Here is a 144179-nt window from a genome sequence, read left to right as displayed (position 1 = left end):
GGAGCTGGGAGAAGAGCCAATGTGTCAGTCCTAAATCAGTTCTTCATAGCCCAGAGGGACCCTTGGAGCAGGAAGTGCTGTCAGCAGATTACTCACCTCTGTGTGATAATGCCAAAACAGATTGCAGGGCAGGAAATGCCCAAGTAAAATCTGCAGCATTCTTAGATGAGATGGTTGAAATGTGCTAATTGTTTTGCATTTTCCTTTTTTAATATATTTCCTCATACAAGTTCCTTTTTGAAATGGAATTAGAACATTTAGAAAGAAAAGGTTTCTTGAAAGACAGAAAATTATGGTAAAAGGGACAAATCTCTTAATTTAAAGAACACTTTTTCTTGAATTTTGCACACAAGTGCTCAGATGTCTTAGTCCATATACACATTTCAAACAGACACATATACAAAGTCAGTAGTTAAAGTGACAACCTTTCTTTAAAAAAAAAGTGATCCAAAAAGCATACTGTTATCTTACTGTATTTTGAGACAAATGAGCTATGAGTTGTCTTCTGTTTTAGAAATAAACATATGTGGATGCTTCATTTAAATGACCTGATAAAGGTTCATATAAGGAGGCCATGTACTCTAAGAGTGAAGGGGGCTGTAAGTTTTCTTACATTGCAGTCTTCACTGTTGGCTGCTGCTGTGAGGCAACTGCAGAAAAATGTAGCACATAAAGTTTGGGGTTGCTCCTTCTAGAGCAACAGGCAGTGCTGAATCATTTTGGTCTGGTTTCAGAACAGGGCAGCAGTATCTAAGGCCCAGGTTAGCCCCCAAATTTTTGAAATAGTCTGTAAGAGTGTTCCTCCTGGGGAGTCCCTGCCCTGCCCTGCGGGGCCAGCACACATGTTCCCTGGATGGAGGCTTCCTTACTCCCTTCGGCCCCAGGGCTTGGTTTTGCTCTCATTCCAGAGCACTGTCTAGCAATTCAAGGGAAACAGCAGTCCTGAAAGGGTGAGCTCACATATTCTGAGACCACTTCAGATGAAAAAGGCTGAGGTTCTACTTTGCAGTCAGTAAGTTTTAAGGTAGAAAAAGAATGCAGGACTTTTTACAGATTTTTTGTTGTGTTCATAAATAAGGCCATTTTAAGGTACATGAACCTATTTTTCCAGTTGTATTGGGGACCTTGAGATCCATGACACAAGGGGATATCTCTTAAAATCAAGGACTGACAAAATGACACAACCAAGGCCACTGCTGTACATTAAGATGTGCACTGTAAGGTGCAGTACAATACGTTTATCATCGGTGTGACTAGCTGCTGTTTACCATCCAAAAAATGCTGGAATTGAGACGCTGGTTCTTCCAGTGCTGGTAAATAAGCTCCATCTACTGGTTATTGTGCATGACAAAGAGTTAGGTCTGAAGACATTATTTATTTATGTAATACTTGCATTAAGACAGTCCTCAGTCATCCGTGGGATTGTTAGAGTTGTCTTCTTTTAGATTCACTACAGTCAAGCACTGAAACTTTTGCTTTTGCAATTCTGAGGAGCAGCACAGAAAATGGATGCACAAAGTTTTCTGGCAAAAGTAGGCCAGAATGTTTTCCTAAGGCAAAGGAGGAGATGAATGTACCCAAGATGACTGAAAAATGGGTGCATGCAGACATGCTTGGATCAGAGTCCTAGGACTAGCAGGCATCATTCACTGCAGTAATGACACAGAGGTCCTGGGATGCTCCTGATTTGCCCTAGGAAAATGGTGGCTGGGTCCCTTTCAGAATTTCCACACTCAATTCACATTCATACTACTCTCAGCATTTCTGTTACAGTTATCCACAACAGCACTATAATTGTAAGGAAACAGTTTTTCATTGATAGGCCATTAAGATTTCTGAAGTCTTGAAGGTATTTCTTCATTTTGTATCAAATGAAACAATTAACTTTCCAGAAAACAAGAGTTTCTTTTTTTTTAATAGCATGATTAGATTTTCCAATTTTGCATGCATCCAAGACAAAGTTTTAGCTCTAGTAACTAGGTCAGAGGGAAAACAGACCATTAGGATGTAGGTACAGATGAACCAAATCCCCTGTTGCAATATTGCACTATTAATGGGACAGGATAAGTATGTTCCAGGTGGATCTGGTAAGTCTAGACATGGTAGCCAAAGTACTAACCTGGTTTACAAGAGAGCTTTGTGCAAGATTACATCCCGAGTCCAGAAGGCCAGAGTGTCATGAGTCTCAGACTTCCTAGAAGACCACTCTGGTCAGCTAGCTCTAAGGCCAGATTTCTTCTGCCTTTCTCACTTCCATATTTACTATCTGATTCACAGATATTTACAATCTGATTGTGTATCAACAGAAGTTGCTACAGAAGGAGAAACTCCAATCCTAGAATCATCTATTGCCTATGGATTAGGACACTCACCTAAGAGATGGAAGACACAACTTGTTCCTTCTCTAAATTAGCCTGCTTCCTCATCTCTCAGGTGAGGTCTTTATACTGGATTACTACTTACTTCTAGGCTTTCTGCTGAACTGTGAAGAGGCAACTCTTGGCTTTTTCTTCTGAGATTTCATGCCTGGATAACTTTTATACAGAAACATACCTTTGGTATAAATATAGATATTTAATGCCTTGGGAGAGCTCTCATTTTCTTCTGCTTTCTGTCAGCTACTTTCAGCAAAGTCATGAGACTTGTAATGTATTTTCAAGCATGTAGCATGTTAACCACAATTTCTGCCTTCATAAAAATATTTACATTTCATAGCTGAAAAGAGAAGAATGCAAGCTTCTCCCTGTTTAGACAGAGTCTGAATAAGTCAACAGCAAAAGACTGAGTAAATGAGTAATGTCACCAAGAGAAAGGGTCCTTAAGAAATTGCCAATTTTAAGTCACAATTTAACATGGCCCTCATATCTGAAAACATTGACAGATAATTTAAAACTTTTGGCTTCAGTTTTTGTGTCTGTTGTTATTAGCAAACATTCCTTCTTTAATCAAACACATTGGGACATTATTGCTCCTACACAAGAAGTGCTTAGGCATCAGTAACAGTAACATCTCTGGACAGTTAAAAAGCACAATTTTTACCTGTGATTAAATGTGCTTTAAGTTACATCAATGAGCATTTTATTTGATGACTCTGTTCTCATGATTTCTCTTTGCATCTAATGCCAGTATGGAGATAACAAAAAACCAAGGGAGCTGCATTACATTGCTTGCTGTTCCCCACCTATAAGTCTTTGATACCATCTTTCCCCTAAAACTTTGAGATGCTGTTATCCCTGTGACCACTAAAAAAGGGCTACAGCCCTGCCAGTCAATAAAAAGCAATCAACTAAGCAGCAGTGCCTCTTCTTCTTTCCTATTGCCACTGGTTAGAGAACAGGGCACTGAACTGCCTGCCAGTCCTCTGTGTATCAGCACCAAAAACCTGAGATGATGCTTGGCAAGTCTTCACTTGGGCTTGAAGGTTGCACAGGGGAGCCAAAGCAGGGCCATTTCCCCCCTCTGCTTGCTCAGTTTTCCTCACAAGGGCAAGAGGAAACAGAAATTTCTGCTGCAGCTAAAGGGTGTAGCTATAGTCCTTTCAGCCCCATGTCAATACTGAAGAAACAGATTCGTAAATTGTGCTCTCTTCTGCTTCAGTGCAAACTCACTGGAAGTCATAATCTCAAAGGTTAACATGAAGATGCTCCTTTCTCTGTTAACCATGTTACCTTATTTTCTAGGTTCCTATCACAGCCCAGAACTTTTTCTGCTTTCTGTAAAGAGATGCAGCCTCACTAGGTGGTTATAAACAGACAAATTGTGATGACTGTAGCTTGGCCCTAATGCTACTCTGCCTGGAGAGTATTTTGGAAGTGGGACTATTGGCCAAGACCAGGTCATTTAGAGCAGTCATCCTCATACAATGAGACTGAATATGCAGGAAACTGGAAGAGAGAAGAAAGCAAGCTCTTGAAAATGAAACAATTTCAATTCAAACAATTTAAACAATTGAAATAATTGAAATTGAAACAATTTCAATTGAAACAATTTCACAGATTCACAGCTTTTCATATTTCTTGGGTAAAAAACTCAGTTCCACCAATGAGAGAGATACATGCCTTTTAGTTTCTGTGGAAAGATTTCATTGCATATGTTCTAAGTTTCTGTGTCTCTCCATAAGTGCCATAATCCCATGCTTCATCTTTTTCACACATGTACTTCCTTTGTGACATGGAGAATCTGCTCAGCTTCATGTTTTTGTCTCCTGTCTCTTCCCTCCTAGGAGCTAGGCTGCGATTTACTGTCTGTGTATACTCCAAACCCCATCTCCTTCCTCACAACTCAGTACCTTTTACTTCTCGTTGTACAATGGTCAAAAGACTTCCCTTGGTCAAAGTGTGCTCCTTCCCTGAACTCTTAACATCCTTGTTTTCAAAAGCCACATCCTGCTTTTTGTTCCTTCTTTTTTTCTGGGATTTTTCCATGACACATCTCCAGCCCTTACAGCCCACTGGATGCAAGGGCAGTCATACATTTCTTCTAAGAAAGTTCTTCAGTCCTTTTTAAATGGAAGGCTATTAATGGCAGTGACTCACTTAGATATTTTTCCCTTTTCAGGGAGTTATATGACACCAGTTGTGATAGAAAATTGCTGATTCACTATAATATTAACCTTTCCACGGTACAGGAATTTTATAGCTTTATCCAGCTTTCCTAAATTCAAAAGAAATAGTTTTTCCTACCTGTCATTCTTAGTTATTTAGGACAAGCTTTAGCTTATGAGTTAATAGAGTTTTTTGGTGCTGGCCTAAATACAAATATGACTACTGCCTAAAAGTGTGGGGAAATTATGTTTGTGCCAAAATGTGAAGCTAGAACACGTGAGAAAGAGTACAATATACAATGCTTCAGTGCTTTGTATTTGACATCATTTACACAGGTCAGTGGAAAGGTTTCACAACCATTTAACTTGGTGGCTGCTAGCAATGGTGTAAGTGGCTCAACAGCAATGCTAGAGTCCAGCCCAGAGGTTTTTTCTGCTATATGTGCTGTGTCATGATGAATGCCTCACAGAAAGGAAAAATTGTCTGATTTAGGAAACAGGTTGCTTAATGCCATTAAAAAAAAACCTTATTTCATTTCCCAGGCAAAGGAAATGTGGAGATTTGTTTGCAGGAACATAACTAGATAGGATTAAAAATTATGAGCTGAAGCTGTCCGATAACTAACCTTCAATAAAATTTATGCAATAGAACTTATGAAAACAGATGCCATTCCATGGGAAGTGTCTTCTCTCTGGTTGATTGACAACCTTTCATGACTCAGGAGACACTCAAACATCATGAGACTAAAATGAACCATTATTTTTCCAGTAGAGAAAACTGACAAAAAGGATTTCACTTGTACAAATCCTGTAGCAAATGAATGAAAAAAGTAGGATAGACTCCCAAGGTTTACCCAGCATCATGGAGGAAGGTCAGGTTCAGCATCCTGCTAAGTGGAGTGCTGTGGGCATCAGAAGTGCTAGAAAGTTAAAGTATTGGGGCTCTGCTGAGCTCCTCTAATATTTCAGGGAAGAAGCTGGGTATTCAAGGAACAGAAACATAACCTGTGTGGAAAAAGTGAAAACAGAAGAAAACCTATTTTAGACTGATGCATTATTTGCTCTCTACATTTTTTTGTCAGCCCAGAATTCAGGCATAATGGGATAATGATGGTTTCTAGATTAAAATATTTGTGTTTTAGCTTTGCCTGAAGTCACTGTGTTGTGGTGTGGGACATGAAGGACAGCGTGACACCAGGCAGAGGCTTCACCTTTTTTCCTATTGCTGATGTGTATTTTGAGAGCTGGCCTTTGTTATGAGGCCGGTGCCTACACAGGTAGACCAACACTTTTTCTTTGATGAATTCCTAAAAGCCTGTGACTAAGTTTTTCTAGCTGGTTGGTTTTGGTTTGTGTTTTCTTTATGGGCCAAGTTTAGAGAAGGAGTGTCTGCTTTTTCACTATATTGCCTGTAGTCATAGGCTTATGCTGAGAGCATGAACAAGTGTCTGAGAAGTATGGGCCAGTGAAGGACAGCTGATGCGAAGCATTTTTTGTTGCTAGTTGAATGTAAATGGAGACTTGCATTTAATGTGGTAAAAGAGGATTTAGTGTTACTGTGGTTTCTTTCAGTTCTGTCTCTTACATTTTCTTTTCAGTTACATGGTTCTTTCACTTAAGGGGAACACTGTTCTATTGTTGTGGTGTGCCCAAGCAAAATATAGAGCAACTTCAAGGTTCCTTTAATTGACAGAGAATCCTCTGAATATTTTCTATTATCCCCAGGATATAAAGAATACAGCATTACAGTACAACATAGGCCACTCCTGAGAAACTGACAAATCCTGAGAAATCTCATCTTAAGCAGTGGATGGTTCTTACAGCAGGCAGGGTATTTGCACTCCAGATCTTCTGTTTGTTCCTAGTTCAGCCCAATGGAACTGGGAGCTACTGGAGCTCCTGACAAGAAAACCTGTGGAATAGACTCATACCAGATACTCAGCCTCCCTACACATCAGTGTTCCCAGCTCAACACGAAGCTAATAATTCCTGCTTAGCTTTTTGCTGAGTGATAGATATGTGTCTGGCATTCATATGTGCACAGCTGTTGGAGGCCCCTGCATAATTGTCATTACTGTTTGTATATTTGCTTATTTGCATGATTTATCACCGAGGTATCTAGACACTCCTGGCCCATCTACCAGAAGATTGGAAATGACCACCTGCTCAAGTCCAGTTTTCATGCCACTGCAAGTATACATATATATAAAACTGATAGAGCTCCAGGTAGCTAAGTAGTCACTATTCTTCCCTCTCCTTTTGTTTTGCAAAAGTTCCATCCTCCTTATCTTGCTTTTAAGTCTTCTCAGGAGGTATGCAAGTCCCAGTTCACCTGTATTTGAGTGTGAGTGACCAGAATCAGATGACTGAACCAGAGTTACAGGTAGCATCTCAGCTGTGGCCTACTGAATATTCACACTTGTGACTGTGGCATTTCACACTGGGAGCACCTAGGATCACATTTCACAGATTCAGAGAATTGTTGGGGTTTGAAGTGATCTCTGGAGATTATCTAGCCCAATGACCCTACCAAGGCAGGGTCACCTAATGCAGGTTACACAGGAATGTGTCCAGGTCGATTTTGAATGTCTCCGGAGAGGAAGGCTCCACAATTTCCCTGGTCAGCCTGTTCCAGTGCTCTGACACACTCAATGTAAATAAATTCTTCCTTGTGTTGGGATGGAACTTCCTATGGTTTAATTTATGGCCACTGCTCCTCATCTTGTTGCTGGGCACCACCAAAAAGTCTGGCCCCATCCTTTTAGAACCTGCCTTGGAGATAGATATTTATATCCACTTAAAAGATCCCTTCTTAGTCTTCTCTTCTCTAGACTAAACAGGCCCAGCTTCTAGTCTCTCCTCATAAGAGAGATGCTCCAGACTCCTCATCAGCTTTGTGGCCCTCCACTGGACCCTCTCTGGGGGCTCCACGTCCCTCTTATCCTGAGGAGTCCAGAACTGGACACAGTATCCTTTTTCTCACAGCTGCAATCAGGTCACAGTCCGCATCCCTCCTTCTCAGTCACTTTCAAATTGCTGAATCCTCAGTCTCTAGCATAAACTGCGATACTTCACCCCTGAAACGTACAGAGTCGGGGGGACTCACGCCAGTTCTGTGGCCTTAGCGCATTGCTCCCCGCGCACCTCCTGGCGTACGGAGCGCGCCTCCCGGCGCTGCGCGGTGCCGGTTCCGCCGGCGGGGCCGGGCGGGCCGGGCTGCGGGCTCGCAGGGGCCGGGCTGCGGGCTCGCAGGGGCCGGGCTGCGGGCTCGCAGGGGCCGGGCTGCGGGCTCGCAGGGGCCGGGCTGCGGGCTCGCAGGGGCCGGGCGGGCCGGCTCCAGCTCCCCGCCGCGGGCGCTGCCGGCGCTCACGTAGCCGGGGTTGGGCGGCGCGGCGGCCCCGGGGAGCGGCGGTCGGGGCCGCACGTAGCGGGGCCGCCACTGCGCCGCGCCGGTCACGTCGGCGGGGCCGGGCCGGCGGCGCCTCGGGGCGATGAAATCGGGCTCTGTGTGCCGCCGGCTGCTCTCGCTTTGGCTCCGGCCGCCGGCACCTTCCGCCCGCCGCGGCTGCACGTGTGAGCTCCCCCCCGTCCTGCCCCCCACTCCGTCCCACGACACCTGTCTCCCTCCCCCGCCCCGGGAGCGGAAAAACTGATCTTCACGTTTCACCGGGAAAGCAGAATCGTGGCTAGAAAGCCTATCCTTACTGTTCTCAAAATTCTTAGGAAACGCACAGAATTTTCACATCAGAGCAGCTGTTTGTTCGCCCAGAAGGCTCCGTATTCCACTGAGCTCAAGGAGGTATTTTGAGCAGAATAAAGATGTTTCTAGTGTGTCTTAATATATAACACAGATTCCAAAATGGATTTTGTATCAGACACATTAAGTAAGTCGCTATTACATGGACTTGATACACAGATAATATGTCTCCCCATATAACGAGTAAACGCTCAAAAAAAGTGGCATCTGGAAAATACAAAAAAAATCATTTGACTTGAAATAGTGAAAAGTATTTAAAAATGGTTGCCACTTTTTTTTTTTTTTTTTTTTTTTTTTTTTTTTTTTTTCTTTGTTACCCTTATATCCCATAGGAAATGCTTCACCTCTTAGGCGTTTTAATGATGGCTGTTTCAGTTATCCTTTTATGGTTATGCATAACTTATGTTTGTTGAACTGCATGTTTCATCTTTTCTTATAGCATCATCATGCCTGTCACCCTAAATCTGCTGTTTACTTCTTCCCTGTCCTCATGGTGCTGCTACTTCTTTTAATTTCTTCTTTATTGTAGTTTTCATCCACTTTTCCTGTTCCTACACACACTTCCACTACACATGCCAGCACCTTCAATTTAGCTCATTTTATCACCCAGGAAAGTGAATGAACAAAGGAAGAGGAACAAGCTGGTTTCCTGTCCTGAAAAGAATCCTTAATAATGTGTGTAGGACCTGACTCTCGAGTCTGCTCCAGCTGCCATCAGGCTGCATGGATAATTAACAGGGTTCCCTAAAAAAAAAAAAAAATTACAACAGTTGTCTACTGAGGGAAGATAATCGACCTTATTCACCCACAAAGGTGACATCCCTTAGAGTTAGGAAGTAGGACAAGAGAGAATTCCACAAAGACCACTGGCTCAGTGAAGCCGGCTCTAATTGTAAGAAGACAGAAAGTCGCTTTGAATCATGCCAGAGACCAGACTGTATCCTTTCTGCCCCACATCTGAAGAAAATAGGAAGGCCTTTGCCTAACCCTAGTCCTGTTCCTGCTGTATATTGTGGAATCTAAATTTAGACTTTAATGGATGGATATTTTGCAAATAGTCATCTCAAAGCTCAGTCTGAATGGCTGGACAATGTTTTGTGTTTGGGAAAGAATTATAAAACTGTCACAGTTTATCAATACTTTAGGGTATGCTAACAATGCACTCCAGGAAGACCTGCTTGGAGATACTAAATTGATTAGTTTCTAGTTTTCTGCAGAGGCAATCATATCACATGTTCCAGCTTTTATTTCCAAACAGTTGACATTTTTCTCTGAGTTGCCAAGATGCTTACAGAAATCTGTTGGTTTAAGGCTGGTCAGCCCACTCAGGTTTTCACCCTGCAGAGAGAAAAGAAGTATTCTCCATGCATCTCACCATACAAGAAATTAATCTAATAGCTAAGGTATTTGATAACAGGCAGGTGTCTGCTCAGAGACAGCTTTGGCTTTCTGTTGTAGCAAAATGTTTAAGCTTTTGTCAGTGGTCTTTATGGTGTCCTCGGAATTTTCGGATCTTGAAAATAGCTAAAATTCTTGCTACTGCCTCCTGCTCAGTGCAAGATGCCTATCCTTTATTCCACCACAAATTGTGTTTCACCTGTAATTTAGAAGTCATAGGACTGGTATCTATAATTATAGATAATAGTGTGGTTATTGTGTACACTGAGAAGCACATGCAGGTATGAAGCTTTCCATGGGATAGCTCTGATCGCAGTTTCTGTGTAAAACCACAATTTTTTCAGTGACATTATAAAACAAATCCTCCTCAGTGGAATTATTTAATGAGAAGTCTGTGTAACAATAGATTCATTAAAGGGACTAAGATGGAGTTAAGACTGCAGGCCATAGCTAAACCTGGCAGTATATATCTTCACTCTTTCACTAAAGGTAAAATTCCTCACTGTCTTCCATGGTCCTGTAGATCAGCTAGAGTTACTTCTCACACCTGTTAAGATCTTCAACACAATCAGTAATCTTCTTTAAGGCCTTATATTGGAATTGAGGTTTTTCTCTCAATAAAGTAAATAATTTGTTTGGGCTTGATTTTCCTGATTTTTTCAAAAGACAATGTGTATGTGGAGATCAGAGTCTGTCCAGGAAACCTAGTATTCCCTTTTCTTATAGGTTTCTAAGAGAGCTGTAGATGATGAAATATTTATCCTCAGGAGAGGGGTTTTGTAAACAGTGAACAGTTGGATAGAACAGAAATTCATGGAAGTGTTAGAGGAAAAGATTGTAGAGATCTTGTATGCTGCAACGACTCCCACAAGGGGAACGAAAGAGATGATTTATGGTGAAAGGGGGTGATATTATTGAAGAGTGGGTGTCTAAGTGTCCCCTTGCAATAGAAAATTAGTGGACTGAAACTGCAGTATGGCAGTAACTTTATTCTGTTAAAGTGAAAAATGCCAACCTAGCTGCAAAGCAACAGCATTGAGTTCGTAATGCAGATGTAAAATCTGTTTCTTCTGCATCAAACTCTAAATCAAACATAACATTCCTAATTCACATTCCAGTGGCTGTAAAAGTTCTTCCTCTTTATTAGTGTGTGTGTGTGTCAGCTGATAACCCAGACTTGCATGGGTGATAAAGTTTAATGAAAAACAACTAGTCAAGAACATTTGCAGGATTTATGGCTGGTTCTATTTGCCAAATTGAGTTTAGAAGTGGGGAATGAGGTTTTGATATATGTTTCTTCTTTTTGCTTGTTCATTTTGAGGCAAAGTCTAAGCTTGCACAATCGAAGTAGTTTATAGTCATGCCAAGCTGAGGCTCATAGAGAACTTTTAAAAATGAGCACTATGATTTATGACTAGAGAGAGACATGAATATTCTCTTTCTAAATGGTTTCTAGGCACACAGTAGGGATTTTGTCTAATTCAGGCTGAATTACAAAGATGAGACTAGAACTGACTTCCTCAGTTTTGTTCTCAGATATTGTGTGCAGCCATGCCTTGTAATCTCATATATACCCTTCAGTTGGCTCTAATCAGTATAAAAAGTATGGAGAGTGTCTGCGTGAACTGGTTCAACTCTCTGAATAACCATGCCGTGCTCTGGTGATCCCAGCAGTATGTTAAATCTTTACCTGAGAACTTTAGTCTTCCTTTAAATCTTTCCTAGTATTTTCTTCTCAAATCTATTATTTGCTCCCCTACTCTTTTGTTAATTTCCCCCCCTTGCTTAGCAGTTTGACAGAAATCTGTTTAATGTAACTGATATAACTGGTCAGTGTTATTTCAAGGGAGCACAACACAAGATCATGCCATTACTTTCAAAAAATATGGGTTCCCTTTTTCCTTGGTGGTGGCTTCCTTTAAGAGTAATAGCTGGAAAAGAAAACATGGAACTATGGAGAAACAAATCCACAATGTCAGATGTTCTGGCAGTAGCTCTTATACTCTAGAATAACCTCTCATGGTAAAGTTGGATCGCTCTTCCTCAGGGTATTTAAAATGGTATTGCACTAGCATCAGAGAAGATAGTTTTTTAGCTCCCAAGAAGCTGAAAAAATGTTGTGGTAGATATTCACTTCATCCATTTGTATGCCATACTCAGTTAGTTAATTATTTGGGGTTTTTTTGGTAAAAAAACAGTTTATTATCAGTGAAATATTTTACAGGGCTTATAGGCCATCTGAAGGATGGAATGAATTCTTCAGAAGTGAAATACCAGAAAAAAAAGATAAAGCTCATATCACATGGCAAATCCTTCTCATGAGGTTTTGTTCATCCTTACATCAGAACAGCGTGGATTGCAATCAGAAATTTTGGTGAAGGATGATATCAATGAGGAAGATCTAATAGCAAGTAAATAATTCCAGTGATTTTTAAATTATGTATAACAGAACCAATACAATAACAAACAGGTGATGCTTCTCAGTGAAAAAGAACAGCAATTCATTTTCTGTGGATAAGTAGCATGATGTTCAAATAACAAAGCACTCTGCTTTTGGGACACATAAATGTCCTGTGATGTTTCAATAGGCTGCAAGGCAATAAGAGCAAAAAATAGATGATACATGTGGGAGGATTTAATCGGAGATGGAAAATCAGTGCCTTCTTTCTGTATTCCTCAGCACTGCTCATACAGTAGTGGACAGTTGACCTCGCATCTGAGTGGCATGCAGCCATGAATATTTCAAGGGCAAGCACTTGTCAGTGACACTTGTCTTGATCCATTGAAAACCATTTGAACTTCATGGGAGAATGTCAATGAATTGCAGACTAATGGCATTACTTAGGGAAACCATTCAGCTGGTGTTTGTTGATGAGTATTAAATGTCTCTGAATATTCTGCCACTGAACTCTGCCTTTCTTGTGCATGAAGTTCTTCTCCAGTACCAGAGGCAGAAACATCAATATTCTGTATATTTTTATATCAGCTGCAGATTTTTTCTTTAAATCCCAGACGATGGCTTAAATAATAGAATTGTAAGATCACAGAATCATTTAGGTTGGAAAAGATCTCTAAGATTATTGTGTCCAACCATTAACCCAGCACTGCCAAGTTCACCACTAAACCATGTCCCCAAATGTGTCTAATCTATGTCTTTTAAACACCTTTGGTGATAGGGACTTAACCACTTCTCTGAGCAGCCTGTTGAAATCCTTGACAACCCTTTTGCTGAAGAATCTTTTCCTAATATCCAATCTAAATCTCTCCTGGCACATCTCAAAGTAATTTTCTCTTGTCTTGTTGCTTGTTACTCAGGAGACTGACCCCCACCTCACTACAACCTCCTTTCAGGCAATTGTAGAGTTTGCACAATTTCTATGAACTTAAATGCAAAGTCACTTGAAATCATTGCTACTTCTCATTTTTCACTCCTTTGGAGACTGGCATTTGGTTCCATAGTCCATCTCCCCAGAAGAGATTTCTGGGACATACATTTAGCACACTGTTCTAAAACTGAAACACTGCTCCATTTAACTCTTGTTACTGTAAGAAAAGCACCATGCTGTATATTGGATAGCTGGTAGCTGCTAAATTCTAGCATGAAAGTTAGTAATTTGATAGCGCTGGTGTTTCTGAAGAATTATTCTGATTCACATGAGAATTGACCTAGACTAGTGTTAAGTTTTGCCTTTGTGGCTTTTATCACTGATAGATAACAAGCATTCACAAATATCACAGAAATTTCATACTACTATTTTTTTCAAACTATTTATGGATTCTTTTTCCTGTTTTCACACTGAGTCATCCATGCAGGTATTGCATGATTTCAAAAGATTTCCTGGAACTGATGTCAACTGGATAATCCAGTACCAAGTAAAGTTATTAGCTGTTGATTTATTTACAATGTAAGCTATATTTCTACTTTCTAAAGTATCTCTAAATCTGTGTCATAGAAAGAAAGAGAGGCTGTGGACATTCTTGAATGGCTCTTCATCAGACATGCCACAGCAGATTTCTTACTATCACCTGCTGCACTTTGCTTTCAGTTGGGTAATTGTTAACAAACTGCCACTTGCTTGAGACAAGCAGAGCTTGTTTTGCAGTTAGTGGCTTGGGTCTGCAGTCAGCAGTCTAAATAACTGAAGACTCATTTCAGAGCTAGCTGAGTTTCCCCACAGCTGTACTGCCATCTGGCCTGTTTCTGTTACATCATGCTCCATGTCTCATTATTCTTTTCCTATGAGCTGTCCTTGTGTCTATTAACCATCACAACTGCTTGTTTTCCCTTGCCTGGGATTTGGTCCTCTAATCTCCTCTTCAGTTCCTTCAGAATTTATTCAGTCACAGAGTATTTCTGAGCTGACTGAATGAGTATTCTCTTGCCTCAGAAAAAAATGTGACCTCTGTAACGTAGGTTCCAACCTCTGCAAAGAGATTTGGGGCTATACACTCCATGTTGCAGCAAGGAACTCTGGAAAGATAAGTGGCTGTATGAAATTGCTACAGTGAGAGTAGGAGAGAATGGGCTGTGGGCCTCTCCTCCTTGCAGAGGGTGTAACAGTACATTCAAGGTAGCACACATCAAGCTGGCTGAAAAGGGAATTACAGAAGAAACTGCCTGTTGGAGGACACTGATGAGACAGCAGGCATCTGTGAAGAGTGACAGTTTGGGGCAAGGAAGGGAAAAATGGACTTGCTTCCTTTAGTGAGATCTCAGAGCTGAAGATAGTGGTGAGTTTCAGGAAACTTTTTCCAGTTCTGCTGGGCTAGAGGGAAAAGGAAGCCTCTTAACCCTCAGCATGGCTTCATCCAGACAAGCAGAGACTGAAGAGCCAGATCTCTGACATCAGAATGAAAAAAGGCAGAGGGGATTCAGTAAAGGAAACTGAGAATAAGATAGAATTTTTTACTTTTTTAAAAAATATTTTAGCATCTCTAAAGCTTGTCAATGTTAACTAGTTTATTGACTGTCATTTTCATAAACTTATCAATTTAAAAGGCTCGTGTCCCTTCCCTTGCTTGAAATGTCTTCCCCTGTCATCTTTGCCAAATGCCAGACCAGTAACGTGGGACTGAGCTCTAAGTGATGGTACAAACATCTCTCAGGATGACTGTGGCATGCTTGCCTTTCTTTTCTCAAAGCAAAGGTCACTGGTACTTAAAAGCAGGGAAAAAAAAAAAAGCTAGAGAAAACTAGACTGTTTACTGTCTCATCTCATTTTTTTGAAGCTTACCTCACTTCTGAGTCCTGTTATATCACATGGGCTCTTTTTCTTTGCATCCCCTTCTGTCTTCTGGGCTCTGTATCATTATGACTAAACCTTCAAAGTCTTTCTTGCTGTTTTGAGGACTGGAGGTTTCTAGTTAGAGCTGCATATAAAGTTTTAAAGAAAGGACTTTAGGGTACTGTCATCATCACGTGTAAGCTTGCATAATTCTGTGCCCTTTCAAAATTATGTCAGTTGAAGTAAGCTGGTAGATGTTGTCTGAAGGTCTCTTTATTTAGTAGGTGCAGGAAACCTGGACAAAAACTTTAATAAGAAAAGATCAATCAGAAGAAATAAACTCTTCCCGTTACAGGTGTTAAATTCTGCTGCAGTTCAAAGTCTACATAAAAAAGAGTGAGTAAACATGAAACTAGACAGCATTTCTATTACCTTTCAACAGTTAGATACAAAATGAGAGAAACTAATGTTGGGCTCACATATGATCACCTCAGTCTCTCAAGGCTCTCATTCTCCCTGCAGAGGACTCTGGGGAGCCAGTCTGAGGTCAGCTCAGCGTGTCCAAGCTCAGTACCTGGTGCATGGGATGGCTGTGCTGACCTCACTGGCCTTGTGCTACCCTTGCTGCCCACCCACTGCACCAGGACTGTTCCTGTGGGGCTGCAGAGCCCTTTGTCTCTCTGTCTTGGAAAACTGGATGATATTGAAGTTCCTCATATATATGCAGCTTGGAGTAGAGCCAGGTTAGTATGCAGTTTACCTGAGACCTGATTTAAAGCTATCATTTCTAGCCCACCTTTCCTATTTTCTCTCCTGCCCATCTCCTGTTTTCTGTTTTCTGTGGTGGGAGATGCAGTTTTATCTATGTGATTCTGCATACTATAGAGTGGTCTTAGTTCACGCTTGAAAATATTTATGATTAAATGAAAGACCTGGAGAAGAAAATATTTAGGAAGGAAATTGAAGAATGTGCTGGTGAAGCTTTCCTGGGTTCTGAAAGGGATTTTCATGTTATGTCACATAACAATCATAACAGATCAGGAAAGTTATTTACAGATGTATTTGTTAGAATACCTTGTAGCAGTCTTTAAAGCCTTAAGAAACCTTATGTTTAAAGTAATAAGATGGCAAGGCGAAGCTGGTTACAAAGGCAAAAGGCAAAGTAAAAAGTAGTAAAAACATCTGGCATAGATAAAGTGGTGAAAAGACTGGGAGGCAACAGAGCTGGAAAAGTGGAATTGTCAAGCAATATGGTTGTAGGCCCATGGACAAACACTTTGGCAGTCTCTCAGGCATAACATGGTGGTCTTTGCAAAGCTGTGGGGCAAGAAGTAATAAGATTTAAACAGAGCCAAGATATAAGGGAATATTGGAGAAGGGATGAGGAAGGATGGTGCCTTGCTTATGCTTAATGAGTAGGAAGATGATCCTCTCTGCTGAGAGGAGGAGATGGAAAAATGAGAAGAAGCTTGAATCTTAGTCAGACTATAACAGCAGGCCTGCATCAAACCCTGAAGTGTTGTCACCATTAGATAGATATTCATCTATCTGTGTTTTAAAGTGAGTTTCACAATGTGTTTCTAAGGTATTGATTTCTTCATGCCATTTCTATCCTCCCTGTGAACTGAACAGCTAAGCACAAATGTAGTTTTGAAATATCTGGTTATTCTGCCCCATCCTAGGTTCTCCATTTCTTATGAACAATTGTAATAAAGACGACTGAGAACATCAAAAGAAGAAAAGATGATCTGTGCTTCTTTTGTAGAATATGAACTGAAACAGACTTTAAGAACTGAACAAAAAAGAATAATTATAAGAACTATTCTTCAAAGGAACTGAGACAGGAAAATATCTGACAGGAAAACAATTTTCTTTCGTAATAGATACTGGGCAAAAAGAAATCCTGGAAGAACATGAGTCTACACTGCTAAGTACACAGATGTGAAAGAAAGAACAGATGAGGGTGCTCAAACTACTCAAAGCCTGCTGTTTTCCACAGGGAAAACTATAAAAGCTTGGGCTTTGAAAGATGTGCTCATTGTTGGATAACTGCATGTATCTCCAAAAGAAATTAAACATTAAAAACAAGAACAAAATTAATCTCAAAACTATTTCAAAGAGCAGATGAAAGTACAGCAGATGAAAGTACTCATGTAGCACCATCACAATGTGCATGGAATAGAAATGTGAATATAACCAGCCATCAGACTCACCATGAAGAAACACAGGAACGATAACATTCAACCATGTCTCAGTGGAATTCAAAGGTTACTGATCAGTATCCTGACCTTCAAGATAACCATCTGAAAATGCTAAGTGGAGGCATGGACTTTTTCTTTGTTTATTCATAGACAGATTTTCACTCTCTTCATAGATTCACATTTGCTAGAGCTGTGGGTTTCAAGCTGTGACATTCTTCAAAAAACTGAAATGTAGAATTTGGATTTATTTGAATCCTGAATCTGGCTTGGAGTGGAGATATGAATTTAGGTGTCCATATCACTCCAAGTGAACAGTTTAATCACTGTGTTTATAGATGTTAGGATTCTCAAAATGGAAGCAGCTTTTATGGTCCTATTTTGTGCAAAGTAGACAAAACACATAATAGGCCCATGTCCACAGGAATTAGAGTTTTGATGCCCTGTGAAGCAAGGCGGGATGAGGACCTGAGGCTGTAATGGCATAAGGCCCTGAACAATTCATGTCAGGTGGTCACTTTGATGGGATAACTTTCCTTAGGAGATAGGTAAAAAACTGAAGTCATCCATCAAAATAATTATTCTCAGCAGTCTGAATATATTTTTCTGTTTTACTCTTTTTTTCTTCTGAGCTTTTCACCTTCATTTTTCAGGGCAGAACTCATCATACTTTCATCATACTTTAATAATTTACCTCATCTACTTGAGCTTTCCAAGGAGTGTTTTGGCTTTGTCTGTGAATATGTCTGCACTATTGGCATATTTCCTGATCTAATTTAAAATAGGCTAAGAGGATTCTGAAGAGTAATTTCTGAAGGAAGGAGATGTTAGCAAAATGCAGAAGCATTTTACAACTGAGTCAGAGATGATACTTCCTTCTGTGTCTTGCCCAGTCTTCCTTTTCCCATCCTTACTTAGAGATTTGTGGGCTGACTATCAACATGTCTTCTCCATTTCCTCCTAAAATACCTTTTGTGTTTAGGGGTTTTGGGTTTTTTGTTTCTGAATCCCACCACATCCTCCATAATATTCTGTAAACTTCATGCTTCAAAGATGTTCTAAGTCTTTTAGATTGCTTGGCAGAAAAAGCTCTTTAATCACCTTTGACAAATGTTCATTTAGATTTATTTTTCCATATATTATCCTAATGGGATATCTACAGGTCAATCCAGTGACCTATTCACACAGCTTTTCCTATTTTTGGAAAATACCAGACTATAGTGATAATGACTGAAAGGCTTGGACATTGTTCATAGCAATGAGCTTGTTTGAGCTAATAGTGAATCTATCATCCATTCTTAAGATCTAGCACAGGTTCATTTCTTTCTATAGATATTTTCTTTTGAGCATAATTTCTTTTCTTTTTCATCTTCCTTCAGCTATTGAGTGTCAAACAGCCATAACTCTGCTTCAAAATCTCTTCCTTCTGTTTTCTTCTTTTGTTTCCTCTTACCATTTCTAGCAGAGAACATGATGTTCATAAAACATAGCTGTTATATATCATTGTGCTGGTATGTATTGACTTGAAACTTTAATCTGGTCTCTGCTTTCTGAAAGCTCAAGCATAATACTAACACATCATATGTCTATGATCTAAACAGGCATTTATCACCAAAATGGTGCTAAAATCAAGAGTTCTTATGGGTGCAAAACATTTATTCTCATTCCCAGTTAGTTGATTTCTGGAGAATGTCGTGGTTTACACAAAAGAAAGCATGTATTGTTGATGGCCACAATACTACTGAAAAATAAATTTTATTTTCAAAATAGTCTTTAGGTTTTCTGATTTTCACAATGACATAAATGTACTTTCTTCTTCCTCTTTCTCCATGGCAGGTGATTGAAAAAAATAATGAGATTTTAAAATCTGACTCATGAAACACTGAGTTTCTGGGTATGTTTTTCCCCTTCCATGAGAGAAAAGGCATATCCATAGAAAAAGAAAGCCCTCTTTTATAACTTACTGTATTCTTCTCTCCTATAAATTGTCTTCTCAGTGCAATATGTGAACTTGCACCACCAAATCAGACATTTTTCCTGTAGGCTGAACAAATACAGATCTCTAATTTATGCATTGCAGTTCTCTAGTGATCTTAGGATACCTTCACTGGACCTCCTTCAGGTTCACAGTGTCTTTTTGTGCCCTGGGGAGCTCAGACTGGGTACAGATGACTCTGAATGTCATCTCAAAAGTTCTGAACAGAAAGAATAGTCACTTCCCTTGACCTCCTGTCTACACTTTCACTAGTGCAGCCCAGAACTTTTCAATGTAGAGTGCTTTTGCAGCAAGCTCAGTAATGGAGGGAAGCCTCTTACAGGCTGTTCTTGCCCAGTTACATATCTGTATCTACTCCACATCTGCCTTGTTGCTATTTAACTGGAGACACATATGACAGTATTCAGCGTGTGTGCTCCATCTTCCAACACAACTACTATTTATAACTGTACTGGGGATGGACACTTCCCTGAAGTCTGTTATGTCTTTGTCCATGCAGCGTAGACACTTCATGCTGCTACATCTGGCTGTGCAAACCCATTTGTCATTCCTGGACTCACTCCAGAATGGTTTGCCAAGCCTTACAAACTGATGCGTTTTCTTTGCTGTTATTATGTTGCCACAGTAGTTTATCTGGCAGCAGGAATGACAACTGCAGCAGGTCACTTTAGGGTCATACAGCACTCTTCTTCTTCATTATATAAGGCTGTCATTGCTTATAAGTATTATCTTTTAAACTGGGTGTAAAGGAGGCTTGACTGTGTTGGATGGCCAGCACCATTCCTTGATTTATGCTGTGTAGGTTATGTTACAAACTTTCCCTCTGCACTATCCCACAATTGCCATTTAAAGGGATGGCTGCTTGGGACAGCAGCAGAGAAGCTGAGGAATGGGGCTATATGCTTACCAGGTAGAGATGTCCCAGTTAACATTAAAAGAACATCTGTTAGTTGCCTCAGAGAAGTATTGAGGGGCAAACTGTGATCTGCTTCTTGGAAAAAGGGAGATGCTTAGGAAGTTTCTCTAGAGATTTTAGTTGACAGAAAATATGTAAGGAAACAGGAGGCTGATAGCCTCAATGACAAAAATGAGTTGTGATGGTAGGAATTATACTCAGGACTAAGAAGGAAGATCTAGAGCCATCTGGAAAGGCTGGGTGGATAATCTTGTGTTGCTTATTAAATTTTTCAGTAAATGAAAATCCCCAAAAGGCAGATGCTCTCTAGGACTTGTCTAACTTGCCGGGAGAATGTAAAGGCAGCTGCAAGACATGATGTTAGCAGGGCTACAGCCTGCCAAGGGGATGCGTGGCCTGGACTGGCTTCCTCTCTGTGCAATACACACAAATGCAGACTGAAGACAGAGACTGCCTTTCACATCAAGAGTGTCTGTGTTCAGTTAATATTTCATTGCTCTTTTGCTCCTCTCTGTGTCATCCATTGTTCTTTGTTTCTGGGGCTTGTCCATGAGGGAGCTGAGTCTTGGTGATATTAATTTGCTTTGTTTTTGGGAGCGAGTGCCATTTAAAGCTATTTGTTAGTTTGCTTTCTTTATTGACTCCAAGTATAGGACTTGTTTCTTCTTTTGTTTCTTTGTCCTTCATGGATTTTCATGCCTTCTTTTTTTGCCTTGCTTCTCTAAAATGCCAAACATCACCTCCCAAATTGCTATTTATATGCATGTCCTGAATTATCAACTTCTACCCAGTGGACTGAGAAGTTGAGACTGAGACTCTGTGCTTCCATTGCTCTTATTGGAATTCTGCTTTGTTTAAAAAGAAAAAAAAAAATCAGCCAGAATAAATAAGTAATGTGCTCTGTTTACAGAAGCAGAGCTGTGCCAGGAACAATCTGGCTTTTAACTGAATCATCTGACCTTGGTTTATATGGTAGTGTTCTAGGAGAAGGGACATATGTGTTTCAAGACAGATATATTAGTGTTCAGTAAAGTTAGTCATAAAGAGGAAAGCACCACCCCAAAAGCTTATAGAAATGTCATATGTGTATATAAATATATATTGGAAAAAAGAGATGAAATGGAGAATGTTCACAGTATTTCATATCCAAATATAAATGGATGTTGGAGTTTTGATAACTTCAGAAGTGATTTTTTTTTTTCCTCTTTAAAGTAACAACTCTTTTTTTGGAGAAGGATTGCTGATAACTGAGAAACACATCTCAAGTGTTAATGTCATTCTGAGACAGTTCTGACCACGTAGTATGAGCTGGAGCAGGCTGAGTAACTAGGCTGACATTTAATGTGAGTAGTATTAGTGTGGGGGTTCTTCTAAGTACAGCTGTCATCGTGAGCCAGTTCCCAGAGTAGGAGGATAATAAGAGCAGGTATTCAAATAAATCCTGGTGTCAGCTCTGTGGTGGTATCTAAGGCTTGAGCAAGGGTCCAATTGCTAGCAGCATGTGTGGCACTGCTGTGTTCTCAGAACTCAGGAGATGCTTCTCAAGTAGCTACGTTGTAGATGCTAAGTTTTCTAAAAACTCTAATTCTAGTGAATTGTTTCATCTGAACACACATATCCTGAATATTCAAAAAAAAAAACAAAACAAAGATTTGCCAGCTTCTATGCCTATAACAAATGCAGTAAGATTTGGTTCAGAGAGAAAAGTAGAAAGCACCACAAACGTGAAACACCCAACCAACATTTAGACGGGAAGAAATGACATTTTGTCAGTTGCCAGTCTCCAAAGGGATTCTATGTTCCTACAGAGCTGCAGGCAGTTGTGAAACTCATGTAGTTGTAAGCAATGGGAGAAACAATTTCAACAATTTCTATAGTGTTGGCCCACAGCCAACAGAAGAAAGGATGTATTAATCTTTCAGGATCGCCCTTTTGTATCAACGATCTAGAACCTGAACAAAACTTGGGGCTTAGAACATGGAGCAATACACCTGGAAGGAAAAATTTCATTAATGCTTCAGTGATTGATACACTGACTGCAGTGAAACATGCAGCAAATGTAGCTCAGGCTTTGCAAATATTTTTTTTTAAGAGGTAATTTCTAATATTACCTGGGACAACTGAAGAAGTTAGTATAAAATTTCAGGAAAAACAAACTGGTGAGGCTTTTGAATTGACTGTTGACACATGTTGGCTTTCTTTGATTACTCAGAGGTGTCAGACACAATGTGCACAGTCTCATCTTTCAAGTCTCTTTCAAGCTTAGATAGCTTGACAGCATTGTTTCAGTACCTGTTGTGGGAGAAGCCATGCTGCACCTTTTCACCAAGGTGAGTAGGGTTAGTCCCAGGCTTCAAGAAATTAGCTTTTCTGAAGAGTAGTTAGAATTTTAATGAGTACAGAGTAAAGTGTGAAATTAAGGAAGTCCAAAATATAGGTGTAATGAAACAGTTCTGTCCTTCCATAAACAACTGATATAAGAAGTTACTTGGATTTGGGTATAATATTATTTTTTGGGTAAAAGAATACTGCTTCATCTGTAGTGTCTCAGAATTTTTGTGAAACATTCTAGGTGAAATTCTCAGATGATGAAAAACAGCAAAATGTCATGGAAGAAAATTAGGTTTGCTAAACTAGTCTAGATGTTAATCTGATCCCTGGAGGGTTTTAATATCTTCACAAATTACTAGAACACCAATATAATTCAACCAAACCATCACTCAGAAAATTAATGCACCCTAATGGGTCACAGGACTATATGTATTTCCTGTTCTGTCCTTCACGACATACAAACATCTTAAAATAGTAATTTATACAGATATGTAAGTAGGTTTGTATATGGTAATAAGGGTTTGCAGGTAAATAGTTTTTCACTATTTGTACAAAATTGAAGAACTCTTTTCTTGGTGCACAAAGAAAATAAACTGTAATAAATCAGCTCATGAAAGTGAAGTATCCCAGTGCTGGCAAAGAAACAGATCCTGAGTTCATTAGATAATCTGTAGAAAAAACAAAAGAATGTGTTTAATGATAAAATTAGATTACTCTCTCTTAGTATACTTAAAGTAGTATTGTCTTTGTTATCTAGCATGTACAGCCAGGGTGCATATACATACATTTGTGCTTATCTTCAGAAAATTCAAATGTATATTCTGAGTGGTCATCAAAATTCATTAAAAGGAACAATGAAGCACAGTTGGCTAGAATAATTTCAAAAAGTTCATGGGGATTGATCAAAAACTAAATAGAGGAGTCACCTTAGCCTTTGTCTGCTTTTGAAAAACAATGCACAATGCACATATGAGAATTTTGATACTTGTTTCTTTTCTAAGTGGAATTTCATTTTATCTACTGATGCAGTTGGAAGGAGAAAATATGAGCAAAGAAGGATGGTTTCACATGTAGGGTATAAGACTAAAGATTAGGCATGGATATGTCATTTGTTTTAGCCAATGCCTCAGTTACCCATATGTGAAGAGGAGATGACTCCACTTACCGTACCATTAATTAATGTTATTGATTAAATTTTTAACCACAAATTAGCCCAACTGTATAAAAATCTATAGCAATAGCATGTGTCCTGCAGAGCAGCTAATGCTTTATTTCCCAAGAGGTGTCTGAGGAAGACAACCTGGCTACTTTAACAGCCTAAAATCTGCAATATAAGAAAATATTTTGCCAGTTCTATCCCATTTTTCCAAATAACAGCACTTTGATCCAGTGTATTGGAAGGTTGTCTAACCTGGGCAGTCTGAAACAGCTGGTGTCTACATACAACACCATTTGCTGATTTGCAGCTTCTGGAATTCCTTTGGAATTCTTTGCATCTATTCACAATCCCTTATTACTGACATCCTATTCTAAATTTGACCTTCAGCATAGATGCTGATATAAGATGCATTGGGCTTTACAAAAAAATTATCTTCAGATATTGAAATACACAGTGAAGAGACAATTGCTGCTCAGGCACGAACATCTTGAACTCTCTGAACATATGCAGTTATCCCAGCTGTTATGTACCCTCCTGTGCCCTTGCAACTATGGAAAATTTATATAAAAAAAAAGAAATGAAAGTAAAAATTGGCAATAACTGCAGCACAAGTGATAGCAACAATATACTGTCCTGCTATATGTTATCTTCAGCTCTGCTGGCAAAGAAATAGCAAGTTTGGAGAGTGAAAAGGAAAGTGGAACAGAGCAAAAGAGACCATAATTTGTTTAAGTGGAAGTAGCAGCCTCCTCCTTGGGTGAAAGAAGAAATGACATTAGCTTCTTCTCTGGTTTGAATATGAAGACATATTTTAAAATAGTAAATCAAGGACAAGAGCATGTTTAAAATTGAAAGGTCTTGGGTACAAGGAAAATGAGTGATCTTGTAAGTACCTGTTTACTGTAGGAAGTTTACTGTAATGTCTGCCAAACAGTATCCTGTGCCTCCCATTTGCCAATTAACTCATTCAGCAAAACTAAATTGATTTCCTAACTGCACTGCAAGGTTTGATCCCTGGACAGAGATGAAAATTCTTTTTGCAGTTCTTGAAGACTTACGAGGAAAGAAATTCATGAGGATGTCTTGAGTCTTGCTGAACAAATACATAATTAGCATTTAAGGCATTATGATATCTGCATTCTCCATAAGGAATTCAGGGAAGCTAACTAATTAAAGCAAAGAGACTGCCATAGCTCCATTTCAGTGTCTTCTTAGAAAATACACATATGGAAAGCATAAAGTAAATATGCAGATACCCATGTACCCTCTATACCTTCTTGCTCTTTAATGATTATTCAGTAACTAAAATAATAGTTTAACTAGGTAATTGGATCATTGGCACCAAAAGCAATTAAAAACTAATATATTCAGCTAGAACTAACGATGGAATTCTGGAGAACTGTGTATCATTCTGTCTTTAGTGTGCTTTGGGATTTGAAAAATCTGTAAACTGACAGAACACTTGACAAATGATCCAACAGGAAGTGGTCTCAGTAACTCCATAAGTCTTTCTTATCTTCACTGTATCTGTCAACCAGCTCTCCACACATCACCTACCGAGCAAATATACTCGCTTTGCACTAGTGTATATGATAGATGGAACAGGGCAAAAAGCAACTGAGGAGCTGTGTTTATTTACATGTTACAAACTGTAATTGATAGATCCTTTTCTGAAAGGTTATAGACTAATAACAGTAGAATTTTGTCTCCCTATACCTGAATAACAAAGAAGAAAGTCTTTTGTAAGGTTGTTAAAGGCGTCACCTTGCCTTACTACAGACATCTTTTACTGTGTCACAAAGTCACTGAACTTGTGGCCAGTTCCTGCAAGGAATTCCAGTTTACAGCTAGGAAACAGAAATGCTGGCATATCTACAGTGGGCAATAGAGAACAGTGCAGAGATTCCTGGGCTAATCATATCTATGAGATTCAGTGCAACACCTTGACAAGAAACTATTCAGGAACACTGAAATGGGATAACCATTCTCATGTTGCTTTATCTGATCCAATAAATCTGCCTCCCAGAAAAAAGCTCATTTGCTTGTGCACAAGGACATTCTGGGAGCACACAAATTCTGGCAGAAAGCTTCACTGTAACATACAGATATATTTATGATGGAGAGAACAGTGACTGAGTAGGATGGTGTGTGACAGAGGTGTGTGTCCCCCTCAAGGAGGCTGGGGTCAAAACAGAAATGTGACAGAATGTGACCTTGCCAGCAATAAGCATCAGTTTGTGGCAACACACCAGTCGTGAAATCAGCCAAGGGCAGAATCTCTGTGGTGGTTGTGTCCTGGCCTTGAACTGGGTCAGCTGTTTTCACATTTTCTAGATGAAAAACCTGTGAAGAAGACTCTGTTGCCTGCTGCTTACCCTGTTCTTGAACATCAGTTTGCCACCATAATAACTGGCTTTATTTTCTTCCTCTTCTGCTCCGCTTCATCAAAGTCCATAACAAACAATTTGATTGACTTATTATAAACCCGAATATTTTCTAAGATATTAAATCTATGTCTTATGGGTCTTATAACCACTTCTTTAAATTGCAGCAAGTGCTATAAAACTGGAAACGAGAGGTTTGACTTTAAGTTCACATACTGAAATGCCAGCCTAGCTCTAGTCAGTTAAAAGGATGGGATTGGCTTCTAGCTAATGACTAGACAATAACCTAAAAGTTGTGCTCTGACTGTACTGGACATAGTAAGAACCACACACTCCACATCCCTCTGCCTCAAGGTAAATTTCCATGAAAAAAAAATTCCATGAAAAATTTCGTTGTCTGAGCTACAAAATGATACTGGTTATGTAACATTTTAAAGAAGTGTGATACACTGTTCTTACTTCCTGGTGGCCCCTAGCCAACTCCACAGGGAGTACTGTACAAGGGATTGCTGACAAATGCTCTCTTCAAAAGCCTACAGGTGAGGTTTTTGGAAGATTTACCTACAAGCCCATATTCACTATCATTTTTTAAATTTATATCTAGGCAAGGAACATGATAACCATAAATGAGTGTTAAGCTCCTAGCTACTTTGCTATGGGCTCCAGTATGCCTTATATGCACCTACATTATCCTCAGTCACTCCTTTCCTTAACCTACATCTTTGTCAGCCCATTCTGTTCCAGAACATCCTTGAAGATGCTTTATCATTATTACAAAAATAAGAAAAAATGTTATTTCAAAATGCAGCTTATTATAATTTCTTTGGCTTTCTTTTTGTGCTTTTTAATTATTTTTTTCCTCGCTACACCAAGCATACATAGAGGATTTCAGCTATTTCAGCTATTACACACACAGTAGCCCAATTATGGAAAATGAATTGATTTCCTCAAGAAAACTGTGTCTGAGTGAAATCATAGCACAAACATATTTGACATCATGCAAGGGCATTCACCTATCCAAATAAAGTTATGCCCAATAAGAAATAATTTTGCAACATGTTCTATTTTATCTCCTTAGATTAACACAGTGACTTGGACTCACCTTTGAAAAAAATTATCATGGAGAGATTTCAGAGCTGAGTTTATTAGCTTGAAGGGAGGTGCTCAGGAGAATTTAATTTTCTGCTATGTGTTCACTCCCTTGCTGGACAGGCACCTTGCATTGCCTCAGGGCTGTCTGTGCCCCTGGCACAGAAGCATTGTCCTCTGTGCTGTGCCACCCTCTGCAGTTACAGGCAGGATCTGTCATCAATAGACCAGCAAGTACTGGGGACCTCATTCATTCTTTGTAGCTGAAGTATTGTGACTTCTGAAGTTTCCATACTGATACGGAAAGATATGAAATACAGCCCAAATAAAAGGTATTTTGTCTAGTGAGAATATGACTGGAGCCTTTCCATACAACTTTAGTCATCCCATAGAGGGTATTTCCATCTGAGAAAAGGTAAAGAGTCATCTACCATAAGGTATGTCAGGTTAAAGTAAGTGCAGTCTTATCAACCTTTCAGTGTTGTTAGGATCAGAGCATAATTCATCCATATGTTCTCATGTACATCCCTTACTGTCTTTTATTTAAATAAGCATTGTCCCAGTCTGCATTTTCTTTGCATTGTGTTTTAAACAGGAAAATAACTTTAAGTCCGCTCAGTGTTTTAATATTTCTGTAGGAGGCAGAGATTTGACTTTATTTTTAAAAATTACTCAAGGGTAAGACCTGTAAATAAGCTGCTTTCAAATCTGTGTTCTTGTCTCACTGAAATCATAAGAATGTCACCCGACAACTGGGTGGCAAAGCTGGTCTTTTGTTTTCTGCTGAATCTGACAACATTTCCTGTACATAACCTGTATAGAAATATGATTTGTAATACCATGAGGAACTTTGAATGCTTATTTTTATTGTTGGTAACCCCTGGGTCTTCAGCAGCAGCAGAGATGATATTAATTTATATCTAATATTAATTCAAATTTACAGTCATAGATGTAAGACCACTGAAAATTTCAGAATAGAGAGTTTGCACAAAAGCATGATTTTAACTGTCATTCAATGCTGACTTTTGGGGAGGGGAAGAACAAATGCATTTTAGTTACTGCACACAGGAGGTAACACTAAGTAATCTTAAATATATCCCAAAATAATAAACTCAAGGAGCAAAATAGGTTAACCTTTCCCTTATAGGTTCTTTCCGAGCCATTGTGGGTATCCATGCTATACTTCCAAAGTTATTCCCATAATGATGAAAGGAAGATTTTATTTTTTTTTAAGTGGCAATTTCTGTGTAGCTGCCTAGCTTCTGGGACCTGCAGCTCAAAAAGCTGTTGAAAATAATTGTTGATAAAGTCATGAGAAGTAGCAATACAGCAAAGGACAGAAAAATCCAAGATCCTCCCTATCTGCTTCAGGCCCTTTGGGGCTGTGGTCAGTTCTTGCCCTTCTCTGGGCTGACAAATGCCCCTTTTCATTTGCCTGGCCATGCCCTGTGCCCTTATTTTACAACAGTAGGCACACTCATCACCAAGTGCACGGTTTCATGTGAAACCACAGGAAATGGTAATTTCAGCTATTTTAAGCCTAAAAGTGGGCAGTATTTTATAGCTGGCTTGATTTCAAGAGACTATAGCAGGTAAAAAAAGCTTTTTAACTTTCAGGGCTGTACCATAAGCTAAAATATCATAAGCCACATGAAGAGCCCCAGATTTATGATTGACAATAATAATAATTCCCACATTTTTGGTAGCTAATTTGTGATTCAATAGTACCCAAATTGGGAACTAGTGACCTTGGCAAAAAAAAAAGTTTGTTAATTCAGTAAAGGCTACATTTCACATATTTTATTTGGCATTCTCCCATAAATTGCAGCAAATCAAAGGGCAAATCTGGAAGCAAAAGGAAGGCACTGACTCACTAGTTAATTGAAACTTTTCTCGAATTTAGCAGCTTGGTTCTGGGGCCCTCTAGCCAGAGATTTCTCGAAACTCAAAGCTGGAGGGGGCTTTAGAAGGCTGTAGGGTTTTTGCCAAAAGTTTGCACAGACGACTCTTCGTGAATCGGTGACTTCAGAGCTCGGATGGACGTTTGGAGCCCAAGGGGAGCTCCTACCTCTACACAGGCTTAACAAACCTGATCAAAACCTTCCTGCTTTTTAAAAATTTTGTAGCGCAAGGCTAAGGAAAGGGGACGAGGACAAGGGCAGTGCAGCAGAAAGGAAGGTGGTTCCAAGGAGATCGCCCACGGTGTTCGGCGTGGCGGTGTCCCAGGGCGGCAGCGCCCGGCCGGCTCCAGCCGGAGCTTCGGCTCCGCCGTGCCCGCAAAGCGCAGCCACGGGCAGCCGGCGCTGCTGCCGCTCCGGGCACGGCACGGCACGGCACGGCACGGCACGGCACGGCACGGCACGGCACGGCACGGCACGGCCCCCCAACCGGCCCGGCAGCTCCCAGCTCTGCCAGCGAGCCCCGGTGCTCCGGGACTGCCCCAGGACGGGCGCGGCGGGAGCCCCGCCCCGGCGGAGCGGGGCAGGGCTGGGCAGGGCAGGCTGTGCCTCCCCGGGGTGGGCTGAGACACCGGGAGTGACCGCCGGGGGGAAAGCGCCGCTGGCCCTGGGAGCGAGGCACAAAGAAACTTTGGAGACCTTCAGTGCCGTGCAGGGGTGAGTGATTCCAACTCTTCTGTTACAGGAAGGAGGATGCTGTGGGTGAGTTTTCATATTGTGAAGAGTGTAGTGTTAATTTTGCTTATTTTCACCAATGCAATCTCAGAAGTGTTGCTCAGATAGGAAACCTGTATTAATTTGCTAAGACTGATTTTCAATTTGTCATTATGAGGGGTCAGGTGAGATAGGAAAAGAAGAAATTGTTTCTGCCAAGCTGCAGCAGTGTCCCGGGTGCTCAGATGTGCTCCTTGTCACCTTGAGTGTGGTAGGAACAGGTGAGGAAAGAGGGTGTCAGTAGAGGCAGGTGGTAGGACTCCTGTCCCACTGGTTTTATGGAGCAATTTGTCTGTGGCAGAGTTTGGTCCAGTTCTGCTAGTTGAATATAGAGTTCCTGTTGGTCTCAGTTGGATGCTTTTGCTCCAAGTCCACTTGGGACTGGCTTAAAGGCCAGTACAACACTTGTTAGCACATGAGTAGCAGCTTCTGGGTGTAATGTATGTACTCTAAGTTTGGGGGGAGTGGGGAGAAGAGGCTTCCAGGTATTCTGAGACCACTTTTTAGATTTACATAGGCTGCTGCCTTCAGCTTTATAAACTTCTTTGTAGGTCTTACAGAATGAGGTAAGTTCCCACTTGTATTACAGTTCTGAGGATGACGCTCCAAAGTACAATACTAAGGTGTAAAAAGTGTGGGTTTGCTTCCTCTCAGTGGTGGGAACTGAGGCCTGACTGGGTAAGTGTTTGAACCTGGGATGCCACTGATTCATAACATACCAGGTTTGGACTCAGGCTCTTCCAAGAAGCCTCACACCTTAAATCCTAGTGCTCTCTTTCATCTTCTGTTTTCTTTGTGAAGATCCATTTAACCTAAATTACAGTAAGGTTTTTGAATTATCCTTTTGTCTGTGCTTGGTTGTATAAGGGCTGGCTTCGACAGGTGTTGCATGTTTAAAAGCAAGATACTACCTTTCTACAAAGATACTACCTTTCTACCTGTTCTGCATAAACAGGTGTTTATGCAGGTGTCTGCATAAACACCTGTTTTCTTGGCTTTTCTCTTAAAAATAAGGTGTCTGTAGTTCTGTGGTTAGGGTAATTAACTGCACTTCTGGGATTCTCTACTTGTTTGAAGCTTGGGAACTCAAATTGCTTAGCACTTCATGGACTCAAGTCCTTCCAATTAACTTGAAATACCAAACTTTGGATGTGTGGTTTTCAAATGGGGATTTGGCTTCTTAAGAGTCTTGATATCCTGAGATGTGTTGTTACTTTATTACTGCACAGAGAATTTTAAAACTCCCTTGATGCTTTTGTCCAAGGACCTTACCATGTAACACTGAGGCTGACTTTCTCTGAAACCAATGAAAATAATTCTGTTAACCTCAGTGGTAGCTGGCTTAGCTCTTCTGGCTTGTAAAAACACTCAAGAGGATTATCACTGTGGAGACCAATGGCATATTGTGGCTTTAAAAGTCTCATTTCAGACACAAAACTTTTTGGGTCTGCACACTGGGCACCACCCTAGATAAAAGTTGTTTGGGGTTTCCCATGGTGATGTTCTCTTGCAGTGAAGGTGAAGTTTGTTGCAGCAAAGGACTATTTGTTTGGAGGATTTTTAGTTCCTCAGTGAAGGAAGCAAGAAAAGTAGGTCCTTGTGTGTTTTCGTACCCAACCTTGAAATCACGCTAAAGAAGTTCTATTTTCATTAAGGTATCTCCCCCCTGCATTCAATTTTTTACCTTCTGGCCCTGAAAGTTTCACTGCTGTCTGAAACTCCTGATATCCACATGGGTCAACCTCATTGGAGAAAAAGCATGGAAGTATGACTTTTTCACCATCTTAGTAAAATGAATGAAATTGAACTTAATTGAAATTTGTCAGGAACATGAACAAAGGTGTGAGTGCTTTAGGGAGAGAGGTATAGAAAAAGTGTGAGGTGCATCTCAGAGATGATGAGGGTGATTCTGGCTGAAGGAAAAAAATTCACTGGACTCCACTTTCTCTGACTGGTGAACCTGTCTAGGCTTTGTCACCTGCAGGGCAGGAGCAGATGAATCTCACAGGTATTATGTGGTGGTGTGCAGCCAGGCTAAGGGTCTTTGCAAGAGGCTCATGGACATGAATCAGGGTCTTGTTAGCGAAATAATTTGAAGTAGTGCCATGCTCACGGCTGTTCCTCCATCCCTTGTTTGGTAAGCACTTCTTCAGTGCTCCTGAGGGATAGCCTGTGTCTGTCCCCAGTGCACTGCTGCTCTGCATGGCTCCAGCACAAGCACCACTGCCTCTGGTGCCCAGAGCTCTGGGTGCTGCTTCCTGCATGTGCCAGCAGCTGCCTCTGCCTTCAACGTTGCTGTGAATAGAAGTAAATGACTTATACAACTTGGGCTATTTCCAGCTAGGAAATAATACTTTTGTCTTCTGAGTGTAATCACCCAACATATGGTGTCTCCACAGGGCCTGGAGACCACCATCAGTCAGTGCTTTTTGAAGTATCAGTATTAAAAGGATGGGTCTAAAGCAGGTGTGTGAAGTGATGGGAATTAGTGGAAAGGTTTGTGTCTTTCTAGAAGCCAGTCTGCTCACTGGCAAGAAAGAAGATACTGGTCTGTACTGGGGGCTGACACCATGGCTTTGATGAAAAGTAGAAAAGGCTCTGATCTGGTGTAGTTTTCTCTCCCCAGTTGTTCAGGTAGACAAGCCTCTGCTCAGAAGGAAAAATGCACAGTAGGGCTGGCATAGCCTAACTGACTTCTAGTGACTTAAAAGCAACCAAACACAAAAGCCTTGGAGAACCTTTGTGTTTGAGGAGATATGTTATATAAATTGCAAATTTTAAAATAATAATTTTTGCTATGCTGGCATTTGATATTGCAGAATCTGTGTGATTGTATCTCACAATACCTTGCTGTTGGTGAACTTGGAAGCTAAGTGAGTTGGCTTCTATAAAACTGATGATGTGTTTAAAGATGAGCAGTATTTATGAGCTATATTTTTTTGGACTAAATCCATGTGTGGAGCACTGTTCCTTCCTTTGAAACTTGCAGCAGGCCAGCTTGTAAGTTGCAAGACTTTTACCCAAGATTTTTTGATGGATGGTGGTATTTAAACATCAAACCTCTTAGGTATGTACAGTAAAATGTGGCAGGAAACAGGTGTAACTGTAATGCTTTCTGTGAATCATCCCTAGTCTGAGACTGCCCTCTTTTGGAGGCCTTCAGTTGCTCTTTTTTTTCCTTTCCCGGACTGGGGGCTTGGTTTTCTTTTGGGAAAAAGCACCAGAAAGTTTCAAAATAATTCAAGATACTTGCTGCTATATTCACCCCAGGGTAGACAACTGTCTTCTAGGTGTTGGGTTTTTTTTTTCTTTTTTTTTTTTTCTCTTCCTTTAGAAACAAGGGAAATTAATGGAAGATTAGAAATAAATCAACCTTTCAAAGCATTTGTTTTGAATCTAGCAAGAATAGGGATCCAAGGAGCCACAGGGAAGTAGATGACCAAGCCTTGCTGAACTCTGGGAGGGGTTTCAATGTCATAGGATGTCAATGCTGTAGGAAATCTTGCTCTGTTTTAGAATGCACTGTCCTCAATCTTCTAGCTGATCATGTATGATGATTTTGAATTGCATTCTGCTTAAATGTTTCAAGTAACATCTTGTTAGTAATATGACCAGGGCAACAAGAAGGTATAAGGACTAAGAGTTTTCTTTAGCTAAAATAAAGCTGAAATATTTGTTTAAATTTAGCTAGGTTGACAAATTGGTCCAGACCTGTTTATCCAGCCTCATTCTGGTGTCTAAACCAAAACATATGTATTTTATTCATCTGTCAAGGTTTTATAAAAAGAATTTTCCCAGGTGATTTAACATGACACAAACTTGGTGTGCCTGTGAACACTCTGCTGTCCTGCTGTTAAAGCTGACTTGACAAATTTTGGTGAGTAGCTTATTATTTGTTTTAGGGAGAAGAAAAATTTGAATGTTTCTGCTGGCTTAGGAGCAAATCTATTTTACTTTACTATAACACTCCATTGAAGCCTGATTTTTTCCTAATTTCATGGGATATCCTGAAGTCAAAGGAGTGATTCTTGATGTTCTGATCCATGTTCCTGACCAAACCAACATGTCTTTGACATTGAGAGTAAACCAGCAGGCAGATGATAGACTTGTAGGAGGGATGCAATCCAGACAGGGCTGAAGGCAGCTCAAGGAGGCCACAACAGCTCCAATTAGTTTTACTTCACTTGTTTTCAGGGGCATCTTCTCAGAGTGAGCCTACCTGCTTTGAGGTTGAAGACTTCAAGGGGCCAAATTAGTTTTTTGGTTTGTCTGTGTTCACATTATTGGGCACTTCATAATAAAATCCTGGAAATTTGGGATTACCCCAGATCTTGTGTCTTTGCTGAACAAAGGTTCACTCAAGCCTTTAACTGTCACATATTCCCAATGGTGTTCTTCAGCTCACTGGATTGGTGTATGTTGTTGGTTTTGCTGCAGCAATTCCAATGTAGAAAACACTTTATCTTTTCCCAGGAGAAAAAGGAAATTTATTGATTAACACTTGTTGACTCACCAAGATCACAGCAGCCTTCAAAGTTATGCAGCTTTAAAAAGAGTGTTCTGAATGTATGTGTCTGTGAAGACTAACTTTTCAAGGGTGAATAAGTTCTGTCTTCTTCCTGTGCAATTAATAAATCCTCTGTCTATTAAGACAAGAAGATGTCTGATTTTTTTTTTTTTATCCCCACAAACAGATGTCTGAGAACATTCTCCCATTATGGTGGGAGTATGTTCCTTCTAGAGCCTGTAGGTGGTGGAAAATTATTTTGGCCTCAAACCTTAATTCAGAGGTGCTGAATAAGTAGCCACTCTAATAGCAGGAGTTTTAAGAGCATACTTCCCTAAGATGCTTTAAACTTTCAGCTATGGTGTAACAAATCCTCTAAGTTCAGTTGTCCTGAACCCTGGCTAACACCAAAATTGGAACAAGTGCTGTTCTGATTGGATACAATCTAGAATAGCTGCTGGAAAAATCAGCTTAGGCTTCAAATTTATGTGGGCTTCAGTTGCTTGTAGCCACCATGGTATTTCAGCATAGGAAATGGAAATAAGTAGTCAGCCAGTTTTTGGTAGCATTTAGCATATCTCACTGCATTTTGAAGACTAGGACAACTTGCAATGGTTTATATAGAGATATCTTGTGTTCTTCTGATGCTTCCAAATCTGGGGCTTGTGGCTTCTAACCAGTGAGCTCTCAGCACATTCCATATGAGACAAGTATTTAAACTTTTTCTCTTGTCTCCCCTTTCTTGCTGGAGAGGAAAATCATCAACACAGGAAGATCAGTGGAGTGTCTTTTAGCTCCCACTCCACTGATATGCTGGGGCTGGTAGAGTTGCATCAAAGAAGTTCTTTTTCCTCCAATGCCCTCTTCAGCTTGGAGACAAGGAGCAGAATAGAGAGTATAAGAATGCAGCAACCTAGCAGGGACAGCAGCTAGGAAAGGTTGCTCTGGGAGATACAGCAGATGACAATGTTGTGCCTAATTCCTTTTAGTAGTACAAGGACAACACATGGGTGCTTTTGACCTTCTGTAAGGCAATGCCCTTTCATTCTCCTGTATGATGAATGGTGATAGAAGACAGAGGTTTACAGGGTTGGAAGGTAGTTTAGATGGAGGGCAGACTCCTGTGAAACCACTGTACAGAATCACCCCCAGGGCTGTACAGAAGATTTCTGCTGTGATTTGAGACTGCAGGGTGCCCTGTTCAAGAGAGCAAGAGAGGGAGAGGCAGTGTCAGTGCAAAGACTGTTTTTCATAAAACCAGAAAAAGGCAGGTCAGGAGAGGGATTTGAGTGGGGCACAGCTACAGATTGTGTTGTGAGATAAAATGTAACACGTTGTTTCCTGCACAGCCCCTGGTATCTAATGGTGTGGTTTAGCTCTGGCTGCAGTCTGTCCCTCTATGAGGTATTCTGTCCTTTTCCTACATATTGTCAGGACTCTTACAAGAGCCTAATATCTCTGAAGTCTCTGTCAAATTGGGATTGGAACTAGACAGACATTTATTTTAAAAGGGAAAATAAAACCCAAAGCCTTTCTGTCAAGTGAGGCAAGAAGTACAGCAGAAATTGAATAATCTGCTTCTACTTCAAAGATGTAGTAAGATTATTTTTCTTAAAAACAGCTTTTAATTTTTTTTTTTAACCCAGTGACCTCTTTTGATGTCAGACTGCAGATAAAAAATAACCAAAAATCCTAAGGCAGTGTCTTTAACAATAATGTTTCACGCATGCTCCAAAAACACGCATGTGAAGAGTGGAAAGTGTTTAATTTTCTCCCTGTGGTCTCTGTCCCTGTGCATGAAAAAGTCAATCGCCAAAAGAGTAGCAGAGTCAATGACATTTTAATCCAATTGATCTGTGATCTAATTTACTTCTTGCTTACCTACTGTAATGACCCCAGTGTTTGTGTGTCTGGGGTCAGTGCTGGGGTAAAAGAGTATTTGCAGTGGCTGTTGGAGAGTGACATCCAGCTGGCTGTCTGCTTCCAGCCAAAAAGAATCCTACCTATGTTCCTCCTTTGCTCTCCCCAAATGAGGCATGAATCTGAATATGCCTCATTTCCTCAACTGCTAATTCTCAGGAAGTGAGTTGGGATTTTGGGATCTGAGGTATTTCCCTTTCTGTGAAATTTGATTGAAATCTGCTAGCTCAAATGGTATGAATCATTAGTAATTTTGAGATTGGAAAATACTAGCAGCAGAGGTGAACAGACTGAACAAAATATACCATGCTTTTTTAGAAACAAAGGAAAAAACTAGCAGAGCTCAGACATCCTCTTGTAAATGTTCTTTTTTTAGTTTTATCAGAAGTTGAGAAATTAAAGCTGCTTGACTCTGACATACATGCAAATACAGAACCAAGCTTGGAAATTTATGGGAAAGATGAAGCATCCTCTTTGCTCAGCCTCTGAAGCTGTTCCCCAAAAGGTGGCAGTCTCTGCTAGCAGGAGAGTGTCTCTCGCTGGCAGATGGATGCTTTTCCTTGAGGTTCATTCAGTTCAGTGTTCTGCCCTGGCTAGGTTTTTTCCCTTCCCCTCCTCCCTCCATAACCTTTATCTTTCAAACGAGACCAGCAGCCTGTATATTTGACAAATATTTGTCTAGCACTGTAAATGCACACAGACTTAAAAATGACCTTTGAGTTAAACCAGAGCAGATTCCCACACGAAAAGGAATTAGTTATAGTTAGGTTTTTTTCCCTAAGATGTGTAAACAAAAATTATTAGAATGCATGCTATGAATGCTTCATCTCTGCATCTGTGGCTGGGCTTCCACAGCTTTTTTAAAATGTCATCACAGCTACAACCATTCCCTAAAAGCCATGCCAAAGGCCTGGACCTGTACTCTTCAGTTATAAGGAAAGGTTCCTGGTTTATGCAGTGTTCACTTAGCTTGGGGTGAAACCTGAAGGATTGAAGCTGTCCCTGTGGTGTAATTCAGACCCTGTGCAATGGGACTCTTTGCTTGCTGATGGTTTTCTAGTGGAGCTGTATTTATTTGTCAGCCTGGACTCTACTTCTCCACAAACACAAGTGTTGTTCCTGAACCACTGCTGGGTCTGACAGCAGCAACAAGCCTCTGGATCTTCCTGCGAGATCCAGCCAGTGGTCATTATGGGACAAGGGGGATGCATTTCATCCTCTGATGTTTCCACTTGCTTATACATGTGACTGAAGAGCTCAGAGAACCTATGGAATGGAATGGAAAAAGTCTGCAGAAACAGATAATTCTGTCCTTCCATTTGGGGACAGAAACCCAAACTTACCTCTTGGGACACTCAAAGGCATGTGCTGGTTATTCCTTAAAAACATGTGGAAAAACAGACTTTCCAGAATGGATCTTTTGCACTTAGAAGCGTGACATTATATTTTAGGCCCTTTGTAATGTAGAGTTAAACTAACAGAGTTAGTTAACTAGAGTTAACTAGTGTATTCTAGAGACAATTTCACTGGGACTGAGCTTTCTACTGTGCAGGCACTCTAAAGTAGCTTTGTCTTTACAACACAACAATTTTTATGCCACTTTGATTGGACTAAAAGGATCTTCATAATAGTAAGAATAATAATAGCATGGTACCATTAGAAATTGGATTTAACTAATCTGTTTATATCATTGGGCCTGCTCTCAAATTTTCTTCTTTTCTTTAAAAAAGAAGTTGCTTGGTTAAAAAAATCTGACTCAGCCTCACTAAAAAATTATATGACTTGGAATGAAAACCTGGAATTACTGGAATTTTTTTGGGGCAGAGAGAATTTGGGAGTGTGGTACTAGTTTGTATTTAAGAATGTGTTTATTTGTTTGCCAGACCCTGTGGAAGTGATCAGTGTAAAACCCAGCTTGCCTCACTACTGATCTTTGGGAAGGGCTTTTGGTTTCACTGTTGCCTGCTTTAAGGCTTCACAAAATGGAATAAGTATTCAAAAGCCATCAGCACAGAAAATGTCTAAGGGCATCTGATCCACATCGGGGAAGGTAGGTCAGAGCTAGAAAAGATTCAGATCACACAGACAGTAATTGTCAAAGGCATCTAACAACTTCTGTACAGCAAATAGGCTTGGGGCTTCCTTTCTTGGGAAAGAAGCTACTGAGAAAGGATGGACAAGAGTATTTTGATGTCACAAAGAAAGAGAAGATGAAAAGAAATTTTCTTGCTGCTGCTTATAATCAGAGACCCAGAGAATGTGAAAAATTTTAGTGGGTTTGGGATTTAAAGCAAGGGGACGTGGTTTGTAACATCATCTGAGCAGCTGCGCAGAGGGTAGAGGTACAAGAACTTCACATAAGTTCAGGAGTGTGGGATTAAGGAGTGTCACAGGAGACCTGTGAATTCTGCTGATCCTGGCAGAGTGAGGAGCTGCCACATGCTTGCATTAGTCTTGCTTTTTTCCCCCCATTATCTGGTATTTGCCAGTGTCAGAAACAGATTACCCAGGTTATAGAGACTGATGTGGCCAAAAGATGGACTCATCTAGTGCGTGTGTCAGTGATTTTTAAACACTTCAATAACTAAATTTCATGTGGATAAGAATCAGCTTGAAAGTCACATCTTTCAAGATTCTTTTTTTATTTAGGCAATCATGACTTCTAAGTAACTTTTCTCCTTTCAAAGAAATATTTCACAGATGTAGAAGGAAATTGGATGATCTAGATTATTTCACAATTGATGTAGAATTTCCTTCTATATTTTTTACCTTTTACCCTCTTGCCTTGGCACACTGCAGTTTCTCACTAGGGGGCAGATTCTGGGAGATTCTAATTTTTACAGAAAGTTTCTAATTTCTACAGAAAGTTTCCTGGAGGCATTTGGCATGGAAAGAAAAACCCTCAGTTTTTTTCTATTAGAGGTGTTTTCTTATGATTTTTTTTTTTTGTACTTTTTCATTTGTTTGTTTGCAGGTTTTTTTGGTTTTGGTGTTTTTTTGTGTTGGTTTATTTTTTGGGTTTTTGTAGCAGGACCTGTTGTTTTTCTCTCTCTCTCTTTTTTTTTTTTTTTTTTTTTTTTTTTAAGTGATCACATTCTGGAGCATTTAATTTGTTCATATCTGGATTACACCAAAAACAAGACAAAAAAAAATAAACCTACATAGAAAACCTCCAAACCAGTAGCTTGTTCCTCCCCTGTGGACAGAAGTACTATGACCACATTGGCCCTGCACATGTTGCATAGATGCTTAAATGCAGACAAGCTGCCACTGTCATTAAAATAATTCATAAAAGTGTTTCAGTTAAAGATTTTCAAAACTCTCATTGTCCTTCTTTCCTCAGTTACATTTCTGGGAATTTCTGTCAGCTGCCATTGGGAGATCCATTGAAACACTGGAAACCTACTTGGTTAGATGCTATCTAAAATTGTTGGGGGATAGAATAGTCAATAATATTTGTTGCGAAGATTTTTTGTGTAAGTTGGGTGAAAATGGGCCTTCTTAAAACAATAAATAGTCTAACAGCAAACTAGCCCAGGCATAAGTAATAATACATTAATAAACTTATGTAAGTATAACCTTTTGTTGTTGTTGTTATATTTTTATAATCTACTAGGGAATAAATTTCCTAATCAGATAAGGAAAGGAATGAATGTTAAGTGCACATGTCTTTAAAATAGACCTGGAGTCTAGTTTCTTTGGATCTCTGTTGCAAAGATGTTCGGATCAAAGCTTATTTCTTTAATGACAAATAAATTGCATTAAGCACAATTATATGCCTTTCATGAAGATTCAAAGACAGAGCTTGTCAGCCATGCAAATATTTTGGCATATGCATTACAGGTTTTTTCTGGGCTGGGCAACCTCTAATTTAATTTAAGAAATGAGTGGGGGAGAATCATATTTATAATAATAAAATCTGTTTCAGAAGAAAAGGATAGGAGCCTGTTTACTGCCTTCAGTGGGCTTCAGATCAGAAACAAAGTTATCACAGTTATCTCTAATGCCCTTAAAATTATTGTCATAAACTTCCTTTTCTTCTCTTTGGTATCCACATGGAAGATCTTGTAATCTCTGCTAATTTTGAGGCAACAGTTTCCCTGACTTTATTAGAGGCTTTCCAGAACTGTGTTAATGAAACAATGATACATGACAGGTTGGGTGTTATGGTCTAATAATGATCTGCCTCGGAGGTTAATGGCATTTGGCTCGCAGCCCCCGAGTAATAGGCCGTGTGTGCACTCAGTGCCCAGGTGTAGCGTTATTAATTCACTTTGCTTTACTCCAGGCCCCACATGCATCATCAAAATATTTGGCCCTTCCTTCTTCAGCTCCAGAGGAGCCTGATGTTCAAGGAGAATAGCAAGATTTTGCCAAATGAGAGCAATGCATCTCAAAACAGAAATGGGATGAGAGGAGCCTTTCCCCTGCTCCTCTCCAGGCTGCAGCCTCCTGCCTTGCCTGCTGCCCCTCTGCCTTGCCTGCTGCCCCTCTGCCTTGCCTGCTGCCCCTCTCCCTTGCCTGCTGCCCCTCTCCCTTGCCTGCTGCCCCTCTGCCTTGCCTGCTGCCCCTCTCCCTTGCCTGGTTCCTTCTCCCTTGCCCAGTGCAAGGCTGGAGCTGGTGCTTTGCTGTCCTCTCCCCCTGCCCCACTCTGGTGGGGAGGTGGTAGCCTAGACTGTGCCACTTCTGCTACATGACCAGGAGAGCTCAGCTTTGATGATTAAACCTCAAGGATCAAGGAGCTGAAAGACCATGGGAAGCAGGTGACAGCAGCCTGCTCCTAGGGCTTGGAGGCTTTACAAGCAAACTAGCTTCAGCCATAGGGTGGGAATGTATAGGGTAGAGGCAGAAGCAGAATAGCACAAGATGGCATGAAGCAGGACATGTTCCCAGTAACACTGGTGTGATTGTGGTGGTGCATGGCTGCATGTACGGAGGCAGGGTGCATTCACAAATGTTACATTTTTTGGTTCTTATGTGACTATTGTTACTGCTAAGAGAGGTTGCAGCCTGTGAATACTGAGTAATGTGGATGTGTAATTAGCTCAAACCTGGAAGAGAGGGAGGAGGCATTTTGTTTAGCTAAGGTATGCTCCCTCTGGAAGAGAAAGCAGCCCAGAGGCTCAAGAAAAAAAATTATATAAAATTTCCCTAGGTTAAAATTCAAACCCTCTCCCAAATCCTGCTATAGTAGAAACAAGGAAACTGAAACACCTACTTATTGCATTAAAACAGCCAGACAGTCCTGGGGGTATGAAATAGAGCACTGAGTGCATGTGCTGCTGAGTGGGAATGACGCAGACACTGCTCTTCAATGAGACACCACTGCCTGCACTCCTGATTTTCTGGGCTTTTTAAGGAACCCAAGCACTGCTCTGCCAGTAGAAAAGGGCCAAGAAGAACAAATCCCCATCTCATTCTCACCTGATGAATTTTGCTTGTCGGTTAACAGGCCTGGGAGCCCAAACACTCTTTTCAGATAATGCAGTTGTTATCACATGGAATATGAGGAGAATGAGTATTTCTGTACTTCAGTTGCTTAACTAGGAATGACTTCCAGGGTGACAAGTCTCCACTGTTCACAGGAAAGGGCAAACAATAATGCTGTGTATTGTGTCTGATGTTTGTCTAGCAGTGATTTCTTCTTGTGCTATGATTTTTGGTTTATTAGTGATTAAAATGGGAGCTTTTTTTTAGCAGACATATAACTAGATTTTGTGATGATGTTGTCCAATGATTAAAAATAGCCTCGTACGTGGGAGGAGAAACTATGAGTTTACAGTGAAGAACAAATCCTTTAAATGCTATCCAGGAAAGGATAGGCAACTGATTTGGAGTGAAGAATATTAAAATATCACCACTGTTGTATAATATGTCCTTTCCCAATACTTTCTCCTAAAACTTCAGTTCCTGAAAAGAGTAAAGATGCTGCTCCTGTGAGGCTGCTGCTGCTCTGTTTTCCAGATGCACTGATGTCTGAAAGGGTGTCTCTAGCTGAGACTGATGTCTGCAGGCGGACTGCGTGGGAGACCAGGTGTGCCGTGGGATGGAGGGGCTCAGGAAGCCCGAGTGCTATTTCTGGCTCTGCCAAGGTTCTGGCGCATGACCTGGGGAAAGGCACTCAGCCTCTCCCTGCCTGTGTTTCCTTTCCTGTTTATATAGCCTGCACACCCTTCAGGGAGAGTCTTCCCCAACTGCTTTTGATATTGAAAGTCTACTTTTCCTCATCTCTGAAGGAGGGCTATCGCTATGTCTATTAAGGGCTATGGCCATAATATATGATAATGGATAATTTAAGAGATATGGAGGTCCTTCATGATCCTATTCAGGGATTTGCCTGTGAACAATGAACAAATTTACTCTTTCCTGTGAATAATAGATGGTTCACTCTCTCATGACTCTTCTTTCCCCAGCTAAATTGCCTCAAAGTTCCAGAATATTATTAATATAGTAGCCATTGCATATTTTTTTTCAAAGTCAGAGTGAACTTGAGAAGGCAAGATGCCGAAACAATCATTTATTGCATATAGGTCCCTCTTAATTATTAGAGTACTTTATGAAATATACCTGTCTTATGGAGTAGTGACAACACTTTATGTGCCAGTTGTAATAATCCAGAAAAGAGTGCTGTATTAGGGGAAGATACATCACCAGCAGCCCGAGATAGGTGGGGCAGCTGCACTTCCAGGCCTAACCTGCAGCAAGGCTAACAATGTATTCCCAGGCATTAGTAAAGGCTGCACGCTGCTCCCTTTCCCTGCTGAGTAGGGCAGAGGTCCTCTGCTGAGGGGGAGAAGGTATATGTATTTTTGGCCCTGCTCTCCAGTAGCTGACTCCCTTGTATTCTAGAGATAACCCTGGCTTCTAGGCTGGTTCATCTCCTCACCAGCTGGTTCAGATCAGGCTTTCTTGCACTCGCATGCTCCCCTGCACACCTGCACTCACTCCATGGGTCCGTAACACTCCAGCCCAGGCTCTGAGTCTGGTAGATGCACTCAGATCCCTGTACACATGCATGTACATAATGAATAGAAGCCCTTGCCCAGCATAAAAATTAGAAATTAATTTGATAAGAAGTCAGAGTCGGTGCAGCCAGACAAGTATACCAAAGAGCAAGCTGGTTACATGTGACCAATCTTTTATATTCCTTTGTCTCCCTATTTTCCCCACAGCTCTTCATTTGAAATCACCTAAATCCATTCATTTCTCCATCTCTGGTGCCTTTTCTAACACTCTATAGAAAGTTTTCTGCAATCCCAAATTGCTCTGCCCCTGTATTCCACAATGTGTCCCATACCCCTGGGCAGCAACTCCCCTCCATCCAAAAGGCATTCTGATGTTGATCCATCTTGATGAGTTTCATACCTGGACACTGGGTCTGAAGCCCTGCTGGGACAGTCCCAGAAGGGGTCTAGGTAGAGTCTCTTTTTCTTAATTTGGGTTCAGCCCTAGTGCCTCCATATTCCTGTGGGATTGTGGAGATCAGGCTGTGGTGAGCTCATGGATCCTGTGACTAGCCAGGGCTGGGTATTATTTGAGCTTCCCCTCTTGCCACCATCTCTCTATGCTTGTTTGGGTATGTGCAAAGGAATTTTTATCACATGACCCAATACTCCTGATGTTTTCAACTTCTTAAACAGCTACAGGGAAAAAATGTGAGTAAGCAGGAAAACCCAAATCTGTGGCTGTTTAATTCATGGCTACCCAATGTGCCTAGTGCCTGAGAAACACATGTATCACCTCTGTCAAAACTATATAGTGAAACCATGGCAAACCAGCATAACTACTTTTCTGTATTAGCAGTTCTGCTCTTGCTCACTAATTTTTTTTTTAACATCATTCTTCAAAACAAAAGTACAAAACCATAATTAGTACTCAGAGCAGATACAGCAACTTCAAAAACAGAAATCAAGCAATAAACCCCGGGGCAACATAACCACATCTTGTTTGTCACTAGTATGTTATAGAGGCTGCAATGATATACGGAAGTGTATGGCTTCATGTGGAGATGAGATAGGAGGCATTTATGAAGGTTAACACAATTTCTGCACAAAAATTGAAGGGCTTTATCTGAGGATGATGGTAACAAACTCCCAGGTTTGTCCTTGTGGTGAGTTAGGTTGCATATCCTGCTAGTTATTTGTCAGACTGTTTTCTGTAGCAAGGTGAAAGCTGTAGATTCCCTCTTTCACTTCTGTATCACCTAGTTATCAAATTCTTCTACAAGCTACCAACCTCCTTGTTGGCCTGGGCAAAAGTCAGACCTAATAACAACTTTGCTTTTTCACCCTCAGTTTTTGCAGAGATGGCTTCTTTTCCAAATAAAAAACTGAGCTGGAGGAAAGACTCACAATTTGTTTCTTTCTCTTCCATGTGATGGTGGGCAGTGGTTGCCTGTTTAGTACAGAGCAGCCTTTTATGGAGACATGCTTGCTTCAATGTGAGCAGCCTGAGCTGAGGGCTGTGCCTGGGCAGAGCTCATGCAAAAGCTTGGTGTGGACATACAAAAGGATCAGTTGACTGCCAGCCAGAATCTGATAATGACAGTCAGTATCTTGGGTCTTGTCTGTGCCAAAAAAAACCCCAAAACAACCCAAAACTAGAAAAAACTCCACACAGCCTTAACTGTTCCAAAGGATTGTATTTTACCCAGCTCACAAATGCAGTTGAACTGGTAGTGGTGGTATTTGGTATTAGGGTGTCTTTCCATTCATTCCTGTATATGAAACCATGAACGAATACTGGTGGAAGACACCCAGATGAAGCTTGGTGCATGTCCATGTAGCAATGATCTCAAACAAATGCAGTCACACAGTCACAGTGACTGCCTGGTCACTAGGGAAGACTCTGTGTGCTGACACTAGGCACAAGGTACCTACAAAGCCTTTGGGTGAAAACCCCCCAGACACAGTCATTCCCCTGCCCCTTTGGTGGGAAAGGGGCTGGCTGTGCTTGGGCAGGGAGTGTAAATCCAGCTCTGCCCCATCAAGGAGGTCTGAGAAAGGAAGGAGTGGAGATGAGGATGAGATTAAAATGTGTTACTTGGGGAGTAATGTAAATTACGATCACAAAATTCCTTCTTGAAACATAAACTGGACGACAAAAACTATTTTAATAACAAGGCTTTGAGGCACAAGGGAAAGGAGGAATAGGGTAAATGACTCCATTGTTTTGTAAAAAACCCCAACAAACCCAAACCCCCCAACTTGTACTTTTTGAGTGATGTTATTTTCCAAGTGCAAACATGTAAGGGAGTTGTTAAAGCAAATCTGTGAGGTGCTCTGTGCCAGAAGCCTTCTGTTCTCTTCCTGAATGGGAATTAGTTATATTGTTCTGAGTGTTTTTAGAGGAATACTACAATGTTTGCCCTTAGAGAACTTGTTATCTATGATAATCAGGGTAAAGCAACAGCACTTCAAAGTGAAGATAAAGATACAGATAAAGATATTTTTCCACCTGTGACCCTATTATCCCACTCTATATTTCTTATTCTCTATTTTGACCAGGTTGCTTCTAATTGCTTTTCCACTCTTCTGATAAAATAATTGATAGGTTTAGTTGAGGTTTCAGAGCTGAAAACTGATGTCTAGCACTTTTTTCTTTTCTTTTTTTTTCCCACGAGAATGTCTTGCTTTGTGGTTGCTTGAGGAAGTTGACTTCAGCAATTTAAAATGTAGTCATGGCTTATTTAGAAAGAGACACTGGCTGTTAACTCAAAAATATATGTCTAAATGCGCCAACAGGTGCAAGAGCTGCTAATCACATGATGGCTACAGGAAACGTATTAACCATAGTGTTTGGGTTAAAGACGGGTCATGCTGATAATTAAATACAGAAGGTAATTTTTTGGCCATATTTTTTCTTCCTCCCCTTTCTGTTCTATGTTTCTATGTTCTAGAGCTAATATGAAAGGTTGTGACACTGATTAAAATCAGAGACAGTCATAGCTGTAGTAGGAACAGAAATAGAGATGTGAGGTTAAGCAGATGTCAGCATCACAATGAAATTCTGTGCTCTTTCAGGTCACAGATTTTCAAGTACTTTCTATGTATTACAAAAATGAAGCTCTTGAAAGAAAGAGTTTCACAATATTTTCATATTGTGAAAAATATGAAGTTAGAGGTCTTATGTAAAGCACCATTTGGGTTTGGTTTCTAGGGCTAGGACTTTTCTTTCTCATTGTAAGGAGAGAGCACACACACAGAAAAATCTTTGGGGTTGATGACAGTATTAATATGGAGACGCCCTCTTCTATACAACCCAGTCTATCAGGTCTGCAGTCTGGAGCTGTAAGTTCATATAGCCTATGCCAAAGCTCTGTATCAGCTGAGTAAAATTTGTTAGCTTTCTGCATTACAGATTTCTGTAGGCAGGGGAAACATGGAGATTCATCCTTAGCTGTGATCCAAAGCATTTCACACATTTTGATACTGTTGTGCTTGCTGCTTGAATGTTCAAAGTGCAGGTTACCATTTTACTCTTACTTTTCCTCCCCTAGTCATTACTTTAAGATTATATAAATTGCCCCAAAGCGGTTGGTGCCATCCTGCCACTCTACCTAATTTGGAATCATTAAAACATGTTTGTGCAGCACGTAGCTACATCTGGTACTTAGAGCTGCAACATTTCTGTTTGAAGTCTACTTCCTAAGGATGTTTAGGGAAAAATCCCAGCAGCATTCTCCAGTACCTATTCTTTCCAGGACAGGAAGAACATCTGCCTGCCTATAGCAAAGGCAGTGCTCTCAGAGGATAGGCCAACCAAGCCTGTGTAGCAGGGATAGTCTTCCAGAAACAAACAAGGTGATATAGGGGATTCTGTCCTACAAAAGGAAAAGAATAAGCGAATTGTCTCGTTAGAAGGCTTAGTGTGCTCTTCTTCCCTCCTCCCCAGCAGAAAAAGATAATGTGAGGAGTAAGATTTTTATTTTCCAAGATGCCTTCTGACATGGTGAGGTGAATTCTTCCCTGTCTGGCCTCTGCCAGTGTATCCTTGACCTCGGGACTGAAATCTGCAGTTGTAGTCCAATGCCTTGCTTCATTAGTCAGCTTGTGCTGCTGTCCACACTTTGAAGCTGTACAGGAGATAGAAGTTGCTAGGAGTTTCCCTTAAGATCATAACTGTCCCATTTCTTTCAGTATTATGGTGGAAAATTGATCATGAGGTAAAATTAGTAAGAAAATATGTAATCTAGACCTAGTGACAAATGTGTAGATTTTTGTGCTTCTGCTTGAGGCTTCTTACTTGCAAGGTGGGAGTACGTGAACCTCACTTCTCTAATGCAACAAAAATCTTGAGTCCTTTCACTATAGACCACTTCTCTTGGTATAAAATCCCATGCAAAATAATGCTGCAGTGTGCAACTAACCTCTGTTCATCCACTAGCTGCTCTTCCTCTTTAAACTGCCAGGTGTTGGTAAGCAGCGATGACCCAATTATTAAGGGGTTGAGTTCAGCTTGTTCTGCTACAAATTTCTTCTCAGGCTTCAACATATTAGTCTGTTTGGCTTTAGAGCACATCCTGCTTGACTAGCAGGAGAGTTTATAAGATATGGATGATATGAGAAACTCCTGCCTTGTAGTCAAGTAGTCTCTGGTTCTTCCTACCTGTTTTGTCACCCACTGACACCTCAGGAACTCATCTGTGTCTTGGATAACCCAACTCTTTATTATACAACTGCTTCCTCAAGATTAAAATTTTTATTACTGTTTTTGTAAGCAATCACTCTTATTCTCGTAATTATTCCTTCCTTATGTTGCCTAAATGTTCACATTTGCATGAGCTTGATTTGCTTCCTTGATTATTTTTGAGATTTCAGTGTATTTAACCATTTTTCCAATGTGATATTTGTGGTTTTTACCTAAAGTGAAAAACATGTCTAAGGTTTCATCTATCACAGGATATTCTGAGTTGTGAGGGATTCACAAGGATCATCGAGTCCACATCTTAAGTTTAAGTGAGTTGCCTGTAAGGGGATCAAAACCACAACCTGGTGTTGTTAGCACCATGCTCTAACCATTTGTGTCTTCTGAATGTTCCTTGGAGATTAGAGCAGCATGTTTGCTTCTCTGGATTCTCCATACTTTGTGTGTCTGCTTGAAGCTGCAAAGCACCACCCACTCCTGGTTCATATATTCTAATTGTGTAGCTTTAGATGAAACTGTAGAGAGAAGTGGGCAGAAGGGTGGCTTAATACTATTGCAGCTTATTCAGCTGTGGTCTCATTTCCATTACCATACATGACTGGAGAAAGTATTCTGAAAGGCTCTGCAGTTTAGAAAAGGCTAAAATAAACAGCATTTTGTGCTAAATATTACATAAGTGATGGTGGGGGTTTTGGTTTTGTTTTTGGTTTTTGTTTGGATTTTTGTTTGTTTATTTGAGTTTTTGTTTGGTTTGGGGTTTTTTTTTGTTTTTTGGTTTTTTTTTTTTTTTTTTTTTTTTTTTTTTTTTTTTTTTGTTAGTGGAAAGCAAGGGTGGAAGCAGAGTTATTGGAATATTATGTCATGAGAAATGGGGCTGATCCAGGAAACTGAGAGGTGAAGAAAATTATTTGCATTGCAAAAGGTGCACAGTTCTCTCCTGCTCAGCACAGTGTTGAATAAAGCCACAACAGATGCTGAAAGAAGGAAGCCACCTTTTTTTAGTTAGTGACAAGTCTTGAAAGGAGCAAAAAGACTTAATTTTGTTTGCATTTCAGCATTGCTTTTTGCTCCTATGTCAGCTTTAAAATAGCAGTCTGCTGTTGCTCATCTTGTGTAGCCTCATCTCTTCTGTGCCTGAGTGAGGAAACCTTACATCCCAGAGATACAAAGTTCTTTTTGATAGCTTGAGGGAGGCTTTGAGGCTGACTATACCAAAAACCACTAATCTGTGGCAATTACACTGCGCCTTTCAAGGCAGCTTTACCAAAAGACCTGTTGATATAAGATATGGAAATTACAGAGCATGTATATGTCACTTGCAGTGGGCTGAACTAGAGCCTTTAGTTTCTAAATACTTGTCCATGTGTGAGGATTCACAGGAAGCCTGTGCAGAGCTGTTATTGTTGAGTCAAAGCCTGGGCTGTTTTCCTGGAAGCGCTTGAATAGCCTGTTGATGTCTTTGAGTGTCTATTCCGGTCACTTCAGTACAGACCTCCATCAAGTGCAGTACTTGGTATGAACTTCTGGAGTTTGCATGAAGGTTGCCTATTAGAAATCCAGGATTCAATTTAGATGAAGAAGAGATTGAATTTTCCATGTGGGATTGGAGCTAATTGCACCCCAGTGATTTAGCAGATCTCAGCCCTCCTTTACACCGGCTGTGTTCTCTTTATCTCTCTCCTCCTCTGTCTCAGTTTGTCATTCCTGACCACCTCACCAAGAAACTGAGCGCTGAAAAGCATTTAATGAATATACAGCTTTTGTACTTCTTCTATTCTTCCCACCTTGGTTCTTCCCACCAGTGGTATTAATCTTTCTTCTTGAGAAAAGGAAGCCCTTGGAGAGTTGGGGTGGGCAAAAATGCAGCCGTGGTTCAGTCTGCTGCTGCACCGTGTGTTTGGAGATTTGTACAGCTCTCTGCCTGCCACGACTGCAGCACCGTGGAGGTAGAGCAGAGGTTAAACACCAGAACCCCTGTTGTGCTTTTGCCTGCTGAACACAGTGCTGAGGTCCCTGCTGTTCCTTGCTAACAGAGGCACTGTGCTAATACAAAAAAGTCAATATGAACAGTGAAGGGCAGATAATGTATTTGGCGTCCTGGAAAAGGGAAGATATTTTGTTACATGGTGCACAATACAACTTGGTTAAGCAACATATGTGAGCCAAGAGGCACGGGACAGGTGATCTTTTAGGTGTGTGAGATGTGCCAATGAGCCTGAATGTGGCCATCTGCATAGGCATGAATCAAGTTCACCCGGTTCACTGAAGGTGAATCAGGATTGAGACACGAATACAAAAAGCAACAGATATATTGTAAGATACTTAACCAAAGCACAAGAAATATTTGAACATTGCTATGGTCCTGTTGACACAAGAAAATGCCTTTGTGCTCTACTAAATCCATGCTATTCTGTAATTAGAGGCAGAATTGAAAGCCATAGATTTACAAGATCAGTATCTGATGTTCTTGGTCCTGTTGAGCTGCTATTTTATTGGCATTGCCCAGTAAAATATTTATCTTCTGGGGAAAAAAAGAGTTATTTCTTGTGTAAAATACTGAACTTCCTTGAGATGGGCTCCGTGTTTGGAAATCACTAGATAGGTAAAGAGACGGAACACTCTGAAATACCTGATTTAAAAAGAGGTTACACAAGTAGACTGTAAACTGGAATCTGGGTGTGCTTCTCACATTCACACTTATTTAGTGCTTAAATCAATAGAAGTCACGTAGGTATTCATCTGTGTCCTGTAGATAGGCACAAGCAAAACAGCTTGAGAAGTATTTTTCCTGTTCCACACTGACAACTGCATGTGAGAGAAGACTTTAACAGTGTGCTCTTCAAGTTCATGGCCTTTAAATGCTTGCTGTGAATATCAAAGGTAGGACAGCAGTTGTATACTTTGTAATGAGAATTATTACCTAGAACACTTCTCAACTCTAAATACTTTATCTTATTCAATAACAACCAATGGTTATTTTCACTTTACTCTCTGAAAAGCTAAAGCAAAGACAGGCTCTATAATTTCCTCTCTGAGGCTGCCTTGGAGCTACATGTTGGTGTAAGGGATAAATTTCATTCTTGGAAGCAGAAGTCTGCATTAATACATTTTATATTTCAGCTTATATTTCAGCTGCGGATTAAATAAAATTAAAAATCACTTGAATGCTACTTTGGCCGGAACTGAATAACTCTTTGTTCAATTTTTCCATTTATGACAAAACAGATAGGATTACTAATGAAGTTTCCACAATTGTTTGGCAACACTTACAAAAGATATTGCATATGAAGACATTCTAGGATCAGTAGGCAAAGAAGAATGGCTAGACTAATTTAAGTAGTTTATAGGGTTGAAACACCTTATAAGGTATGAGAATCTCCAATGGGAAAAGGAGTGAAGGAGGTTATTCTTGGGCATACTCACTTCCCATTCCTAGCAAATCATGGTTAAAAATCTGTCAATTCAAGCTTGAAAAGTCTGGAATATAACCAAAAACACAGGAGGTGAATACTTCAACTTTGCAAAAAATCCTTTACTCAAGAGAGGAAGCTCATGGTCATACTTAATAAGAAAGAATACAATTTTAAAATGTGGCTAGTAAGTCTCAACTCTGCATTTTTCACAGAATATATAGGAAAGAATTGATTTGGAGTAGGAAAGAGGTAAAATAATTGCCCTGGCAATAATTTTACATCTTTTTGTCCCCCAGTAGCAAGTTATGTAGATGACCCAATGAATAAAAACAAAGATGGTTTATGTAGACACCGCGGTACCTCTGTGAATTCAAGACAGGCAAGCCTTTGGCTTGAGTGAGTGATGTTTGAACCTGGTGAAGGATCACTTTTGATGAAGAAGGGCTCATGTTCAGCAAAGATGGGAAGAACTTGGACAGAAACCTGCCTGCTGGACAGAAAGCCATGTGAAATAGGGGAATAATTTCTACCTTCTTTATTCTCCAATAAGTGTTAAATAATGTAACACAAAATTATTGTCTGTCTGGCAGCTTCTTAGTATTAGAAGTACATTTACTCCTTTCCCTTCTCAGCTTCTTTCTCTATCGTAAGCTTGCTTTCAGATATGGAAATGATCTAAACTATACCAAATGTTACACTGGGAACAGTTCACACTATCATGTTCCAGACAGGAGAAACCCTGATTCTAATTTCAGGAGGAATCTTGGTACTAATATGCCCTCAAAACCCATGGGACTATCAAAGTCAAACCCATGTGGAGTGTGAAAATTTTGAGATAGCAGAGAGGTTTTGTTTTGGTATGCAAAAGATGACAGCATGAAGCCAAATAGAAAAAATTAGCTATAAATTAGTTAGTCCAAGGACCTTTGATATTTTTTCATTATGACTGTGTGTTTTATCAGGCCCTTGTACATACTACCAGTTAAAGACAGGCCCTTTCTCACAACATTTCAGAGGCGGCTATGAGTAACCCTGTGTAATAATCTATCTTCTGTCTCTTGTCACTGCCAGCAGAATGAACCAGGAAAAAGATTAGTATTCAGAGAATAATGTTTGGTGGTTTGGGTTTCTTTAGATACTGTGCCCAAAATGCATATTAAGTCATATATTGAGATGACAGTTTTTGCCACCTAGGTTAGAAGGGAGGAATTTTTCTGATGTCTTTTCATGTCTGATAATTGCTGTCCATTATATAGGTAAGAAAACACACCAGAAATTGTGATTCTTGCCAATATCTCAGGAACTTAAGCATTATTGGTGGTAATTATGCTTCTGGCAACAGGTTAAACCAGATGCTCAGAAGCAGCTGCTGTCGACCTGTTGGCAAATTTAGTTTCTTCGTGGTATGGTGCAGATTTTCTTGGCATCCTTCCAGGGAGGAAGGGCATAAAATTGAGGGGAAATGAGACTGAATGTAAATTGCAACAATATGGTTTGGTGATAGAAAGGTCTATCAGTAGTGGATAATGAATCTTGAAAATGGTAATGGCTTTGCAGAGGGCAGAAAAACACCTCATGGGCATCATTAATTAGCAATTTCTGCTCATAAAAATCACTTTCAGGAGTGGCATATGGATCTGTTTCAAATAGTCTAGCTCTGGATGGTGGGAATGTGACCTAGAGACTTTTCTTTCATCACAGGTACTCGCAATTCAGGGACCTAAGATTTCTTTCTTTGCTACTAAGCATTGTCGTGGAAATGAAATAAAAAGTTATCGTGGAAGGTCACAGGTACTTCACCACAGGTGCAGAGGAGTGGAAAAGTACAATAAGCTTGGGTCTAACATTTCTTGAACCCTCACACTCTTCTGTAATTTGTGATTCTCCTTCAGAAGCAGCCCAGAGAAGCCATCTGGTGATTGTGGGAGCAATTGTAATGATGATCACTTGTTATCACAGTGAGGATTTTATTAATTTCCCATAGATAAGTAAGCCATGCAGGGAAGTGTTTTGAAGGGGCTTTATTGCTCTGTTCTCTCCAATGGATTCAGAAGTGAGTTTTAAAAGCTTGTGTTTATGAATAGCAAAATGTAATGAGGTTTTGTTTTCTTTGCATTCCATACTATGACTGAAAATGTTCTGAATGGGATGGTTTTGCTCAAAAGGCCATATTGTCTTAATCATACATTTGCACAGATACTTCAGTCTCTAGAGCAGAGTCCATTTGTGTTTGGTCATTGCTGAGAAGGGTAAACAATTCAGTCTGTCAGTGAAATGCATCTTTCCTGCGGGGTCTAGGAAAATTGAGAAGCAGACACCAAAGGGAAAAGAAAAGGAATAAAGGTTTTTATATGTTTTTACATATATAAAACGAAAGTGGACAAGCTTTACATATTGTGCAATACTGTAACTGAATTCAATATAATTTTGCTTTATGCACATCTGAGATTTACTTAATTAAATTTTAAACATTGCTAAATGCAAAACACTTGATGCCTTCAGAAGACAAATATTGACTACAGTTGTAAGTCATCATGACCAAGACGGATTTCTCGCCATGGGAGTTTTAATTTCCAGTCCCCAGAACCTCAGGTGTTAAGATCTTGTTTGCACAAAGTCAGACATTTGCACTCTAAGCACCTTCGAATGAGATCCCAGGTTTCAGCCCTTGGTATTTATGTGCATATTTGCACATGAATGGGCTTACATAAACTGGCATTTTTGTGCTTCATTGCTAAACTTTTCTTAGGTAAATGCTTATGAAAAAAAAACGTGCTTCTGGGAAGAGCCCCTTAAGAACTTTTTATCAGGGCTAAACTATTCCAGGGATCCTTGGGGGATGATTGAGTTCGTTTGCCTGTGGTTTACTGTCCTTCAAACAACAATTGCTAAAGGGCAAGCTTTGTAGAAAAATAAGGTCATTTCCCCCACTGCTTACTGGAGAGGCATAAAGTTTGTGGTTTTTTTTAACCCAGTGTTGCACAGTTGTTTTAATGAAGAAACATATGGCATAGCTGCACTGGTCTAGATGTTCTTTTCTGTTTACTCATCCCAAAGGGCTTAGTGTCTTGCTATTTTTTTACTGAAAGTATAAACACTGTCTAACCATTGGGGAGACTTTGTCCCTGATCAGATCTGCTGATGTTAATGTTTCCTAGAAGAATGAGTAAGAACACTTTAGTAGCAAAAAAGTGTTTTTATATTGAAGAAAGATTGTGGATGAAACTATACACAAGGTATTGCTGTGTGTTTCCCTGGCATAAGTATGAAGAGTGGATGGGTGAGGACATGTTATGAAAACTCCAGGAATAAATGAGATAACATTGTGATGTTCCTTTATTGTTCTTGGTGTTAAACGATATTGCTGTGTTTCATAATGTATTTGTGTTGTTATCTTCCCCAAAAAGTAACTAATTTTGGGCTGTGTAAACTTTTTCAGGTCCAAAATTTCACCTGAAATATATGGGAGGAAAGGGGGAACCTGTCTTCCCTCCCCCTCCTAGTTGTAATCACTAAAACATATCAGTCTATATATTTCCCACTGCACAAATATTCTGCCTTTAAGCATGTTGTTTTAGATCTAAAGCAATTGAGGGAGGAGATGGTAATCTGGGAGTTTCGGTGCTTATTTTTCTTTTGTTTCCAAGTGTGTACCCTTCATGATATTCTGTAGCATTTCTTGACAATTTCTCTGCAGGAAATATTGAAAAAAAAGTGAAATAAAATTTAAAATTTATTTAACAGCTGTAGCTGAAAACCCTAGAGTAGTACAGTATCTCTTGTTTCTTGCTTTTGTAAGGTGGATAATGATTCAGGATGATTTTAAGGTTGATGTTCTCTGTTTAAATCAGTGAAACAGTCTTTCAGTCTTTCATGTCTTTTGATTAAATTCTGAAGTCTCTGTGCTGAGGTCAGACTGCACTATCTGAGGACATGGAAGGGAAAAACAAATGAGATTGGAAGGGTTAAGCATGAATAATAACCCTAACAATGTGACTTTTGCTGCTGGTGAGTTGTTGACTGTCATTTATTCTGCAAGTGATTTTGCTTCTCCAAGCTATGTAGGGTTGTTAGTTTTGAAATGGAATAGAGGCACTGTTATTTAGTTTTGCTCACTTTGTGCAGCTGAACTTCCTTCAGAAAGATACCATGGTTCCTCCAGAGTATTTAAAAAACTGCAAGAACAGCAGCTGGGCTGGGAGATGGTGAAAGAAGATCTGCAAGACTGGGATTCTAGATTAAATTCAGCATTTTAACTTGCCCGGGGCAATGGGCAGGGTGTCTGCTGGCTGCCTTGGACCTCCTCGTTGTGTCCAGGGTGGTCAGTGCATCAAGCTGTAGTTTGTGTGGTTTAAATTAATATTACTAGCATTAACTGATGCTCAGGCACTCAGCCCTGCCACCCTTTATGGTTAGGATTTGGGAGCTTAGCTGTTAGTAATTGCTTAGCTGCAGTGACAGAAAGGCTGTCCATCAACCAGGGAGAGTGAGCTGCCCTGGAAATGCAGGGGGAAGAGGGTGAAGTGTGGTGCTTTCTCTCCAGTTAGCAAATGCTCTTGTCAGCAGACTTCTAGATTATTTAGTGTGAAATGCTGGTTTTGTAGATGCAAGGGAAGATGGGCTGGGCATGAAGAGGTAACCAAAAATTGCCTGGGAGATTCATATGTAATGCTGATGTAATGCATTGCTGAGCCAAAAAGAAGTGCACACCAGTATGGTGAAAGCATTACTGGTGAGTGGTAAGTGCTTAGAGGTGGAGGTTGATTTAAATACCTCCTCTACATTGTTATCCTGTGACTAAAATTCCTCTTTCTTGCTCAGTATAATATATATCTATGGAAATCTATAGAGCCACCAATACCTTCAAGGTGCCATTCTTGGAGGTACCAGCATAGAGAGAAAAAAATCCCTGCACCAGAGATCTTCAAATTTGAAGGGACCAGTGAGGCAAGGAAGACAGGGTCCCCAGCCCCATCATCCTTCCACACCTTGGGTGCCTCCCAGTGTGGCTGCAGAGGCTCCGTCCTTCCCACAGTCAGCAGCCATGAACCCGCTCTTCCCCATGCAGCACACGGGCTCAATTTCTGAGTGTAGCCTCCAGGCTAACCTTCAGGATCTCCCTCAGCACCCTCAGAAGGTCTGCAGACCAGGTGTTAAAATAGAGCAAAAGCTGCTCTTGGAGGTTGTTTGGCCTGGTCACCATTTCTCAGTCCTGCTGCTACAGCTGATGCTCCTGCCACTTGCCCTGGTGACCTTTGGTGCACTTGTGGCCATGGAGAGGGAAAGTGATCCCGTGTCATTCTGGGGACAGGGCTCTCTAAGAAGGGGTGCAATGTTGTGGTAGGGGTGCTGTTCACTTCTCCACTCTCTCCATGCTGCTTTTTGGCTCTCTCTGCCGTGCCCGCCGTCCCTTCCGTGCCAGCGCGTGCCGCTCCCCCCTGGCCGAGCGGTGCCCAGCTGGGCCGTGCAGCTGGGCTGGTGGGGGCAGGATGTGGGGGCAGCCCCCGTGCCAGCTGCTCCCTCACACCCGAAGGTCTCCGCAGGCTGCTCCCACATCTGCTGGAGAGGTGACGTGTCTGCAGCTTCACCCGTGGCGTGTGGCTCGCTGCCCTTACAGCTGCGCCAGGGCCGTGGGGCTCTGTCCTGTCCTCCCCCCGTGCCCCCCTGGGAGGATGAGCGTGCCTGGGGATGCTCACGAGGTGGTGACTATCTCCTGCTCTGCTCAATGTGGGAACAGCATCTGGCAGCACAGAAGGGACATTCTTTAGGTTGGTAAAACACAGATCGTGCCAAAAACCAGAGAGAAGTCAGGAGTTGTAGTAGGATGGTAGAGGCTGCACTCCCTTGCCTTGAAGAGTGCCATCATCCTTTTCCATTGCTCTTCCTGTGTCTCTGATGGCTCTAAACAATATTACATCCTCCGGATTTAAAGTTGCTTGAGTGTGCGTTGCCATATCTCCTGCTCTTCAGCCCCATACTTGGTGAGCTTCCCTTGCAGTGCTCCCAGCAACATGACTGGTATCTTTTCAGCAGAAGGTAATTTATCTTAGGGGAGTATTTCTTACACGGTCTTCAATTAACATCTGACATCAGCACTGCTGAAAGAAAATGCATCCCACCTATTATGCAGCAGGTATAATGGGGCTTCGTAAATAGCACGATTTGGGAATAACCCAACTCCTTAATTAATGCTCTTTTTCTATGCCAAACCCAAGCTGCTCAGGCAGTTTTATTCTTTTCCCATGTCTGGGAGGCAGTACAGTGTTTAAAGACTTAAGTAAAGCCTCATGTTGACTTTTAATGACACCTGTGTCTTGAGGCTGGTGTTGGGGGACCACTGTATGTCATTAGTCAGGCATCTTGTTCAAGCTTCCTAACTAGTTCGTTGACAAAAAAATACCACTGTTTTGGAAGAAAACTGACACCTTTTTGCTCTATTTCTTTAACAGATTAGTTTGCTTTTCTTCAACTCCTGTGCAAAGGGACTCTGCCACCCTAGAACTGAGCTCCTGTTTGAAAAAACTAGCATATACCTATCAAGTATTCATGAAAGGATTCAGGCTTTTTGTTTGCTCTTTAATTATTCCTAGTTAAACATCAGAGAATAATTTGAAATAGTTGAAAGCTAAAATTATTTTTCTGCACAGAATTTTTCAGATCTGTCAGCTTTCAGTCATCTTCCTGCCAAGGTACTGCTAATGAGAGCTCAGGTTTGTTTCCTATGAAGGTGGAAAACAAAAACAAAAACACTTTCAAATATCTGGCAGCTCTGGGTGGTTGTAGGCTCTGGCTAATGGTCATGCACACATACTGTGGTGGTATCAGCCATCAGACTGGTGCTGTAACCCACCATGGACTCTGCTCCAGTCCTTCCACATTTGTTTACGCAGCCAAGCTCCAGCTGATATGGAGGATGCCTCTAGGTGATCAGTGTTTTTGTTCCAGGAGTGGGAAGGAGCGGGAGGTGAAAAGCCTTTTTTGTCTTCTCACCAGTGGTGTTCCATCTTTCACCAAGGAATGTGCTGGAGGTTAACTTAGGTAGAGACCATACAGAATGGTGTTGGCTCCTGCTGTGCAATTGTAAATCTGTCTTCTGACATCTTCATCCTTTCTCTATGGACTGGTGGGGACAGGAGGATTAATAATTGGTGCCACTTAATTCCCTAAAGCCACACTGATGTTCTTGGTGATCTGTGAAGGCCTTAAATCTTCTTTTATAGCCTGGGATGTATTGTAGCAGTAGAGCATTTCTATGTTCGACTTACAGTTTTAGGAGGGAGTGGATTGCCTGGATTTTGTCTATAGATACTTTGTGCTTTGAATGGGACCACAGTCAGATGTAAACCATGGCACTGTGCTCCTTGTGCTGTCATCAAGCTACAGGCTAAAAAGAGAAACTTGCCCCCTCTCCATTTCCATGCCCCTTTACAGGTGTATCCAGATTCTTTTGGAGAACTCTGAACCACAGTTGAACCATATCTATTCATTCTGAGCAGGTCTAGTGACACTTGCAGTAAGCTTGGTGGAATGCTCTGTGATCCTCTAACTCTGCAATGTACTTGTCACTTGCTCAGCATGTGGGCTGGGCAGCTCCTCAGGCATTTAGAGGGTCAGAAACAAGCCTTGCTTGTATGGGATGTTAAAGAAAAAAAATAACCCAACTTCAGAATGAACAAGAACAGAATAAACAGAATAAACAAGATAGTTTAGATTGTGATTTCAAATTTATCAGTGTTGTTGGAAGCTAGATAGTGTTGGCTTTTGTGGTGTTGTCCCATAACTGAGTGTATTCCCTTCTAAGTCTTTTGGTGCATCTCTCTCTGTGTTTCCACTGATGCATGACAAAAAGCTCTGAGGAGCAGTGGGGGGTTTGTATTGCAGCCTGGAATGAATCTCCAAGTAGGAATTTCCATTCCTCACCTCTGGCTTCTGTCTCATGCATTGGGTTATCTGTATATGTGTTGAAGCTCCCAGTCCCCAGGCAGGTCCTAGACATGTTGTACACAGGCATGGGGGAACAGATGACTCCTGTGGGAGTGTGCTCAGCACAAATTCCCTGCTGCTTGCAGACAGGCATTTGCTCACTGGACCGTCCTAAGCCCCTGCTTTGGAACATATAGAGCATACTTGTGACCCTACCAAAGCAGTTAATAAGATTTTACTTTCATTTAAGCATGCTCACAAAGTGTAAAGCACTGTTCCTTACAGGAACATACAGCCTGAGCTCCTCTAAATTACAGGGGATGTTGTACTAAGATGGTTTTCTGCTGTAAGGCTTTAGCAGAAAAATTTTGCAATGCCTTTTCTTTTTTGCTATTACTTGCAAACACGAAATGAATAAGCAAAGAAAGACCATTATAATTGTGGTTTCAGAAGCTGTTCAGTTTGAAACAAAGGGATTTCTTCACATTCAACCTCATTAGTCTGATTAGTGGCCTTGGAAAATGAAGCATGAAAATGAAACATGACATGGACATGAATTGATTATACTAAAATCTACACAAACTACTGCTTGGAAATGAAAGGATGACAGACATCTTCTCTGAGCTGTTTAAAAAGTTAAGTTTTCAAAGTAGCTCATTTTTTTAGAGCATGTAAATTGTATTTTGTAGCTCTTAATAGGAGACACTAGGAAGCTGAAAAATCCAAATGAGCCTGTCAGGTGATTTTTTTGGTTGGTTGGTTGTGTTTTTTAAAATAGAGCAGAGAAACATGAAGATGTAATAAGTTATCAGTAGAAAGATATGTTGGGCAGGAACAGGTTATAACTACATGGAAATTGATAACGGGCTGCTAGTTGTTTCCATTTAAGAATCTGAGAGAATACTCAGCATTATTTTCAGAAAGGCTTCTTTGTTTCCTGCTGAGTTCTGCCTTCAAATTCACTCTGTCCCGTTGCCTTGGTTATTGTAAAAATACCTGTTTGTTTGGATCTTGATGGGAGATCCTGAAATTCAGTTACTGACACTGTGTGATACAGGTGCAGCAGTCTCCTGTTTCTAGTGTTGCTGTACAGCTACAACATATTATCTTGAAAACTGGGGTTTGAATGCATAGTTTGCTAAACAGAGATTAGTCCCACGAGCCCCTTCCTCTTTGGGTATGAACTGATTTATTTCTGTATGTGTCTTGTACTGTCAAAACTAGGTCTGTCCAACTGCAGTGTTAGTGCTGCACATGACTATGTGACTGGCCACGTCATTTTTCTTCAGTAGCTTGCTTAAAAAAAAAAAAGAAGTAATTTGAATGTATGTTTTGGTGTATTTCGAAGAAATATTTTGAAATACTGCTTTCAAAGATTAGTCATAAAAGTACAGTTTACAGAATTCCTTTTGTAATTGTGGGGTCTGCATTTCCAGTAAGAGCATCTGGAAAAGGATTTCTGAATGCTGTTGGGCATTGTGGAAAAGTGACCTGGAGGTGTTCTCTCAGGAGAAAAATTTGGCATCTTGGTAGCAAGGAAAGGAAGGGTGTGGCTGGGAGTTTCCTGCCAATTGGAGGAATCACTGTGAAATATTGTGAGTAAGGACAAGTGTGCTTGGGGGGGGACCCTGTCATGCTGCTTTCAGCCCTAGCAAGTTGCTGCCATGATGGTTTGGCTCATTGGGAAGAACAGGATGGGATATTTGTGTAGGAGGTGTGCTAAGGTGCCCTTTGGACAGTGAAGCTTGGGGGTTTAGTGTGGAAGTAGAATGCATGGGGTTTGGAAATCTTCCTAGAAATTCCTTTTGGAAATTTCCTGTTAGGCAACTTTTGCCATGAATGATGTTCCTCTGTAATGCATAGCCACAAAGTATTTCCATGAACCATGGAAGTAATGCATTGCCAGGCTTATTTACCCCCTTGCTCCAAATATAAGTGAACTGTGCATTGCCTGCATTAAACCTAAGTAGATGGGTGTTGTAGAGGTGATCTGTGTTGGAGACAGCATGTGAAATGTGCAGCTTCTTCAGCTGCTGCACTTCTGGCCCACGACTCGAGGAGCAGCAGTGTGTGCTGGGCACAGCCACTGAGTGTCATGCAGTGTGCTGGGTGCTCCCATGCCAGGATCAGGAGTGCCTGTGGACAGCATGAGCTCCTGCCATAGGCTGCAGAAGACTGATTTTTCAGGGTCTTGTGGATGGTGGCACCTTAGCAACCACTTTGTACCATAGATTTTGTAGGTACATGGAATTTATTTCCTAGGAATGAGTCGGGACATGATTTTGCCTGTAAGAATCAAAATACTCCTTGAGGTGTTTCCATGGGAAGGGGGAAAGAAGCAGGATTTGAGCAGGTTTTGGGACAAGTGTTATGAGTATGGCCATCATGGCAATCTGCCATCCAGAGGCACCTGTTGTGGCTCTTAAATGCTGGGCATAGGCACTTTTCACTGTTTATTATTTTTAGGGTAGGTTTGTGGAATTTGTGCAATTTAGCTAAGTGTGTGTGTTTCTAATACAAACCTCAGTGCAAACAAACCCTCCCCAGCAGGGACTGTTGCAGGAAGAAGAATGGGAGTACTGTTGACTTGAATATTTTCTGTTCCCTGCATTTCCATTGAGTTCCAGATATTTCATGGGTTCCTGCTTCCTCTGCTGGTTAACCAGACAAATAGTCTAGTGATTTTAAGATTATTTCTTTATTTTGAATGAGGGGAGGAGAACGTTTAGTGGGAGTTTGAAGAAGTCCCTCTAAAAATGAAAGTAGAAGTTAAAATGTTTATTAAGTATATTAAAATACAATTGATGGTTAAAATAGCCAGGTTTATGCCCACTTTTCAGAGTGCTTGGGTGACTACTGTGGATCTGAGGAAGGCAAAAAGGGGTGCTGGATAAAAGCAAACCCATCATGTAGTTCCTCAAGGTCATTAAACAATCTCTTCTGCAGAAGAGAGGTTTTAAGAGAAAAGAGGGAAGTTCACCACGAATTATTCAGTGTTGGTGTCACTTTTATTGAGATTTCTGTGGTGATCAGAATGGCTCTGAAATAAATCATGCTGTGCACTCCAAAAACTGACTAAATATTAAAATGAAAGTTGTGAACAGCAACCTGTGTTAGAAGGTGTCAATATGTTAAAAAACAGCATCACTGTTAGTTGAGCAAGGCACAGGAAAACTCATCATGATGTTGGCAGCTGAAGTTAAAGTAAAGAAGAGCAGTCTGTTTTCCCAGTAAACTTCCACTGGTTTGATTTCTGTGAACTCCAGTGTGTTCTGGGGGCTGCAGTTAAGGACAGCACTATCTGTGTTAGCAGTAAAGCGATAGACACAATTAGTATTGCCTGCTCTTCCAGGAAAAAAGCCAATGGATGTCATGCGACGGATCTAAAAATGGATGGTGACAGCACCCATTTTATGCTTCGTTTAATCCAGTGTAATACTGTTGTGGGCTGCTGTGTGGAGGAGGGGCTGAACTAAAGTAATATGTATTTGTATTGATCATAAGGCCCATTGTATGAGGCAACTTTTGTGGTTTGCCACTTAGAAGTTTCTGCAACTTCTGCTACAAAATAATGCCAGGGAGCTATGTGCTTTGGTCTGGGGTTTTGACAGTTGTGGGTTTTTAGTATTTGTGCTTTCCTCTCCTACCTCAAATTTGGTGTTTACCAACATCTTGAGAAAAGGAGAGTAAGACTTTAAGGCTGCTGGGTTTGTTTGATGTTCTTTTCCCACTTAACATAAAATATAATTCAGTTGCATTAATAGATGTACCTGGGAAAATACATTCCTGCCATTGTCTTTAAAAAGAGCCTTGTTCTGGAAAATTCTGATGAATTTGCATTATAATCACTTTCCTGTCATTCTCTCCAGTGGACATAAAAAGCAGGTTTTAGCTTGCTTGCGTGAGTCTTAACCTTTGATTTTTCCGATTTACAGATTACAACTAGACAGCAAGAGAACCCCATGGACCACTCTCCTCTGGGGCACCTCAGGGTTCTCCAAATTCTGGGCAGCCAAATTCTGGAGTGAGTGCATAAGGATTGCTCAGGGCTTGAAAATACTGATGAATAAGTTTGACTTTGGAAATCAAACCCTCTGTGAGATTGTTGGTGTCTGTCAAGTGCATAGCAGCATTTGGCAGCAGTCTAACAAGTGTGTGCACCTCTCTCTGTCTCAGGCTTAATTCTTATCCTGAACAAGCAAGTATTTGTATGGGAAGAAGGTTTGGGGAGCCACAAACATGGATTCTCTTCCCACTGCTGCTAGTTCTGTGGTGCTGATAGGACTAAAAGAGTCTGGGAAATTGTTCTGGCTTTACAGATCAGAGTTCAGCCATCTGGGGAACTTGCTCAACTCTGCTGTCATTTCCAAAACTGCGGGATAAATTAATTATGTGCACATCTGAAATTTGTTGGTATTTTTCTTGAAGCACTGTGTCAAGGGACTGGTAAAAGAGACACTATATTTTCTGTGAGCTGGCAGAACCCATACCCCACCACTGCTTGCTTGAACAACAAATTAAAACAGGCTGAGAAGAATGTCTGAAATGGGTAGCATTGCAGCTCTTGGGAGGATGTACTAACTTCTTGTAAGTTGGAACATTAAATCTGCTTTCATGTCAGTGAGAGGATTGTGATCTGTTATGCCTAGTGGTTAGAGTGGGAATAGGGTTTGGACATTTTAACATGAGCTCAACCCAAGAACCAGAGAAGCTGAGATTTGGGTGGAAATGGCTGGGAGTCTGGCTGACCATTGTATCTAACAGGCAGCCAAGGCAAGGACATGATGAGAAAGAACCCACTCTGCAAGTCCCAAAATCCTTGCTGAAAACTGCTGCCTGCAATGAGGGCTGTGTAGAGATGGGACAGATTGGAGCAGGTTTTTCAGGAGGGGAAGGTGAGCTGGGCAAGGGGAAGGCAGCATGAGGCAGAAATTGGAATGCAGAAACCATAGACCTATACATGGACTGGGGGCTAGTGGAAGGAATGCATTGGGGTTAGGAAAGGATAGGAGTGAAGACTAAACAATTGTCTGCAGGTGCTTGCTGCAGCTAAGAAACACATTCAGCTGTTGAGAAACTAGAGGATATTTGATGTTTGATGGATGAACAAGCCATCAAGATGGTGGTGCTGTGCTGCTGTGTTTTATCTAGGACCTTTGGTCCTGGAACTATGCATTGGAGGGGGACACCAATAAGCCTGGAGGAGGCAATGCTTGAGGTATTTTTCTTCTGGTTTGCCTTTTCCAGTGCTATAAGGAGACAGCTTCAGTCCCTAGAGCTAGTGCCAGTCCTTCAAAGATCAGCAGACAGATCGCAGATATTAAAATATGCCTGGTGCGACAAAGTCACTCTGGTTTCTGGTGCTGGTGCCTTTGAGGATCTAGCTTGCCAGTTTTTTCTGTAATTCCAAGACCTAAACAGAGACTTTTCAAGTGAGAAGTTTGGGGATTTTTTTTTTTGTTTTTGTTTTTGTTTTTGTTTTTGTTTTTTTTTTTTTTTTACTTAAGCTAAAAGGAGTTGGGTTTTTTGAGATGCAGCCCAAGTGGTGAAGTTAAGATGCAGGAATTGCCACATGAGATAGTATCCAAGGTGTGACACAGCTGCTGCTACCTCCAGCATGTCAAGAGCTAGTGTTGGTTGGCTTGCAGGTAGTCCTTGCAAGCCAGGCTCATGAATTTGCTGCTGTTCCTAATGAGACATTCTAACCACATTCCTAACTGGAAGGCATGACTGAAGACAATTAAGTAACTCCTTGATTACAGGAATTTAGGACTTCTTCAAGGAAAATGTTCCATGTGAGACCTGTGGCACATCACAAGCTTGCAAAACTTCAGGCTGGCTTTCAGTCAAATAACAACAACAAAACGTAGCTAAGGTGTTTCTCATTTAAAAAAAAAAATTGTTTAGTCAAATACATTTGTAATGCAAACACTCAAAACTGGGCTATGTCCCTCCCATGGTGCTTTTGCTGTATCAGTTAACTAAGAAAACACCAATGAACTGAGCCTGGAGCAGCAAGAATCCATGCTTGCCTCCCCTGTGGGCAAGGGTGGGCTCAGATGCAGCCCCAGGAAACCAAAAGGCAGCCTTTGTGCTGTGGGTTGGTTTGTGCTAAGGGAGCAGGACAGAGATGTGTGACAGACCTTGTCCTAATAAAATATTGTTAAGGACTTGCTTTTTTTCTTAGAAATTATTTCTTCCTCCCTTGGGAAGCCTATAATTAGGAGTTGGAGGGGAAATTAAAAATGAGCTGTTTATTTAGATGTAGAAGAATATTTCCTGTTCTGTAGGGAGCACTGAGCTCCTGGACGGTTTAGGTGAATGGAGACAAGAGATCTCTGAAGGCTGCTCTTGGGATATAAGGTTTGTTAGGGATGGAGAAAGGTCCTGCCTCGAGCTGCCAGATGCAGCACGTGGTGAGGCTTGAGGGGTGAGGGAGGGGAGAGACAAGAGGATGCTCTAGGAAGGGGTGGAGGTCCTAAGAGGGGGGAAGATCCAAGAGGAGGGGAAGTTCCAAGACAGCTTCTGGCCCCTCAGAGACCCCTTATCAGGGGGCTTAGGGTGGGCTGGAACAAGGCTCGGGCCAATGGGGTTACAGGCACTTGATGCTTCAGGGGAGGGTTACAGGTGTGGGATGAACCATACATTTTGGGGGATGAGATGGAACAGTCCATTTGACTTTTGGACTTATCTGTAGGTAAGGGCATTGTCCAGCCAGCAGGGGGGACCGTTTTCATCCTGGCTGTATTATTTATGAATAATTATATTTATCCATCCTTCCCAACACTGTTCTCCACTGTAGGTCTTTTAAAAAATGAAAAATATATACAAAAATATAAACACACACACACACACATGTATGTGGCATGTCTGTGAATAGCTTTTTAAAGCTCCTCAGGTAGAAGTGACAGATGAAACATCTGTGCATTAGTTTTCTTTGTGCTCTGCCTGTTGCTCCAAGTGAGTGATGAATCACATAGTGTCTGCAGATCTCAGTATGGCTTAGGAGCCTGTGTCTTCAGTGAAAAGACAATTAGACTTTGTTATCCAAGTTTACTGGTCTTTCTTGGGTTTTTATTAATAATCACATGTTGAGAATTTCCTAGTGTATATTTTTAATAAGTATTTCTTTGATAAACATCATGAATCTTACCTTAGTGAATTCTGTGTTCTAGGAAAAATGGTTGCTTGATCATTTTAAAAAGATGACAGACATGATAATCAGGCAGAGGCGGAGACCAGCCGAAGTCATGAGAGCTTGGCAAAGCAGGCCAATTTTTCAGCAGAATGTAATGAATGTTGAACAACATCATTGGGATCAGTGCTGTGCAGTTAGAGATACAAAGTCTGATGCCAAGAAATGGTGCTTTTAGGCAGTGAAAAATGATGTACGCTGAATTTTAAGCACTTCTGTTGGCCTACTGGGGAGGAAAAAAATTTAAAAGCCACCATAAATCCCTGTTCAGCAGAAAAAAACCTCAGCTATTAATTCATAGGTTGCATTGTGTTTCTGACCAGGGTCTTTGGGGTATTAAATTGTACTGTCAGAGTTTTGCTGTCCAGAATGTTCCTATACGTAAGGAAAAGCCATTAAAAATCACTAACATGAGAAGTGTTTAGCTGTAGAGGGGGAAAGAAAAAAGGCAGCTCAAGGCACTACCAGTATGTTCCTTCAGCTATTTGAACATGGGAATGGTGAATGCAGGACCTTCTTAAGTATGAGTGTGTGAGCAATCAGCTGTTTGGACACCCCAAAAATAATGTCTGACTGTTAATTTATATTAAAAGTTAGCTATTGCACTCTTCAAAAGATAGAAGTTGATCTTAACAGGTTAATCTCTATTTTCAGAGATTATTTTTTGTTTTTACCAATACTCAGTTGGATTAGGATCTGCTGTGCTGAGTTAGTACTGGGGACACTTAGACAAAGACTAAGGGAATACTTTAAAAGGGGGAGTTATGTATAGTTAAGGTTAATTACAACAGATTTAGAGGCAAGGATTTGATTTCTACCCCTACGGAGTGTCCAGTCTAAGAAAGAAGGTGATGATAGCCCACTTTTGCAGGCTCTTGAGAAGAACTGATGCTGCTTGAGCAGCTCACTGCAGTCTGTGTGGGCATTGCATGTTTCAAAGGCAGTTATCAGAAGGGTCAAGCATTAACAGCTTCCACACTGCACTGAAGTTTAAGTGCATGTTTGGAAATTAAATTTTTAATTTGCCTGTCCTTCTACTATGTGATCAGTGTAATTACACAGGCAAAACTGGCATTTTCTACATGGAAAAGGACTGACCTGTTTAACAGCAGCATTGGGATTAATGACTACTGTCAGGGTAAAGCAGAGGCTTGGAAGGATTTGATGGCAAAGCCTGTTATTCTGGGGCTTGCCAAGACTGCTAGAACATGATGGCTTTTGTTTCTCCACCAAAACTCAGGCTAGGAACGGTGGCAGTTCAGCCTCTGAACTGTGATTTGGTGGACTTAATTTTCCCTCTCTTTTTTTTTTGTAAGGGTAGCATTACAAAAGGCATCCCCAGCTCCTCAGATAGAAACAGTTTTGAAACAGAAGCAACACTCTGAGCCACAAGTTCCAGAAGGGCAGTGGTCTGCAGGGCATTAATTCTTCTTTTGAGGGAAGCCAGGTAAACTCTACAAAGCAATTGATAGTATGAACCTTTGGCAGGCTCCTTCCCAGCTCTCAAACATGGGTAGCATTTGATTGTTCTTTCAGTCTTCAAAGATCAATGCAAACCTTTATTTTCTATAAATAATTTAATAAATACTTTTGTTTTACAATGATACAACAAATAACAAATTCATAGCAAATGAGTCACAAAGAATTTAGGATCAGTATACTTTAATAAGGTATCAGTGTCAAAATACATTTCCTTATCAAGTTAAAGTTCCCATACAGTTATAATATTGTCAATAAGAATTCAGCAATATAGATTATGAAATAATTATAATAAAAAGTATGATTAATATTAAGACATGGAATATTTTTTCAGAGTGTTTTAGTAAACTGTTAGGGTATAACATTTTTAATGCTGAAACTACACAAATAAGAAACAGAAGAGCAGTATTCAAGTGTCTTTAATCCTTGAAGCCTTAAGTCTGTGCCACTGCAAATTTGTCAAATGTGGATGGCCAATTTTCATCAGATGTTGACGCTTACAATAATTTTTTTCACACAGTATTATCTTTATGAGTAGATAATTTTTGGTAATAAACTCTTGAAAGATATAATAGGGAGTATATTTTTTTTACATCATGTACCCATAACAAAAGGTCTTCAGCTTTTCTAAGCATGTGTGGTTAAGACTCGCTTAGCACAGTGAACTCTGAAGTGCTCTATGAACCCAAGGCTCTCTCTATGCAAGTGTCAGTGCATGAAATAAAGCAATTTTATACACCAGGCTTCAGCAGACTCAGAAGTCTCAAAAATATATTTTTGTTCTAAGTTTCTGGGCCAGATTTTTACCTTTAGTACTTCGCCACTGTTTCATTTTCTTCAGTGAATCTACAGTGATTTATACCAGTGGAGGAAACAAGATAGATCCCAACACAGATCAAAGTCTGTATGTATTAAGTCAGAACTGCTCACCTGCCTTTTATTGTATTATTTTTTGCCATTTAGAGATGCTGTAATTTAAACTTTCAAAACCCTTTGAAAGCATTCAAAGCTCTATTTTTTCAAATATGTGCATGACAATTAATGATAGTTGAAAAGGAGCTCTGAAAATGTCTGGTTGCATTTTAATGACTTTTTAGCTACTGATTAATGTAAGGCAAGTAAAAATGAGAGCCCTCCCTGCTGGCTATTCGTCTCACTATGCAATCCCTAATTATTTTTGTCTAATTATAACTGAGTTAGCCTAATACACTGGAAAATACCAGTTTGAGATTTTTTGATTCAATATTGCAATTATATTGCTAGCTGGCATATAAAATGAAAAAGGGTAACATTAATCAGAGGTGTTAGTACTGGCCACTGCTCTGATTCCTGAAATATCAGCAACACCATAACAAATACTACAAGTTTCTAGCAGAAACAGCTCTTAAAGTAGCTGTATCATAGATATAGTGAAAAGTACCAAGAGATGATTAACAACTGACCCAGAGAGAGATAATAATTAAAAAAAAAATCTGTTTTGTGTAAAAAATAAAGGCAACAACAAAGAACAAAACAAGAAACCTCAACACAAATTAAATCAGAGGCCTAAATCCTCCACTGGGGCAAATCTGTAGGACTCCCTTGGCTGTAGAACTAAGCCAGGTTAAGGCAGCTGAAAATGTGGCTTGCTTCTGAGGAAAAAAGCTTAAAACGTGCAACTTTCACAGATACCCACAAACATTGCATTTCGCCATTCACATTTCTTTCAACAAAGTGTATAAAAATGAAGGAAAAGGATGGGAGGCAGAAGGCTAGGAATTTTCCTTAGTATGGTTTTCCAAAAGTTATTAAAGTTACAATAAAATAAATGCTGGAAAACAGAAAGACTCAAAATGATTTTAATTTGGCAGATCAACAAAAAAAACTGTGGTTGGTGATCAAATTTGTTTCATTCATCTTTGGCAATAAAAATATATCTTTGCAGTACTGCAGCCAAAGTATCACATGATGAGGCGTTTATACCACAGCTTTTTATTAGCATGAAATTAGAAAAAAAAATTCAGAATATAAATTACAGGTAATGAGATAAGGGGAGGGTAATCAAACTCTCTAAACACCACTTTAATTGCAATAGAGAAAATACAGTAGATGTATTTCTTTAATATGAATAATAAAGTGAGTAACTTCAAAAGGCCACTATTTGGTAATGTGGACAGGTTCAATATCTAAGTAAAATCCTGTAAAAGTGTACTGGTATTAGAAATTGACTACCTGCAAAAATATATTTAAAAACAGAAGCTGTTTTGAACAGTACAGGCCGTGGAATACTGGGGGTGGCTCAGGTGGCCTGGTCCAGCGCCCGGAGCAGTTCGCTGCCCTGCAGCAGCATCGAGCTGCCCAGCACGGGCACGTTCACCTCGCAGTCATACCTCGTCAGCTCGGGCAGCAGGTAGGGCTCCAAGGAGGGCCCCAGCAGGCGGCTGGTCACACCTGCAACACGGCACCGAAGTCAGTTAAGGTGCTGAGACTAGAAAGGGCACTTGTTTCCTCCCACCTCTGCTGTTTACACCAGATTCATTTTGTTTTTATATCAAACCACCTCAAACCACCAGCAGTTCCAGGTGTCAGAGCAAACCTGTGCTCTGCCCCTCCTTAAACTGCTACGCTAACAAGTGCAGTTTTTTCATCTCTACCCCCAAACTGAGATTGCTCTGAGAAAAACCATATTGGTCCAGATAAGAAAAACTGTATTGGTCCAGATGAGAAAATCTGTAGTAAAAGACATTTCTAAATTGACACCACTCCTCTCATATGTTAAAAAGAATAGACATGCATCCCCTTTAATTATTTCAACACTTAGAAGGCACATGTTAAGACTCTAACTTATAAACCTCCATATCAGTGCTGCAGCCAAATTGTTTAGTGTGATATAATAATCAATTCTATCACAAGACAAGAGTATGGATGGAGGATGGCAGGTCCTCCAGGGTGAAAAGGTGTTAAGTTTAACTGAAATGAATGGTAAAAATATTTTTCTCACATATTACAAGTTACATTACAGTTTCACACTAAATGACAGATTTTTATACTATATTTTGATTTTTATCATCCTCCTTGTGTGTTTGTTTGTTTGTTGTTTTCATAGAATCAGCATTAGAACAAAATACCAACATTTTCCAATCTCTATGTTTGACAGCTCTTACCTGATGCTTTATGAGCTGGCTGGACACTGTAGTCCTGACAATGGGAACTGTAAAACAGAGGGGGAAATGCTCCTGCTTTCAAATTCTCACCCGGACTGTCACAGGTGGGTTGATGTTGCTGCTGCTGTTGCTGCAGTTGATTTACTGGTTGGCTCAGACCTCTCGAGTTACAGAAAAATTCATCTGTTATTGAAATAGAGGGAAAAAAAAAAAGCGCTAAATGAAGCCAGTGTAATAATTATAGTAGATAATACATCTTATCACAAAGGAAGTCTAGAAATAGTCCCAGCTCTAGCAGTAGTACTGCAGTGAAGATATGCTTGTGTAAGGAAACACAGTGTTGTAGAGAAGCAGGATCTGTTCTAGCTCTGAGATATTCACACCTTGGATCAGCAGGAGGCAAACACAGCTCCATGAAGCTGTTTTCTGTTCCCTCCTAAGCAAGTGTGTGAACATCTGTGAAACCAACTAAATGGTATTTGTAAAATGTACTTTTAAATTGTTCAGCTCTTAGTGATATAACTTGATCTTTAATTTTAGCTTAATGTAATATTTACAGAGCTTATTTACATTTCCTTTTGAAAGAGCTTTTTTCCCTATTCAACTAGTCTTAAAATGGTGTTTCAATATCTAATATTGCAAAATCACTTTCTTTTGTCTTACCAGTAAGAACACCTGTGCTGAGAGACTTCTTTTCTGTAACCAAGGAACAGTTTTCCCCCTTGAGAAATTTCATTCTCTTCCACATTAAGTGAGACGGGTTAATGACAGATGGATCTCCCTAGAATGAGAAGGGAAGCAAACCAATTACACTGATGACCATGGTGAGTCCAAAGTTGTGAAGGAGATGCATTTCTTATGATTACCCCACTCAGCTGTTGCAAGGCTTGTTCTTCATAATCCAGCTGTCGCTTTAGTTTCAAACTGTTAGACAGAGCAAGTCTTGCTGGGTTTACATCTACGCCTCGTTGTCCAAAAGCATCAAGGGGCCTGTGGAGAGGAGATCTTTGTGAGTGCACAGGAAGGCAAATCAAAATCATCTGGCTCATTTACAGATTCTTCTTGCATTTAAAGACATTTAAGGTGTCTGAGACTTGCCAGTGGACAGATCTCAAACATCAAATGTTTTTATTTCCTTTTATTATTCATCCCACCATCTTTAGAAACTTTTGACATTTGGGATCAAAGACTTATGAAAGTTTAGTATAAACAGCCTCTAGGGATCTCCAGGCAGACAAAAAAATGCTGTGGAAAAGAAAGTAATGTAATTTTTAAGAATTGGATTTGAGAGCCATGCATGTCTCCTTGCTTTACGTACTAAGTATGAACACACAACTTGTTGACTGAGGACAAACCCTTTCTTTCCAGATGTATATTCAGACAGTGGTATTTCTACCAACAAGAAATTCAAAAAAGCAAACTGCACAGCTTCAACATTTTTAAATTACTATTGCTGTTTTATGTACTTCCTGAACATGTTGGTGTGAACAACATTGAAAACTCAAGAGCTACAGAGAAACTTCTAGCTATGAGGCAACTTCTAGGACTGCACCCTCTGATCTACATCTCATCACATACTGTTCACATGTAGGAAAGCAAACAAAAAGCTTGTAGAAAAAGAGCCTGCAATTTAAGACTTGGCTGTAGTATTTACATATGCCAGTAATAATGTACTTTCGGTTCCTCTCTCTTCCCCATTTTCTGTTGGGCAGAAAATATATGCAAGGTAAGAAAGTATGTGTGTGTCCCTGCTACTGCTGGATCAGTAAGTCTTTTTGGTACTGTTCTTAAATTGCATGAAGTCAAACATGCTTTGCAAAATTACTGGTGTAATTTTAACCGGACCAGCAGGAAATTCATTTGCCTATCCTTACAGGCAATGAAAAATTAGCCCACTTCTGCTTCCTTCAGACTAACTGCCACTGGGAGAGCACCACAGTAATTTCCCCAGAGCTGCAGTCTGATGCCTATGACAACAAATTGTTTCAGCTGAATTGAGAAAAAATAATTTTCAAGATAATGACCCTTCTCATTTTCCAGAATATTTTCTGGGTAAATATGCATAGTTATACCCTAGAAACACATACCTTTTTTTATATATGGGCACTCTCTGAGAAGTTATTGGTGGACCTGAAGGGGAACTTGATAGGGATCCTGAGTATTTATCCATGAGTCTCCATTTTGCAGGAACATATTCTAATGGGGGATCAGGTGGCCACTGGGTGTTTGATCTTCCTCCCATTGAAGACAGGGGAGTGCTGGCTTGGTCATGGTATGGTGGCAGGGTTGACCTACTCATATTGTTGAAGAACGCTGATGACAGGGACCCATGACCAGAGTTAATTTTTTCATTTGATAGCTGTGGGCAATATTTCTCTGGGAAGAACTGATTCTGTGAAGTAGGAGCAAGGGGTTGGAAGATGGTACTCATGCTACTTAGATGCTGCTGGGTATTTTGTGCACTTTCAGAGAGAGGACTTTCTTCTTGGCAGATGGGGCTGAGCTGGAAATCTTCTCCATCCATAGGAATGTAAGGAGCCAAGGTTTCAAGGTCCAGTTCATTAAAGTCAGTCTGTGCAAAGATGAAGTAAGTTCATAAATTAGTAATAGTTGTGGCAGTTAGTGTGATATGGAATACTAACAAAGCTGAAAAATCACTGTATGCCAGATTTACCTAATGAAATTGGCAAAGTCCTGTTTAAAGGTGTCTTATTTCTATGCTAGCATACATGTTCATCATATCATCAGCAGCAAAATTAAGACAACAAACTGAAGGAAAAAACCTCCCAGAGGAGCAATATTTGTTAAAGCAGCTTGCATGCAGCCTCCAGCGTCACTGTGATCTGAAGAAGATTCTGTTTCACTAAGCTTTGAATAACTTGTCTGCCAAGACTCTACAACATGGGGCATGTAGTTCAACCTCAGGCTTTTTCATGCTAAAATACAAAACACAGCTTTCTCATAATCCAGCTGTCTAAAAATGTGAGGGTTAAAAAAATGTAGCCAGAAGGACATTACCACACTTAAATCTGTATTCTGCTTTTCCCTTGGAGGACTAGTCATACCTACATTCACTTCTCTTGGCATTTGACCAGAGCTGAACAGAGAGGATAATCAATGTTAGCCCCCCAAACCCTGTAGCACTTTTATAATGCTCATTTTTCCCACCAAAGCAGCTGATGTGGTGGGAAACACCTGAGTAAGCAGATGCTGAATCTGACAATACTGAAGTTTGCACATGTAAAGTCTTGCAGTGAGATTCATCCTGCTCCACACTTGTCTCCTATCTGTCCACTCTTTCTCTTGCTTTCATTTCTATGTCCAGACTTAGACAAAATTTCTTCAGAACATGGATTACAGCCTAACTAAGCCTGCAAATTGTGTTGGCAAATGGAAGTACCTAATTTGGGCCCCAGAATCCCAAACTTTCTGTATGATTAATAGATAGAGATGAGTGTGAAGTCTGTGCTACCAATCAGCAGTGCCTGTTCCTTTCTCTTGACTATAAAGTATAAGCTCTTCACAAAGGCATTTCAATTAAGTATCTAAAGTTAAATAAGCTGAATCAGGCCCACACCTTTTATTCACTAGCTCACTTGCTGTAATGTTGTAATAATGGGTTTATTTATTTATAGGGGGAATTTTTACACTTACATCATTATTAGAATGCAGGAGATGGAGACTGTGTTTTACTTTACGTGTACGGAATTTTCAAGTCTCTCTGAAAATTTCCAAGGGGCAAAAGAGGAAGCATATATCTAAAATGAGTTTTCATTTTGTAGTTAAAGGAGATGTGTGCTGTGAGGGGCATTCCTCTCTCATTTGGTTGTTTTGCAAGCATTCATTTATTTATATTTTGTTCTAGAAAGGATGTTTACTCATTAGTATTCAGCTGCATTTAAAAAAAAATTGCTGCTGTTTATATTCCTTATCCAATCTACAGAAGCCTCCAAATTTTGAAAGTTCATTGCCACCACAGTGGCACTCCAAACCTCATGTTTCAGAGAGTTAGAGATTGACATAGCAGCTTTTGGAAGTCAACAGTTTTGTTAATGTGTGTCAAAGATTTGGGGTGCTTGTGCAAATGCAGTTTAAATGCTGTATCCCAATATCTGCACACACACACAGAGCAGGAGACTGATCTTGGTGGCTTTTGGAAGAGGGAGTTCATTACCTGGGAGGTACACTGACTTTTTGATTCTGTGTCCATGGCAAAAAGTTTTTCAATCACCTCGATCTTAAGGTCTTCATCCACAGAACTGTAATAATCTCCTGGGCTGCTGGGCTGCATGGAAATAACAATTTTTTCTAAGCAGGAAGACAACCACAGTACTGGCTTAGCATCATGTCATTTATACCATGCTGTTATTCAGTAACAGGTCTTTCCTACGAAAAGTGAATGGGCAGATGGTCTATTTAAGGTGCTCAGAACCCAAAACTGTCCACTGCTATATCAGAAACTTTTCTCTGAAACAAGATCGTCAGTGCAAAACATAGGCACCCATTACAGGAACCTAGTTGTCATCCTATTTTAAATGTTTTTTTGGCAACTTAGACCAGGAACAAGAAATGTACACCATTAAATACTTTTATTAATAAAGAAGATGCTCAGCAATACCTCTGTGCTTTTCTTAAGACTGGATGCCCTCTGGTAAGAGTGGGTCCAGCTCTTCGGGGCAGTGCCACAGACACACGTTCATTTCTTCAGCAGGAAACTCCAAGGAGCTGCTCTCAAAAGCCAGACTTGGCTAAGCTTCCTAAAAGCTACAGCTTCTACTTAACAGAAGGAGGCTGGTCTGGGGTAATGATCCCAGTGGCCACACAATTTTACACTGGCTTTTTCTATAAGGCTAACTCCATGAAAGATGGTAGCATGTTCTCCTACTAGTTGTTTTATATGTTACAGTAATTACTAAAGGGTAAGCTGGAAGACAATGAGGACTGCAATGTGAAGCCAGGATATTGTTCCCATTTCAAAGTTTTGCTATTAATTCTTAAGGCATGATGCAGTGTAGGAAGAACAGAGATACTCTGGGCCTTGCTAATAAGACGAGAGTCAGGACTGCCAACACAAAAATGTTGTCTATATATATTGGTTGGATTTGAATACAAAACATGATTTTGATGTTTTTTAAAGTTCTTCTTACCGTGGAACAGCTACTGTTGCTGCTTGCACTTGGAGTACTGCTGCCAGGTGCAATCTGAGGCATTGTAAAGGATGGTATCGTCAGTGTTTCACCTTGAGCAGGGTGGCTTTTCACTTCCACTGGCCATGCTTTGTTTGGTGTCAAAACAGCATTGGTGAAGGCAGGGGCTTCCTCAAACTTCTGTGTTCCTGGATGGGGTTTAACAATATTAATGAATACTTTTAGCTGGTGCAGTGTTATGATATAACTGCAGCTATTCATTAGAAGTAAACACTGCTCCTAGTTGCCATGACAATAAGTTGGCATGGACTTAATGCACATTATTTAGTCAGCAAGAAAGCCTGATTCTGCTCTCATTCACAGAAATTTTCCACTGGTGTGAGCATGTGGGCTCTTTTAGCCATTACTCCCAATTTGTACACACAGCAAACAGCCCTCGTCTACTAAGTTTCTAAATGTAGGCTCACATGTGGTTCTTTGTTGCACAAAAATAATTTATACAAATACTAACCAAAATCCAAGGAAATAATGGCATCACCAGGTGTTGGTGCCAGCTGAGCAAGTTCCTCTGGTTCTTCCTTTAGCTTAGTAAACAAGAAGTCACTCTTCTCTGTCACAGGGATGCCGCTGTCATAGGCAGTGTTCATTGTCAGCAGGTGGGGCTTGAAGAGTGATTCTGTTTGGTCCATGGAGAACACAACATCGTTCTTCTCAATTTCACTAATGAGAGAACAGGTTTTAGGCATTTTATACCATAAAGATGAAAGATGTGGATAAAGTAGGCAGTACCAACTCCCTGAAGCTGGGGCTATAGGAGCACTTTGGCCTCTCAGTTGCATGCCAGGCTCTCGACAGGCGAGGCACAGTTCCAGCGTTGCTCAGCACCACCATTTCGGGTGACGCAGACAGTGTGGTCAGGACTTCTGTGGGAATACTCAGGGCTTTGTTGCTCTGCTTTTTAAAGGATGTAGTTGAGGTTGTTATGACCCAGACTATCACTCAAATAAGTATTTCCTATTTTGACCCCAACTAGGACCAAAAAACCTTGAGTTTTGCCAGATGAAGGCAAAGCTTCTGACTGGTCCTGATTTTTAAGGCTGTAAACAGCTTCTCCTAGCAACATATGATACAGTTACTACTTAGTTTTATCTCTTGGTCACAGCACTAGAAAAACAAAACACATTAGCAGTTGTTACACAATAAAATCTTCAGTGCAGACCTTATTCTCTGTTGTACAAGCACAGCAGCCACTCTGCAGAGGAGAAAGGCTGTGGTGTATTTCAACAGCGCATATGGGAACAGGCATGCCACATTTTTCATCGATGTCTAACATCAGTAAACAAGACTGAACAAACATGACTAAACTGATTTCGGGACAACAACGTTGAATAAATAGACCCTTGAAAAGTTCCTCCAAATATTGCGTTTCTCCAGCACGTGAATGCACACGTGCTCTGGTGTGGCCCCTGCACCCACCTCAGCACGTAGTTGACGCAGACGATGCACTGGGGCTGCAGGTTTCGGGTGTTGTAAATCACTGTTCCTTGGGTCTCCAGCCATACGTATCCCCCATGCTTGGCAAGCATACGGTACTGGCCTGTCACTACTTGACCTTTTGTACACACTGAGAAAAGGGGGCAGAGATATAAATAATGCATCAGGACAGGAACACACAACATGGAACACTTGTTTTAAATACACCCGCTTCTGAGTTGTCATTATGCGGAAGTGCACTATGGCATTTGTTGGATGAGGGATGTACTTAACTTTGGGGAAATGCAGCCATTTTAAACATGAAAGAGGCTGTTCATTTGAGGTTTCTACTCAAGATTGAAAAGATGGTCTGAATCTTCAGATCAGAATATGGATAAAATTTAATATGATATCTCAACTCCCAAAATAATGTCTGCTGACTGCATGTTTCCTGAGTCCCTGTTGTAGAAGTGACACAGTTCAGGCTCCCAAATTGATCTGTAGAAAAGTGAATTTATCAAGCAAACTATAGTTTCCTCATTTAGGTAATAGGTAAATATAAAAATCAGGTGATTTAAAAGTTATATTCATTAAGATTTTTTCTTAAATTAAGATCTTATAGTAGTAATATTACTTTTAAAAAGATATGAAAAGTAAGAATAATAAACAGGAATGCTTTGTCTAGAGGAAAAAAAAGCTGAACTACTGTATTTCTCTCTCTCTGGTTGAGCTGTGTTGTTCCTCTGTAAGAGCTTGAAATTAGCAGCCTAGGAGAAACCAAGACCCACATGACCAAATCAAGTAGTGTTTGTTTAACTCTGTTTTTTTGAACTATCCTGTGTTTCTCAAACAATAAACTGACAATAGTACAACTTGGGTTTAAAGCTTCTAAATGTTTGAAGGGTGAAACCTGTAGCCCCATTATTTTGTAGTATTTGCAGAGAACAAGTTTTCAGCGTGGAGCTTTGGACTTCTGAGATGTAAGGTTTTATGTTCTGTCTGTTGTAATTCAAAGCTGTCAGTGAAAGAAAAATAATGTTGATCAATAGCAAAAAATTTAGGGCTGGAGTAGACAAGCAGTACTTGCACTAATAAGAGCTTGTACTTGTAAGCAGACATAATCACACTGAATAGCAGCAGAAGTGGGAACTGGCCAAACTAAACCTTTGACCACACATCGGGAACCTTTCCTTTTAAACAGCTTTTACATCCAAAAGAAGTATGCCATCAAACTAATGCCCTAGAAATAATGCAATTTGACTCAGGAAGACTGGAAAATTGATACTGTGGTCTTTTTACAGAAAAGTTCCTTGTGAATGTGGCCATTATTGTCAGCCTGTCCTACATCGCCACCATACAAATGCACAAATCCAGGCCTGTGAAATGCAACAACTGTTTTGCAGATAATTGTTGCTGTGTTTATCCTTCTATTTCTGAAGTTTGTTTGTTTTCTTCCTAGGAGTATTTAATCATCCTTCATTTAATTTATTTAGACAAAGTAGAACATTACTTTTATTGATTAAATACTTCTGGTGGAACAAAATCAAAAGGCTTTCATTTCAAAGTGTTTTAGTGACTGGACTGTTCTGCTCTGCTTGTGAAACATAATTACACTGCTTCCTAATCATCAGCTCATCAATAAGAGTCACAGTGTAGGCGCCTGTTACATTACAAAGAAGCTTTTTACTGCTTTAATCTTTTTTATTATTATTATTCAAAGCATGTCATGTTCTGATATAATAAAGTACAGCAGAATCCCTCCAGGGGGTAATCTCATAAATTACTAATACACTTGTAACTGCTGACTTTATCAATGCTACATTTAAGATTCTGCCTTCAGAGTGAACTTCTCACATCTCTATTTTTTTTACTTTTTATAAAGTATACATTGCCTGTATCTGTACAGAACTAGTTACATGTCAATGAAATAGGCTCCAATTATGTTCCTTATCTTTGTGTGGTGAGGGGGGAAGGCAAGGGTAAATTTAATAGAACACAAAACCATGATTCCCTTGCAAGGCTTGCTAAACTTCTGATAACTGCATTACTGCAAGGAGATATACTCTATATATAGCATACTTCTAATACTATTGTTTAATAAATGCACGTCTGCTGAACATGAATTTTGAGGTGGCTATTTCTGTGAGAAAAGGATGTGGCCAAGGTAAATAAGTAAGTTCTGTATAGCCACATACTTGGAAGAACAAGGTCTGTGTAAGCTCTATACCTGCTTGGTTACCCTGCATTACACAGCATCTCAATGGCACACAGGATGGAATCCAGGCATCTGCTATTTGTGTTTTGTCAAGTTACATCTTGCTGTCATTTTGCCTTTGTGGTTGTTCTCTGACTTGGTAAGAAGCCTGATGGTTCTAGAAGATACTAGAACTCTTTATCTTAGAAAACCTAAAGGGGTCAAATTTGCTGGCAGTTTAAACTGATGGCTCTGTTGTGGGAAATTGCATTTATTACAGCAATAGACTTTGGTCCTGTGCTTTCAACAGTAAAAAGATAATCTATGCTGATCCTGTGCTGTCATAAATCCTATGGAACAGTTTGATCCTAACCATTTATAACCTGTGCAGTGCCTTGAGGACTTCTGCTGTTGTAACACCACCCCTCTAAGACTTATTCTTGCTCTCATTCTGCTTCTTGATAAGACCTTGTACCCTGCACCAGGTTTGTAGGACATGGCCCTTTTCAGTGGGCACAAGTGGCATCTGGACAAACACCCTGCACTACCTGAGGGTGATTGAGATGCTGGAGTGAGGAGCAACATCTGTTAATGCCTGGTCATGGTGGGGACTAGAAACTCCCCAGAAATCTTTACATGGACAAGTAACTCAGTGCTCCCATTTCATTAACTAGATGGGGATTACCACCAGGGGCTTGCTCACCCTCCCTTTCCTCTTACCAAATGGATTGCCAGCTCCCAGTTTATTCCTTCCTGGTACTGTCTCATTCTTAGAAATCAAACTCAAGAATTCAAAAGCACCAGTGCAGCACACACCCCTGATTTCACAGGATGACTTTCAATAACCCAGCACAGGATATTAACATCCCATCTATAAATACCACTTATTCATTTTTACTGTAAAAACACTAACGTATTACCTAAGAAACAATTTTTAAAATTACATGTCCAGATAACTCTCACTGCATATGAGCTGATTTATATTTTTCTTTTAAGCAGCTTTGGAAACAGCATGATTCATATCAACACTGTTTTACAGCACACAACTTCCATCACTGCCAAACAGTTTTTAAAGAAACATTTCAGCTTAAAACTGTCCCAAATCTTTGCCATTGTAGCTAACCCCTTAAGGTCAGTCAGCTATTCTTTGCTGCAATTTTCTCTGGGAAGTACAGAAATACTTTCTGTAAGTCTGTTTGGTGGCCAATTCCGTTTACATGTGACTTAAGTCATGGGCTTGTTCCTGAGGACAGAGGCCTGCATCACAGCAACTACAAGGTGTGCGGGGTTTGTTTTTTGATCCTGTAGATTCCAGTCTAGCTGCTTTGCTTTGTTTCTATTAAAAGATCATCTGCAGGGGTTTTAGTGATGTGCTGCTTAGACCTCTCCAATAAACTGGTTTGGGGGCCATAACAGCCAAGGGTGGGAACTGTCATTTGTCCATTAATGCACTACCTTGTCTCCAGCCAAAGCATTAACTCTTAAGGACAGAGACTGAAGATTTAAATCCAATTACTTTTAAAACACTGATATGAAAGAGATGGAAATTGCAACTGTGTGGCCTGCTGAAGAGAGGGATCTTGGACCTGATCTCTGCACCCAAATAATTCAGATACTTTACTTTAAGAACAGCTAAAACTATCAGTTCCCATAGGCATAACACTAACAAGAAGCAGCTGTTCCTGGCAGTAGGTATTATTTGTATAATGAATATCCCTTTAAGAAATCTCCTTGCACATCTACTTTGGATGTTATTTCGTATTTGTTATTATTTGTTACTATAGTTATTTGGTAGCAAAAGGACATTCAAAAAAACACTGCAATAAGCTCTTCCTATTTCCCTTTAGCTCTGTCTGCTGAGTCCAATAGCACATGAGAAAGATAATCACAGAATGGCTTGGGATCTTTAAGGAATCTTAGGGATCACCTAGTTCCAGCTCCTGCCATAGGCAGGGACACCTTCCACTAGACCAGGTTGCTCTGAGCCCCTTCCAACCTGTCCCTGGAGCTCTTCCACGCATAGGGCAGTCACAACCTCTCTGGCAACCTGTTCCAGTGCCTCACCACCTCGATACTGAAGACTTTATTCTAATATCTCAAGTAAACCCAGCCTCTATCAGTTTGAAGCCATTCCTCATCCTATCACTACATGCTTTTGTAAATAGTCCCTCACCATTCTTCCTGTAGGCTCCCTTCAGGTACTGGAAGGCCACATTTAGGACATGCCAACCAATACCTTCTCTTTTCTTTATGAACAATCCCAATTTTCTTGGATATCAGGAAATGCCCTCCTCACCAGGGCAGAACTGCCTAACTCAGCTTTTCAAATTTTCAGCTGAACCTTGCACTGTACCTTAGAGAGACAGTGATCCTCCTCTCTAACATCCAAGTTTAGTTTTAATTGTGGCAAAACCCAGGCCCTCTGGAAGGACCAGCAGTAGATTTCAGCTAGATAAGCACAGTAACCTGGTGTAAATACTGCTCCTGGAGAGTATCTGCAGACAATATGCACTTGTATTTTCAAATATGCATTGAGGTACCCACAGTTTATGCTTTACATGCAAGCGACAAAGAAAATAAGAATGTGACGTACAGTTCTGATGACTCTTGGTCATACTCTCTGAGTCCAAGGCATGGTAGAACTCATATGCTGAACGACCCAGCAGCTCCTCTGGATGATATCCAATCAGCTCTGTTATTCTTGTTCAAGAAAAAAAAGCAAGTATTTAAAATTCAGGTCACTGCAGCCTTATGCTTACATGTGCAGGGCAGCTATCAGCTCAAGTACTTAAACTAACAGAATTAAAAAAGCAAAATGAGAAATTCCAAGCTTCCAAACACATGAGGAGCTATAGAGGACTTCTGATCACATTCTGAAATATCTTCATGTTAAGAGTAAACTGCCTGTTCTACTACTGGAATAAAAATTCCTAAGGATGTCAGTGTGAGCACTGCAAATTTCCCTATGCCTATTGTATGCTATCTCTAACAGAAGGTATCAACTTCTGTTACTGACAGAGTTCTCAAGCTGCCCATTACATGCAGAAAGTCCTAACAAGAACCATTAAAATCAAATACATGTGAGGTGGGTAGTGGTTGGTGCCACCAGGTTTAAAGGTATGTGTACATTTTAAAAACATACACAGAAGGTACTTTGCGTACTGTTTTTAATAAAATAAAAATGCCAGGTGAGAAAGTATGGGCAGATAAAAGAAAAAAAAATGCTCATCTACTTAGTCTTTTCTCAGTCATTTGAAAACTCTGGCATATAGATTAGGTTACTTGGGTGACTAATCCACAAACTAAGTAGGATTTTACACAAAGAAAACTATGATCTCAAAAACTAGACCTTTTTTTTTTTCAGAGTCTTTTTGAGGCAAGGCCAGATTTCTCACAAGTTGGTTTTCTCACAACCAATGAAAATAGGTCATCAAACTGCAGATGATTTTCTCTAATGAGGGGGTGGAAGAAAAATGTTTAATTTCAATTGGAAATACCATCACACACAGCTTTACAGGAAACATGGTAAATTTAAAAAAGTACATAAAAATTGATTCAAAAGCTAAGATTATCTTCTGGTTTACAAGACAGTGACACTCTTGACTACATCTTCCTACCTATTATAATTCTTATAATAACCTGTAATGCAGAGAACAGCAGCACACAAACTGATCATGAAGCTGTCATAAACCTTTAAGCTGGGAGGTTTGCAAGGAATGGTCACATCTTGCAGCACTTAACAGCTGTCAGTGGCAGTGCCCAGGTTTTATGCCACGTCTCACTCAGAATGGCTTTATCTGCCACCACATTCCATTTGTAGTGTTGCTACTTTTAAGAGACATCCTCAGGTTTGTGTGCTCCCTGGGAGGACAGCTTTAGCCCAACCCTCTAGACACAAGCATGTCTTTACAAGACAGACATGTAAATACTATAAAACAAACAGAGCAAGAGCATGGCATTCATCTCCTGGATCCCCCTCCAGCAAGGCACATAAATTGGGACTATTTTGTGTATGGCTTGAATGCCAAGGTATTGAGTCAGCTTTTCTCTGCCTCCACCTCCACAGAACTCTATAGCTCATAGCCCCAGGACACCTTGGTTTTGTCACTCTGAAAACTATTCTCTGTCCTGATTTCCATGGAACAAACCTAGGTTTATAATACTTCAGTTGAGCAAAAGCTGTAGCTTGTATTGGAGTCCCCTCAAAAACGTACTTTTCTGTTTGTGTTTCCAGTTTTATTTACATTTAAAATTAGACCAACAAAGAGGAAATGTTTGAATCCAGGTTTTAAACATTTTTTTTTACTCTCTTCACTGACAAGCTTCTGATCTTTTAAATTGCATCCCACTCAAATCTAAATTGTTTTCTGAAACCACAATTGTTTTTTCTTTCTTATTGAAAAGTATTTCTCATAATGAATTGGTCATCAAAGCTGAATCATCAGGAGAAAACAACAAACACTGAAGGAGCCCTAATAAAATTACGTCTCGTAAAATACAGTTGCTGCTTGCTTTTATACAACCAGCTGGGACACAGTGGTGTAAGTGACCAGAAGCTTTTGCCAGGACTGTGGTAAATACATGGTATTTAAAATCAGAAACTATAGTCTTTGGCTATAAATCAGCACAATACCATAAAGCCATTCCAGTTAGTTTGGAGCTCATTGCAAGGGGAGTGAATTTAAAATACAAGAAGTTGAGTATTTATTCCTAATCCACTGAGAGCCAACTGGGGTCAAGCAGGGAGAAGGAAAACAAAATTAAGATAATGGGGAAAAAACCAGAAGCACTATGTACTCAGCAGCACCAGTGCAAATCCAAACCCACATTACAGCCTTCATGGAAGTGGCAATGGAACTGAGATAGCAAACAAAAAATACATGTTACAGCAGGCTGAGGTACTCTTCTCATGTAGGAATTGTAATCTCTATGCAAAATTTATGTATTTCAGTCCTGTAATTCCCCTTCTCAAACTGCTCCTTGCTGTCCATATTGAGCACCCTCACTATAAAATTACTCTTCCTGTCATTCCATAGCACAGAATGACTTGTGGTACAGTGTCAAATCTAATTAGATTTAATGTAATCTTGTATGGAAGTTAGCAAGTGGTGGTAGCATCTTTTTACTACAAGCAACTACATATTACATGAAAAGATAAAAATAAGATATCAAAAAATTACCCACAAACCCCACAACACTGGCTAAATTCTAAACCCATGCCTGGTAACAGTGAAATACTAATGAAGAGTAATTGTTTTAAAATAGTTACTTTGAAAAATAGTAAGTGTCTAAACAGTCGCTATGCTCTCATTGACCGATCTGTTAATCTGTTAACACAGTTCAGATTCATTACACTTCCCTTTGAAGATTCCTCCAAAAACGTGATTTAGAAAAAAATTGTAGAATGTTCCATTTTCCCACTCAAAACCCCCCACTAAACCTGGCTGATATTTTTCCTAAATAGATTTTTAAAAACCACTATTTTATAAAAAACAATCTCTCTCCAATAGTTGTTATCTCTATTAGTTTTGGGTGCTCAAATTGGCAGTTCACACCCTCCCTTATTCCTCCCGAAGTGCTGCTGACCCTGAAAAGCTTCAAAAATATCTTGTAGGCTGCAGGCTGTGCAGGCTGGAAATCAGGTTAGCATATTCCATGCCACATTATCCACCAGGGTTGAAGTGGGCAGCTATCCTTTTATCCATCACACCCATCCTGTGACTCTCCCAAGATGTTTGTGGAAGAAGACTGACAAAGCCAAGAGCCAAAGACCAGCCCTTGGGCCAGGAGGCAGCGAGTGCTTTAGCACAGGTCCTTGTAAACCTCACCTGAGCATTACTTTAAGGTTTGCCAGGGAGATGCACCCTCTAAACTTTGTGTGCTCTCCACAGGAGCGTTTTAGCAACACAAAATGCCAAGATAGCTCCTATGGAGCTATGAGAAGGAGGAGAACATAATTAAGAAAGTCAGAGAAATGTCTAGGTCCCATAATACCAAAGGATCATTTACACAACTGAGTTCAGGCATAAGACTTCTACTTTTGTTTAGACACCACACAGAAAATTGCTCTTTGTGCAAGCTGTGGAATGACAAAATTAGAAAACAAACTGTATGGTGGTTTTGGATGGCATTACTGTCATGGTAGGCTTCATGTTTCCTTTGCATCTGTAGAATGCTCATTAGTAAGATAATTATATTTTTTTTGTTGAAGATGACAGGTGGACTTTGAGGCTGTTTATTTTCCTGTTACCAACTCATTTCTGAGAACACAAATACCTTTGGGAGAATCTTAATTTTTGCCTGACTGACACTTCAGTTTTCTGAATTAAATTTGTCATCATGATGTACAGAGGTCAAAATCTCAAAAAACACAGTGAAGAGGTGAGCAGAGCCATTTGTAGTAGGAGATCTATCCCAACCACCACCACTCAAGTATGTTTTGAGCACTATTTCAGTTTCCTTTAATTATACAATATATATATAAGTATCTTAATATCAAATTTTGGGACATGGAATTAAATTTTGTGCTTAGGGTACGCAATTAAGAAATAAATGATCTGAATCCCATTTCTAGGTTTGTACAACTTTTCTCTATTTTATATCTTTGAGATATGGCAAAGCAATCGAAATTCACTGCTTCAACGCTGCATTTCCTACCAGATGAGCTAGTTCAAGTATTTTTTTAAATTGTGCTTTTCTGTCCCTTTATAGGAGCACAGAGCTTTTTATTGTATGACATTTATTGAGTTAAAATAGTATGGTAAGAACCATCAGGACTGAGAAGTCAGGCTCTGTGAAAGACTGGTCTAATGTTTACTGCTTATAAAAAATAGTTTGGTGTATATTCATCAGGCCCTGTGTGGACTGTGTGTGTGAGGGTGTGGATCTCTTAACAAAGTCTTTCTGTATTCAAACTGTTACCAAGTTATTGAAGTTAAATTGGTCTTGAGAGGAACAAACAAAACAAAGTTATACTTAAAGCAGAATGAGTTAAAAAAAGAGAGAAAAAAATAAGAAAGCCCAACACAGACACTATGCCTGGGGTAAAGCACTCTGTCAGCCTGCTAGAGCAGGCAGTGTGGCAGTCTTGCCAACTAACCACACTTCCTCTCAAAAATATTCATGGCACCTTCTACACTTACCCTGGCCAATGAAAAAAAAAAAAATGCAAAAAAACCAAACAAACAAACTGGAAAAACCAAAAACAAACAAAAAAAACCCCCAAAATGCAAAATCCTGGGACCCCCCTGGCCACTACTGAGCAGGATTGATGGCCTGGTCAGGTGTATCTGCTCTGTGAGGCAAAAAAACTACATGTGTACATGAAAATCTTCACCAGGACTGTCACTCCCACTCATTTTGTCTACTTTAATTTTGTTATTAATAAAAAAAGTAGGTCATGTTTTACTCTTAAATATGACATATACCAAAATTTAGTTTTGTCAAATGTGGATCTTTGGCTTCACATATCACCACTTCACTTGTTTCCATACTGCATTTTCCCCTGAGCCGGAATGAAAGAACAGGAGGTCCATTCAAGCGCTTGCCTGCATTCCCATTTAACTTAAAAATATTCCCCAAGTATAGGTCAAATGGCAAATTGACTTAAATCCTGATCCAAAATCCCATGCCTGCATACTTCTTATTTACTGAGACACAATAAAAACTCAGTTTCCTCTCACAGGGCACAGCCTGGATCCCCCATGAATACTAATATGGGAAATCTAACTGGGATCAATGCTATGGCATTGCATCTTCCTGCACCATCCTATTCTGAATCACCACACATCCTCTGCTGTTCCTTTTGTCGTCTTCAACTCTACCATTAAAATGTTCCAGTCAAGAAAAAGAAGAAAAGGGCATATAACTAATTGGGTTTTTGTAATCAGGGACATACAATCCCCCACAGCAAGCCCTGTCTTCAAAGTTCAAGCCAATGCCACCGAAGTAACAAAATCACCTTTGTACATTGACACGCCTTTTCTTCTGACTAAAACACCTTCACTGTCAATCCTTCCTGACACAAAAGCATTGTGCAGCTGAACTAAACCCTCACTTGGATTATTAAATTGTACCACTGATCAGCATTTCTGTATTACAGTTACAATAATCCTTCCTGTAAACCACTTAGCCAAGATAAGTGGAGCAAGGGAACAGTTTTAAGTCACTCTCCGGGAATGGCTGAAGCAGGCATTTAAGAGAACAATCCTTATTTATTATTCCTATCCACAAACCTTTCTCTACAGGCTGATCACTTTACAGAACTGTCTTAAAAATACAAACATATCTCAGCTAATCTCTGTGACTGGCAAATCATAGACCCATATACATAATTTAGGTTTGGAAGGCAAATTATGTGGGCTACTGTCTCACATGTTTTAAATGATGTCCAGTCTTGCCTGCTTCATATTTCATCTACCCTGTACCTTCCTAAGGAAAAGCCAACTAGTTTTTCTCACAAAATGCTGTAAGGTAGCCAGTCTGTTTTTTGTATGTTGCTTTGTGACAAGACAATGACTGTGAGCTTTCCTAAGGAGATTATGCTCAGAAATCTGAGTTTCTTTGACTGAGTGCTTTGAAAATAAAAACTTAATGCTCCCTGGAAGCAGACCTGTTCACATCAGATGAACTGCAAGGAGGATACCAGGACCACTGCAGAAGCCTGGTAGAGGAGGCCCTCCATGATACCAGCTCTAAACTGGAAGTACACTGTCCCTTATGAAGCAATGATCTGTGTCAGCCCTGCTGTGTAGCTGCAGACTGAACAGAGTACATAGAAAAGAGTTTAGGCATCTGACTGGCACATGCTGCCTTCTCTCCTCCACTCCCCAGCCTGGATTTACATTCCTGGCATAAGCTGCTCCTTCAATGCAATCTGTGTAACAGCAGTGAATTTGATAAGAACAGCTGAGTGTTTTGCATTTTTATGTGTCTAGTGATGTGTCGCCTGCTGGAGAGAAATCAGCATCTCTCTAGGAGGGAAGTGGGGGCTAGGTGGATCTGCTGCAAACAACCTGAAAAACTCCTCCTTCTCTGCCTTGGCTATCTTTTTTGCAGCTTCACCAAAATCTGAATAACACAGGAATGAAACATCCAACCAAAATTATATAGTAAAAGATGTGCTACTTTATAGTCTGGTTTTGGAGAAAAAAATCCCTTTAAAATCCCTACAAGTTCAATCCTCCAGAGGAAGCTGTCATATTTCACTGCCATTTGAAACACCTTCCCTGTAAATCAAATGTCCACTATTTAAGACAAGACATAATGTATCATTATTTTTAAAATAAGCATGTGTATATTTATGGGATAGCATCAGTCCCTCTAATTCTCATTTATAATGGCTTGTGCATTAAGTCTTACAGAAACATGTGAATGCCGCAATAAAGTAAAATCCAAAATCCTCTGCTCCTCTCCTGTAACCTGTCACTGAATGGCCCCAGTAATTCTGAGCACACTGCTTTTAATAATGAGTCACTATCATACTGAGTCACTCCCTCCAGCAGCAAAATCCTATTGATATCTCAATATTTTCATGCTGAAAATATTAACAAAGGAAAAAGTCTCATTGTGATTACATCAGAGACCATTTCTAGTTACTTGCTGCGCAGCTCTCAGAGAGGTCAGAAGGTCGGTCACAAGTTTCACACTCGCAATCTTGCTTTCATCCCCAGCTGCTAACACTGCAAGTTTATATGGCTGCTTCATCACATTGTTTAAAAAAATAACCTTACTTAGCAAAGTTTAAAAAAACCTCCGAAGGTTGAAGAAATCAACAAAGATGTTGGTTGGTCCTGTGAGTTTCTGCGTAAGTTGCAAGCATGTGTATAATCTCACTGATAACCTTCTAGACCTCAGAGGTTCTTAGCATTTCTGAATTTCAGGAGACCAATTTCTTTAGGCAGAGAAGTTTATCTTAAATTCAGAGATTACCTCAAAACCCCCAGACAACCCCCAAATCCACAGCAGTGAAGACAAATGAAGGACACAAAGAAACTTCAGGAGGAGGGATCTCTGGCTCACTCGCATGCGTGGAACAGTTATCATAGTACACACTCAGGGAAAAGAGGTAGATGGCATGAAATATGCCATCCCAGTACAGTCAGGCAGGTGGGGACTAGAGGGATCTCCATTTTTTCCACTCAAGAGTGAAGTGTGGGGAGCAGAGGACAAGCCTCTTGCCTGATCCAAGGTCCTCCCCCCTTTATTTCGTCACTAAAAGGCACAGGGAGATAACCAATAAAGGCTATTTGCTTTTCATTGAGCAAGAGGCTGCAACTTCATTTCAGAGCAGCAGGTACTCTGGATGCCTTGGCAATTCTTGGTTAATGTAGAGCATAAAGTACTTGCCAGCTAACTGATAACAGCATCCTGGGCCAAACCAACCGTAAAACAGTCCTTGACTAAGGTCCATACGGCGTGCCCTGGGACACACTCTAAAACAGGAATCCTGTATACCCTTCATTTTGTTAAACCCCAAGAAGCTGACATTTGTGGCTCCAAGTCGCCTCATCCTCTGCCAGTAAAACTGAATTCCTCACTTGGCAGGATGAGGAAATACAGCAGCAATACAGTTTCACCCAAATTGAAATTTTTGAGGTGGATTAAGTGAGCCATTAAATAGCTGTTTTGGTAGCAGGCTGAATTTTTTTCTGGTCCTTGCTTACCAGGTCCACACAAAATATTTGGAAGAAATGCTTGTTTTGTTCAAGAAGATAAAAAACACCTCTGGAAAGGAAAAGCCAGTGGAGCATACCTGTCATCACAGTAGGTGAATTTCATGTCCATGCTGTGGCGACTCAGGAAGGTCTTGCTGTCCAGGGGAATATCGATGTTTGAAGGGTGCTGAATAGGCTCACACATTATTATAAGGCAGGTGAGAAGAGGCTCCTTATACCCACACAGAGTGTGAGGAGGGCAAGTGTTATACACTTTAACTTGTCCAGTGCAGTGCAAAACCTGAAATAAGAAGAAACAAACTTAGGCTGTACTTTCTCTCCACATCAAAATGTCTATTAAAATAAAACCCACTTAATTTGGCTCAAATATTGTACCTTCCACGTAGCAGACTTGAGGTTAACAGTTCTGCCTCTGTTGGTAACAGTGCATTTCATCCTCATGAAGAAGTCACGCTCAGTTGACATCTCTTTGCTTTTCTTTCCAAAGCCTGGACCTGTATAAGGAAAAGGCAAATTAATTTTCTCATTTTTCTTTTTGATTTCTTCTACTTATAAGCATGAAAGATTCAACAGAAATAACAGACTAATTCTCAGATAATTAACCTGCAGAGACTATCAAAGATTCATGGACCATTGTAGAGCAGTTTGTAGTGCTCAGACCTAAAACTTTAAGTGGAACTTAAATAGGACTTTGTGCATTTTAAAGCTATGTTTTAGCTTGCAGCACATTAATCTTTCCACAGTGTTACAGCTGAAAACATTATACCTGTCTAAACTTGATGAGGGAAAACACTAAACAAACACCTGGTACTATCATATTTAAGCAATATTTGGCAAAATAAAATGAATCTGCAAAGCACTGAGTAGCAGTTAATGATTACTCTAGAAATGAAAATTCCTTTTACCATGACAAACAGATCTCTTTTGCTAGCAATTTACTTCATTTAGTTATTTCAGGAACAAACAAGGATTTTTGTATTTTCATTATTACCATTTTTCAGACTCAGATTCTCTCTAATTTCTTCATGGTCACACGGATGAGTGAAGTCAAAAATGCTGTGTCCAGTGAGTTCCACCTGTGTGGAAGTAAGAGTTACACATAGCAAATCAAAGCAACTGAAAGTATTTCTCTGTTTTTACATACAATTGAAATAAAGTTGGTCACTAGAACTAAATGCATTGACAGGATGCTCACAGACACAAATCCCACGACCCTCCTTTTGTTTATCCTATGTGTAACTCCTCATTTTCTCCCCAGAATGATTCTCTTATCTTTGAATTTGCACAGTGCAGTTAACAGTCAGCACCTCTTGTTATTTTTGACACAGGACAAAACTCCCAGTCCCCAAAGCAGAAAAGGGGGAACCAAAAAGAGCAGCTCTATCCCCTTTGTCCCATAGTCTTAAGGCACAAGTAGAATAATGCCTTCTCTTCCTAGTAAGATGTAGGAAGGCAACTTTGCAGTCACCAAGGACACTACAACTAGATAGGAAGGGAGAGGGAACCTGCAACCCATGTTGTCTGCTGCGCAGGGTACCTGCCTGAGAAATAAGACATTTTATTTCCAGTCTTTCTTGCAGCGACACACAACTGGGTTTTCTGCATTTAGACGTAAGAGTTATTTCTATGAACTGTATTCCAAAGAGAGGAAAGTGTAAGGAAACAAGTTACCTGGGTAAGACCCATATATTTATTGACATTCTCTGACAGAAAGATCATGTCTCCATCCTGTGTCACCACAGCAATAAATCCCTCCAAAGCTTTCAGGTACAAGTTGTCCATCTGCTGGTCTGCCTCTAGTTCATTCTCATTGTCAGCACATACTGAGAAAAAGAAAGAAAGAAAAAAAAAAAACATTTAAAGCCTTCAGCACCCCAGCCAGCCTTTTTCAATGCAAGAACATCCAGTTACAAGGAGACAAAATATTTTTGTGCTGTTAAAATTTCCTTTCAACAAACCTCTTCTGGTGGGGCTTTCAGAACAGCATATGAAAAGGACGCCCTTATTACTAGAAAGGCAGAAGATACTTTTCTGAACATTTTGGCAAATGCAAGACCCTCTCTTCACCTTTAGCATGTTTCTGCAAGATGTGTTTTCAGTCACTCACACCTGCAGATGCAAATGACTGAGGTGCATCTTCTCTGGCGACTTGCAACATTTATACTGCCTAAAAGGCACAAGGTAGAGGGCAAGCCTTACAAAAGCTACATAAATCTCTGCATCCCTAACAAACACCTAACAGGACTCTTCCATTAGGTCAAGCTTTCTAAGAAGTTCAAATACAGCTCCTACAAAACATGCCTCTTTACTCAGTACAGATGTATCTCTTAACACTACTTTGGATTGAAAAAGTAGAAAACTGCTCCCTTGAAGCCATTCTGGGTGAATCTCTTTGTCATCCCATAAATCTTAGTATTCCTTGGAAAACCACAGATCCATCTCATTGATACCTGCTTTTTCATCTGCAGACCTCAGGACTTCCTATACTCCACTCCACCAAAGTCTGACAAGTTTCATCACTCACCCACACTTCCCTTGTCCTGAAGGAGAGCCTCAGACTCTGCTTATGTCCTAGATGTTTGCCTATGCAGATTCATGAACCCAGTGTACCTTACTAATTTCTGGAAAAGACATGCCACTGTTCAGCTGAAACCTAAGGCGGTGATAGAATATTTATTACAGATATTTTTCTTTTGGTTATACATTTTCCTGGTACCTTTTGGCTTCAGTGTAGCAATAATTGATGGCACCGTGATGCCCTCCTTGTGTGGCCCATCCTGTGCCATGGGAGGCAGCACATGGCAAAACTGCAGGCAGGGGGGGAGGGGGCAGGCACTGCTCCTCCTGATGCCAGTCACACAAATGCCCATTTCCCTTCTATGCTTTTAAGCATGTCTCAGCTCCATCAATAAGAAGTTGTCAGGGAATGACATGCAGATAGCTAGTATTGAAAAATGTCTGTGTAGGGGCTGGCCCATTAATTTCTTTAGATATTTTACGTGAAACCTCTGGAATTATTTTTTACAAAACCACTTACAGATACTGTATCTGGTCTGTGTAGCTCAGACATGCTGTAGTGAGCTTATCTTTACAGTTTTGTCAGTTAGCCTGCACATTTGTGATCAGTCATTGCAAATAACATGGTAAGGCTCAGATTTTGAAGGGAAAAAGCAAGTAAAAGAAGAAAAAAAACCCCACCTTATTGTCTCAGAATAAGGAATAGCCAACTCCAAAATCTGGGGCCATGGGTAAGTCCCATCTAGATCGAAGATGCCCTAAAGCCCATGGCAGCAAGGATGATGAGAGAAGAGCTGAAGTGATTCTGCTCTCTGTCTTCCTTCCTGGTGGCACAAGAGTGCTCCAGGCTGGGCCCACCATCAATCTTGCAAGAACATTGGAACACAAATTCCTTGGAGAAGCTGCTCTCCTTTGATGGTTTAATGTTGCAATTTCAGCTTACAGTTTGTTCTGTAGTACACATACTGTTAGCACTTGAGAAAAGTAATTAATTTTTTGTTCTTTTCCTCAAAGAAACAGCACATTGATCATATTCCTTCATGTTTCTTGTTGAAATACTCATTTTGCAAGAAGTCTTGAAGCAGGAATAGAGCATTGCTTTGTAAAACATTACATGATTTGGGTTTGTTGTTTTTTTTAATAGGGAAGAAGCTGAGCCAAACTAATGCAGTTTTTACTTTGAAGCACTAATTAGTGATGATTAAAGGATAAGTTTAATCTGTACAGCTCCTGGAACTGCATCTGCTGGTGCCTGAGGATGGACTGCAAGCAAACCAAGAGGGATGAGCAGTTGCAGTGTAGAGCCCAGCAAGTACTGTTTGGAACAGGTAAGTGGTGACAAAAACGATGCTTGCTGCTGCTGCATCCTCCTGTTCCTCAACATCCCTCCCTGGCAGCAGCCCATCACACATCATGCAAACCAGGGAAGAAGTGGACTCAACCCCAGAGCTATGGAGAGCACTTTGTTTATCACCCTTTGCCTCTCAACAAGACTGGTAGCAGGGAAGAGAGGACGCTCTCTGGGGATGGCCAGCACAGGCTGGGGATTTATCATTTCACATCCTTGCACTGCAATTCTGGCTACACATGCAGGGGCCAGTTCCTCCTCAGTACAAAGCAAATGACTTCAGGAAATTGCATCAGGACTAGCATTTAAAATACAGAAAATATACAATAATATATTTGAATTGTACGCACTTTGACCAAAATGACATTTAGGAAAGGAAAAAGAAAAAAAAAAAAAGGAGGTAAGTGACCATCTGCTCCCAAGCTTGTTTCTGCTGCATAAAGAATGTCAAGGGTCTTTTTTTACTTTTCCGGAAGCAAACAAATGGTTTATTCAGCAGGGATCATGGCTATTGCCCAAGACAATCAGCCAAGTGTGGGTTCAGAGAAAAAATGACTTTTCAGCTCTAACCCCAGACCCTCCTTTCCATTTTTTTTTCCCAGCTCATTAAGTTTGCATTAACAAAACATGACCATTCAAAGGCAGGAAGGCTATTCAAAGCATTTGTATTCTTAAATGCCTCCAACAGTGAAAGACAAACACTTTACTTGTATTATCAGATGATTAAGTTTGCTTTTCCCTGTATATAAATTATATTACTTATACAAATACACACAGAGGACATGGATCACTCACATCAGGGCTGCAGGTTCAAACCCTTAAGGTCCGAGCTGAGCACAGCACTGAAAGATATAGTCAGCTTTAAAGTACGTGGTTACAGGGGTTTGTGGGATCAGAGCATAGTGTTTTTATTAAAATTATCTTTGTCCAGCTGGAGGCATCTGTGATGTGGACATAGAGGAGGGAGAGGAGATTGATTGTGCTGCTGCACACCCAGTCTAACCTAACCCAAAAGTATGACCAAGGTGTTTTGCAGACACACTCCAGCCTCCCTGGAAACTCAATAAACCCCACTGCACCCCCTCCTTTCTCCTCAGCAGCCTAGCTGCAGCAGGAAAGGGAAGCTGGCAGATTTGGGTTTCTTGTAGTACCTAATAGGACGTGCTCACGTTTCAAAGGTGAGGAAACCGCAGGTGTTATCAGGCACATAAAGGTGGGTGCCAAGTACCTCCAGAGCCACTCTGCTGCTGCTGCCCATCTATTCCTTGCCTGTCCCCACAGCAGCCTACCCAGAGCAGCTCCAGCACTGGGGGACACACCAAAGCTGCTCATGTCTTTGACTGTTTCCAGGTTCTTTGCAAACACAGAAGGTGTCACGTGTGCTAACCCTCTGAAGCAGATCAGCTACCTGAGGATCCTAAGTCTGCAGCAAAGAAATATGCTGGGCTGCACTGTGGCTGTCCTGGTATGCCCTGTATCAGGTAACTTGGTATAATTATAGGAATATAAATAATAAATAGGAGTCCCTCCTATGGCTGCAGTGTCAGCATTAGAGCATGTTGCCTTTCTTCTGTGGAAAACACTAACTACTAATACACAGAGGATATACACACTTTAGGAAAGTGATACATCAGAAGCAGTTCAGTCACTGACTCTAGCAAAAATCTGGTTTGCTTGAGAAAGAATCTATTTTGCTGATGCAGAACAAATAATGGCATGGCTACTGCAAGCTCCTCCCTGAAATCCCCACTGTGTTTCATTTTGCTTTAAATTGTCTTCATTGATTTACCTTGGTGCCAAACTGGAGCATTAGTGTAAGAAAATTCAGCTTCAGATGGAAAATATTTGAGAAGGCTGGGACCAAAGGGAAGTGGGAAGTTAGCATGAGGAGGTGAGAACAGAACTTCAGCCTTGGGTTTCCAATAGGTCTGAGATTACTTTATCCAGAGAACAGCACCTCATGTAGACTTGCCAACTTTTTGCAGGTATTTGGTAAGGGTAACAGTGGGACTCAGTTTATATTGATTTTTAGGGGATGTTTTTGTTTTTTGTTTGATTGTTTTTTTGTTAGGATTGCATTTCAAAATAGCTGCTATCTCAATTTTGAAATAAGGATGTGTTTCTGTTTTTTTTCCTACAACATTATCCACCTCCCCTCAAGGGGAGTACCTCAGTTCTGGCACCATGACAGTATAGCAGGGAGACTGGACTGCAAATATGGCAGTTTAAATTAATAGCACATTCAGCAGAATGAAGTGCTGTAATATTGTTGTTCATATTATAGCTACTTGATGGAGTCCAGCCAAGATTATATTCATGTAACGCTGGAAAGCCTATACAGGAGGAGAATCCCTGTCTATTTAAGATGATCACAATTAAACATTTTTACTTAGCATTCCAATTATACCATGTACTGTTCTGTGCACAACATGGAAACAGTATTATAAAGCTATTGTTTCAGTTTGCTTCCTGAGATTGGGAGATGTTGAAACATATCAAAAAGCCTCGTAAAACTGCTGCTGTGGCCTTCCTGGGATGACTGTCAGAGCTACAGGGGAACCAGGAACAGAGCAATGGTCTCCCATGTCCCAACATTTGATGGGTCATCCACTGCTCACTTTGCCCCAGGGCAGAAATTCTTGAATTTTGATACAGTATTTTTCAGTCCATGTCTCAGTCTGTATTAAATTTTGGTAAATATTTATTTTTAGTAATTTTCTAAACACCAAATAGAATTTATTCATTGACAAGAAACTTTGAACTGTAATGGCAAAGGCTTATTGCAATGTTTATGATAACCTTTTATGCTAAAAATAACTTCTGTAAACAAGCTTTGATTAATTCTCACTGTCAGGATGTGCACTGTTCCCAAGTTTAAGAACACTTTTTCCGTAGATGCTTGCTCATTTCCTTCAGTCCAACCTCTTGGAACAAGTCTGAAGGCTCAAAAATCAGGCTTCTCCTTAAAAGAAGTAACTGTGCAGGTATAAACAATCTAGCAAACAGCCTCTAACTCCTCTCAACACCTTTGATCTGACTCAAAGGGGTCTTTCTGGTCAGTTCAGAGGTAGAAAATGATAAAATGTGTTTCTATTGGAGGTCACATCATCACCTGCACAGAATTTTCCTGGCTTTGTCTCATCCTGGTTCCTATAAGTACTAGTAAGTTGTTTATATATTGTACGTAACTGATACCAGGCTACAGCTGCCACTCTGGAGGAGGGTTGCAAAACCTGCCTGATACCAGTAGGCAAAAGTTAAAGAAGATCTAACAGCAGCTTCATCCTGCATCAGAGAGAGCAGCTTTGAGACAGACTTGTTTCCTCATGGTTTTTTGTTTTTCATCAAAGGAAAGTGATATTTTCTTCCCCTTTTTTTCTGTCTTGATGGGGCAGTACATCCTGTTCAAGGGGATATTTTCAATGTGTTCAATAAAAGCTTTCAATTTAGATACATCAAGAGAAAGCTACTCTTAAACTTGAAGCTTCCTGAAGGGCTCTTATCTCCAAGTGCACAAGCAATCTTGGATAAAGAAAACACTTATGTTAGCGTTGTTTTGATTGCAGAGTTTGTATCTAGCCAAATCATTCAGATGCTGCTCCCAGGAACTTGCTTGGAGTCCTGCAGCCATTGGTGTTGAATGTTAGGAATACAGCACCCCATCAGATCAGGCTTTGAGTCCCATTTGGGTGCACCTTTCCCTGAAAGGGGACATCACTTTGAGCAGCTGAAGCACTCAGCACCTGACTCACTCTCATTCCTAGCAGCACAGTTGGCATAAAATTACAATTTTTCCAATGTAATAAAAGCAATCAAGTAGACATGCTATTTTTAAAGCACTGTTTTATGCCACAATGGTCTGACATTAGATGCAGCTTGTCGAGACATTCAAAAACAATGCCCACATCAGTTCTCCCTACAGTCTGTCCTCTCCCTTAAAAGCCTAGAGAAAAAGCTATTTTTTCCCCTTCTGCTCCCTGCTGGCTTTCCGGCTCTGTTGTCTCCCTCCCTTGAAACCTTCACACTGGCTTCCTTGTGGCCTCCCTTCTCCCAAACAACTTCCTGTCTGTATCCCTGTTCCCTCCCCATTTCTGCTGCTGTCTGCCTGCACAAGAAAAACTCCCAGCCAGTTTCCTTTGCTGGATTTCTGCACAGAAAAGACACCCGGGTGACCACACAATTGGGATGGGATTAAGGCAAGCCAAGAAAATTGTGTTTGCCTGATTAGCCTGATTAAAGTTCATAATCCTGGCACAGAGAAATTCACTGTACTAAAGAGTTTTGGTTCCTGTAACACCTTTAGCATCAGCATGGTTCAAATAAACACTTAAAATTATTGGCAGTGTGCAAACAGTCTTCCTAAAATGGACTCTCCTCCTCATATACAGACAAAAAGAGAATATTGAGGCAGCCTTAGCAACTACCACAATATTAGCTGTTAACCAAGGTAAAAGCCATAATGGCTTTAGCAAAAGCCATTATTTCTCTTTTGCCATCTATTAGCTCCCCAAAAAAGCATTAGCTTTACTTACTAGCTATACTAGAAAACAATATGGGAAAAGTACTGCTAACAGTTTTTCTGACCACACTAAAGGACATAAGGTCCCAAATCCAAAAGGTCCACTACTGATAAGCATCAGAATGCCTATTTTCAGAAGCAACTTTATGGGATCAAAACCTTTACTTGAAATGAACAAAGATCAGTTCTAAATTTATCCCAAACATTTGAATGTGACGATGGTAAAAATGTATTATGCCAACAGAATTAGTAGACATCTTGAAAAATATTTAAGATGATCACAATTAAACATTTTTACTTAGCATTCCAATTATACCATGTACTGTTCTGTGCACAACATGGAAACAGTATTATAAAGCTATTGTTTCAGTTTGCTTCCTGAGATACTAATCTCAATCAGGCCGTCAGACGAACAGCCTGCATTTCTAAATGTTAAAGGCTTCCTCTCCAACATTCCCACACAGAATTGCCTACTGTGAAAATCAAAGGGAAATGTGTTACTAAGTAAAGCAGCAACTTTTATAAAGCTAAACCTGGTATTTTTTACCCTTTTGAACTCTGAGATATACAACCAGCTATTTCCTATTATGATAGGATACAAGGGCCCTACAACGCCTGCAGGAGACGTGCACTCTGCAATCCAGAAGTTGGGATTTTTTGAGGCACGTAGCGGGAGAGCTTTCAATGAGGGCTCAGATTCAGGGGCTCTGCCATTCACCTGCTGAAAGAATGTGGGCATAGATTTCCCTAGGTCTTGGCTTCCCAACAGATAAATTATCATTATGCAGATACAGCTAATAAAACAGCCCAAATTACACAAGTGAAAAGCCCTATTCCAACTCAGGGAATAACAGCAAAGGGCATGAGACATTCAATGCCAGCGGAGTGAGACTGGCAAGTTGCCTACAGTCATCTCCAAAATCCCACCTGGAGCATCAGCTTGCAGAAAGATGAGGGTACAGTCCTGGGAGAGGCCTTGTTCTCTCCGCTTCAGGCAAAATTGCCTTACAACAGAGAGATGTATTTGAGAATTGTGCCCACAAACAGTAACACAAAATAAAATATGGTGTGCTAGTAGGTTTTGATAGACTAAATTAGAAATAAAATAAATGGTAATCAAGCAGTAGTTTTATCTCTATCCCATTTTGAAGCTTTTTTTCAAGTTGCAGCAAGTGTTATTTCAATGTCCAAATTACTGACATAACAAATACACTCACTTAACTCCAGTTTACAGTAGGTGTCCAGCCCAAATAATCCAAACCATTTCCATAAAGACAACATAAAGCAAATAGGGGTTTGCAGGCTGGGGTGGGCATTTGATTCTATGCACTTCCACCTGTCCATTTCCCATTTCATCTATCAAGAGATGATACAGTGTTCCCTATGCTCCTGATCAGTCAAATCAGATTTCTCAAATGCAACAGTATGTTTATGGTCAAATTCCAGGCTGCCAAACACACATGTGAAATCTTTGCTGCAGCTTTGCTTGGGGATCAGAAAGGGTCCAAAGCAGAAGCAAGAACAGAACAAGTACAAACATCACCCAAGCCCATTTTCCATCTTGCTTCACACTTGTCAAAACATGATAAGCAGAAAACCTCTTGATCTGTGAGCCACTAGCTGCATCAAAAACCTACCACTCCAAATTAAACTGGACGGTTTGCTAGTGTAAGCCAGTGTCCTTACAAAGACTGGCATTATTCAGAGGTCCAAAAAGATAGGAAATTTAATTTATATGTTAGCTATACTCAGAATAGTAGATGAGAAGTAGTCAAGGTTTTCTGACTTGAGTTCTTCAATTATAATATATTTTCATTATCGGAAAATAATACCCAAAACTTCCAGAAAATCCATCCTTTTAAAGCACCTTAAATTCAATTCCTCAGAATAGAAGCATCTAAGATTTTGAAACCCTTATCTACACCTCTGGTGCCTAAAGATGCAGCCATGGACAAATCTGCATTTGGCTAACAACACAAATTTTAATGAGAGGATTTACTCCAAGTTAATATTTGGACTGAGGAAGTGAGTCCATCAGATTTCAGGCTAAGCAAATAACTAATATAGAGAAAGCATAAAGCACAGCCTGTCAGTACTGTAGCGTTTTATTTTCAGATTCTTTTCTGATGCTGGGTATTGGTGGTACTTCAAGAAAATGTCAATTGTCTACATGAATCATGTTGTTTTTCAAACACATCACATAAATATGTCTCAGAAATACAATATCTTTATGTGTATGTATGAATATTATACACATATACTGAATTGTCATCACTATCAAATAATGAGTCTAAGCCTTAACACTATTGCATCAAAATAAATGTATTAGTCAGTAGATTTTTTTCTCACTGAGATATATAAATTAATTTCAAAAGTTCACTTAAATCTTAGCGGTTTAGCAAATGTATCCTTCTGGTGATGACTGCATCTGACTACTTCATGTCGATATTTACAGGCATGCACATTACTTACATTATCAGTTACAGCCTCTCAGAAGTTTATTTTTCCTATGGTGTGTCAGTCTTTAGTTCATGCCATATAAATATTTGAAAAGCAGAGGCTGTGTTTTTATGAGAACATTACTAACAAATTTGCTTTGTTTAAGAACATTTACCTATTTACGCAACTTCTTCAAGTATTAGTTACATGACAAAATCACAGATGATTTCCAAACACTGTTCAGCACATAAATGTTTCTTTTCAGAGAAGTACATGATAAAACCACATTCTATAAGCTAAGATAAAAATACCTACATTTTATACAGTAGGCTTCAGCAAAAGCCAAAAGTGCTACAAGAAATTACAGAGCATACAGAAGCAGAATTGAATTTGCCATATCTTTCAGACTAATCAACAAAAAATCAACAGCAAATTTGACCACAAAATGGGATGCTTCCTAATAACATTTATTAAAGTAATTGCTGTTGTATGACTCAACTTTTCTGAGTAGAGGAAGTGCAATCGTGACCTTATTGGGAGTCTTGCCATTAATGAAGGAAAATACAAAATTATGGGGTTGCCATTCACAAACAATGCAGGCATTGTTTTCTTAACGTATTCTGAACATTCATAGGTTGTCATGTGAAAGTTCTGGAACATCAGCTGTTTTCATTGATCCTACAGGCTACTCAAGCCACATATTTTCATCAAAGTGTTTATTCAAGTATGGGGATAAAAATAAGAATATTCCTAATTTTATCAGTTTTTACAGGCTAGAAAAATTAAGCTTGTTCACATTTCCTACTAGTCCAACATGAGCAAAACTGCTTGTGTGGAATCCACTCACATTAAGTATTTAGCAGTTGTTTTATCTACCTTAGTATAGCCTGTTTTAAGCAACCTACCTACTACTCTCTGCCAATGGATAGCACAATTACTCCTTTCAAACACATTATTGGACCTTCAGAGAGTCCCAGCTGCTGTTTGAATGTGCAGGCAGAAACATGCTTGCCATGCCAAATCAAAAATTCTTTGTTGCAGGACGGAAGCTTAAGGCATATGTTTGAATTCTGATTAAACTCTTAAAACCTCAAAATCTCGTAACTGAGATTATTAAACCACATTCAAGAGTTCTCAGAGGTTTTATTTAGAGAGGTGAAAAACCTGCACTAATTGTTATTTTGGTAACCGTGTAGTCAGAGAAGAGCATAATCTTACCAAGCTACCACCAGCCAGCCCGGACACCTAACTTCTTTTAGCCAGATCTTACCTGAAGACAAAAGCTTGTGAGTCCGTAGGAAACTGATTGCCAGGCGCATTATGGATGCCTTGTCCAGGTGGGAACTGATGTTATGGGGCAGGGGCAGCTCATGTGCCAGCTCATAGAAAACCTCGGTCTCTTTGCTTCTTCTGCATCTTGCTGCATCTCTTGACTTCTCCTTCCTCCGTTCGGAACTGCTCCTGGTAGGTAAAGAAGAGAAAGGAAAAAGCATTTCTTGAAATGAAATTCACTACTTGTGAGGCATTTACAAGAGTGTATCTTCTCATCAATGAATCCATTCTGTCAAGTGTTTGAAACCAATTGGCCAAGCTTTAAATCCTATTTGTGCCCTTTGAATTGGAATTAGGAGAGGACTGCCACAGCTGGAAGGGGCTCAAATTGTACATGAGTCAGTCTTTCAATGCCTTGAATCCCCATGCAGTACAATAGAATTGAGATCTGCCTTAGGCAAGAGATTCAAAATAAATAGCAAATTATTACTTCTGGATTCAGAAAATCATTAAAAACATTTTTTGTTTGTTCAATCTAAATTTGCTTACTCTGGAACAGAGTGGCAATTCATTTTTAAAGTTAAATAATTACAGTGAATATGGCTGTGACATAGATACAACAATGTTGTGGAGTTTTTCAATGGCTGCACTCCACATTAAAATAAAAGTAGTAGTAGAGTATCAAATTGTGTTGGTCTATAGAACTGTCTCAGCTCTTAATCCAAAACTTGTCCAAGAAGTCATCTGTCTTTGACCATGAAGGGCACAAAATGGAAAATAGTGTTGTTTGCAAGATAGCCCTTCTTTGGAGAAGCTGTTCTAATTAAATCACCATCTCTCCACTGTCTATGAAAATAGATTCCTTCTTGAGTAAATAACATAACCACTAGGCCTCCATGTAAAACAGAGGGGCAGGAAACAACAAAGGGGAAGACATTTCATGAAGCAAGTATGCAAATTAAAGCCACCAAAGGACATAAAGCTGAATTTAACATGTGAGAAGCACAAGGAATAAATTTATAATGGTTCTGGGATAGGGCATATTAAGAGCAAGCTCTAATGACTCTAAAGTTATTTAATGAAGTACAATTTCATTAAATTTCAGAACATCAAGCATCTGAATCCATTTAAAACCATGAGCCATTTCAACCCCTTGTTGATACTACAAGTTCCTACTCTTGCACGGGTTGAGGTTTTGCAGTCACACCAACACAAAATTCATTTTTCAGGCCAGTTCTTGCAACAGTCCACCAGTGCCACTTGACTGAGCACAGAACAGTTTCAGAGTTTTTGCTGTTTTGGCTGCATGTTCATTTCTAGATTCACCAGCAGCACCTTTCTCCTCTAGCAAGACTCCCAAAAATGGAACAGCTTATAAATTGTTTTTTCCAACATCAATATAAAATGATGAGCCTGTAAACTAAAAGTGGACCAACCAAAAAACCCCTCCCTATGAAAACCAAGAGTTTAAATAAATATATTCTGTTGCATGAAGATTTTGAGGAAAACAAGACTTAATGGCATCACTTAACTCTAGAAATTGTTCCAATCATGATTGGTCTCACGTTACACTGCCTAAAATAGAAAAGGAGTATTAATCCATAGCAGAATATTTTAAAGAAGATTACTGCTTCTTGAAGACCTAGACAGTCTGCAAAAGCTTCTAGCATTGAAACCACAGGAGGCTTCATAAATTAGTAAGAAGGAAAAACAGCCAGGACGTGCATTAAATTCCAAGAGCAAAGTAACAATAAGGTGTTTGCTGTGGGTCAACAAGGCTGGACACTCATCATTATCATTCAGAGCAGGAGGGAGCTCACAACACATCAGCAGAGCCCTGTGCTGCAAAACACAAGACGCTGGGCACATATGTGGGATCAGACAGGTGCTCACTAATGGGTGTGCTCACAGGGCAAGGGGGCTCAAATTCTAACAGTATCTTCTCAAGATCCATGATCAACCCTCAGGAAACCTCTTTCACTATTATTTTGCCCAAGGTGAATGTTCTGTAACATGATCTCTGTTACAGGAGGTGTGTACTGGAGGAGACTTATACACATTTCAGAACATAATGGCAGGATCCAACTTCAATAATTACTTCAAGGGTATTGCTGAAGCGAATACCAACCCATCTAAGTTTGAATCTAAAGGAAATTCACAGGGTGATACTAAGTCAATATTTTTCTCCTTGCCAAGTAAGAGTCATACTACATCCATGTGAAAAAAAAGTCCCTTCTTACAACTATCTGAGAAGACACAACAAAAAATGTCCCATGTTCTCTAGGGGCAGGTGCTGGCTACAGGAGAGTCACATATAATAATACATATACTTATGGTACTTTCAGAAACATGTCTTGCTCTGTAAAGAAAAATGTGCCTGCTCTGTGCCTGTACAGATGCTAGACTGGGAACAAATCTCAGTTTCTAATTATACCAAGAAAATAAAAGAGTAGAAGCAAGACAAAACCAAACAGACAAAAACTATGTAGAGGTATTTGTGAGCATTTCTGATTGTCGCTGGAAAAATATAACTTAAACCATAAATGTTTGAGCTCTGTTCTAAATCTAGAGGCCACAATTTTCACATTACAACCAACTTGGGCAAAACAAGATCCAGTTCCTCCTCAATTATGAAACTTTGGGAAACAAGGCCAAAGCCAGGTCACAATTTATATAGTAAAAATAGGTTGTATAAGACAGGGTCTCTCATGACACCACTGCAGCCACAAAAAAAAATATTTAGTTTTCTAACCTCTGTAAATATAATTTTGAAGTGTGGCTAATGAGACAAACTGGTTTCAATAACCATGGATTGCTCACAGTTTCTAATAATTAACACCAGACGTAGAGAAAGATTTTCTCTCTGTTGCAGATGCATTCTCTCAACACTGCTTCTGACTGTCCTGCTAAGGTCCTCTGCAGAGAGACATATCTGTTCATTACACATCACACAAGAACTTTCTCACATCAGAAAATGGGGAGGAATCAGCCTGCCAGGTTGCTTTCAAAAGACTTTTCTGGTCATCCATACAAACAAAAAACTTGCCTATTAAGCATTCCCCTCTTGTGGCTTCCTGCACCTCGATTTTCCTCCCACCTCCCCTCACACAGCACATCCTTGAGTCGTGTTGCTCTTGTAGCCAGGGCAGCATAAGCCCACCAAGACCCAAAACACTCCCATGCCACTTTCCCACTCAAGATTTCCATCTAAGCTTGCTTGCTGTGACTCCCAGGGATGTCCACATCAAAGATGGTCATTCTATGCTTACTTGTCCTGGTTGCAGAAGACTCCCAAAATTGCAGTTGAGTGACAAAATTCTGCAGAAAGCAGTATTTTCACGATTTTTGTTTGCAGACCTGTAGGCCATTAGTAATTCTCTCTGCAGTTATACTCACATGATTAGCATTTCACCCTGGGTGAGGCTGGACCACCCATGACTGGAGAGTGGTAAAGTGACTGCAACCTGCATGACTGAAGGCCAGGAGGAAAGAAAGGCTGACACTGAATCCTCTTCACACATCACCCGGGCAATAGAGAAAAGGCCTGGGCTCTAGCTAATTCATGAATCATTCCCTCCTAGCACATAAACCACCCACTTATGTGGCAGGAAAAAAGCACAAGTGTGCGTCACTGCTTGGAGAAAGCAACGCAAGCAAAAACCTCGCTCACTCTGACAGATTTCTAAAATTGCAGAAGGAAGAGCAGAGAAAGCCATCACCAATCAAGCTACCCATATGCTGGGTCCAAAGCCCCAGGGTATTCCAAGGTAAGCCTCTAGGGAGCTCCTGGATACCTGCTTCTTCATGAGTCCCAGGATTCGGCAGGATAAGACTCCACTGAGCTGCATATGCACCCTCACACTGCAATCACAGCATAAATGGTCCCAATAAACAAAGAAAGGAATGGAGAAGCTCAAATTTGTTTTGGAAATGGGGAAGCCAAACTGAGGAATGGGTCTGGTGACGCCATTCAGGACCTGGCTACATAAAAGGTGGTCAGGAGACTTGAGAAGGAACAGGGAGGAGCCGCTTCCCAGCAAGGACTCTCTCAGGGCTGTTGGATGATGTGCCAGTGCTGCACTGCTTATGGGCGTGCAAGCCATTGGGAAGGGAAGAGTTCCGGAGGCACAGGCAGTTCTGTGACAGAGAACACAAGTACAGCACTGTACCCTCAAGACAGCTGTTTACATGATTTCCCACTCCTTCCCGGTGGGTTTAATTTGCACTCTGAAAATAGAATTTATGGGCCAATGCACGTGAGAAAAGATGACAAACAACTGGCAACTGTTTGCGCTCCCAAGGTGAAGTTTCCAAATTTTCCTGAGCAGTTCTCCCTAGAATCCAAACACCGAACTAGTCCCAGGGGTACATGCCTAGGAACAGAGCTCTTGATCCCACTGGGAGAAAACACCCCAGGTGATGTAGAAATGCCTTGCATGGATCCCAGGGGCCAGATTCCTATCTCTTTGCTCATGTCCGGCAGGCCCTTGCAACACAGCTTCACCGAAATCAGCAGGAATGCCTGCAGACAAAGGTCTTGCACAGCCGGGGTGAAGATCATAATCTGACTTTCTGAAGCCTCTCTTACTGCAGGACTGGAAATTTCAGGGACTGCAACTTATTGGCAAAACCCGAAGCCCCACATAACCCATCTGGTTTAAACAATCTTGCAAAACTACCATGTCAGATTAGGAGTTGCCTTCCCCAGTGCTGTGACAGCTCCAGGCTCCAGCAGCCAGGAAAGCAGCCAGCCTCAGCCAGAGGCACTGCTGCCACCGTCCTGCTGCAGCATATCCTCAGGAGGTACCTGTGACCCAGAGACAGGGAGGATCAGCCCCACAAACAATAGGGCACACAGATCATCCCCCACCTGGCAGCTTTGGCACACGGCGTCACTCACTGATCCGAAGTTTGGTTAGGCACCCATGCAGTCCTCCTCAGCTCAGCAGCCAGGGGCTGAGCTGAGGTGTCAGTCCTGTTTCCACTGACCGTATTTGCTCTCTGCAGTTTAAATCCCATCAGTACTTCATCTACACCAGTAATCCCTGCCCACCACCTCCAGCCATACATCTGCCTGGTCCCTCCTGCAGGCTGTTCCAACCCCCTCAAAGCCCTCGGTACCCACTCAGCTGATGAGGGTGCCAGGCAGTCAGCGTCAAGGATCCTCCCTTCTGTCAAGGACATTGGTGGCCTCCTCTAAGCTGATGGAGAGGTCTTCTGCTCAGGGTTTTGCTGCTCTTCACAAGTCCATGTGGGTTGATACTCAGGTTGTATACACACACACATACATACTTGTTTAAGATTCAGCAGTGCAGCAACTGCACTGAATTACACTCCCACTGTTCAGGCTCCAGATCACAGAAGCTTTCAGAGAAACTGAAATGCACACCTTGCAGAAAAATATCTCGTAAGTAAGCCGGTAGCCTTCACTTGTACCTACATTCTGTGTGACACATCCCGACAGCACTTTGAATTATGCAGTTCAGACAGACCCGCTTGGGTTTACTTCATGATTTTGTTGACCCTTGGACTTTGCTTCAAACTGCCATGTATGCAAGCTAGTAAAACAACAAGCATATTACTTTATATCCAATGGCTGGTTATTAAATGTGTCTAGCTTCAGCACTTTAAAGGTCAAGAATCCACAGTTAATTAAGTTGTCACATGAAATTTCTCTAGCAAATGCTCATTTTGAATGGTTTAAGAGTTAAAGCATCAAATACTAACTTGCAGAACAAGAAAAATACATTCTGAGCATGCAAAGATAAGAAAATACAGTACAGATAAATGAAAAATCAGATGCTTAGCATAAAAAAAATTCAAGCCAGTAAAAACTCAATAAAAATATTTTAACAGGCAGTGCTACCTTAGATAACAAAAAAGATTTATTTCAAACTAGCAAATACAGTTTTTGCTGAGCTTGTATTTTGCATTACTTTCTGCTTGGCAAATCCCTAGTTGATTTGAACCAGAAAAATTAAAAAAGTTTTGCTGACTGTGAGGCACTCCATAGCTATCTCAGAACCACACCACTTGACTGCCCCAGAGATGTGCTTGCAGACACCAAGCAGCCAGCAGTCATGCTTACTTAGCCTTAAAATTATTTTAAAAAGTATTTGTAACCACTCTACCTGACAAGCAGTTTATTCTGGATGGCATGCTGTGCTTTTGAAAGCTCCCCCCGTTAAAGTAATAAAAGTGACCATTGGTAAATAAAAAGTGCTAGAAGCAGCAATTTACTCACTCCCCATGAACTCTGGCCAAACTATGAAAACTGTGAAGAAAACCCATACACAGTGCCACGCAGATCCCTCCTTATACCTCTTTCCAGTGAAAATATCTATTTATAAAGCCTGACAAGACACCAGATGCCCAAGTTCAGCACACCAGCAAGAGCAAAAGGAAGGGAAAGGACACAGAGTTATTTTCAGGTGGATGAAAAAAAATCCAAAACCAGTTTTGAAATATGTGGAGTGCTCATGGAGGGCAAGTGCTAAAGCAGTGTTGCTGCCCACTGGGATACAGTACCCAGTACACAGACAGAATAAACTCAAAGGACACCAAAATGGGGAATTTGTTAATAAAGGAAATGAAAGTTCGAAGGTAACAAGAAAGGCTACTAACAGAAAGGGCTATTACCAAAAAAAGGAAATGAAGGATTTTCCACCCTTCCTTTAAAGCTGCCCTGACTTACAGTAACTCACCATGAGCTCCTTGGCTTGTTTGAGGAATTTCTTGTGTTTCTGTACATAATCATTAAATAACAAATCCCTTATATTTCAGCAAAGCTTGGCACCTACTGCTATAGCAATAGATATAATTCCTTCACCAGAGTTTAAAACCAAAGGTGAGATGATAGGAAAATGAGAAATCTAAGTGTCTCAGGGACATAGGAGAGAAGAGAGTGAATTAAGAGTGAGGAACTAATTTCCATTCTCATTAGGATGCTTGGCACAACAGAGGATTTGGCTACTACAATTACAGTATCAAGAGATGAGGCCTAAATGAATACCAAAGTTTTGGTGCCTTTGAACATATTAATGATTCACTAAGGCCATATCACACTAAGACCCTCACAGCTTACAGTAACATAGCCAGGAACACGTTTTCTTTACATGGGATAAATTTATATGTACTTTAAAGGCACACATAAGACTATAACTTTTCCAGTGTCTGAAGCTATGATTGAACCTTTAGTCATAACAATAAAAATGCATTAAAGTATTTGGTTTGTATTTTATTTATTTTCATTAATATTCTTGGCACTGATTCTCAAAAAAAGGAAAAAAAAAGGTGGTACTAAGACAAAAGCATTACACATATACAGTTTTAAAATGTTTATAGCACTGGCAACTTTTTTTTTATACCACTAACTGCATTTAATGCATCTACTAAAAGAAAACCACTTTGCAAGTGCAATTTAAGGTATCACTGTAAAGACTAAAGTTACCACAGCAACTATGTAGCACTTTGGAAGTTCAGTGTTGCAAACCTCACTGAGGCTGCAGGAACTGACATTTTTTAAAGCATTTAGGTTCAAATATGTCAACAGAGTCTGATAAATTTAATCATAGTAAGCAAAACAATGTCTAAGGATTTATGTTCTTCCTTTTTTCCTCTAGTTTTATGAGTACCTTGACCAGAAAGATAAGTATTAGGATTTCGGCAGCCATTAATCTCTTTCTGGATTATTTTACGATGCTGAGAGTGCCAGCCTGTCCTGCAGTTGCCACGCCAGCACAAGCCTGGTACCGCAGAGGATGTGCCAAATGCTTTCTGTCCAGGGCAAGGCACAGCCCTATGAACCACCTGAGGCTCACAGTGTCAGAGAAGATGCCAGGCTGCTGATCAGCTGTTAGAGCAGATAGTGGTGCTGCCTTTTTGCCTATATTGAGGCTAAGATGACTTCACTCTGGCTTAGCTTTCAGGGAGTGCAGTATCCTGCCCCAAGTCACTGCACGCTCAGAAAGCATCAATGCTGCTCACAGAGGGTCAAAACAGCTCTGGGTCACCTTTGTAAAACTGCTGCATCCCACATTTGAAACAAATCACCCTTTTAAAACATCCTCCATCTTCTCAAGTATTAGGGGCATTTGGAGAGAAACAAGGAGGACAGCATATGGTCAAATCTCAGTGGACCAGCCATTCATCTCTGCTCAGGTCCTCCCTCACCAGACTGGTTTTGCACTGCTCTTCTCCATCAACATCATGGATTCCTTCCCTGTGGCAATCAACTCTGACACCAGCCAAGACAAGGCAAGCTTCAGAGATAACCTGCAGACTAAAGAAGGCCCAGCACCAACCACTCTAAACAGCACAACAGAAAAGACTGTTTCAACATTGGCAAAAACTGAACTTCCTTTTAAATCAGCAAATTGTTTTTTGTGGGTGATAAATGTATCACTCTGCTTTTCTCTCCTGGAATCGCACTGCAGTGGTAGGGATGAGGTTGGTTATGACAATGCACAACCCCAGATGGCTATCAATGATTTGTGTTTGAGAGATTACAGATCCTTATCTTGAGGCATTACTTGTAGTAATCAGTCAATTTTGACAGCTAATCTAGAGGTCCATATACATGGTTTCTCAAAGGCTCAGCAGGTATTGCTAAGATCTGTTTTCAGATAACCCAACTATTTACCTACTCTAAAAAACACATATGAAAGGATGTGCTTTATCTCTTCACCAGTGGGTTAAAGCTAAAGGTGAATGAAGTGCAATTTGCAGTCTGGAGGGGTGAGGGAGGTGGGCCCATAGTTAAATTCAAAACCAGCCTCATTTTTCAGTGGGGCACTGACCACATCCCCAGCCCATATCATTATTTAACAAGAGGCGCAACTGCAGGTAAACAGTGACAATTTTTCAATTAAGCTTTATTTCAAGCCTAAGGGACAAACATTGCCATCTCATGACTTTGCTATCAGTGGTATGCCTATCTATGCTTCAGCCCCAAACCCACTCAACTGTAAACAGTTCAGAGAGTCATGCTGAGCACTGTTGACAAATCCCAAGTTTTATGATCTAACCTGTGTTGTCCTTTGGGCAATACCCACCAACATTTGTGGGGGCAAACCCTCGGGCTTCAGCAGGCTTGGACCACTATCTCATGACATTTTAGCTCGTTGTGCTGGCACATTTGCTGACAGGTTCACACAAGGGGCCTTTGTGGGTAGGAACAATGAAAGAGGCCTGCACAGCACAGGAAAATGGGTGGTGACCACCAAGGGCTGGAAAAAAGCCTCTTTCAAAGGAAGGTCTTTGAAAACATTCGTTACACCCCACCCAGCTATTTTCACTACAATATTTCAGTACATAAAACAACACAGGGAAAATAAACAGCCCACCCTTCACTATGTTGTATGTTCTCCAACCCCTGAAACCCCCCAGCAAGCCATAAAGATGTAGAAATCTTCATCAAAAAGAGTCACGTAAAAGGCCATCCACCAAAACCTCTCCACATCCCCTTTCTTCTCTTATGCATCTACAGGCTCTCTATGTAAACTGACTCAAATAGACATCCTAATTTTCAGAGTAAAATTGAAATTTAAAAGTGTATTGGCTAGTAAATACATGATAACAAGTATCTATAGGGATTGAAAAGTAACTATATTGACACAATTGAAAAAATTGCTATAGAGTCCACTACACTGCATTTCAGCTGTGATTTTTTCCCCTACCAATTTCAGCTAGAACTAATAAAATATTTCAGGTAAAACAGCAACCAGAGAGAAAGAAAATAATCCATAATTAAATGGGTCTCTGAAACCAGGAGACAGCGGTAAACTTGAAGGCAGTCTCACAGAGGCTTGTCTCCATCACAGTCAGCGAGGTTTCCAAGAGAGCAAAGATTAAGCAAGTGAAGCCCCAGCCTTGGGAACACAGAAATAATTCCTTCTCCTGAGGTTTTGGGCTGCTCTCTCATGATGCTCGCTAGAGCACCCTTACTCATAAGTTCTGTATAGAAATGCAGGGAGCACCCACAACAGGAATTCCACCAGTTTGTGTCACCTTGTTTCAAGCATGAGGTCTCTGTGATGGATGCTCTGAAGACTGCAGTGGGGGCACATGCCAGCTCTAAATGAAAATGTTTTGTCTCCTTTAGAGAATATTCAAAACACTCACTAAAATTGTTTTCTGTTAATAAGTCATGCTTTGTCCTCCTGAAGTGTCAAATCTTCTAATACTAAAGTTAAGAAAACAGATCTTGCAATAAAATATGTATTAAATAATGCCAACCCTTCTTTACTTTTTGGATTTTAACCATATTAACATGCACTTGGTGATAGTGGAAGTTAATGATTTCTCCTTCTCTATCTCTTGGCGGTTTGTAGCCATCCATGGTAAGATGATGGATATCCAGAAAGACAGATTAAACAGCTATTTCTTTGGCAAGCAGGGAATAATAATTCCTGAAAGTAACAATACAAATGCTCTACATTTTGATCATTTCTTGTAACACAGCTTCCTCTGCTTCCTGCAACAATGATCAAGTGCAGCTTTTGAGGGCCAGGCTACATTTTTTGCCCTGTGGGGTGTGAGTTTTGTCAGTACAAACATCCCAGGACACAGCTCATTCTCAGCCCCTGCTTTCTCTTCAGAGGGCTGCTATCTTATACAGTAGCTCTTTCATTGTCTCTCTCCTCCTAAGTCATCGGGTTAAACTGGAACAGTGATAACTTTGCATGCTGTGCTTTTGAGGCCTCATTATTATTCAAAAGTCTGCCACTAGTTTAAGTCAATAAAAATTGAAATTTAGTAGCTTGAGCTAGGGTAAATTTTGTTCTTTGCCTAACTACACAGTAAAAGAATTAATATCAAAGGTTCAGACTACTTCAGCTGGCCAGAAAAGCAGCAGTCACTTCAGCCAAGTTAGGCAATTCCTCTAAATTTACAGCTAAAATCAGAGCCTGGAGTGATGTAACCTGGGGGCAATCAGTAACCCAAAACACACATCTTCAGCTCCTGGCAAAGTCCTGAGGAGTCTTCTCACTGCTGGCCCACTCCTCCGCACCCATGCTTGTTGCAGAAGCCAGAGGGACATCGAAACTCCAGTACTTGAGGAAACAGTTGTGGCCCCTCAACACTCAACTGCAGTATTTAAAATATTTTAAAAATTAAGGCTTGGTTCTGTCGGGTATTGGCCGCTAGCTCCTCTGACACATCACCCTGAATTACTCACTAAACACTAACTTTCAAAGGGAACTGATATAAAGGCAGTCTGTATTGTAACACAAAGTAAATAACTGGATGCAGTCTTTCTCTTTTGGTGTCTCTTACTTTATTGCTTCCCTGCTCCTACTGTCTACTAACTCCTAAACCTCTATGTAGCTACAATAAAAAAATGGTTACTCTGGGAAAAGAAAAAAGATATTATGAACATGAGATGCAGCAAAGCTAGGCAGAAATTATGTACGGATACAAAAGTAAATTCACATGACCACATTTGTTTTCTATTTTCTGGGTTTTACTTCAGAACTATGAATTAACGCATCAGTATTTTGGCATTATTCCTGCTGGAGTTTTGCTCTCCTTAAGTTTAAGCAAACAAGGCACATATACATATATTGGGCCCGATTCTCATCTCCACCATGGTCCCATCACCCCAAGAGGGCAGGAGGCAGAAGTCAGCTGTTATAAATTCTGTTTATGAGAAACATAGGTAGGAAGAACTCAATTCTTCCAGAAAAGAAACAAGACTTTTTTGTTTCATATGTCCAAGATCCACATGCTGAAATCCATGCAATTGGATCAGTACACACAAATAAGTGGCCACAAGAGTTACACAAACAGATGGCATCTCCCAAGTCAGGAGTGAGGGTGCTCTCATCCCAGTAACTACCAAACTACCAACACTGTTTTGTAAACCTACCTCCTTACAGTTCTTGGAAAAGAACATTTTTTTTCTTCTCATCCTTTCCCTAAATTGTGTAACTTAATCAACTGAACTACATAATTTCCCAAAACCTAACTACTTCTCAGAAAAAGAAAAAAAAAAAAAAAAAAAAGAAGGCAAAAATAAAGGGAAAAAAGAAAAGAAACTGCGCTCACTGCCAAAAATCTTGGTTACATTGTTAGAAAACACAACTGGGATGGTACAGAGGCCAAAGCTGAGGTAGGCTGAGAAACAGCTGTACCTCCACCAGCAGAAGTGCAGGGGAGGGCTGACGCAGGCGCAGAGAGAGCACCACGTATGCATGTTGATAGAAGCTGAATCCAAAAGGGAACGTCGCTTCTTGTGCTAATGTATTCCTTTGAACTGTGTGTGTCTGCCAGTGCAGTTAGCTACCTTTGTACAGAACATGCTGCTGTGGCCAAGGGTAGTTATAAAAATATATTTACCCCTTCATAGATAGGGGAAAAAAAGGGTCCTTTAGCACAGAATACAGAACATGAATAAATATTTAACTCTTTTACTGGAACAGCTTTATGCTACTGTGACATACATTTAAGACTAAGGCATATGGAAAATGAGTGATAATTAAAGAGTAAGGCATAGTAACATCTAATGGCGACAAACTAAGTTGTACAAATATGACTTTATTCAACATAGTTTTTAGTCAATGGTACATTTATAAAGCAACAAGCCTTGGAGAAATATACTTCATGAACATACTACTGATTTTATTACACATTTAAAAAAAATTAAAAGCCATTTTATTCATGACTGTATATAAAAATTATCTATATAAACTTTTCTCCTTTGTTCTTATTATCATTTTCTCATACAGATAATGGACTTCAATTTCTGTTGATTTTGAAGAAAACTTGAAAACACTGGGAAAAATCTTCAAGGACTGTAAGACAACAGCCATTACCAAAACAAACCCATGTGGATGAATATTTTAACCACAGTTTATCCACTTAAGAGGAAACCAATCTCTCAGATCACTAAGAATCAAACAGGTGATTTTCATGGCTGATACTAAATAAAGTTTCGTTATCTACCAACAAATGTTTACCACAGCTGAGAACAGGTTGTTTAGCTTTCAGCAACAAAGTCTGGCAAGACCTTTCTAAAAACAGTGAACAAAACCAATCCACCACATAAGAAGTGGATGTAAGAAGAAAGAGGCTCTCCTATATTTGCTATATTTTCAATTAAGCTCCAACTCATACTGAGGCAGGACATAGGTCTGTGCCTCTGCAGACACAGGGATTTTGTTCATGGTGATTACAGCAGGTTTTATTAAAAACCTGAATGAAAATTTGTTTCCCTGAAGCTCTGGCTTGCTAACAGCTTTGGGAGGATGAATGACAGTGTCAAACCTCATCAGCCCAGAAATGAAGAATGCCAACAACTTGTCTAACCTGTAGATCACAGGTTGCAGGATTCACTTGAATTAACACAATTTGAATCTGAGCATTTCTTTAAAACAACAGTCTGACCAACTTAAGCAAGTTTCAAGGATGGAGAACCAATGCAAACCCACTACAACATTTAGAAACTTGTTCTACTGGTCAGTCACCTTCACTGTCAAAATATTTGTATAGATTTTCTTTTTCCTCCATTATAATTTATTTCTTACTGCCTATTTTTAAAGGCCTGAAGTTATTTTGGACACTGGTATACCAACCCAATACCACTTCACTTTCAGTCTCTGTTCATACTGTGAAAAACCTCCTAACCAACAGGTCTTGCATCACTCCTATGTTCTGTTCAGAAACTAGGTGCAAATTCAAACCCAACATTTAACATGAGAGAACATCAGGCCAAGCAGGAAAGAGCAAAGAATTACAAAGTCAATTTTGGCCAGAGGAGGGAGGAGAGACAGAGAAACAAGCAAGATAAGCTGTGGGGTTTCAGGAGAAAAGCCCCCTCCACACACACAAACACTCCCCCCACCCCAGTTCCCAGAAAATCCAGTGTTTGCCTCTCGTGAATGCTATCTCCCCTTCTGCCTTCCACATGTAGCAGCCACAGCAAGTCACTCCTCAGGTGCTTCCAGAGTCACTGCTGTCACTCGTACTCACTGTCACGCACCACCAGCACTGGATGGGCAGGCACAAACATTTCTACAGACGGATTGCTCTGGCCAGGAAAAACCAAAGAGTGGTTACAGGCAGCAGCTGCAAAGCCTGTTTCTGTGACCTCTCCCTCCCTAGTGTTTACATGGTAAGGATGGAATGCCATAGAGCATACCCTCTGAGGTACAGTTGACTAAAGCAGCTTTGCAAAGCCAGTCTCAAAATATTTCTTTCCCATGTTTTTGGGAGCTGCAGCTATTTAAATTATCATCTTGAAGTATTAAACTCCTGACTTCCTCATTTTAGAATTAAAAAAAAAATAACAGCAACAAAGCAACTGGGAAAAACATACTTGACATGACATGTCCCATGTCTGACCCATCTGACTTCCACTCAGAGCAGGGATCCAATACTGACACTCATCCCTATGCACAAACAGGGGACTCGAGGAAAGGAGGGACAGCGAAAAACATCTGAATCTCCATCCAAACAAGAATACTTGTGGTACATAGGAAGAGGACACAGGGGGAACACAACAGAATTTAGGATGAAGGACGAGCCTGTGATACTACAAAAGCAAAGTCTCCCCTCCCAGGTGTTTCTCGCAGGAATCACATCACACCTGTCCCCGTTACCTGATCACATGAACTTAAATGGAGTTATTCTGACTTGCACCAATGGGAGGTTGGAACACAACTCTTCGAAGTGAGTTTTATGTTTTCCTCTGTTGTTTTAATGCCAATAAACAGGAAACATTTCTCTCAGGCTCTCCTGGGACATGTCACACTCCTTACACCAGATCAGCTATTAAGAGGCAGTGGCTGTTCAGCATGGGAAGGAACATCTAGATACCTACATCAGCTCTGTTACTTGGCTATCAAGAAAGAGAGATAAAGATTTAAAAGAGAAAGTAGGTAGAAAATACAGTTTTGGAAAAAGTTTAACCATAACAAGGGCTCTGCAAGGAATAAAAGCAACTTTTTCTGTAAGTCTATTATAGAAAACAATGGGAGTTTCACATAATTCCAGAGGCCATGAGAGAATGAATCTGTAACTAGTTTGTGATATAGTATTTCTAATGCCTCAATACAAATCTATTTCAGTAGAGAAAAAGAAATAAAATATTGAGGAGCATTTGGAATGAAAACCATAAAAAAAGGCAAGAAAGACCACAAACAGAAATTCGTTAAATTATATTCTCTTTCTTCCACACAGAAGCCTGAAACATGGAGAGAACTGGAAACCAGATTTTTATCAAACCATCTCTGGAGGAAGTAGATAACACAATTCAGAAAATGGGATAAAGATTTGGGAGTGCCGTCAGCAGATTTAGGGAGAGGAAAGGGAAAACACACAACCAAAAAAAAAAAAAAATCCCATGAGTGTAGAAAGACTTCAAGAATATGGAAAACATTTCCAAGTGCAGACCTAGAATTAGATAAAGAGAGGAGTCAAGAACTTTTCACCCTAAGTGTCTTGCTTCACAAAGGGGAAAGGTGCAGGTGTGCCTGAAATACAGGAACATCTGGACTTTGTTAAGTCCTAGTTATGCAAGCACTGATCATCTTAATTAACTGGGCTTTGAGAACTGTCAGGACAAAGATTAATTATCTTTAACTCCATGAATAATGCTTTTTAAGAACAAAAGAGCTCAGCCTGCACAGTAGCTTCATCAAGAAAGATACACTTCTTATTCCCACAGGGATCTAGTAAAGAAGAGGCAAAGATACTGCATAAAAACTTTAAATGGAAGATGAAAATGTACCTTCATACAAATCTACATGACTGCAACTGTGCAGATAAAACTCAGCCCTCAAAAAAACACCAAACCAACCCCACAACCCAAAAACCTAAAACTAGAATAAACTTTATGTCAGGATCTATTTTCTGTATGCTTAAGTATTTTTTCCCATGTTTCTGCTGACAAGCAAGCCCCATGCAAGGGGCTCACTTGCACATGCAAGGCCACTGCCAGCCCTCCTCAGAAAGTTAAGTGCCGCCCTAGTGAGAACACTTGTCCTGTGAAGCAGAGTCCATTTCATTTATTGAAAAGTCTTTTCCAATTTGGCCTGAGTAAACTTCTTTTCATGGCTGTCTGCCCAAGTATCTCTGATCTTACATGTTTAATCCCTGGTCCAACTGCTCACCTAAACTACCTAAATTGGCTCATTTTCTAGTGTGCTTCTGGCACTCACATCACAGGCCAGGAGGAGCTGAGCCCTTGAATCCTCCTCCCTGAAGGTGAATTTGAAGTTCAGACTAGAACTTAGACTAAGACTAGCTGTCCTGAGGATTTAATTCTGCATCTCTATCTGCATTTTACACTGAGTTTTCACCAGAGGTATTCCTATTTCTTTTCATGCTGCTGTTTAACTAGTTCTGGGAGTTACCTCTCTATTTCACTCTCTCATCAGGGAACTGGGGATCATTTTCTGCTATGAAACCGCTTTGTTCAGCACCTAATCATACATACAAGATCACAAATAATAAGTAAATATGACAAACAGCAGTTTCCCCTGTATCTACTTGTACATTGGCATTCACACTCCCTCAGTTTTGCTACTCCATTTTGTTCTTTCTCAGGTGTAAACAGTGCCAACACATTGCACTGCTTTGTTATCCAGCTATGGTAATACAGCTTTGATGTTACTCAAAGTTTAACTTCATTGAAGTTGTGTTTAACATGCCATGAACGAAATCACCTTGTGCATCACATCCTGCCTGCCTGTTGCTCTACACTGCAAACAGACCTCTGCCACCATACCTTCAGGTTATTGCCCTAAATTTGCATTTATATCAGTCAACTAGAATGTACGGTTTCTTACAGTATGGCATTGTTATTACTCCATTGTGTTGCTATCTAAATATTATGCCACTAATTCACCTTTGAAGACAACTTTAATGTATTTGACCAGTATTGACAAAAAATATTTCAGTTACTTGTTCTGCCATAAACACATTTTTAATAGCACACTACCATTTTTTCTAAACACTTTGAAGCTTCAGAGGGAATAAAGGATTACCCACAGAATGGGCCTAATACAGAAGCAATGCTCAAAGTATTATAACATTATAGATTTCTAAAAACAGCATCAGCCACAATAAATGCTAAGGCACTACAATACAGACCCATATCACTTACAAGATTAACACAAAGGTTTTTGTCAGATAAAAGTACTTTAGAAAGTTCATATATGTGATATTTTCTCCTACATTAGACATGACGATATAAAGTCATTAATGCATAATAAAATATTAAAACAATAGTACCTTTGCACATTGTATTAGGCTGGGCTTGTAAGGAATTATCTGACCAAGACCAGCAAGACTGTGTGCTCTAGCTAATGATCTGCACAGCTACACAGAGGAAAAGACTTTCCCCACCATTTCAAGTGCCATTGTCTTAGTTTTTAGGATAAGAAGAGAGTTCTTTACAGATTGTGTGGACCAACAAGACCTAGCCTTCCCAAGGATTACAATCCTTGCAGTCACACAGTGAAACAGAAATTGGCAGCAATAGCTGGAGAAGAAGTTGGAGAAAGGGCAGGTATTTTAAAGGATGGTCAGGAGCAAGTAATTTAGGAATGTGAGAGGGTAACTGTCCTTGACATTTGCAAACTGGCAAGCACTTTACAGCAGTGCCCAGGCTGCAACTATAAAATACTTCAAGTATTGCATCTAAAGTTTAGCAGTGGTTCCCTAATTGCCCACTCAGAATTCAAAGTATTTAAATAAATACTTTTACAAACTGCAAATGTACCAGTGAGCATGTCCAGCTTTTGCAAGACATCCTTCCTATACCCTATGGCTAATGTTTTACCCGGACACTGGCTACCCATTGTCAATGTAATAAGAAGTCCAAGCATTTAAAAATTATGAAAAGTAAGTAAGTCTGGCTTACAAGAAAATGGTAAAATTTAAATGTTTGTAGATGTGTGGGCACATTCATATATGTATGTACCCATTAGAATCACCTTGAACACACAAACATGGGGCTCAGTAGTCTTTGCCTTCCCATTCCTGAATTTTTGTGAGCAACTGGAACACAGCTTCAAATTTAACATATTACATTTAAAAAAAATACAAAAAAGGCACAGATATACAGAGAGGCAGAAAAGAAAGTATGTCTCACACCTGAACATGAGGAATTAAGACCTTCACAGTAAATGCTTTGTGTAACTCATGGTAGGAGCTACCAGTGCTGCAATGACAGAAATAATTTTCTCAGTTTTCATCATTAGCAGACACATTCCTCAAGGTGGGATGGATAAATAAGTGCACTTCAAACTGTGCACAAACTTTGACTGGCAATACTGTAGTACAGAAAATGAAGAGGAAAAAGTATGAGTTATCCCTCAGAAACTTAGCAATGCCAGGATTTAGTATACCCATAATTTTATTGCCTGAAGCCTCTACTGAAAAGGCCCTTCCTCTCTCGGGAAGGGGGAGAAGACAATAAAAACCAGAGGACAGAAGTAGGCTATAAGTAAACATTATCCATTTAAACTGCTAATGGCAAGATCTGTTATATTTTTATCAATGCTTTTCTGCAAATTACTTTTATCAGTGATAATTTAGCTTTTATTTCATTATCTGGCAGAGCAGACAAAAGGAAAACAGATTTGTTTTACAACAGCTCCAGCACTTGCTCTGTCCATTAACATTGACAGACAAAGGTAAATTAAAGCTCTTAGACCACATTTTCAGCATATGTGGCACTGAGGTCTCTGTTTCTAAACAATATGTGTTTCAAAGGAGAGCAGATTTCATCCTAATGCTTTTATTCTCTCTACACAGTTAAGTTTCTGTATTTTTTCATATTTCATATTTTTTCTCCATTCAGTTCTATGTGCTTCCAAAAACATCTCAGGACAATCATGGAGAATCAGTATTTTAAACAAGGAAAATACTATCTTTCAGTCAACTGAAGAGTGAAATAGCACTTTTCCTCCTTCCAGTTTTCTTAAGACCACAAAACCACAGAGAAGTTGTTCTTGTTTAAAATAACAAATAAGCATAAAGAACACTTGGAGGACTTTATATTGCTCCAATGCTCCTCTTCATCCTTTTTTTACCAATGTTTTCAGCTATTCTGCTTACTTCAGTGGAGGTAAACAGATTGCTTTATAACTTTCATCTAAAATAATAAACTTATTTATAGAAGCTAATGTAGCGAGCCAGCTGTCCTGGGCAAACAGCGGGCTCCCCATTTAAATGATAGTTTAATGGCTTTGATTACAAACAATTTTGTGAGAAAAACAACAAAATATTATTGACTGCTCTAAAAATGCAAGTAATTAGTCATTAGTAACAACCATTCTAACTAAATAATCCAGTAACTTCTGTTCTTTTATGAAATAACCTTTCACTTGGGCTTAACAAAAAAGCTATATTTGAAAACCAGAATTTCAAAGTCTGAACTGACAGCCAGATATTCTGGCTTGGTCTGAAGACTACTTGTGTTACCATTAAATATATATATATATTCTTTAATTTTAGATATTTGGGATAGTTCTAATTTGTGATATACAACCCACATAAAAGGGCTCTTTCTCAAAGAGACATAACCAGTTGTTCAGTCTGAAATTGTTGCCATAACCCAAGCATATGGGTTATGACAGCAACCCAAATGCATACATATTTATTAACATATAATACAAAATTAAAAGCTGTATTTCAAAGAAAGAAAATTCTACTTTGTAGAAGCAAAATGAAAGAGTTCTGCTACCATAATTTCTTTATTGACTATTCAGGTTTGCGACATATTACCCCAATATTGTCAAGTGTCTTTATATTTTCTAATAAATCCCTAATTTTTCTCAGAATAAGATTTTTAAAAGTTTTGGATAAATTTAATTTAGTTTTTCTGCCTCTTCAGCAAACATTACATGCCCGATTACAAACAAATGTTTCTGCTTGGGCAGGCCACAATGATGAAAATAGATTAATATTAAAGCATGTGGAAATTTGGAAAAGCAAGAAAATGCTTCTTGAACTACCACCACGACAATTTTAAAGCACAAACATTAATATAATTTAATAATTTCCTTACAAGCAGCTTTCTCTACAGGGCTCCCAAAGAAAGGGCAAAAATGCAGTGTCAGAGTATGTATTTTAAGAGGACCTCTACTGAGATGGGGGAGGAGGAAGAACATGGTAGTTGAATATTTTTAACCGGCTTTCCAGAGATGAGTCTAAATCAAGCTCTTATGAACTTTCCCTGTCATAACCCACTACAGAGGTCAAAGGTTGAAGCTTTCCCAGAGGTTCACTTGCACAACAAACACTAAAAGTTCCTTAAATTTAGTTTATATGTAACAGCAAAAGTGCTGTGGCCAGTGACATCCCATACAGTCCCATTAGTACTGAACAGGGCATAAGCAGGGCAGGCAAAAGCACAAAATGGCCAAGTTTTCAGCTAGTCCTAGTACTCATGTCTGCAACTGTTAGTGCTCTAACACCCTTTTAAAATGTACTGCGAAAGGATGACAAAACCAGTCCCTTACTGCAGACATTGGACATATTTTGCTATAAATAGTGTATCTTTTCCTGATGTATTACAATTATTTATGAACTACAAAATGTATTACAATTATTTGTGAAGCTTTACAAAAAGACTTGGGGGTACTCACTTTTTTTGTTTGTTTGTTTGTTTTGAGCAGAGACCCAGTGAACAATTTTGAGTAATTTGAGATTGTGAGCTCTACAAGCTGGACTGGAGCAGCGAGTTCAATGCCCTGCAGCTAACTTGGGGGATGCCTGGTGGGAGCTTGGCCACTCGGCCAGAGCTAAAGCCCTTGGCTCTCGTGCTAGGCATCTGACCTGTACACTATTTCATGTCTGTAATTTATCTTCAAACAACATCAGGGAAATTGGTAGGAGAGGGAAGGCTGCTGGATGTGTGTTCTGAACTGTCTAGGAACCTGCCATTCCAACTGTGCTTAGGACTCACTTTTCTAATACTGCTTCCAATCAACCAATAAAATTAAATTAAAAAAAAACAAAACACCAGAAAAACCAACAAAACACTTCTTTTTGAACTTTTTGAAACACTTCAAAAAAGTAAGAGAGTCAATATAATGGAGGTGGTTCCAGAAGAAGCTATCAGCATGTCAAAAAGGCGAAGAGAAACTACTGAGTTTCACAAGACATTGTCATCATCAGCAAGCTCAACATAAGGAGATCTTTTTCTGCCCTAAGCTGTTCATACAGCACTGGGGAAGAACAAAGGGACATTAATGATGCTGTTGCACGTACTGCACAGCCTGACCAGCATCAGAGAAATGCTGAAGAGCCTGAGGCCGCCAGTCTCTTGCTCCACCAGATGCCCTGTCTACAGCCACCCACAACATCTGCTGCAGGTTCTGCAGAAGCCAGCATCAAATACTTGAACAAAGTTGAATTTTCATAACATGACACAAATGAGAATTTACCTTCAGATGGTTTCTGAGTGCAGCTGTACCCATAAACCTATCTTTTTCACACTCAGGTGATCTTTGACATTACCATGCCCTACAAATATCTACATCTTGTTTGGCACATGGCATTTCAAAAACAAGAACAGCTTTGTAATTATGGTTTTGCTTTGTATACAAGTAGTGGTAACCACTAAATGTATTTAAGGTGATTTGCTATATATGCAATTATATCAAGCACATAAACATTCTTTCCCTAAACAGAGCCTATTTGCCTTCATTAACCATCCTGGTGTCCCTCCAGCTTTTGAGGGCACATAAACATCTCCACTCTTAGTCCCTCCCTGCCTACACCAGCACCCTTCTGTCAGTGCCTCACTCCTTCTCCTTTGACATCTCTAAAGTCTCCACCACAGACTTTATATTTTTTAAAGATGCATAGAAGAGTTGCACCATCTGCATATGCTAAGTGCCTTCAGTTCCTCACTAAAGTCACCCTACAGGAAACAAATGCAAATTACTGCCTTCTAGACATAAGGCATGGTCCTGGAGACCTTGTTATTAAATCATTAACCTTCACCTTTCATTTTACCTATGTTTTCAGTATTCAAATGTTGCCTGAAATAGACAACCTTAATACTTCCCCATGCTGCAATTTGTTACTAAGTGCTTCACTCCAATGATTAAACAGTGACAAACAAATGAGAGCACCAGTTCTCAAGAAACAAGAAAGGAGTTCAATAATTACTGCAAAATTTAACAACAGTGTCCCCATAAAACCTTGCAAAAATCTATTTATCGTTCCTATGCAATCCCTAAACCAAGATTTTCAAAGAGCCTTAAATACCATTTTCTCTGCCTTCAAGGCTATAGCTCTGCACCCTACTGATGCTCCAGTTTATCAGAAAATGATGCTAACCATGGTTGGTATCTTATCTCTGTAATCCCCCAGATTTAGGCCAAGGCTAGTGATGTGCTATGGGTATGAAAAATGTGTTTTGCTGTGGAAACAACCACATATAATTTGGTGAATAGCCTGAATAATTGGTATGTAATAATTATGGTTGCTAGTACCAAATGTTGTTTCTCTGGAAAAAAAAAAAAAGAAAAAAAGGGACAAATCAGAATTTTATAAGAGCCCTTATCTATTAAACATCAGACTAAAAGTTGGTTCATATGCATATTAACAGATATACAACCATGAGATATCTGGTCAAAAAGCATGTATGGCTGAATAAATCTGGTTTTCCCCTTCATGAACCCTTTCTGTCCTCTTGGTGTACCCTTTCCTACAGAGGAATGCACAGCAATATCCCTGGCAGGCAAGGTGAAAGGATGATGTAGCCCAGCATCTTCCATCAGCCCATTTCAATCAGCAGACACCTCAAGGAGGACACAGAAAGCAGAGATGTTTTCCCAGAACATTCTCCCAGCCTCCATGCCTCTCAGCCTTCCCCTGAGCGCTGACCCCAGGAAAGTCTGTTTGTCAAATCTCCAGCAGTGGCTACGGGTGCTTTTGATGACTGAAGTCCAACACACGCCCAAGCCTCAGCAGAACCCCTTGAAGCTACCTGCTGCAGTAAGCCAGCACAACACTCAGGAGACAAGAACTGCTCATGAGCCTTCAGTGCTCCCGGTCCTGTCCTGCCAGCCCTCCCTTTGGGCATACTCCCATACAGCAGTCTCCTCAGGAGAAAGCTGTGCTGCTGAACAGAGCTCCCTCCACAGGAAGGGCAGAGCCCCTCTGCTCTTTCCCAGCCCCCAGGCAGCATTGGTGCTGCCACCTCCACCCAAAAACACAACCTCACCAAGCCTAGAGGGGCTTAGTAACAGCAAAAGGAAAGTGCCTCTTGTCCTCTCTTAAAGCTCCCTTTGCCTTAAGCTCTTCATTCAAAAATGTTCCCATACTTACTTATTAAAGCAAATGAAAAAAGGGTTGGTTTTTTTTTTTTTTTCCTATTTAGAGAAACTGAAGTGTGAACACTGTAAGATGTTATAGTTCTTTCTGGGACTTTGGTGTTAACATTTTGAAAAGGTGCATTTTCATAATTTTTATTGCACAGCACCACATCCCTAATGCTTTGAAAAACTCAAACAAAAAACCCAATACACCATAAGCAACAGTTAACATTTACTATTCACTTCTGCTTGTTCTGACAGATCTGTCAACCAGGAACCTTTTCAGAGCTCTATTTTTTGTGAGTATGGCTAAGACTATACTTCCTCACCATAGCATATGCTATATTTTAATGTTAATTTTACTGTTCTTTCATGTCATTTTTCCAAATCACATCCATTTAAGCTTTTTAAGCATACTTAAACATATAAATGTACTAATCGTTGTTATTAGACCTATCTTCTAAGAGGCTAAGTATATTGAATTACTACATCAGGCACTAGGAGAAACTCTTCCAAAACTCCTGAGGTCTTCAGTATTTAAAGAGACTGGATTTTACAGTATGCATTAAAATTGTTGTTACACACCTACAGCATTCCCTCATGTGCCCCGGTCCCTAATGACAGCATAAAAGTTACACTGAGACACAGCTTGTTCTGCTGTAATGTCACAAGGTTGGCTTTCCCTGCTGACATATGTGGGCAAGTGCCCTTAAAAAACTTTAAATTATAAGAATAAGCTAAAATAAATATTGGCCACTCTCTCTCCACAGAGAGATTTCTCCTGTATGAGAAATTTCTCATTCCCCTCTGCACAATGCCTGTGAAAGAGGTTCACAGGTGTTGCCACTTTGTCAGCTGCACCATACAGCTCACGAGAAGCACTCTAATGCTCTTTGGCACTGTGAACATAGCCACATTTCTGCTGCTCCCAGCCAGCCATTATACAGACTGTTCCCTAGATGAGAAGTTTATTCCTGCTTCTGTAAAAATTCAGCCTGAGAAACACCAAGCAAGCTCTTCAGCTTCAGGAAGGAGCAGGCACGCAGGCTGAAAATACTCGGTGCTAGGCGAGCTGCTCCCTTCTGCTTTATCTGTGAGCACAGGCATTTTGGAAGTGTGTATCTGCCCGAACACATCCTTCAAAGGAGAGCAGTATCTCCGTGCACCAAAAGCCGAGTGACGGAGCTGCTGTACCTCCAGAGATAGCTATCACTGCTCTCCCGCGGCAGGACACACGCTGGATGGGCCAGCGGTGTCCTTAACACGGGCCCGCATGAAGCTCCAGGTGTGGCCGTGTCCCCAGTGACGCCAGGGACACAGGGTGTTCCCGGCTCTGAGAGCAGATTAACGCGTACAGCTACATGTGTGTTTACTTGACTGAGATCCACATTTAGACGTGTATACAAGTGAACAATCCCGAGCTGTTTACTGGGACAAAACTCCCCCTGAATGCAGCGGTATCTGTCTGCCTCTACAGCTGAGGATTAAACCCTCAAATCTTCAGTGCCCACGTGCACATTTCTAAATCATCAAAGAAAAAGGAAAAGTGAACATGCCCATGTGACCATGGATCTCTCCAACACCTGGCTACATTTGGATTCAGAGAGCATGTGTGCCTTTTCAACACTGCCAAAAGAAGGACTAAGGCTCAGCCCATCTTTTTTGAACAGGAGCTCCTAAATCTTGTTATTCTATATGCAAAGTAAATTTCTAGCTCTGACTTTATAAGGCAAAACAATTTTTCTGAAATCACACAGGAGGAACATACACTTATTAAAATAAATTTACTGTCAACTCCTAAAATATCTAACTGTTTCCATGTGGAAAGAAAAGCCATCTTTATTGACAGTGAAATGTGTTCTCCAGCTGGCTGAATAGTGCTCAGCCCAACACCTTTTGCAATTCTTACATGTCCTCCCTAATCTTGGGGCCAACCCCAGCATCAGCTACTTCTACTTCTTCATTCATATTTGGATGGCTTATCCAGGACTCCAAATTCCATCACTGTGTAGCAAGCTTGTTGCTTTTCTCCATCGTTAGTCAAAATGTGTTGAGGTTAACCTGGTTTATTCGGCAACCATACTGTTTGGTCAAACCATACTAGGATTTCTGGCTTTGCATCCATCTGTCAAAAATGCAGTATGTCATACATGCCCCCAAGAAGTGCTCATATTCCCAGTACTATAAAATTATTTGCTAGATGTCAGTAGTATCACCACTCTATTGCTCTGAAAATTCTCCAAGTATGGCATTAGCTAGACTGTAGCCATTAAAACATTGATCCTAAGAACACAAGGTAACAAACCAGACTACAGACTACAGCCATTAAGTGACCAGGAAATCTGTCTCATAACACACATTAACTAGTAAAAGTTAATTTTCCATTAAATTAATCAGATTAAAAGACGGTGTTGCAAGAAATCATGTGTAGGCAGCATGACTTTTTCTATGACAACTGGATAACCTGGATTCATGGAAAAGATGATAGTATAAGACAATTTAAACACTATTTCACATAAGTGAGATAACTACGTCAATTCTAATACTTTCCCTTAAAATTATTCTTCTGTTTCTTCAAAGCAGATAGTATTTCACTGGAAGATCATACATAACCAGGGAACCATAACAGAAAAAATCAGTATAGTCTATTGAGTAAGTTTACAAACATACTGAAGTGACTATTTTGTCATCTCTACCCTTCAGCTTTTCAAAGCCATGCCAGGAACAAATTTGCCAAAGAACATGAGTAACAGTTTGAAAACTGTGTTTAAACTGTGTAGAAAGTGTCAAATTAGACAAACATCTTTCTGAAAATGAGTTACTAGCTCCATAAGTAAAGTACATAAGTAAAGCTCCGTAAGTACACACAGTGTTCTACATATAAGTACCTGTGCAAGCACAAATATTTAGAAAATAATCAGCATAAACACAGTGACATGGCACAAGTTGCTATGAAGTACACTTTCAAAACATACAAATAATCTAGGCTGGTAAATGGTAAACATTATCAAATACACTCTCTTCAACAGTGATGCAAAACTAATGCATATTTTAACTACAGACAATTGTAGAAACAACTTGTGTGGAAGTATTAAAAACCATCAGCATGAAAATACTGGTTTCTGAAACTCCTTCCTAACATTTCTATTGTTGTCTTTAATTCTGGATACCTGGAGCATGTTTTCAAGGCAAATGTAAGGACTTTTAATTGAGGGGCTACTAGCAATAACAAGAATTTCAGAGCACTCTGAAAATGCGCTTTCATTGTGTGCTGCCTCCCCCACCCTTAATAAACGCCTATATTTGTTACAGAAATCAGAGCAACAGCGGCACGTATTTCAAAGGTGCAGTCAATCTGAAGTCGTGCCTCACGCTTATCTCGTCACGAGGCTGCAGCAGCCAACTTTATTGCCTTCAGACATGTCGGCACTGACATACACCCCCGCGGCCGGTGGTTTCCCTTTGGAAGGGTGCTTCCATTGGCGTCACCATCGGGACGCCTCCCGCCACTGACATGGCTCGGCCGCACGTTTGCAGGACTGGCCTTTTAAAAAGTCGACCATACAAACTGGGCAGTGACCAGAATGAGCCGCAGTTATACAAGAAGCAAGGAAATATTATGCAAGACCACAGGAAGTCAGAGGAGACAGCATTCTGGGCAGGCCTGGCAAGGAGTCTGTGTGAACTTCAGCTAACAAGCAAAGCCCGGTCATTGGCGCCAAATTCAGCAGAGAACATTCCCAGTGCTGCAAAGGATAACACTCCCCATGCTTTTGCCAGTGGGCTGCATTCCAGGACGCCCTGTACCTGATGAAATGCAGATAAACCCGGGTCTTACTTTTTGCCAAGTTTTCACTTATTTTTAAAATTTGAGGCATATTTTGGTCCAACACTTGTTAGAAGTGGCAAATGGTTTATTTTCATGGCTTTGCTAATAGATCACTTGCTCTTATGCTCCCTGTAATTGCAACTACAATAAGTGACCTACAAAGAAAACGTTTGGCAGAAGCCGCATTTTTTCCACACGTCTTGCCCATCTCTACCTCAAGGCTCTCTGCTAATAGGATATATGAAGAGTATGGATTCCTTTTCCCTTGGCATTTTGGAATGGCCTATGAAAATACCCTTGGTGCAAAAGGATGACACCCACCTTGCACATAAATAACTATTTTAGTCTACTTCAACAGCAAAAGTAATTATTTTGGGAGGGGGGTTTGGTTGTTTTTCTCATTTTTGAAAGCTACCTCATACGGATCCTAATTGGAGAAGACATCCATTAAAATGTAGCAAACTTGATTTCCCAAATGACTGAAAAAATTGGCCATAATTCAGTAAATATTCATCGATTAGCAATGCATGAGTTCAGAGAGGTTTTATGCTTTGTTCCAGGATTCACCTTTAAAACATCAGTGATAAAATGCTGGAGGTGGAAATCCAGTTTTAGGTTCACACACACATACTGCCAAATAAGAAGCACAGCATGCAGAGTGTTACACAACACAAAACAATTACCAATTGTGATGAGAGTAGACAAAGCGTTCTCAAGAGAATCTATTTTATGTTTGTAATCACCCTCAAAAAACACACAATAGTACTCTCCTTCCAGCAAATACATAATACAAACAAAAACCAAACAGTAGTACTCCTCAACTGGGGGAAGTGATTCTGAGAAGTATAAGAGATCTTCAGTAGATACTGATTGCCAAAGCCAATGAACCAATTTTAAAAGTTTTCATCATTACCTTTGCTTATGGGAACATAATACACAACTCTTAACAGGAGATTCCCGCCTTCATTGCAGTTTGCACATGAAAAGGTTCCCATAACATACTGCTCTTGCAAAAATAATTAAACAAGCCCTGCAACAACACAGGAAAGTGAAAATGTTAGTGGTGACAATGCCTTCATTGTTACAGCCAGTATAACAATGCCCAAAATTAATCACAACCCCGACAATCAACACCAACGCACACACAGTTGGGCCTCTCCAACCAAAACAGATCTTTCTACAGCCAGATCCAGAGTTAAAGCTGTTAAGAAGTGAAGTTGTTTCTCCAGTTGAAGCCAGAGATCCCCACCCAGCAGAAACAAGTCTAGCTGCACTTCTCAAGGCCTGAGTGAAGTATACGTTGGTGGTTTTAATGTAGCCAGTCTACCATAGCCCACAGTATTGAGTGTTTGTATTAATCATAGTAGCACAGCAGTTTCTTCACCCAAAACCAGTAAGGTCTAAGCACACTGAAACATTTGGAAACGCCCAGAGTAAGGATCAGCCTTTTATCTGTATCTCTTTCTGCCAAATAGCAAGGCAAATAGCTCACAGTAAGTTTTTAAAACATCACAAGGGTTAACTAGTGAACCACACTACAAAAGCAACAAGCTGTTGTGCCAACAAGGGCGATAGCAAAAACACACTCCTCCAGATTCTGCAGACTCCTGGTGGATCTTGGAACCAATGGCACAACAAGCTGCGAGCATGTAGCTGGCTGACACCTGGACTTCTTAAGCCATAGCAACTCTTTTGTCTCTACAGGTAAACGGACTTGTGGCTGCAACTTTTCCCTGTAGCCATTACAATATCTACTCCCAGTTATTTAATACCCTTGAGATTGCTACAGCTCTATCAGACACAGAGGTAGACATACTATAACTGTGTAAACCTTGATCCCTTAAGGAAGCAAGCTAGAAGGGGATAATTCATCTAATCACTGTCTCATCATCTGTTAAAGTTTCTTTTGATTTCCAATTAGTTCACTGAGCCATAATCCTTATCCAAACTTCCTATATGCAATCCATATTCAGCAACAGCAAACTATAATATACCTCCAATCACAAGCACAGTAAGATATTTACTTCCTCTGAGGTGGGAGGGGAGATTGTTTTGACTCTCAGGAGCAAGTATATCTCTAGGTTGAGGCCTTCTCTTTACCTTCCTTTAGTACATTGATTTCATATTCCACAGCTTCACTAAAACATTTCCTGATATAAGGGCAAACACAGCACAATTAAATTTATTTTCCCACCAAATATTCCTTCTTACAAGTGTGAATCAGAACTGACTTCCTATACAAGTAACAGTATAAGAAGAGATGTTTGTTTTACTTTCCTCATACCTTGCAAAGGTATTTCATTTGCTCAATCCACCAGCTAAGACCTGAAGTGAAATGATGATGAAACCCTCTTTTAAGAGGGATGAAGGTTTAGCTGACATTTTATTTTCCTCAAAGGCACTTTCACAAAACAGTATCCAGGAATCTGAGGCAGGAACTGAACTCCATTTTGATAAAAGTTCTAGACATTATGAACGTGGAGGCTTTTTTGCTACAAAAGTCAGATTAATTAACGTAATTAAGGTAAACAAAGAGAAACTTAGGAAACCAAACCAACAGGAGCACACAGCCCAAATGACTCAGTAGGCCCTTTCCCTGGCTGTAACCTACACAAAATGCAATATAACATGAAATCATTTTATAGTTGCACTGTATTCACCACATGACTCCCTCCGAAGGAATGCTCTGTAATGACTTCACATTGGCAGCATTTCTTTTTAAAAGGTTTTAACAGGTCAGGTGGCAGGCACTCTTCCTCTTTCAGCTCTGCCTTTAGGTGGACTTCTTGCTCCACATTAGCTGTCACTGCACCCAAAATCCCTACTATGACCTACATGCCAATTTTGCTCCCTGCTCCTTTTATTCCCCGCATTACAAGAGCACTGACAATTTCCTATTTGAATAAGCACAATTGGCTGTCATCTGCTTCCTTTAAAATACTTTTTAAAAATGTCAGAAAGCAATAGTGCTGGTCGCTGGTTCATTGCTTCATATCTGCCATTTGAGAAGCTGGAATTTAGTTATACCATGTTTACAGTGACATTTAGGTTTGAGGGGCAGGGGATGTTGTCCTATGATTTGGTAGGCAAAGGGAAAGAAGTGTTATACAGATAACACAGTTTCTTGCAATATCTTCTTCAGGGCCTGCGCACAGTGTGCAAAGCTGCCAAATTTGTCTAAAATGTTAGGCTTTTCTCACTACACTAAACACTCCATGGGCTCTGCCTTGAGGCCCACCCTGGCACCCGTATTCAAGAGAAGCCTTAACTAATGAGGATCCACAGGCTTCAGTCTCCGTGAATGAGATTGCGTATTCTGACCTCTAAACCCATGTCCCAATAACCCTGTATGTCAGCACTCTTCTACTTTCTTGCAGTTCAAAGGAACTGAGAGCAAATGATTGCTGGCTGAAACCCTGCTGAACTCCCCATCTGCAGAAAAGACCGGTTTTGTTGTGACGGTCAAACCCACCTTTTCACTCTTATTGCCCTGTGGGTTGCTCACCTGCCTGCTCCATGATGAAATCTGAAAGAATAAAGGGTTTATCATCTCTGAGATGCTTTCAGGGTGTTGCAATCTCCTGCTGCCGCCACCAACACCCCCACCTTCTCAATTGCTTGGGGCATCTAAATTGCACATGGATCTTATATGACAGGAGGACAAATTCAAAGGTGAAGCAAACGAAGGCGTAGGTCACCTGTCAGCACGTGGGTGTAACCTTCATATTGAGGGATAATATGGAGTGCTGCAGTAAAGAAAGCAATTAACCAGGTAATATAGGAGTGAGAGATAACCAAACTCCTTCCACTTGACAACCTCCTATTAAAGCATTTTCAGGTTAGGTTTATTTTACAAGCTTCTTGCCAACGTATCTACAGCATTGTGTTAGGCATAGAAATAGAAAGCCCCTATTTTAAAAAGTTTACAGTTTAAATAAATAAGACACACAAAGGGTGGAAGGAAGGATGTACTACCATCCCAGTTTTCCAGACTGAGGAGCTAGGATAACTACAGTGATCAGTCACACCACACTGTCCAGGCTACATTATCAACGTAATGCCCTGAGTACTCTGCAGAACAAAGAGCCAGGCTGAGCAAGGGGCTTTCAGAGAGGGTGTGAAGGGGAAAGGAGACAGAAGAAGCAACTGCAGAGGCCAGACCCCACTTGCTAAAGCTGTTGCTCAGCAGCCAGGTCAGCAACTAGATGCTACTTTCACAGCCAGCTTTACTGAGAGAACAAGCTCAAGAGACAGAACCTAAAACATTATTTTATTCAGCTTTACTGTGCTTTGGCCCAGGTCCTCATGCCAGAGAGGCTTTGTTTGGGCCAGTCATGCAGCTGACAAACAAAGTAGGGTTGGGGGGGGTTGGTTTTTCTTAAATGGGAAATAATGGCTATTTCGAAACACCAGCATTAAGTTTCCCTCAAGATATCTCCACTTGCTTCTATTTCATTTTCAAGCCAGCACATGCCTAAGCAAACGGCATAGTCCCCTTTTGTGAATCACTGGCAACATAAATATGGCTTTGCTGTTACGTAAAAAAGCCAGTAGAAGCATTGAAACAACCTGAACACAGAAAGGATGTTCCCATAAAAATGTCCCTCTGATTAGTAATGGAAATAAACACATCCTTCAAATCATTCACAGGGAAAAAAAACCAAAAAACCAGATTTATTAACACAAACAGATAATCTTACAGCTGCAGCACAAAGGCAGCCCACCCACAGCTGAACCAAGCAATGTTCCTTCAGTGAAATGTGACATCTTCCACCTAATCACACCCATAGAAGTGCTGCATTAAGCAATAAAGGGGATCAACACCCCCAAATGTCTACCTTCCCTTGAAAGCATAAATAGCACCATTTTGTTAAGACCAAGTGTAATTATCTGTCTTGAGGCATTGGTTTCCTGCTCTGCAAGCAAAATTCAGACTTCCCATGTGCAAAAACTGGCAAACTCCAACTTTCTGCATTCTTTGATGTGCAAGACAACCTTACAGGACAACGGGAACTGTCTCCCAGATCAATATGGGGATTACTGGAAGAAGTAAAACAAGAGCCACATTTGTCATGATTTTCCTTTGCGACAGAGGAAAGGGAAAAACCAGCAGTAGGCAAAGCTTTGCTGCTCTTCCAAAAACCATATGGTGAAGGCAATATGCAGAGGTTATTCCAAAATGCTTACCCTTTCCCAAATGCTCTACACCTTCACTGAATTAGACAAATGAAGCTTTTCCAGAAGAATCATCTGGCAAAAACTATAGGAAAATACCAAAAGCACTTTCACCAGTTTGCAATCTTCTCTCACAGGCTATAAAACACAGTGGAGGCAACTGAGACCTTAAAAAAAAGAAACTGGAGTGGAATATAGCTGTAACTTGTCACTGGATTTGTATTCCAGAGAAATACCGCCTAAGAAATCATGGCATGATAAAGCAATTTAATGTTTAATTTCTCCTCACACATCCATGTATGACGCTGACATTCCACAGATCACTCAAAAGGCATTTTTGTTCTAAGCAAACTTCCTATCAACTTTAAGTCAATACTCATCATAAATACCTAAGAGTCTGAAGACACTGTCATTGCCATCAGCTAATGAGTTTGTTATTTCATCATAATGCCACACAAAAATCTAACCAGGAACAACAATGCTTATCATCTCAGAAGATACTTTGCTATTTGCAACGACTTTTGGATACAAATTGCACAGAGAGCTAAAAGCTGGGAACATTCCTAGCAACATTCCCTATTTACAAGTGTAGAAATAAGGAGTGGGATGGTTTCTTAACGTCTCAATGATCTTTGAAGTATTTTGTCAATAAGTACCCAATAATACCTAGAATTTACTGGCAGAAAGGGTGATACAATTGTGAATGAACAGACAGGGCCTGAAGACCAACAGCAGCCAGAGAATGTCCCAAACACAATGGCCGAATAGGATTGCTTTGTAGTTTATCATACAAATGCAAGTGCAAATGACTACAGCTGTGATACCATGAGCTTAAGCAGTTTAAGCACCTTTTTTATGGCAGTAAATACCTTAGATATGCTAAGGGTGAAACAAAATACAAGGAATGTTCTTTAAAGCATACTTCCACCACCTTTATAAAAGCTGCCTAATAAGCACCCCTCTTCATACTTGCTTCAGCTTATTACCTAAGCAAATATTTATCTTACAAGAGCATATCTTAAGTGAAAAATAGTATACAGTAATTTTTGAACACCAACAGAAAGCTTGCACCAAAATTATGAGCCCTTAATGATTTTTTTTCCATGCAGATTAAAAAAAGTTCATAAGGCCTCTGCCACAACAAATGAGCAACAGTGTTCTCTTTTAAGAAGAGAAGAGTAGGGCACATTTTTAAGATCTCATGCAACTTATTCAGGCCACTGGACTGGGCTCTTAAATTGAAACCATTCAGCAAACCACTTTCTGTGTATTAAATAATATATATATATATAATTGACTCAGAAGCTGACTCCATGAAGACAACACATGTACTAGGCCAAAGGTGGATATCACCTGGGATGACTATATTTCAAGATATAATAATATCTGCTACTTAAAGCAATAGCTTTCCTGGAAAAGGTAGACATGTCTATCTCTCAGCATATGCAGGCAGATTTTCAAGAACATGGCTCTGAAATTATCAGTCCTTTGAGAACAAGTTAGAAATTCTGTAAACATGCTCTTTTCATCTCTTCGATATTTTGACTTTCTCGTCTGTCATGTCAGGAGCCAGTGAGGAGTTATGGAGGGCCATCATTGCGATGCTTTCAATTATACTACAGTCTTTAAAAAGCTGTTCACATAACCAAAGCTAGAGAAGACCTTTGTCATTGCCAAGTCACACTTCCTGCCTAACTCAAGCCAAAGAGGACTAAGTATTTTCATCAGACCTGGTAACTCGTCTAAGCAACTGCAGTTATTGAAAGACTGGGGCTGTTTTGAATTCAAGGCTTTAAGTAGTGAGGGCCTTGTAAATAATGTAAAAGGAAGAGCCAATATTTTGGTTTAGCAGATAAATCTGAAGATTTCTCCTGAAAGGAAGACAGGAATCTGATTGAGGTCAAGCCACCAAATCAGACACATATATGTGTGTCGTAGACTTTGGTACAGTAAAGATCTGGAAAAACACCCAATTAAGTCTAACACCAGAAAAGAAAGACAAAGAAAAAAGGAATAATGTTTCACCAGTCTCCATATGTCTTGACAATTTCTCGACCCAATCCCTTCATTTTAGTCTAGCTCAAACTAGAACACTAGCTCTTGTTTCCCTTGTGCTTTGGAAAATTATTTTCCAAGAAAATATTTGTTTTTACAGAAAATATTCACCAAATGCATCTGCAGCTTTTCCAGGACTTGGTAGCCCATTGTTCAAAATTTGCACTCGATATCTTACATTCATTTGCCTAACTTTGACCGCATATATTTTGATATATTAGATAATGAGTAACAAATATTTACAATAGATTAAAGTCACGTTTCAGTAGTTGCAAATAATTTCTAAATGACCCCAGTAACCTTACTACATATATACCTTCAGACTGCCTGCTATGAAGTGCCATAAGTTACACCCACATGATTCATCCATTAGGAGAGATGCTCTGTTTAAACAAAAAATAAACCCAAAACCCAACCACACCCCAAAAAAAAGTCACCATGCACAACACTCCTCATATCACTTCTAATTTTAGCTTTTCCTTAGATAACACAATTTCCTGAAACAAAGAGACTGATCACACTCTTCTAGCTCCAAAATGTTATTGTCAAAATATTGTTGACAAGTAGTTGAATGCACACAATATTACATATCCAAATATAAAGATATAAAGCTGCCAGGGCTGTGGAGAAGGAGGTGAAAACAACCAGGAGTTTTTTTTTTTGTTTTTTTTTTTTTTTTTTTACTTTCTTTGTTTGTGGGGAAGGAGGATTTAAAGAATGAGGCAGGCAACAGAGAGCAGTGTAAGACCCTGCACTCATCCCTGTTCTCTTATATACCTGAAAAACACAAGCAAATGAATCCCAGCCAAATCCCATAAAAGTCCACTCATTCTCTCCATCAAATTCCTGCTTTACAGACTGTCCAAATTCTGGCCTGGAGGTTTCATTCATGCAAGTCAGAACTGGGATTTAGGGACATACTTGAGAAGTAGGGACTGGAAGAATAGCCAGGCACAGGCAAGATGCAGTTTGAGAGGTGTTTCTTGTTGGAAACACAATATGCTGCTGAAATCTCTTTGACCAAAGAGTCAGTTTGGTTCTACAGATTTTCCACAAATACCTGAGATTAAAACACATGCTACTTACTGTTTGTTTGAAAGCAAATCAGTGCATAAATACATACACAGCAGAATGAAGCAGCATTTGTAACTTGGGGGGTGATTCAACATATTTACGTTAGTAATCAAAACGACTGAGGAGCTGTATTATCCTGGTTTTGTCCTACTTGAGAGCACAAACAAAAGAGAAAAGTGGTTTTTCCTCCTGCTCAAATGCACAGATTTTGTTTATAAAGCTGCAACAAACCAGTATAAATCGTCCACCCATAGGCTAACATGACGTATGTGTAAAGTTTCTGAATTTTTCAAATGTCTTGGAGGCAACACCCTAAACAGTCCCCTAAATCAAAGAAAACTGCTGATTCCACATATTAGCACACAGAGAAAGGGTCAAGACCAGGGCACCTCTTTGACTGAAGATCAGACATAAAAATTCAACTAAATCAACTTTGCCTCTTGTCTGGCAAAATATTTGATGACTTTCTATAAAAGAAATACTGAATCTCTTCTGTGTCACATAAAGCAATGGACAGAGAAGCATAATAGAGATGTTAACCAACTCCAAATGCTTTGTAATAACAGTCAAGTAAATTAAATTACAAGTCTAACTGTTTTCAGGCCCAAATACGCCAATTTAATCAAAATTTATTATGGTAGATTTTGTTTCAGCTAAATTTTCTAGACCTAAATAAAGTCACAGAGGAAAGAACCAAAATCATAATTAGATTTGAGCTGAAGAAGAGCATAATTAGGTGAGTTACTTCGGAACACTACTTACTTATCTGCCAATTGGCTTACTGTACTTTATTAAGCTACTTTCCAAATGCATAATAAAATAATTTCCCATTTTACAGACTTCAGAAAGAGTCTCCATGAAAAATAGCACTGTAAATGTAAGAAATAAGTTATTTTTTTAATATATAAGCAGTTAGGGTTTTATCCTCACCAGATAACTACTTTATTATATTGCCTTTTAAACAAATTGAGCACAAGAATGATAAATAAGAGAAAACCTGTGTGATGCTTAATATTCACACTTGCACTTTCCCTTCATTTAAGAGAAGGGTTCTGTCAACCTTGTGCCAGCTACTAGGAGTAGAACTATTTATAACTATTAAGATATACATGTCACGATGAATATTGGAGTAATTAACACAATAGCATTTCACAAATAGCTTCAGCAGAATAAAACCACTCCACATATTTAATTTAGTTTTAAATACAATCTGCCTTTGTATTGCTCATTTCCTTACTCTAATATTTATCCTAAGAACAGCAAAAAGTTTAATGCTTGAAAAGTTCTGCCCCCACCACACCTAACAGCAGCTCCTGCTTGGAACCTGAAAACAAAAATACTATTTATGAATCCATCATAGTAAAAAATATTAGACCAAGATATAGAGAAATCCATTTTTGATACTCATGATGGATCTCCCGAATTCGCAGCATAAACACAAAACTGGTAATTAACAGAGTACCTCAAATATGCAAGACATTCTTAATGACCCACACAAGATAAATGTGACAGAGATGCAAAGAAAAGGACACGACACAAAGATTGTGTTTATGAAGGGCTGACAGATTTTTAACTTGCTGTAACACAAGCAGAGGCAGCCCTTGAAGCATCCCAGTGAAACACAGATCCTCAGATGCTTCAGATCACTTTGGGAGGATGGTACACACTGGGAGGCACTCACACTGCACACTATCCCCAAGCAAAAGGCATTCAGTCTTCATCAAGCTGAAATACTTTGGCTCTGTCGAGATGAAACCACAGAAGGTGGGCAGCAGAAGTTGAGAGTTCCCAAGCAGGCCAGAGCTCAGCCCAACCTGTGCTCCATGTCACTGCAGGCAAAGGCAGAGCCTGTACCCTTGGGCCACCCTCTGGTAGAAAAGCCAGCCATCTGTAGAAAGTAGAAGGGGCAGTGAGTACAGAAACAGAAGGGGAATAGCAAAGTAGGAGGGCTGTGAGTGGCCAGGGTCATTCAAGATGACCTGCAAGCTATGAAGTGCCTGAATTTGTGGTGCTGAAACGTAAATACGAATTGCTTAATGTTAACACACTATAAGCGTGTGCTAAACAGCCAATTTCAACACATTTCTCACCAGGAATTCAGGAGATCACATTTCCTTTTGATAACTACAAATAAGAAGCACTGCAAGGGCAGATGTGAACACAAGCAAAGAGAAGTAAATAAAATACATGGGCTATGCATGAGGAGATGTTGAGCAATAATAAAACTTGACCTTTTTTTTTATGAAGCTGGGTAATGTATGAAATAGTCTGCAATGGAAAGTGCTCAAAGCTCCATCAGCTAAAGTACATAAAGTGAGGTTTAAAAGAGTGTAAGAACAAACCCAAGTTGGCAAGAGAATGGACAAGATCATCGGTCACCAACAGCACAGGCAATAGGGAGCATACCTGGAAGTAGTGACACACAGAAAATGTCCTGGGGAGAACAAAACAGACTGTATGTTTCTTGAAATCTCCAGTTTAACACCTTGGCACATCCAAATGCTCACATTTCCTGACATCCAAATTATATCCATTACAAGCAATTAACTACCTGAGCTCTGGAGAGCTGTGCCATCAGGACAGTTTCCTCATCCTGAGGAGGAACAGCCAAGAGTGACTTCAGCTTGGCAAAACTACTCTCCTGAAGGAAAAGGTCAGCAAAAATTGAGGCACAAAGCATCTCATTAGAGGGGCTCAACATCAAATAAAGCCCAAAGTAAAAGGGTAAATGAAAGCAGTCTATTACCTAGACAATAACTGGGGGCAATCCCATTTCTTTACTATCTGGGCCAGAAAAAGTTAAATGGATTTTTGTAATGTTATATGGTTATGGTCACAAAATATATTGTGCAATTACATGGGGACCACTAGCACACCCTGAGCTGCAAAATTGGTTTATTTTTCATAAAACTGGAAAACAAACACAGAATTCCCAAGTACCAACACAACTGAAAAGGTGAAGCCAAATAATGCATCCTTCTCAGTGGTACTTGGGGCTTGTCCTGAGCCTGGTTTCAAACTTTTCTCAAATAGACACTGCTGTCTATCCAGAGCTGTTCATTTAACACAGCAGCCAGTCCTAACAAAATAACTGTCTTGAAAATCACTAAAAAACACGACAAGATATTGTATCAGGCTACTCTAATTACATTGGGACTTACCTACTACTTGTCATTGTACTGCACAGCTGTACAGATCAGACACTTTTCCCTTTGCTTTTACTATTTGCTAAAATGTGTTATGCCCTTTTATTTCTCCTTCTCCCAGTTCCTAATTACTGGCATTCTAAGAGAGGATCTAATACTGTCTAGATAATTTTTTTAAATCAAAAGAGCAATCATATTAATCTCAACTCTGGATCTTGGACTAACTTTAAAGGTGGGAAATCAGCCTACTGAAAGTGCCATAACATTTGTTCTAAATAAAGCAACTGCTCTTTTCTGCTGGCAAACAGAGCTTCAAATGAGGACCTGAGGATGTTCTTCAACTTAAACGGACCATTAAATGAATCATTATTAAATGAAGATTATCCTACTTAGAACATCTGTTTGACAGTAAGAGAACTGCTCCTCAACATAGTTTCAGAGCTGCCTGGAAATCTGGTAACATCATCCCACCTTTTCTCCATGAAAGTGATTTATAAATGCTATTCGCAATTTGGGCTGCTGTGTCTTATCTATTCTGTTCCGGAAAATATAGCAAACAATATACTAACTGTCAAACTCAAGGCAATAAAACTACTCTATAATAGTACAGGAAAATGAAGAAAGCAAAACTATCTTGTTTTAGCGAGCAACATAGAGTACATCCTCAGTGGGGATATCCACAGCACACTGACAGGGAGGCACAAGCCAGCTATCTGAAGTCCCTCATATGACACTCTCCCAATTCTTCCACAAACATTATTTTACGCAACAATCCCATGAACCAGATAACAATTAGCCTACTTCTGAGAGAAACAGAAAAATTGTCACTGAATGTCACAATATTCAAAAGCAGTGACAGAGTCAGGATCAGGGTTCAGACTTCAGTCCTCTGAAGCCTGTGTAGTATCTGAAGAGTATTTCCCCAAACCACTTCAGTCTGCTGTCCTGCAAGATTAGACACTGCTCAATCCCTTACTCTGCTTGAAAGAGGTTAAAACTGAAGAGATTAAAGAGTGCCCCATTAAAAAGAGGTAATACAATGAATGCAGTGCATTTCCAAGATATACACTATTTCATCCTCTTGCTTCATAAACTAACACATTTTTAACTACATTGTACTGTACAATAATTTTTACTTTTACAACATAAGACACAAAATGTACGTATATTTTTACTCTTCACTCTATCTAAAACAAAATACACTTGAAGCAACTGTTTAACTGTTTAACCTTAGTTTCCAGTAAACTGAGGAAAACAAAACTAGAGGGAAAAGGAATGATTTACACCACTACACCTCCCCTATTATATTGTCATAGGGTGACTCAATAAAAAAGGAGCTATTACACAAACAAAAACCCAGGGTTTAAAGTTTACTGCATGGTCAACTGGATAGTACGCACGACAAATTAGCAACATAAAATTCTTAGTCTATAATCCACATCTCTATAGAGAATCTATAGCCAGAACCTGTGCCGATAATCAACGGATCCTTGTAACTGCCTGCTGTATGAAACAGACTGCATCCATATCCTTTCACAGGATTTCACAGACCTTTATTCACTTGCTTAGTTTTCCCCATGCCCGTGCCCTCTCTCATCCATAGGAATTGTTTATAACTTTGGAGCAATAAGTAGATAATTCTTCTCTTAATCTCCACCTGTAACTTCTGTGTTATGGACCGCTGACTTTTATTTTGACGTTTGTTCTCAAGAACCAACTCTTCGATGAACTACAAAACCACCAGTGCGTTACTTTGATTCCCGCTGGAAGGGTCGCTCCGGCAGTGTGGGAATGTCTAGCCTGACATCCCTCTCGAAGGGCAGCAGCAAACGAGGCGCTGGGCGCTCCTGGAGCTCTCGACCCTCCGGGAAAACCCGCTGGCAGCCGAGGAGCTCCGCGAACCGCGGGAGATGCACCGCGGCCAGCGTCTCAGACTGGAGCGAGGAGGTGGCGAAATATTTACACAGCCTGTCAGTTTCACCCACGCGACTTTGATTATAAACCACGTTTTGCCAAGAGTGCTGCTACCTTCAAAACCCCCGTCCTCGAGTGAAAAACAGTTACCTACTACCTCTGTCCTCGCTGGTACCAAGCCGTGCCATGGCGTACATGACGTTGGCCGCACACCGGCTGGCTGGCCCTGCCTGCCAGGTGCACCTGCCCGCCGCCCGGCTCGGCCGGGGGCCGCCTTCCCCGGGCCGCGGCCGGGCGCGCTGCCGGCCGCGGTGCCGCCCGGCGGGGGCAGCTCCCCGGGCAGCGCTCCCAGCCCAGACGGAGCGCGGGTTACCGCAAGGGGTGCCGCGCTGCGCCCCTGGCCCTCTCCCCGCCCGGGCTGGGCGAACTAACTCAGTCCCGCCGCACTCGGGGGGAGGCGAGGCCGTCCCGTCCCGCCGGCGGTGCCCCCTCGGGCAGCGCCCCCTCGGCGCCTGCCCGCGGGGAGTCCCGCGGCCGCAGGAGGACGCAGCGGCCCGAGCAGCGCGGCGCCTCGCCCGCGGCCCCTCACCTTTTCTTCTCCTTGTCAGCTGTCATCGCGGCGGCTGCTGCCGGCTCCTGCGCCGCCTCTCGGGCCGGGGCGCGCTCAGCACCTGCCCGCGGGACGCGGGGCTCCGCGGGCGAGGAGCGGGGTCCGGTTCGACCGGGTCGCCCCCGAGGCGGGCGTACAGTCTCAGGACACTGCCGAGGATTGTACGGCCCGCCCGGGGGAGGCGGCGGTAGCGGCGGCTGCTGCGGCGGGACAGGAGCGACGCGGCGGCGGGGCTGTACAGCTCGGCGCCGCCCGCAGAAAGTTCTCACTTTAAACCTTGGGCAGCCGCCGGCCGCGGGGGCAGGGCCGGCCCCTCCGCCCGGGACCCGGCCCGCACGGCCCGGCCCCGCCGCGCCGCCGCGCCGGCCAATGGGGGCCCGCGGGGCGCCCCGGGCTCCCCGCCCCCGGCACCGGCCCGGCCGGGGGTCAGCGGGGCCGCTCCGCCCCGCCGGACCGCTCCGGCTGCGGCGGGGCTCCCGCGCACGGGCACCCACCCCTCCGCCGCTTATTTTTTAGTTATTTAAGTTTTTCGTTATTAAACTTAATTTTTTTTTTTTTTTTTTTTTTTTCCCCGCCGTGGTGTCTCCCCGCCGGTGCGGTCCGAGGGCCGCCGCGACA

General features: G+C 40.5%; 1 protein-coding gene across 2 annotated transcripts; it reads right to left on the bottom strand.

Annotated features, from left to right (window-relative positions):
- Positions 1-67917: 67917 nt before the first annotated feature.
- Positions 67918-143834, bottom strand: EPAS1 (endothelial PAS domain protein 1). 2 transcript variants are annotated; one of them, XM_021544322.3, is made up of 16 exons: positions 143541-143834; positions 102478-102668; positions 92056-92207; positions 91376-91460; positions 90760-90878; positions 90462-90664; positions 82302-82408; positions 77518-77665; positions 76553-76761; positions 76042-76229; positions 75069-75179; positions 72982-73466; positions 71761-71884; positions 71558-71675; positions 70895-71077; positions 67918-70181 (listed from the first exon to the last, which is right to left on the bottom strand). In XM_021544322.3, exons 1-16 carry the CDS (start codon positions 143564-143566, stop codon positions 70030-70032), a joined length of 2601 nt encoding a protein of 866 aa, XP_021399997.2. In that variant the 5' UTR covers positions 143567-143834; the 3' UTR covers positions 67918-70029. The 2 variants fall into 2 exon arrangements, with proteins under 2 accessions (XP_021399997.2, XP_021399996.2); XM_021544321.3 differs by lacking the exon at positions 143541-143834 and adding an exon at positions 143102-143186.
- Positions 143835-144179: the final 345 nt, after the last annotated feature.

The sequence above is a fragment of the Lonchura striata genome, chromosome 3, assembly GCF_046129695.1.
Source record: "Lonchura striata isolate bLonStr1 chromosome 3, bLonStr1.mat, whole genome shotgun sequence".
In the NCBI taxonomy this organism is placed as follows: domain Eukaryota; kingdom Metazoa; phylum Chordata; class Aves; order Passeriformes; family Estrildidae; genus Lonchura; species Lonchura striata.
The sequence above is the reverse complement of the archived record's forward strand: the minus strand, read 5'-3'. Positions and strand labels throughout refer to the sequence as shown.

Bases quoted from the DNA above. Each gene is read 5' to 3' on its own strand.
- EPAS1 (XM_021544321.3), bottom strand. From the start codon at position 143,148: ATGTACGCCATGGCACGGCTTGGTACCAGCGAGGACAGAGGTAGTAG. The intron at 92,208-102,477 runs GTAAGATCTGGC...TCTTTTTCTCAG, and splicing joins TCACAAGCTTTTGTCTTCAG to TATGTGCTGACAATGAGAAT. The intron at 71,676-71,760 runs GTAATCATAAGA...TTCTCATTCTAG, and splicing joins CCTTGCAACAGCTGAGTGGG to GGAGATCCATCTGTCATTAA.